Below are 144179 nucleotides of genomic sequence, written 5' to 3' on the forward strand. Positions count from 1 at the left end.
TGACCTAGTAAATGGCTACCTAAATTAGCTAGACAGAAAGTAAACATGCATTGGGGACCATTTCCAGAAACGGTAAAGTACGAACGAAATGTTGCAACTAACTAACTTCTGCATTCAACAAATCACAATCTGCATCTCGTTATATGATTCAAACGCGAACATGGAGAAAACAGAGTAAGTAACTAGATTCAAACAGAATATAATAATTCGGACGTCGGAAACTGGCGATTAATCGGAAACCGAACAGATCTATATATACTAGACGAAGGGGAACAAAAACACAGAAACGAGTCATCAAATTCATGCACAATCAACCTACTCTGCATTCAGATCCATACGTTAGATGCTTAATCCACTCCGAATCCAAGCAATCTGAACCCAACTACGACCGAAAACAACTCCATTAACTAAGCTACAACAGATCCACTCCGATTAATGGACAATCCAACCACGATTCTACTCCGATTCAACAGATCAAGTGCGAAAAACATCCATTCCAGTAAATAACTACAAACTCAGAATCAAACATAATCAAAACTTGAAATCAACATCAGCATGATAGAAAATAGAAATTGCATAGATAGCTAAACGAGTTTCGACAGTTAACAAAAGCCGAGCTTCAATCCGCGAAGACTCGGTGGAATTTCCAGCAGAAAACTTAAAAATGAAAGCGGTAAATTGTTTCTTCGCCCTTCGTAAGGACGGTGGTACACAACAGCTAACCGAAAGTGAAACCCGAACCCCTCTCGAATCCCGAAAACCAAGTGTGTAGAAGTGTGTGCGAGTGAGCTGAGACACTAAAAAGTAAAAAAAAACTCCCATGTGAATTGCATGCTCTCTCTTATATAGGTGCGGAGGTGATCTTCTACAATCCTTTACTTGAAATTTTTGTTCTGCCCTTCGGCTTAGCGACCTCCTTCGTCTGGCTATTTCCTTCATATTGCTCACTTTATCGCCAAATTTCCTTCGCCAGGAAATTGTCTTCCTTTTTCCTTGGCCTAGCGATATCTCCTACACACTTGGCTTAAAAAGGTGCGTTAGACCTCGCAAATTGTTAAATTTAACCCCTTAACCGATGCATGAAATTAGCCTTATAAAACTGCTCACACTTATACCATACTTGTCCTCAAGTATAAAGACAAGAAAATAGAAATAAGGCGAATTTCAATGCATGGTTATCCTATGACTGACCCTACAGACACAAAAAAGACACAAACTCCTAGACCTAGACACACTAACAGACTCACAAAGAGAAAATGAACACATAAAGAAAAACATAAAGGCATGAACTAGTTTCAACTTTTAGGTAGTCGTCCCCACAAGCTTAAGGTCTATCTGATCGTCTACAGTCTCCAAATCCTCCCATTTCCGTCTTCTACTTAATCGGTCTGTCAGTTCGTCAATATAGCCTATTGACTTCCCAATTGTTGGATTCACTCGATCACTTATTCCTCACCAGGGATGTTAGGATTGATTCACTCTTAAGTTATTGCCACACCACTGATGCTTCGGGTTATGAGAGTTTCTCCGTCCTAAGTCCCCTTTTCTTTATTCCTGGGTCAGGTTACTATTGCTTCCTGCCCTTGGATTCCTTTTCCTTCTCTTCCCCCTTTTTTTAATAAATATTTTTTCATATCCCCTGGACTTCGTCCAGCTTATACCTCCTTTTCTGGACTTCGTTCAACTTATACCTCCAGAACCCTTTTCCCAATTTTTTCTCCTTCAGACTCTTCTCCCTAAACATCCAGTGGTGGCCCCCTTTTTATTATACAAGTTAGCTCAAAGTGTATAGGCTCATAACTCACTTTTATAGTGGGGCTTCACAACTAGGTTATCTAAGGCATCCTCTATCATCCTTACTTCATCCAAACCGATCACAATTTATTAAGAAAAAATGCATCAAAGTTGACATGTATCCTATCTTCAATTACTCTTACTAAGGGAATCTTGCCTTATTGTATTCACTAGCTCATGCGACAAACATAAAACCTAGACCTAAAGACTCCTATTCATATTAAACATAGACTGCACTAACTCTCTCCCCCTCCCACTTCACTCAAGTCTGTCCCCAAGCTATACTAGTGAAGGGGGGAAAAGGCAGTTAATGCAAACGAAACAAAAACACAAAAGACAGCCTTCTCACACTTTGACTGAGCATCGGGCAAAGTGGGAGAAATTAGAACAAAACAAAAACCAAAAACATGCCAGAAAAACACAAACTTCTCACACTTAGACCAAAGATTGGGCTAAATGGGAGAAAACACATACACATATACACAAAACGAAGCATGCTGGAACAACAAACACAAAAGCACAAACTCAGAACGACAAACATATAGAAAAATAAAACGGAAAGATGACGAAAATAAAAACTGAAAAGTAAAAGTTACTTGGTAATGGGTGGGTCTCAATTCGAGGTCTGGCCCCCGCGGGAGCCAAACTGGGGTGGAACGTAGGGGCGGGTCACCTTCAATTTCTTCCTAGCCGGCGACGCCGACTCCTCTCCTTCCTTCTCACTTTGCTTCGACACAATCTCATTTACAAACAAGGGTTTAGATGCAGATGGGGCTAACAGGGGCTTAGACGCTGGTGGAGGTTGCTGAAGAGAAGAGCTTCCCGGCCCTGGCTGCTGGAACACACTGCTGGGTCCAGAGGGCAGCTTCTTTTAGGGCTGGGGAAACTTCTTCTGCAGCCAATCGGTCATCATCATTATCACCTTAACAGCTTCCGCCATGCGATCGAACTACACGATTGACCTCCCCACCAGGTCGATTAAACTCCCCTTAAGGGCCTGCATCTCCTCTCGGACTTTGCCGAGCTCCTTCCGCATCTCACCTATCTCCTTTTTCATCTCTTCACAATCCACGCTAGTCACTGTGTCAACACCATCCTGCTCCGTCTTCACCTGGGGTTCCATCCTTCCCACGTCATAGAAACAGATATCCTTCCCGTGCATGTAAAGGAAGCCCTTGTTGAAAAAATAATCGACGCTGAATAACTCTGGGGGTTCGCACATGACTACCTGGGGTTCCATCCTTCCCACCTCAAAATGTATAGGCTCATAACTCACTTTTATAGTGGGGCTTCACAACTAGGTTATCTAAGGCATCCTCTATCATCCTTACTTCATCCAAACCGATCACAACTTATTAAGGAAAAAGGCATCAAAGTTGACATGTATCATATCTTTAATTACTATTACTAAGAGAATCTTGCCTTATTGTATTCACTAGCTCATGCGACAAACATAAAACCTAGACCTAAAGACTCCTATTCATATAAACACGGACTGCACTAACTCTCTCCCCCTCCCACTTCACTCAAGTTTGTCCCCAAGCTATACTAGTGAAGGGGGGAAAAGGCAGTTAATGCAAACGAAACAGAAACACAAAAGACATCCTTCTCACACTTTGACTGAGCATCGGGCTAAGTGGGAGAAATTAGAACAAAACAAAAACCAAAAACATGCCAGAAAAATACAAACTTCTCACACTTTGACCAAAGATTGGGCTAAGTGGGAGAAAACACATACACATATACACAAAACGAAGCATTCTAGAACAACAAACACAAAAGCACAAACTTAGAACGACAAACATATAGAAAAATAAAACGGAAAGATGACGAAAATAAAAACTGAAAAGTAAAAGTTACTTGGTAATGGGGGGTCTCAATTCGGGGTCTGGCCCCCGCGGGAGCCAAACTGGGGTGGAACGTAGGGGCGGGTCACCTTCACTTTCTTCCTAGCCTGCGACGCCGACTCCTCTCCTTCCTTCTCACTTTGCTTCGACACAATCTCCTTCACAGACAAGGGTTTAGATGCAGATGGGGCTAATAGGGGCTTAGACGCTGGTGGAGGTTGCTGAAGAGAAGAGCTTCCTGGCCCTGGCTACTGGGAGACACTGTTGGGTCCAAAGGGCAGCTTCTTTTAGGGCTGGGGAAACTTCTTATGCAACCAATCGGTCATCATCATTATCACCTTAACAGCTTCCGCCATGCGATCGCACTGCACGATTGACCTCACCACCAGGTCGATTAAACTCCCCTTGAGGGCCTGCATCTCCTCTCGAACTCCGCCGAGCTCCTTCCGCATCTCACCTATCTCCTTTTTCATCTCTTCACAATCCACGCTAGTCACTGTGTCAACACCATCCTGCTCCGTCTTCACCTGGGGTTCCATCCTTCCCACGTCATAGAAACAGATATCCTTCCCGTGCATGTAAAGGAAGCCCTTGTTGAAAAAATAATCGACGCTGAATAACTCTGGGGGTTCGCACATGACTACCTGGGGTTCCATCCTTCCCACCTCAAAATGTATAGGCTCATAACTCACTTTTATAGTGGGGCTTCACAACTAGGTTATCTAAGGCATCCTCTATCATCCTTACTTCATCCAAACCGATCACAACTTATTAAGGAAAAAGGCATCAAAGTTGACATGTATCATATCTTTAATTACTATTACTAAGAGAATCTTGCCTTATTGTATTCACTAGCTCATGCGACAAACATAAAACCTAGACCTAAAGACTCCTATTCATATAAACACGGACTGCACTAACTCTCTCCCCCTCCCACTTCACTCAAGTTTGTCCCCAAGCTATACTAGTGAAGGGGGGAAAAGGCAGTTAATGCAAACGAAACAGAAACACAAAAGACATCCTTCTCACACTTTGACTGAGCATCGGGCTAAGTGGGAGAAATTAGAACAAAACAAAAACCAAAAACATGCCAGAAAAATACAAACTTCTCACACTTTGACCAAAGATTGGGCTAAGTGGGAGAAAACACATACACATATACACAAAACGAAGCATTCTAGAACAACAAACACAAAAGCACAAACTTAGAACGACAAACATATAGAAAAATAAAACGGAAAGATGACGAAAATAAAAACTGAAAAGTAAAAGTTACTTGGTAATGGGGGGTCTCAATTCGGGGTCTGGCCCCCGCGGGAGCCAAACTGGGGTGGAACGTATGGGCGGGTCACCTTCACTTTCTTCCTAGCCTGCGACGCCGACTCCTCTCCTTCCTTCTCACTTTGCTTCGACACAATCTCCTTCACAGACAAGGGTTTAGATGCAGATGGGGCTAATAGGGGCTTAGACGCTGGTGGAGGTTGCTGAAGAGAAGAGCTTCCTGGCCCTGGCTACTGGGAGACACTGCTGGGTCCAAAGGGCAGCTTCTTTTAGGGCTGGGGAAACTTCTTATGCAACCAATCGGTCATCATCATTATCACCTTAACAGCTTCCGCCATGCGATCGCACTGCACGATTGACCTCACCACCAGGTCGATTAAACTCCCCTTGAGGGCCTGCATCTCCTCTCGAACTCCGCCGAGCTCCTTCCGCATCTCACCTATCTCCTTTTTCATCTCTTCACAATCCACGCTAGTCACTGTGTCAACACCATCCTGCTCCGTCTTCACCTGGGGTTCCATCCTTCCCACGTCATAGAAACAGATATCCTTCCCGTGCATGTAAAGGAAGCCCTTGTTGAAAAAATAATCGACGCTGAATAACTCTGGGGGTTCGCACATGACTACCTGGGGTTCCATCCTTCCCACCTCAAAATGTATAGGCTCATAACTCACTTTTATAGTGGGGCTTCACAACTAGGTTATCTAAGGCATCCTCTATCATCCTTACTTCATCCAAACCGATCACAACTTATTAAGGAAAAAGGCATCAAAGTTGACATGTATCATATCTTTAATTACTATTACTAAGAGAATCTTGCCTTATTGTATTCACTAGCTCATGCGACAAACATAAAACCTAGACCTAAAGACTCCTATTCATATAAACACGGACTGCACTAACTCTCTCCCCCTCCCACTTCACTCAAGTTTGTCCCCAAGCTATACTAGTGAAGGGGGGAAAAGGCAGTTAATGCAAACGAAACAGAAACACAAAAGACATCCTTCTCACACTTTGACTGAGCATCGGGCTAAGTGGGAGAAATTAGAACAAAACAAAAACCAAAAACATGCCAGAAAAATACAAACTTCTCACACTTTGACCAAAGATTGGGCTAAGTGGGAGAAAACACATACACATATACACAAAACGAAGCATTCTAGAACAACAAACACAAAAGCACAAACTTAGAACGACAAACATATAGAAAAATAAAACGGAAAGATGACGAAAATAAAAACTGAAAAGTAAAAGTTACTTGGTAATGGGGGGTCTCAATTCGGGGTCTGGCCCCCGCGGGAGCCAAACTGGGCTGGAACGTAGGGGCGGGTCACCTTCACTTTCTTCCTAGCCTGCGACGCCGACTCCTCTCCTTCCTTCTCACTTTGCTTCGACACAATCTCCTTCACAGACAAGGGTTTAGATGCAGATGGGGCTAATAGGGGCTTAGACGCTGGTGGAGGTTGCTGAAGAGAAGAGCTTCCTGGCCCTGGCTACTGGGAGACACTGCTGGGTCCAAAGGGCAGCTTCTTTTAGGGCTGGGGAAACTTCTTATGCAACCAATCGGTCATCATCATTATCACCTTAACAGCTTCCGCCATGCGATCGCACTGCACGATTGACCTCACCACCAGGTCGATTAAACTCCCCTTGAGGGCCTGCATCTCCTCTCGAACTCCGCCGAGCTCCTTCCGCATCTCACCTATCTCCTTTTTCATCTCTTCACAATCCACGCTAGTCACTGTGTCAACACCATCCTGCTCCGTCTTCACCTGGGGTTCCATCCTTCCCACGTCATAGAAACAGATATCCTTCCCGTGCATGTAAAGGAAGCCCTTGTTGAAAAAATAATCGACGCTGAATAACTCTGGGGGTTCGCACATGACTACCTGGGGTTCCATCCTTCCCACCTCAAAATGTATAGGCTCATAACTCACTTTTATAGTGGGGCTTCACAACTAGGTTATCTAAGGCATCCTCTATCATCCTTACTTCATCCAAACCGATCACAACTTATTAAGGAAAAAGGCATCAAAGTTGACATGTATCATATCTTTAATTACTATTACTAAGAGAATCTTGCCTTATTGTATTCACTAGCTCATGCGACAAACATAAAACCTAGACCTAAAGACTCCTATTCATATAAACACGGACTGCACTAACTCTCTCCCCCTCCCACTTCACTCAAGTTTGTCCCCAAGCTATACTAGTGAAGGGGGGAAAAGGCAGTTAATGCAAACGAAACAGAAACACAAAAGACATCCTTCTCACACTTTGACTGAGCATCGGGCTAAGTGGGAGAAATTAGAACAAAACAAAAACCAAAAACATGCCAGAAAAATACAAACTTCTCACACTTTGACCAAAGATTGGGCTAAGTGGGAGAAAACACATACACATATACACAAAACGAAGCATTCTAGAACAACAAACACAAAAGCACAAACTTAGAACGACAAACATATAGAAAAATAAAACGGAAAGATGACGAAAATAAAAACTGAAAAGTAAAAGTTACTTGGTAATGGGGGGTCTCAATTCGGGGTCTGGCCCCCGCGGGAGCCAAACTGGGGTGGAACGTAGGGGCGGGTCACCTTCACTTTCTTCCTAGCCTGCGACGCCGACTCCTCTCCTTCCTTCTCACTTTGCTTCGACACAATCTCCTTCACAGACAAGGGTTTAGATGCAGATGGGGCTAATAGGGGCTTAGACGCTGGTGGAGGTTGCTGAAGAGAAGAGCTTCCTGGCCCTGGCTACTGGGAGACACTGCTGGGTCCAAAGGGCAGCTTCTTTTAGGGCTGGGGAAACTTCTTATGCAACCAATCGGTCATCATCATTATCACCTTAACAGCTTCCGCCATGCGATCGCACTGCACGATTGACCTCACCACCAGGTCGATTAAACTCCCCTTGAGGGCCTGCATCTCCTCTCGAACTCCGCCGAGCTCCTTCCGCATCTCACCTATCTCCTTTTTCATCTCTTCACAATCCACGCTAGTCACTGTGTCAACACCATCCTGCTCCGTCTTCACCTGGGGTTCCATCCTTCCCACGTCATAGAAACAGATATCCTTCCCGTGCATGTAAAGGAAGCCCTTGTTGAAAAAATAATCGACGCTGAATAACTCTGGGGGTTCGCACATGACTACCTGGGGTTCCATCCTTCCCACCTCAAAATGTATAGGCTCATAACTCACTTTTATAGTGGGGCTTCACAACTAGGTTATCTAAGGCATCCTCTATCATCCTTACTTCATCCAAACCGATCACAACTTATTAAGGAAAAAGGCATCAAAGTTGACATGTATCATATCTTTAATTACTATTACTAAGAGAATCTTGCCTTATTGTATTCACTAGCTCATGCGACAAACATAAAACCTAGACCTAAAGACTCCTATTCATATAAACACGGACTGCACTAACTCTCTCCCCCTCCCACTTCACTCAAGTTTGTCCCCAAGCTATACTAGTGAAGGGGGGAAAAGGCAGTTAATGCAAACGAAACAGAAACACAAAAGACATCCTTCTCACACTTTGACTGAGCATCGGGCTAAGTGGGAGAAATTAGAACAAAACAAAAACCAAAAACATGCCAGAAAAATACAAACTTCTCACACTTTGACCAAAGATTGGGCTAAGTGGGAGAAAACACATACACATATACACAAAACGAAGCATTCTAGAACAACAAACACAAAAGCACAAACTTAGAACGACAAACATATAGAAAAATAAAACGGAAAGATGACGAAAATAAAAACTGAAAAGTAAAAGTTACTTGGTAATGGGGGGTCTCAATTCGGGGTCTGGCCCCCGCGGGAGCCAAACTGGGGTGGAACGTAGGGGCGGGTCACCTTCACTTTCTTCCTAGCCTGCGACGCCGACTCCTCTCCTTCCTTCTCACTTTGCTTCGACACAATCTCCTTCACAGACAAGGGTTTAGATGCAGATGGGGCTAATAGGGGCTTAGACGCTGGTGGAGGTTGCTGAAGAGAAGAGCTTCCTGGCCCTGGCTACTGGGAGACACTGCTGGGTCCAAAGGGCAGCTTCTTTTAGGGCTGGGGAAACTTCTTATGCAACCAATCGGTCATCATCATTATCACCTTAACAGCTTCCGCCATGCGATCGCACTGCACGATTGACCTCACCACCAGGTCGATTAAACTCCCCTTGAGGGCCTGCATCTCCTCTCGAACTCCGCCGAGCTCCTTCCGCATCTCACCTATCTCCTTTTTCATCTCTTCACAATCCACGCTAGTCACTGTGTCAACACCATCCTGCTCCGTCTTCACCTGGGGTTCCATCCTTCCCACGTCATAGAAACAGATATCCTTCCCGTGCATGTAAAGGAAGCCCTTGTTGAAAAAATAATCGACGCTGAATAACTCTGGGGGTTCGCACATGACTACCTGGGGTTCCATCCTTCCCACCTCAAAATGTATAGGCTCATAACTCACTTTTATAGTGGGGCTTCACAACTAGGTTATCTAAGGCATCCTCTATCATCCTTACTTCATCCAAACCGATCACAACTTATTAAGGAAAAAGGCATCAAAGTTGACATGTATCATATCTTTAATTACTATTACTAAGAGAATCTTGCCTTATTGTATTCACTAGCTCATGCGACAAACATAAAACCTAGACCTAAAGACTCCTATTCATATAAACACGGACTGCACTAACTCTCTCCCCCTCCCACTTCACTCAAGTTTGTCCCCAAGCTATACTAGTGAAGGGGGGAAAAGGCAGTTAATGCAAACGAAACAGAAACACAAAAGACATCCTTCTCACACTTTGACTGAGCATCGGGCTAAGTGGGAGAAATTAGAACAAAACAAAAACCAAAAACATGCCAGAAAAATACAAACTTCTCACACTTTGACCAAAGATTGGGCTAAGTGGGAGAAAACATATACACATATACACAAAACGAAGCATGCTGGAACAACAAACACAAAAGCACAAACTCAGAACGACAAACATATAGAAAAATAAAACGGAAAGATGACGAAAATAAAAACTGAAAAGTAAAAGTTACTTGGTAATGGGGGGTCTCAATTCGGGGTCTGGCCCCCGCGGGAGCCAAACTGGGCTGGAACGTAGGGGCGGGTCACCTTCACTTTCTTCCTAGCCTGCGACGCCGACTCCTCTCCTTCCTTCTCACTTTGCTTCGACACAATCTCCTTCACAGACAAGGGTTTAGATGCAGATGGGGCTAATAGGGGCTTAGACGCTGGTGGAGGTTGCTGAAGAGAAGAGCTTCCTGGCCCTGGCTACTGGGAGACACTGCTGGGTCCAAAGGGCAGCTTCTTTTAGGGCTGGGGAAACTTCTTATGCAACCAATCGGTCATCATCATTATCACCTTAACAGCTTCCGCCATGCGATCGCACTGCACGATTGACCTCACCACCAGGTCGATTAAACTCCCCTTGAGGGCCTGCATCTCCTCTCGAACTCCGCCGAGCTCCTTCCGCATCTCACCTATCTCATTTTTCATCTCTTCACAATCCACGCTAGTCACTGTGTCAACACCATCCTGCTCCGTCTTCACCTGGGGTTCCATCCTTCCCACCTCATAGAAACAGACATCCTTCCCGTGCATGTAAAGGATGCCCTTGTTGAAAAAATAATCGACGCTGAATAATTCAGGGGGCTCGCACATGACTACCTCGTGTGCAGACTTGGCTATCTTCATGATTGTGTTGCACTGGAGGTAAGCACCGAGAAGATGACAAGTGTACATGTGGTGAGAAGGGTTGGTGGCCATCTGATGTCAAGCCTGAGCCAACCAGTAGCCCTGGTGTACCTTTACTTCATTTGCCGTGCACCAAGTGAAATATAGGTCAGCCGTGGTCAAGGCGGAGTTGGAGGTTCCCATCAGATTGTAACTTATAAACGTCTGGGCAAAACGGAGGATGCGGTTGTCAATATGGAAGCCCTTGGAATAGCTTGTTTTAAACGTTCCCGCCTTGGGGTGGGTAACGAATTCCCATGGGGACTATGTCTTAAACCCCGGGGTGTACTTCGGAGCTCCTAACATGCGCTCGTTCCAAATGCCCTCATCATCCTCGGCGCGAGTGAACAACCCCATCTATAGGGACCACTCTCTGATACTCATCTCGTGCTCCTCAGTAAACAGCCGGAAGGTGATCGAGTCTGCGTCAAGGTCGGTGGTGGGTTTCAGCCGGATTGTCGAGAAGAACTCTCGTGCTAACGCTGTCGGCACTTCCGCAGTGCTATGTTTCAAAAGCCAATCAAACACAATAGCACCAATATATTGGCGGAACTCCTCGTTTGAGTCAATGTCCCGCAACTCTTCCGGATCGTATTGCTTCCCAGACTTCGCCAACTTATCAAAACAGCTCCGCTCCTTGTAGGTTGCTGCCCTCTTCGGATCCTCAAACTTCCCCATCGCTTCTAACAGCCATTTTGTCACCCAGACTTCCGCTGATTCGAAATTTAGCTCTTCCTCTTGCCCATCCATCGCTTCATCCTCAGACTCACTAGGCGGACTAGGGCCAACCTGTTTCTTAGCGAAAGGAACTTTTGTTGGGGCGGGAAGTGGATCTTCAACAGATTTGACCGTTGCGGTCTTCTTGGCCTTCTTGTCTGGGAGGTAGCCACATGCTTTCCTTTCCTTTAGCGTTCCGCAGCCAAGTGGCATTCTTCTGCCTCACCTTCCTCCCTGCTAGACCCACGGGCCTCCTCCTCTTGTCCGCCCCCTGTCTCTGGGGCAAGGGATTCCTCTGCTATAGGTTGGGCGAGATCATCTATCTCGTCCCTCAAACTCCTTCTGGCCCTATGCCTGGCCTTTCTCTGATCCACCGGCGAATCTTTATCCCCTGGATTTTCTACCAGATCCACTACCAACTTCAGCCCACTTTCCTCGGGCACCGAAATTTCAGCAAGAACGGGGGCCTCTTCCCCCTACTCTTCTAAACTCGGCGTCCCCCCCCTCCCTCAATATAAACAGGGGTTTCCCTCTCAGCAACCAACTGGTCAAAAACAAGGGCTTCCCCGCCCACAAACTTCTCCGGTGTATCCCCTCAGCAATTGTTCTGTCAACAACAGGGTTTTCCCCCTCCAAATCACCAACGAAATTAGGGTTTCGCCCCTCGATAACTACTTTCTCAGTAACAGGGGTTTCCCCCTCAACAACCGGTGTTGTCCTTTCTTCATCAACCGCCATGAGCACAAGCTCCGCGGCCAGATCACCCTCGTCCTCCAGTTCATCGCCCACCGCTGCGTCTTTCTCCGGCGCCTTGGTGGTCGGCTCGGCTTCTGCATGCGAAATCGCGGGTTGAGCCATCGAATCATGAGGAATTGTCGGCGGCGGTGTTGCTGTGGTAGGTTTGGCCTGTTCCATCATCGCCGAAAAGAGGGCGAAAGCCTTCATCGCTTCCTCCGCACTACCAAACTTCCTCGTTAAATCCGCCATAAACGTCACCGCGTCGGAATCTGCGGAGGTGGTGGGGTTCCCTGCCTTCTCATTGTGAGCGGGTGCCTTCGTCATGTTCTGATTCTGCAAAAACACAAGAATTTGGAAGAATTCTGGTGATTAGGGTTAGAAGGATTGTGTGTATTGCGAGAGAAAAGATTTGGAGAAGAATATAGAGTAGAGAGAGAGTTAGGTTTTTTAGAGTGTATAAAATAAAAGGAAAATGAGGAAAAATGGGTAATTTTAGATAAGAAATGGGGAACGGTTGAAGGGTGGTTGCAGGCGTGATGTAAGCAACCGTACACCCCCCATAAAGTAAAATTTTGAATTTTGAAAATTTTACAACTTTCCTCCCAAATTCTGGTCCGAAAATCGCTCCACCCCCATGTAAATGCTATTCTCCGTAATACCACACTTAGAAAAAACAAAAATGAAACGCCAGACTCCCATGTCAAGGATTCAAAATGTGACCAAACAATTTCCCTAATAAGTCTGGTGTACCGAAAATATTTTTGGAAGATTAGATTTTTTCTTTGTTTGGTATTTTTTACTTTTTGAAAAGAAATTAAACTATTTACCCTTTCAATTGAGTACTCTTGAGATCCCTTGGTTCAGTGTATAGATTAAAAATGCATTCCCATTTACATGACCCAGGAATTCGTCGAGAGCACTTACTCACTAGACCGATTAGACGATAATTGAGAGTGCGCGTAGTGGCACTTCATCCACTACGCGCACTCTCAATTAACAAGGAAAAGGATAGAGTTCGAGGCACTTCCCTGGATTTCCACAGCTCCATTTGCTCGAAGGCCAACAATCATGTATGACCCAATCCACTTGGACTTCAGCTTGCCAAGCATCAGCTTGAGTCTGGATTGGAAAAGGAGAACCTTCTGACCCACTTGTAGTTCCTTTACCCGGAGATTTTTATCATGCCAGAGCCTTGTCTTCTCTTTATACCACATTGCGGATTCGTACGACTCCAGCCTTAACTCTTCCAGCTCTTGAAGTTGCAATTTCCTCTCTTCCTCACAAGCCTGGGGTCTCATATTAATCTCCTTCACCACCCAATATGCTCTGTGCTCCACTCCCACGGGCAAATGGCACATCTTGTCAAACACCAACTTGTAGGGCAACATCCCAATAGGAGTTTTATATGCAGTCCTGTAAGCCCATAATGCATCACCGAGCCACTTGCTCCAATCCTTCCTTGACGGGGTTCACCGTCTTCTCCAAAATTGCCTTGATCTCCCTGTTCGAGATCTTTGTCTGCCCGTTAAACTGAGGATGATACGGAGTAGAAAGCCTGTGGTGGACTCCGTATTTCCTCATCAGAGCTTCTATGGTTCGGTTACGAAAATACGTCCCTTGGTCAGATATAATAGCTCGAGGCACACCGTACCTGTTAAATATGTTAGCTCTAAGAAACTTAGCCACCTCTTTGGCTTCACAAGACGTTGTAGCCTTGGCTTCTATCCACTCGGAAACATAATCTACGGCCACAAGGATGTACGTATTCCCGTACGAAGATGGGAATGAACCCATGAAATCCATCCCCCAGACGTCGAAGATTTTGCAGACGATTACTGGGACTTGCGGCATCTCATCTCTCCTTGAAATTCCTCCAGTTTGCTGGCATCTCTCACAGTTTTGACATAATTCAAAAGAGTCCATGTGTGATGTAGGCCAATAAAATCCACTGTCCAAGAGTTTCCTCGCAATCTTCCTCGGTCCAAAATGACCTCCACACGCCAACGCATGGCAATGATTAAGCACATCCCTCTGCTCCCATTCGGGGATACATCTCCTGATTACCTGGTTAGCTCCCATCCTCCACGAATAAGGATCGTCCCAGAAATAATACTTAGCCTCACTTTTAATCTTCATCTTCTGGGCCCAGGAAACTTTTTGTGAGCTAGGCACCACTCTTGTGACCAAGTAATTTGCCAGGTCTGCGAACCATGGTTCCGCGTTCAACTGACACTTCCCTTTTTCAGCATCTCCTGGACATGTTATTGCCATTATTTCCTCCCAACTGATAGGTCTAGGAGATTTTCTTATGTAGTATAGATGTTCCTTCGGAAATGCGTCAAGTATAGCTTCCTCCGATTCTCCCTGGAAAATCTGACTCAGATGGTCGGCCACTTTATTCTCTGTCCCCTTTTTGTCTCTCACTTCTCAATCAAATCCTTGCAAGAGTAACACCCAACAGATTAACCTTGGCTTTGATTCTTTCTTCACCAGCAAGTACTTGATAGCCGCGTGGTCGGTAAAAACTATCACCCTCGACCCCAGTAAGTACGGTTGAAACTTCTCGAATGAATACACGACTGCTAACATTTCCTTTTCCGTGGTGTCATAGTTTTTCTAGGCTTGGTTGAGTGTCTTCGACGCATAGAAGATCACGTAATGCTTTCCATCAATCCTTTGACCTAGTACCGCCCCTACTGCAAAGTCGCTTGCATCACATATTATTTCAAATGGCAGACTCCAGTCGAGTGCCCTGATGATAGGGGCAGACACTAGTTTATCTTTTCATAATTTAAAAGCCTTCTCACACTCTTCGTTTAAGACGAAATCAACTTCATTGTGCAGCAGATGGGTGAGCGGTTGAGCAATCTTCGCGAAGTCCTTTATGAATCTTCTATAAAACCCTGCATGCCCTAGGAATCCCCTGACTTCTTTCTGATTCGTAGGGTAAGGCAATTTTGAAATCACATCGACCTTTGCTTGGTCCACCTGTATTCCCTTCTCCGAGACTACATGCCCCAAGACGATTCCCTCGGGTACCATGAAGTGACATTTTTTGAAGTTAAAGACCAAATTCTTTTCCTAGCATCTCCTCAATACTACGTCCAGGCTAGCTAAACAAGAATCGAAAGAGTTCCCATGTACGGTGAAGTCATCCATGAAAATCTCGATACAATCCTCCAGTAGATCCGAGAAGATACTCATCATGCAGCGTTGAAAAGTGTCTGGCGCATTGCACAGCCCAAATGGCATTCTTCTATAAGCATACGTGCCAAAGGGGCACATAAACGTAGTCTTCTCTGGGTCTTCGGGATCTACATAGATCTGGAAGTACCCACTATATCCGTCAAGGAAGCAAAAATATTGCTTTCCAGCCAGCCTCTCTAGCATCTGATCAATGAAGGGTACGGGGAAATGATCCTTCCTGGTTGCTTCATTCAGTTTCCTTCCTGTAATCGATGCACATCCTCCACCCAGTAACAAGTCGAGTGGGCACCATTTCATTCTTGTCATTCTTAACTACCTGAATTCCTGACTTTTTAGGTACCATATGAACCGGACAGACCCATTCACTATCTGGTATGGAATAGATGATGCCTAAGGCAAGCAGCTTCAAAACGTCCTTCAGAACTTCCTCCCTCATGTTTGGATTTAGCTTACGTTGTGGGTCCCTGTAGGCCTTCGCATCTTCTTCCAACCTGATGTGGTGCATGCAAAGATCCGGACTGATTCCTACTAGGTCTGAGAGAGTCCATCCTATTGCCTTCTTGTTCCTTCTAACTACCCCCAGCAGTGCCCTTTCCTGTTCCTCGGTCAAATTGATGTTGACTATTACTGGGAAAGTCTCATTTTCTTCCAGATAAGCATACTTGAGGCCTGGTAGGAGCGTTTTCAGTTCCTTCTTGGGGGTACTTGTTTCCTGGGGCAAGGGATTTTTTTCTGTCGCATCTGTTATCATTCCCTTAGCAGATCCAGAAGAATTTTCCACGCTAGCCACATGGATTGATCCCCTTGACCTAGCTGACTCTGGATTTTTACAAAACTCCGAAATTGCTTCGGCTAGCTCTTCATCTGATAATTCTTTTGTGTGCATAGGCTTATACCAACCAGCTACTTCTCTGTCAATGGAGTGACTTAACTCTGAATTATCAATATGTTCCTGCATCAACTCGGTCTCAAGATATTCCTGGACCAGGGGGTTAATAACATCGATAGCATGCAAATTCTCTACATCTAATGGTTTCTTCATTGCTTCATCTATGCTAAAGGTATATTTCTCCCCATTATAGTCCAGGCATATTGTTCCATAGAAGACATCAATAATGGTCTTAGCGGTACGCAGAAAAGGTCGTCCTAAAAGTACCCCGCTAGACTCAGCAGATTCATTATCACTCATTTTTATAACATGGAAATCAGCCGGATACAGAAAATCATGGACCTTGAGTATAACATTTTCCAAAACTCCATCAAGACAAATACACGACCTATCCGCCAATTGGATCACCACTTTTGTATCCACCATTCCTACCCCTACCACCTTTTTGTATATGGAAAGCGATAAACATTTATCGATGCCCCTAAATCACACATAGCATGCTCAATTCTGACATCACCAATGGAAATGGGTAAGGTGAACATACCTGGGTCAGTGCATTTCGAAGTCATCCTTCGTTTCTGAATCATTGCTGACACGTTCTCTCCAATCAGTATCTCCCCACTGGGTCTTGTCTTCCCAGCGATAACCTCCTTTATGAATTTGCTGAAGACCGGCAATTTCAAAGTCTGTAAGAATGGTAGGTTTATCTCCAACATTCCAAAGATATCCATAAAATACACCGGTTCATCCTTCTTCTTCTTAGCCTCTCCTCGGTGCGGGAATGGTTTCAATTGTTTCCCTGCACCTGTTGACCCTCCAACTGAAAGCTCTTCCGTTTCCTTCCTCACTCCTTCATTCTCCGTTTCTGGCTCTGGGTCTAGGAAAAATGGTTCAGCCACACTAGGTAGCGGTTTCCCCACATCACCTTCCAGAAGGTCATCTCCTCTTAAGGTACTCCTTATCGTCGAATTTCCAGGTTCAGGGACTGAGTTCTACCCTTCCTTGCCTTCCTCGGAAGGTGTTTCTTCATTCATCTTCATCACCGGACCTTCATAACCCGTCCAGATCTTAAAGTGATTTGACTGATGTTAGCTCTATCTGGTGGCCTTACTGAGGCAGGAATCTTTCCTTCATTCCCTCGCATCTCGCTTAAGGAGGTGGCGATCTGGGACAATTGCTTTGCCAACATATCCATTGCTGCCTTCTGCTCCAACTGAGCCTCCTGAAGCTTATGCACCACGTTATTGTTGGATTGCATGTTGTTCTGTATATGTTGTTGAGAACTAATTAAATCATGCACCATATCGTCAAGATTCCTTTGTGGCTTGGAATTGGGTTGGCCGGGATTTGGTCCTGAACCCTGGTTCGGTCCACTCCCTTGGTTCTGGTGAAAGTTTCCCTGCCCCCTGAAATGTTGTTATACTGATTTCCTGGCCCTTGATTCCCCTGGTAAGTAGGTTGGGAGTTCTGATAATTTTCTGGGTAATGCCTTTGGTGTGGCGGTACATAAGAGCTCCCCTGGTTATTTTTATTCCTGTTCCCCCAATTAGAATGATCACCCTGATTCTGGTTCTTCCAGTTGTTCTGCCCCTCCTGATTTCTCCCAGACCAGTTAGTGTGCCTCTCTGGTTGTTGTGTAAATTGGGTGTTCTGTTGTGGAGGTGGTTGGGTCAGGTCATTGTCAGACCATCTAAAATTAGGATGGTTTCTCCATGGTGCATCCCTCTGTCTCCCTTGATTCCAACTTCCATCTGGATTCCAACTCCCCATCGAATTAACTTGGGCCTGGTAATCTCCTTCTTGAGGGCCATAGTATTGATGGGGTGGAACTTCTCCTGGACCTGGAGGCTTCTCTTTCTTCTGTGGGGCTGGTGGATTAGTCTTTGAGCCTATCTATTCTCGCCTCGACTCTTTCGTCATCTTGCTCCCTCAGCGCATTTGCTGACCCTCTCCTCATAATATTCCTCGGGCTGTCGTACGCCTTTTTGCCTCTATCAACTTTCCCAAGATCTCTCTCGCTTTATTTCCTTTTTTCTTCATAAAATTTCCCCGCTCGAGGAATTCATCAGATCCTTTGATTCAGGGTTCGCTCCCTCATAAAACAGGTAGTAAATCTTCGCCTCGATTATTCTACGATTCAGATAAGCATCTAACAATCCTTTGAATTGCGACCAATATTGACTCAGAGATTCGTCATATTCCTGCTTACATTCCACAATTTCCTTCTTAAGAGCGTTTGTCTTGTTTGAAGGGAAAAAGTAATCTATAAACTCTAACTTGAAATATCTCCATGTACGGATGGAATCATGAGGCAGCCTCAGCAGCCATGTGTTAGCCTCTCCCTTGAGAGAAAATGGAATTACGCGTAGGCGATAATCTTCCTCCGTGGTGTCGGTGGGCCTTTTCTGAATACTGCACAACTTGCTAAACTCATTTAGAAACTCGTATGGACACTCGTTCCTACGCCCGGAGAACGTCGGTAGAATGCCTAGGACATTTGTCTTAATATTGATGGCCCTCTGACGCGGATTCATAACTATAGCCTAGGTTGGCCACCATCTAGATGGGCAGTGAGTGAACCGATCTCAGGATCTGGATCGATTACCTATGCCATGTCTCTGATCTCTACCTCCTCTGTATCTGTTTCTGAAGATGACTTGGGATCCTCTCTTCCTGACGAACTCCAATCCTCGTCACTTTCTGAACCAAACAGAAATGGATTTCCCGTAGATAATCCCGATCTGGTGGTGACCGTAGATGCTTACTCTCTGTCCTGCCAAGTAAACCGATCGTTCCTCTGCTCATAAACTGAAAATAAAAAGAAAAGAAAAATCAAAACTATGTACGCCAAAATCTCTAAACACAATCACAAACTACGCCATTCATCCCCGGCAACGGCGCCATTTGAAACTTTGCTGGTCGGAATGATTAGGTGTGCTTTTGTGCTAGGTCAAGCTTCGCAAACCCAGAGAATCTGCTAGATCACAAGGCCTAGGAACTCAGAGGGTCTTCGAAGTCTCGGTCGTCGGACACACTAACTCCTCGTTCAAAACCCTCAACCCGCTATACTATGAATTAGTACAGGGAAGCAGGGATCGATCCCACGAAGATGGATGCGTAAGAAGGAATTTAAGGGACTCTGGAAAAGAGGTTGGCTGCTGCCACGCAATTTTGGATTGAGAAATTATAACTAGGCTGGGGAATGAAAACTGACACTAGACCTAGGAAATTGAAAACATCATGTAAACTAGAAACATCATCTTAACTTTAATATCTCAAACAAACTTCCTTGACCTAGTAAACGGCTACCTAAATTAGCTAGACAGAAAGTAAACATGCAGTGGGGACCATTTCCAGAAACGGTAAAGTACGAATGAAAAGCTGCAACTAACTACCTTCTGCATTTAACAAACCACAATCTGCAGCTCGTTATCTGATTCAAACGCGAACATGGAGAAAACAGAGTAAGTAACTAGATTCAAACAGAATATAATAATTCGGACGTCGGAAACTGGCGATTAATAAGAAACCGAACAGATCTACATATACTAGACGAAAGGAAACAAAAACACAGAAACGAGTCATCAAATTCATGCGCAATCAACCCACTCTGCATTCAGATCCATACGTCGGATGCTTAATCCACTCCGGATCCAAGCAATCCGAACCCAACTACGACCGAAAACAACTCCATTAAATCCGCTACAACAGATCCACTCCAATCAATCGACAATCCAACCACGATTCTACTCCAATTCACCAGATCAAGTGCGAAAAGCATCCATTCCAGTAAATAACAACAAACTCAGAATCAAACATAATCAAAACTTGAAATCAACATCAGCATGACAGAAAATAGAAATTGCATAGATAGCTAAACGAGTTTCAACAGTTAACAAAATCCGAGCTTCAATCCGCGAAGACTCGGTGGAATTTCCAGTAGAAAACTGAAAAATGAAAGCGGTAAATTGTTTGTTCGCCCTTCGTAAGGACGGTGGTACACAACAGCTAACCGAAAGTGAAACCCGAACCCCTCTCGAATCCCGAAAACCAAGTGTGTAGAAGTGTGTGCGAGTGAGCAGAGAGCCCAAAAAAGTAAAAAAAAACTCCCTTGTGAATTGCATGCTCTCTCTTATATAGGTGCAAAGGTGATCTTCTAGAAGCCTTCACTTGAAATATTTGTTCTGCCCTTCGGCTTAGCGACCTCCTCCTATTTCCTTCATAATGCTCACTTTATCGCCAAATTTCCTTCGCCAGGCAATTGTCTTCCTTTCTTCCTTGGCCTGGCAATATCTACTACACACCTGGCTTAAAAAGGTGCGTTAGACCCCGCAAATCGTTAAATTTAACCCCTTAACCGATGCATGAAATTAGCCTTATCATTTAGCTCTAAATCTTAGGATTGGGGTCGGTAAGCGCAGAGAGCGTTGGTTTTGTGTCATCGACGGCGGCGATTTGGTGGCTGTGTGGATTTTCCAGCGGAATGGAGTGGATTCATCGGTAGGGTTTCGTTGGAACGACGCCGACAACTGTTTAGGGAGAGAAGGTTTTAAATTATGGTTTTAACCCCTAAGTGTATTTATTTAATTAGTTATAGTCTAGTTAATTGAATTAATTTGCTACTAATCTAATATCATATATTTGGGCCCATTGTTTGGGCCTTTTTAATGTAGAAGGGCCAATTTAATAAATCCAATTGAGCTATTCCTATTCTTTATTTGGGTATGTGTTTTAATTTCTATTGGGCAATTTATCAAAATTTTGGCCTTTATAATTCTTATGTAATTATATTTAATATTTTTATATTAAGCTATGATATTTTAAATTTATTATATTTTTTGGAATGTATGTATTTAATATTTATATATTTTAAAATGAATAATTATTTCTTCATTAAGTTATTTTATTCATAATATGATATAATAAAATATAGATTAGTTTTCAACATTTTGGTTAAAGCATATGACATTTTTTTTCTTATTCAAGAGTTTTACTAATCAAGGAGTATTTTCCAAAACCTTATAAGAATATTTTGGTATTGCTTAGAGTTTTATTTGAACTGTTTTATAAAACTTTTATAGTTAATAAGAATAATTTGGTTTATATATATACTTAATAGAAGTATTCCTTGAATTATTTTTTGTTTAACTAAAATGTACTAATATTATTTTTTTTAAGCTTATGATGGTGGATCCGTTGAAAGTCCTATTATTATAAGTGATATTATTCGTAATGAACGGAATATATCTCTTACAGAAGAGAGCACTATTATTTCGTCTTCATTGTATCAATGTGGAGGTATTTTTTATCATTATTGAGATTGAATTTTATTAACTTTATGTTTATGTAAGTTTAATGAAGGTGGGTATACTACATTGATAACTATTTTTATTGTTTATCTTTGTTAATATTAATATAATAACCGATAAGTAAAATTATTATTTTTAACCATTTCTTTGCTCATAACGCTCTTTAGTTTTTGTTTTTTATTTTCATTTGTAAATATGTTAATAGTACTACAAATTTAATGATTTTTAATTTTTTATTTGTAGATTATTGGGATATAGGTGATGCTTTATTCTCCTGTTCGCATTGTGGGGCGTTGTTTTGGTACGAGGAACGTCTTGGCAAACCGAATAAATTGGAGAGTCTGAGATAATCCCTTTGATGTATGAATGGGAATATTGAGCTTCCTTTGATGATCATCACCCCTCCTGAAGTTTTATTGCGTTTGATATTCTCTAATGATGTCAAAAGTGTTCACTTCTTGAAAAATATTCGTTCATATAATTCTATGTTTTGTTTTACTTCTTTAGGTGGTAAACTTGATAAAAGTTTGATTTTCATGGTAAAAATTACCACTTAATTGGTAGTTTGCTACCGCATCATGGTGCACCTCCCAAATTTGCTCAATTGTAAATTTATGACATAGATAATGAGATCAATAATAGAATTGTCTCTGTGATGTATGTGTTTATATTTATATGATTTTAGTGTTAAATTTTAGTTGATTTTTTATATTTTATTTTAATGTGGTTATTATCTTTGCATGGAGAGAAATGATGTTAATAATCTTCACTGTGAGATTATGTGACTTACAATTTATGTTGGATGAGTATAATGTGGTTGTAAAGTCATTTTGTTTGGCTAAAGAAATGATCAATCAAGAAAATCCACCAAATGTGAAATTGAGGTTGCTTGGTAAAAGAGGTAGGAATGGAAGGACTTATAATCTACCTTCTGTTTCTGAGGTAGCCATGCTTGTGGTTGATGATGTTGACGACCCATTGGGTGATAGAGACATTAATGTTGAAAAAGAGTCCGGAAAGCTACAACGCATTAGTGAACTTCATCCTTTTTATCTTACATTGCAATATCCGTTGTTACCATATGATGCATGGTCCGTGTGGTGTTGTTCGAAAATCATCCCCTTGCATGCGTGATGGACATTACACTAAGTATTATCCCAAGAAATTTGTTGCTGATACAGTCTTTGATGATGATGGTTAACCCATTTATAGGCATAGAGATAACGGTCGGGTTGTGTTGAAGGATGGTGTTTGTTTGGATAACAGATATGTTGTGCCTCATAATCGTTTTCTCCTTGTGAAATATGGTGGTCATATTAATGTTGAGTGGTGCAATCAGTCTCGTTCAATCAAGTATTTGTTCAAATATGTACATAAAGGTTATGATAGGGTGACGACATCTTTTTTTCCAATCTGGTGTTGATGGTGTGGAAAAGAATATGGATTAAGTAAGTTTGTATTATGATTGTAGATTTGTATCATCTTGTAAAGCTGCTTGGAGAATTTTTAGGTTTGAGATTCAATACAAGGATCCTTCAGTTGAACGGTTGAGTTTTCATCTTCTTAATGAACAGCATATCATTTTTTATGAAGCCGATTCGTTGGATAATGTCCTAAATCGTAGGACAATTCATGAGAGTAAGTTCTTAGGTTGGATGGAGTCAAATAAGATATATTCTGAAGGGAGAAATTTGACATGTGGCGAATTTCCGAGCAAGTTTGTGTGGAAGAAGGATCATTGGCAACCTAGAAAACAACGTTATTCGGTTGGGAGGTTGTTGTATATTGCTCTTGGTTCTGGTGATATGTATTACTTGAGATGTTTGTTGAATGTCGTTAAGGGAGCTACATGTTATGAGGATCTTAGATTCGTTAATGGTGTTCAGTATGATACATTTAGAGATGCATGCTTCGCTATAGGATTGTTGGATGATGATAAGGACTATATTGATGGAATTGTTGAGGCTTCTTTTTGGTCATCTGCCCATTCACTGAGATTGCTATTTGTAAGTCTGTGGTCATCAGCATCTGTTTCTCGACCGAATGTTGTATGGCAAAAGTGTTGGAAACATTTATCCGATGATGTTGTTTATAACCAAAGAAAATTAAGGAATCAACCAGGTAATTTTTAACTGAAATATTTTTGTTGTATTTGTTAAATATTTTTTATGTCGGCCTAATTACACTATTAACTCTTTTTCTATCTTTGGAGTATTTGTATAGTGTTGAGGTTGACCAGAAAGATGAGACTGGTGAGTGTCGAATCTTCTGTTGAAGCGTCTAAGTTGAAGTAATTTTCATCTTAGGTTGCTTCTATAGGTGATGGAGTTTTTGGTGGTCTGAATGATGGTGAAGTCACAATTGATCTTCCCTCTGACATTTTTCTATCTAATACTGGAGATCCTCTTAAAACCATTGTTGAGAACTTATACCCTTCTTATATGGATCCTGAAGAGTTGAGCAATTGTTTGCATGATCGTGTTATACTTGTTCCCACGCTTGATGTTGTTGATGAGATTAGCCAGTTCATGATTTCGATGGATCTGTCTCAAGGTCGGGTATATTTGAGCTCTGATAGTATTTGAAATTCAGATTCCACATCGAACGGTTCTGCTGAGATACATTCAGTTGAATTTTTGAATAATTTGAAGTGTTCAGGCACCCCTAATCATAAATTGATGTTGAAAGTTGGAACTCCTGTGATGTTGTTCAGAAACTTAGATCATTCTAATGGTTTGTGTAATGGCACCAGATTGATAATTACCCGTTTAGGTGATTATGTTTTGGAGGCCCGTGTCTTGGGGGCCATAATATTGGTGATAAGGTTTTGATTCCGCGAATATCATTGATACCGTCTGATCCAAGGCTACCTCTCATATTCCAACGACGCCAATTTCCATTGGTTGTGTCATACGCAATGACCATTAACAAAAGTCAAGGCCAATCTATGTCCCATGTTGGATTATTTTTTAAAAAACCGGTCTTTAAGTAATGGAAAACTGTAAGTTCCTTTATCTAGAGTCACAAGTTCTGAATGATTGAAGATTTTAGTTCGTGGGGATGAGAATGATAGTAGACTTGATTCTACTCTTAATGTTGTTTACAAAGAAATCTTTCAATATGTATGAATTACTGGTGTAAGAGAGATGTTTGTAACGTTTTTGTTAAGAAGATGTTTGAATTCTATGTTTTGTAGCTCGAATTTATAATGCACTATTTATTTTTTCAAATAATTTTATTTATTTACTTTAGTATTTAGTATTTCTCAATCTTTTTATCGTATATCCTATTTTGTTTGTATTTTTTCCCTCATGTCCTTTCGTTACAGTGGATTGATAGATTGATAGATATAGAAGTAGAAGTATGTTTTTTAAATCTTAATAATCATATGTATACAATATTTAAATAGTTTCTTTTCTTGATATGCAATAATTTATTACTTTTTTTCTATATATTCTTTATTTTAATTTAATTCATTTTAACTATTTTTTTTCTAAAAATTATTTGATCCGTTGGATGGGTGGTAACACTAGTTAATATAATGTTAAAAAGTCAGAAATTATGGTCCATGCCCACCATCATTTGCTCTGGACCACCTCCAATTAATACACGTAATAAGCTACTATGGAAGCTTTGGGGCTGTCACCTCAGCCCATAAAAAAATAATTGAATAAAGCAACAAATTTCTACAGCAAGCAATCCCCAATAGAAATAGAATTTCTCTTGTCGACCCACCAACATTTTTTATACTTACATTCCAATTTTACACTACAAACGTAGGAATAACATGCTACTTGTATTATGTAAGCTTTTTTTATATGAGCACATTTTGTTTACGCATGTTTGATGTTGTTCATTTTAATTTATATATTTAATATAATTTTAATATATTAAAAAATATTATTAAATTTTTAAATTCATAAAATTCATCTGCCGCCTCCACTTCAAGAACAGACTAACCACAAGAAGTCAGCCCAGACACAACTCCTACTCGAACATTGAGAAAAAGAAAGGATACCACCCCCAACCACCTGCTGCAGAATCGGCCTCTTCATCGGCCAAGAGGGCCCAGCTGACAAAGGGGTCTGGCTCCCAAGGGAGCCAGAGAAAAAACTAAACTATACGAACTAAGTAAATTTTACCTTCTGGTTTTGGTTTTATGTTTTCCCTTGAGCATCCTTCTATCTCCATGTATATATGCATGTGGTTATGCTGATGTGTGATCTTCTCCACACTTAGTCCATTGCTTGGTCTAACTGTGAGAAGTTTGTTTGTAGATATGTTAACCCTTGTCCCTGTTTTTCATGTGTTCTGTTTAACTTCTCCCACTTAGCCCATTGCATAGTCTAAGTGTGTGAAGTTTGATGTACATAGCATGTTTTGTTTGGCTTTAGTTTACTGCTTTGTCCTTCTTCCACTTAGCCCACTTCTTGGTCTAAGTGTGAGAAGTTTTGGTCTGTATATACGTTTGCCATGCTTCTTGATGTATATATGTGTTGTATTACCTTCTCCCACTTAGCCCACTGCTTGGTCTAAGTGTGAGAAGTTTGAGTTTTTTCTCTGCCCAAACACTGACCACCCTGTTTTCCACTTCATCAAGTTCGGTTGAGGGGAAGCAGAAATGAAGTGGGAGGGGGAAAAAGTCAGTGCAACCAGTGTTTTTGAAGCAAGCATGTTTAGTTAAGGCCTATGTGTTTTTAATATGAACTGGTTTAAGAAAATAAAGGCAAGATTGTCGTAGTAAGAGTGATTGAAGAGAGGCTACATGTTGATTTGTGAGATTCTCGTTTTCAATAAATCGAAATCTGTTTGGATGAGTGAGAACGATAGAAATGCTTAATCTAGATCCTCTGTGAAGCCCTCTAAAATGTGTGTTAAAGACCTAGAGTAGAACACTTTCTACTGTTAGATAAATAGAGTGACTACCATTGATGCTATGAGAAACATGACTGATGGCAGTAAGGAATAAATGCACTAGGAATAACCAGTTGAACCTAATGCTTCGAACCATTACCAGCCTCACTGTTAGGGTACACCCTAATCTACACACTTGAAGCCTAAACACTTAACATTTCCCTTGTTAGCCAATATTTTACCTATATGTGAACAGAGGGGCAAAACTGAGACAACTCACCAAATTTGGGTAGAAAGGATAGGCTAATCCGGTGAAGGAATCGAAAAAAAATGAGAAGGATATATGGGTAGAAAAGAAAAAAAAATGAATGAGCTTGTGAACAAAAGGGGAAGGTTCATTGCAACTTAACCCACAAAAATATGCATCTTAGAAAAAAGCATAAGGGGGCAGGAATTATGTAACCTGACCTAGAAAAAAAGCAAAGGACATAAAAAATGTATAGAGCTAGAATGGCCAAGAAAAAAATGATCACTTTGGGGAAATAATCAGAATAAATAGGGAGGTTGTCCTGGTTCTGTCTCTGAGTTCACATGTTCACAAATTTTGAATTCTCTTCAGATATGAACTTGGAACCCTTAGGACTCTCACTTGATCTCCAATAACAACCCTTATGCCCCATTATAACCTGATCAAAGACCTTAAGGAACTGTCCTAACAATTCTGGTGATGATTGAGTGACTGAGAGAATCAAACAGTTGGAAAAGATAGGAGCTATCTTAACGATCGAACATGCTGATTAGGTAGAAAGGAGAAGGGAAAGGAATCTGAGACTGTAGACAATTGGATTGACCTTAAGCTTGTGGGGACGATTGCCGAAAGTGTATACTAGTTCAGTCTTTTCTTTCTATGTGTTAATGCTCTTCAGTATGTTTGCGTTTCCTTTTCAATAACTCTTACATGCTTTATATGTCTTGAATAAGAACCATGCATTGAAACTTGCCTTCTTCCTTTTTTCTTGTCTTTCATACTTGAGGACAGGTATCGTTTAAGCATGAGCAGTTTGAAAAGGTTCGTTTCATGCATATGTTTTGTGACAAAACTGCACCCAATTCTGTAATCTAACGTGTAAATGTGAGCCAGGTGTGTGTGAATTCCGCCATAACCAGAGAACGAATGGATCAACTGGGCGGAAAGACAGAACAAGAGGAATGAAGTAGAAACTGCTGTGCTAAGTTAATCAAGACAGAATTTGAGTGGAGCCAGCAGGAGCCTTCCCCACATGCAAGATTGAGCTTAATCCGAAGACCCCGAAAGCCAAGGGCAGAAGTGACTTTTCGACAGGACGGTACCCTAGGTATTTGAGCCCTACGCCTCTCTATATATAGAAAACCCAGTGCGAGTAGGAAGAGGACGGACAGGGGGTACACAGAGATACATCTTAGAATTCAGCTCTCTTCTAGGGCTGAAATGGGAGCTCATCTTACTACACGAACTTAACTTATGTCACACATGCACACTTGGTTCTTAGTTTAGTATAGTGAGCAGCGTGTTGGTGTTGGTTTTTACGATTTCTTGTTGGGACCACCGCAGCGGAAGACACGGAAAATAAACAGGTCCTTACGGATCTATTTAGGTGATTATGCATTCGATTCCAATTTCATGCAATTAACTTAGATCTATAGAATAATACATCAAATAAACACATAGACATGCAATTTTACGTATGTATATGATTATTACCTCATGATCCATCATAGGATTGACGTTGTTTGCTGCACTACCCGGAGATCCTTGATTTATCGACCATGAATCTTTCATACTATTCCCACGTCCTTGATTATTCATCCGTGTGGGCGGATCTCGAACAATCAAATAAAAGCGATATGAGATTTAGGGAAAACTAATCACAAAACATGAGATTGTCTTGATCTAATCCTACGAATTAGGATAGAACAAGAACAAAAACAAAACCCTAATTCTCCCACGTGCTAGGCATGAAAATCGAGACCAAGAGGGAGAGAGAGAGGCACCGATTTTGGCTGCTAGGGTTAGGGTTTTGAGTGTTGTGTGTTGTGTTGGGCTTGCTAGGGTTTCCCATCTCTGCACAATTTATAAGCTTGGAGTTATTGGGCTAGGATGAGGATCCATGGAATGAAATAGATGTTGGGCTCACCCATTAGATAAATATCTAATTAAATCAAATGACCCATGATTTAATATATTATCAATAGAATATTATTTTGTTCCACTAAAGAATAATATTGCACTCTCATCTAAATCACCAAATTACAAATAACTTGGGTCCATTTTATTTTATAATATTTCTCGCGTTTAAGATTATCTTAATCCATCAATTTAATTCTTTGTCTGCTATATGACACTTGAATTAAATTAATTATCCAAAGAGTTTTTCTAGTTTGAAACTTTATTTATTATTCAAGGAATAAAATTTCAACTGCGCAAATTTCTGAATAATAAATTCATTTTTCAAACACCTCTTGGGGATTTAATCATACCACACTGGGCACGCGAATTCTATGAAATAATATTTCAATACCTTCATGTTATTCAACTACTACCACCAAAGATATCATGTTTGAGTTACGTACAAACTCTCCCATATTGTTAAGTCAAAGTGGCTTCTGATTAAATAAACAATATTGATATTAATTTCATAGACTAGAAAATACTAAAATTTCTAAAATATATTCTTTCAGTAGATAGCAATAAAGAATACATTTCGTATTAGATCCTTTCAATGATTTACCACACCGGTGTTATTAATCTCTTCGTAGGTAAGAGAGAATTATCACAAACACCGCAACCATACCAATAGGTAGCCAAATCCTATCTACGTTGTGAATACATTTTTCTTCTTACTAGATCTGGCCAAGTCCCCTACTGGAAAACTCATGAGGAGATTCATCGAATTTCTCTACTTGACCTTCTTAGTAAGATGTCTTAGACTTGTTTATTATATTTCAATAAATAAACCATTATATTATATTATTTATTCTCATAATTAGGTAAACCAGTGGACGTGGCGTTTCTCATATACATGCCCAAGCTGACTGTACAAAGGCATGTACGCTCGAAGCATCTTTTAGTATACAAACCCCAACATTTCTAACTTGGGTTCTGTAATTCTGCCTCGAGAAGGGGCGATGAAACAATTTCTACTTTTGGTTTTGTTCACTTTTAGTTCATGCTTGATGTTTCAGACTCTGGATGTTGGTACTCAGTGATTTCGGTATAGCTACTTTGATTTCTGTTGAAGGCTTGTTTACCGTGCATGAGATCTATGGTCTATGTTTGATTTCCGATTCATGATGTGCATCTTAGCTTTAGTGTTCTGTTCTGGTCAATTCTGTTGGATCTGCTCAGTTATCTATGACTTTTGTTCGGTTGTGAAGTAATCGTGGATGAAATGTGTTAGAGCGTTTAGATCTGGTTATTAGTGGTAAAGTAGTGTAGATCTGAGCATGTTTACGTTAATCGAGGATGTGATCGTGTTAGATTCATTTCGGTAGTCGTAGATCTAAATTTTCGTTCTATTTTCTGCATGAGTATGAGTAGGTTAGTTTGTTTACGTAGCTACAGTCGTTGCTATTTATTTGATTTAGAGTTATTTGTTGATCTCATGAGTTGTTCTTTCATGCTAAGTCTATTATGATGAATTTCTCTACAACTCTGAATAGCTCTGTTTCTTGATTTGGTTTGTTGAAGAAGATGAGTTTGTTAGTAAAGTTTAGCTTTATCGTACACTTTGCAGATTCCTGACACCGGTTACTTTTATGATGTTTAGCTATTTCAGGAAACCATCGTACACGTTCATAGATCAGAATGTGTTGATCAGTTTAGCTTAGTGAATCTCTCAGTTTGTCACACCCTTAGCAATCTCAACTTAACCCACTGTAGTGAAGCGTGGCAGCAGCCAATCCCATTTTGTTCGCAACCAATGTTGAACACATCATCTCTGTGGAATCGATCCTTACTTCCCTATACTAGGTAATAGTATTGTGGGTTAAGGTTTTCAAATGCTCTGAGTTCCCCCATCCATCTCAGTCAAGTCGGATTAAGTCAAGTTGCCCAGTTTGAACTTCCATTGGATCCATTCTCCGGTATTCGCAGGTAGAGGGCATACCTTTGGCCAGCTGAACCAGTTTGACAATTTAACTTGAGCAGTTCACAACGACCGAAGAAACGCAAAAGAAGTAGAGATGGCGAGGCACAGGATCCCGGGACACTTTCAATATATAATGCAATTGTTAGTCGAACATTTTTTTTATTTATAATTACAATGTCCTTCTCATGTATGCATAATGCCCACGGAATCAGCAAAATCCACATCATTCATTTTTAATCCAATACACCATATTTAATCTTTAATTATGCATATAAGATGCAGGCAATGAGGCAACTTTGCCCTCTATATATATAACTTCTCATCAAATTTATCATCGTTTTTTCTCGAATTTATAGTATTATTGAATCACACAACACCCTATCATCTTATAAACCGAATGCATAATAAGATTAACGCTAAACCAAGCCAAAAATAAAATCCAATTTAGTCTCTAGTGAACATCGCCAAAAACCCTTGAGTGAAGCACACTTCCAAACAAACAAAGCTAAATAACGCGGCCGGCCCTTCATTATTTAATTAAAATTTAAATATAATGGCCTTCTTATTAATAACGTGACATACAACTAGCGCTGGGAAAAATACCGAAATACCGGCCTTATCGTACCGAAAAAATACCGAAAATACCGAATTTTTGGTATATCCTGATTTTCGATACTGTATTATACCTTACCGAAATATTTCGGTAAGGTAAAGGTATGAATTTTTAAATTATAAAATCTATTGTGAAATATAAATATAATATGAATAAAATATAGTATTTAATATATTATTTAAATTATAAAATATAAATAGTATTCTAAAAACTTAAATATTCAATTTTCATTGATGTTGAAAGTAAGGTATACCGCAAAAGTATGGCATACCGAACATTGGTACGGCATACCGAAAATGAGGTAGGTATCGGTATGAAAATTCCCCATACCGAAAATAAAGTATATCGAAGTTCGGTATACCGAAAATTTTGATAAAGTAAAGGTATGATTTTTTCGCATAGCGAATTTACGGTAAGATATACGGTATAATAGTTTCGATAAGGTATACCGTACCTACCCACCCCTTCATACAACTTCATCCCATCATAATAAAGGAGTCACTTAGTTTTATGGGATATCGGGATATCCTATAATAAATGAGTTATTTCTATTTTAAGCAAAAAAAAATCTTATCCCTTTCAAACTTTTCCTACTTACTTTATTCTTTTCCCTTTCAAACTTTTCCATCTTTATATTTTATTCTCTCCTCTTTAATTCTTTAAATATCAATTCCTTAAATCTTGTGTCAAAGAAGTAGCTCGTTTATAACGGAGTGGATGGAGTATTGTATTATTATAGTTATAAACAATTAGCTGGAATCAACCTTCAACAAAATAAAGCAAATGTGCTCGCAATTATAAAATTAATTTGTTTTCATTTACGGTTAATACTGTGTTTATGATAATGACATTTTATAAACATTCATTTAGTATAAAATTTATAATCTCTAAAGGTATCTTACAATTAACTAAAAATATCTACTCTAACTTACTGTACGTGAACATAAAAATAGAGTTTTTAAATACTCCTTTCGTCCCAACTAATACAAGTTGTATTTCTTTTAGAGATGTCCCAACTAAATTGAGTTATTTCATTTTTTAACTAAAAACAAAACATCCAATTACTCTTACGTTTCTCCATTACCTACTTTACTCTATATTTTTCTTACTTTATTCATCTCTCCTATTTTTTAACACATTTTTTTAATCTTTATACCTAAAAGTTTTGTATCAACTTAGTTGGGACGGAGAGACTATAATTAAGCATATTCATGGAGAATAAATTGAATAAACCTTTGAACAAAAACGAAACTAATTTCTAAAAAAAAGGAAAAACCATAGTAGTAGAGACATTTCTTTCTGGCACGAAGATCAAGAAAAATATGTGTAATGTATTAAATAAAAAGATAATAAAGTATGAGAGGAAAAAAAATAGAGAAAAGAAAGTAAGAGAAAGGAAAAAATAAGTGAGAAGAAATATGTTTATTTTATTAAAAACGGAAATAATTTATTATGAAATGTAACAAAATGACTCGCAATTTGCAGCTAGATTGAAAAAATGCCAGCGTTCAAGTCAAGGCTATTTCCGGGGACAGGAAATGGTGAGAAAAAAGAAAAGAAATTGCAAAAAAAGAGACTATAAAAATGAGACATGCGAGCGATATGTTGATCTATTGATAAAACCATAACTCCCTTCTCTGTTTGGCAACAATCCGAATAATTATTCAATTATCCATAACTTACTTTGTTTTTACTTCTCATTTTCCCCAATTCCAATTCCTTTTTCTCACCGGTACCACCAATTGCTGGTTGTTGTTGGATATTTTAGTGTAATTGGATTAACTTGATTGATCAATTGATCATAATGAGACATCAAATAAGTTGGAAGTGCAGAGTGCACACTTGTTTGAATTCGTTATGATTGGACGAGGGTTTGGGGGCAGCGCCCCCGAGAGCGGGGTCCAAGGGGCGGCAGCCCCTGGCGGGGTCCAAGGAGCAGAGCCCCTTGCTGGGGTCGAGCCCAGGTCAGCTTGGAAATTTTTTATTTCCATTAAAGTTGCTATACAGAAATCTTCATCCGGAAACGTAATTTCTGAAAATTGAAGGACTAATTTACAATTTTAGAAACCCGCCAAAATCAATTAAAATCGGTTAACTGATGAAGAGACGCAATGTTCCGTGAAGAGACGCGATGATTCGTTTCTGCATCTTATAATTGATCATTTTCCGTTCTAAGATCTGATCGAGAAATTAACATACGAATCTTCTACAAACCTGAATTGTATCAGATCAAATATTGGTAGAACCGCCAAATTGATTTGATCTGAAAGTGTTTTCACGCCTTTCAGGAAATCCGATTATTCACATTCTCAGTAAATCTCCCTAACAAAGATCAAATCAAATTTTTTTTCTGAAAATGTCGATCAAGGAAACGGCGAAGGAAGCAACGAAAGGTTTTGCGAAGTCGGATAAGTTTGCTGGCCAGGATTTCAGACGCTGGCAGAAGAAGATGCATTTCATGTTAACTAGTCTGAAGGTCGTGTATGTTCTGAGTACTCCCATGCCCGAGGCTGTTGATAATTAAACTCTGGAACAGACGAGGAGGCGGATGAAGTGGGAGAACGACGACTTCATATGTCGTGGTCACATTTTAAACGGTATGTCTGATTCCCTATTTGATGTATATCAAAAAGTAGAGTCTGCTAAAGAGTTGTGGCAAAAGATGCCTCTAGCAAGAAATTTCTTGTTGGTAATTTTATTAACTATAAAATGGTTGATTCGAGGCCTGTCATGGAACAATATAACGAATTGTAGAGGATATTGGGGCAATTTTCCCAATATGATATGAAAATGGATGAATCCATTTCTGTTTCTAGCATTATCGATAAACTGCCACCCTCCTGGAAAGATTTTTAAAACAATCTGAAACATAAAAAGGAGGAGTTGAATCTGGTCGATCTTGGAAGTGACTTCCAAATCGAACAGTCCATACGTGATATGGAAAAGGGCTCTGTCGGTAATGGGAAAACAATGGTTGGTTCTTCCGTGAACATGGTGGAAGAGGGTGAATCCTCCAAGGCTGGGAAAGAGAAAAGATCGTTTCAAGGGAATTGAAAGTTTCATGGAAACTACGGTAAGGCTGGGGATAAGAAGCCTAAACTGATGTGTTGGAAGTGCGGTAAATCTGGGCACTTCAAAAGGGACTGCAAGTCTGGAAACGGTGGAAGTAAAGGGAAGAACGTGGCTGGTACAAGTGGATCCAAGGATCCGGGAAAACAACCAGGATCGTTTTCTGTACCTAATGATCATTCAGTTGAAAATTATTATGCATCAATAATTTCTGAAGCACTTTATGTGCAGGATGATGATCTCTCGTGGTGGGTTGATTCGGGTGCAACGTGTCATGTGTGCAAGGATCGTCAATGGTTCAAAGATTTCAAACCAATTGAAGATGGATCTTCGTTGAAGATGGGCAATGTTGCAACTGAACCAATCAAAGGATTAGGAACGGTTAGCCTAGTGTTTACTTCCGGAAATTCTTTAGTTTTAAAGAATGTTGTATATGTACCTGGTATTCGTAAAAACTTGGTGTCTGGTATTGTATTAAACAATTGTGGTTACAAACAAGTTTTAGAAAGTGATAAATATATTCTGTCAAGACATGGTACTTTTATTGGCTTTGGTTATCTTTGTGGCATGTTTAGGTTGAATCTGGATGTTTCTTTTGTTAATAATTCTATTTGCATGACTTCTACTAGTGTCACGACCGCATTTTCTAAGGATAGAAAACACGGTTGATCGCGACTAGGGGAGGATTAAAGAAGCGGGGAAAAAAGGGGAAAATCAACACAACTCAACCACAACCCGAAACAAATGGGAATAGCTCGAAATAAATCAGAGTTTTGAACAAAATAGACTTGAGTCTTTTAAGATGCACAACGGAAGCAAATGAACGCGGTTCCATGTATGAAGACATGAACCTCCGAGAGTCAAAATCTGACTGAAGTAAGTGTCTTGTCTCAATAGCACTTCCTCCACCACTTCGCTGCTCAACCTGCACATTTAGAAATATATGCAGGGCTGAGTACAAAAAGTACTCAGTGAACACATTGCCGAAAATTACACATATACATTTGAAAATATTGTCAAGCCATCATCACAGTAACACTCGGGGGTGTTATTAAAAATGCCCGAGCTTACTAAAAATATTCACATTGGACTGCAGTCCCTTTTTTTCCTGTACTTAGCCATATCTGATCACATTGTGCCGTCGAGATGGTGTTCTCGCACGGTCACCTTCTCTGCCCAACATGTCAGAGGTATTCTTGTGCCGGGAAGGTGGCCACCTTCCTCGGTCACCTGCTCTGCCCAACATGCAGAGGGAGCTTGTGTACACTAGTCCGAGTGGGGACACCACCCTCACTGGGACCCGAATTCGACTTATATCATCATTCATAATTCACTTGGCCGTAGCCAACAGATAGGCATCATACACAAAAATATTTATGGCAAGACAACATCTTTAAAAATCACGAACATGTGTTCAAGTTTTCATAAAATACAATTTGTATTTTTAGTATAAGAAAGCTCACCTCGTATGCATCTCAAGATTTTCACGCAATCATTCTCTATTTCCCAGTGTTACCTTCCTCCATGTTCTCCCCCCTTTTTTTTTGAAACAAAAGTACAAGCTAAATTTAGCTATAAGAAAACACAATAACTTGATGACATGCATACTATTTTATTCTGCTTCTTCTTTAAGCCCCACTCTTCAATTAGATTGGATCTTAATAATATGTTTCAAAGATTTATTACCACGTAATTCCCCTTAACTAAATCCTAGGATTAGAATTTTATTTCGAAGTGTTAAGCAACTAATTAAAGAGAAGATTATTTATTTTGTTCCAGAAGTTCTATCTTCTATTAAATTATTTTATCTTACAAAATAATTTACACTAGCCTAAACTAAACATGTATCAATTATAATTAATGAACCAACTGGGCCAAATAATATCTTATGTGGAAGCTAGCCCAAAGATTAGATATTCGAAAATGGGTTCAAGGAATGTTTTCCTCCACTGGATCAAGGAAAGATTAAATGGTAATTAGCCCAATGGCCCAATCTAATATACACTCACACCAAGTCATCTTCTCCCCCATTCCTACCCTAACTAGGTGAGAGCAGCCCCCCTCCATCTCTCTCTTAAACGAAGTCCACCACCGCCGCCTCCGGCGGTGTTTCCTCAACTCTCCTCCGTCATCATTCTATCCTTCCTCAACTCTCTCTATCTCTTCTCTATTCACCGTACCGCCGCCGCCACCGCCGCTGCTGTATGCGCGGCGGCTCACCGTCGCGGCCCTCCACCTCTCTCTCTCTCGGTATCCCCTCCATCTCCGATCGCCGCTGCCACGCACCGCCTCAGTCCTCTCTCTTTCTCCATCCATCCATCCGTCTCTCTCCTCTCTCCCTCTTTCTCCTCCATCTCTCCCCCGCTCGGATCTACTCATACCGCCGCCGTCATCCAATCCGTCGCTCTTCCAAACTCGCCCAGCCACCGCCGCCGTCAGCAGCGTCCAGCCACCGCCGAAGTCAATGCACAGAGCCATCGCCTGTCGGCTTCTCCGCCGGTTCGTGCAGTTGTCCGAACTCACCCCGAACAGCTCCGAACAGCCTCGAAGAGTCCCGCTGTAAGTTTCTACTTGGTTTTATGAATTAAAGTCTGGTTCTTGAACTTAGTTCGCTTTGATTAAAACGGTTAAAGATTGATTCCAGATTATTCATTTAATTCCGAGTTCAGCGTGGGAGTGTTCAATTGTGTTAATTGCTTGAGTTATGCGATTAGTTCGGATGATGGTATGCAAAAATAGATGATTAAACTTGAAATAGGGGAGGGGCGGAAGTGTACCTTCGACGGATTTTGAGAGGATTATCGATAGCTCTCTCTCGAATTTGGTTCTCGATTTCTTGAGTAGGAAAATTAAAGAATGAAATCTTGTTTTGCTGCAGAAACGGGAGAGAGACGGATTGTGCAACAAATATTATAGAGGAAGAGGATTTGGTTAGGACGTGAGGGTGAGTAAAAGAAATTGATTGTGCATCTATATGCGTACTCACCAAGGCAGTGAAAGTGACGGTGTAGCAAGTTATTCTTATCTCAAATTATAGATGGAGTGAAAGTGATTGTGTAGCAAGTTGGTGTAGCAAGTTCCTATCTCCAATTTATTCTCCTTGACATCAAGAGGGGATAGATATGATACGATTTCTTCTGCCATTCAATTAATGCAGCATTTAATGTTGTGCTGAAAAAAAACGATTCTATGTATCTGCCCTCTATCTCTCTCTTTTTTTATTTTATTTTATTTGTTTATTAAATTTTATTATTTGTATATTTATTTACTTATTTATTTAATTTGGTATAGGAAAAAATCCAGCTTAAGCTCGTGGCTTTGGTGTAGGAAAACAAATAACATCCATAGCCTTCTCTGATGATGTACCAGGCTTTCTTGGAGTGCGAGCACGACCGTTGAATGGGCTGCGTGAACTTTTCTCTAATTGTAATAGATAAGGATTTGATAAATTTGTATAATAGTAATTTAGCGGACTTCGGAGATATGCCGGACTTTATAACTTTTTATTTGGTGTTATTTTTTTTTCTTGAAATATTCGTTCGAGAACGAAGCAACGATTATTTATAATTCCAAGATCAATTATTATACATGGAGATGGCAGATTTCGAATACTACAACGATCACTTATTATTTATCTTTAGGCTAATAATAATAATGAATTACGAAAGTTCGGGTTGTTACATTCTACCCCTCTTAAAAGAAATTTTGTCCCGAAATTTAGGAAGTATTTTACCTGAATACTCTTATCTTCTGAATTCAAATATGACTGTTGTCTCTTGATTTGAGCTTTTCTGCAAGCTCCATGTCAAAGCTGGCACATTGCTTCTCCCTTGGCTAGTTTCCCCTGGTTGCCCTCTTTATTAGTTAGTTTCCCTGAATTACTTATAAACTCTAAAAAATTTCGTTGATATGATCTTCTATCACAGTGTTGCCGAGCAAATTGCAATTGTTTGTTTTTCATATTCTTTTCAAATTCATTTGTAACCAACCATCTCAGGTCTTCCTGTTATCATCTGGGGATACTTGAAACTTTTCTACTTGACTGTTCATTTTGAGTATGTTATTGGCAACCTATTATTGACATCTACATTCTATTCATCATACCCCTCACTTTTGCAATTTATTCTATCTGGCAAGCTCTTTCCACAATAAAATTCTCAAGTTCTCTGGGTATAGCTCAAGCCCTTTGAAGTTGTATCTTTTCTTTTCTGGGAGTGAGCATAATGAGCCCAATTGAGCCTAGTCTTTGCACTTCATAAAAACCTTTGTTGCAAGCTACTGGAAAAAGTTTGTGGTGAACCAAACACTCACGTAATTGAAATAATTATAATCGTTTTATTTTCATGGCTACCTTGGAGCCTACACAAAGCAAGAACGATTCGAATATTTCTCTTGGAATCCCAAGTTCAGTTCCTATCAAAGTTAAAACTGTTAGACCACCTCTAAATTTCCTCGCGTGAGACCCTATGAAATTCTAGAGGAAGTGGGCCCAGTAGCATATCGCTTGGCATTACCACCCAACTTTTGGAACGCACACAACGTATTCCACGTCTCCCAACTTCGAATGTACGTGTTTAAAAAAAAAGAAAAATGTGATGCGCCACGAAAAATCGCTCTAGAGTCTGACCTGAGTTACGAAGAAAAGCCGGTGGAAATACTAGATTGAAAGACGCAACAGCTTCGGAACAAGTCGATTACTACAGTGAAAGTTTTGTGGAAAAACCACGGACCAGAAGAGGCAACATGAGAGCTAGAAGAGAAAATGAATGAGAAATATCCCGAGCTTTTTGTCTAAATACTCCCTAAATTTCGGGACGAAATTTCTTTTAAGAGGGGTAGAATGTAACGACCCGCTAAGCCAATATTATTAGAAATTATTAGCTTGATTACCTATATAAGTGACTTTTATGCGATTAAATCCTAGCTACGATAGATTGTCGTCGTTATTTGTTTTGACGATAGGCAAGTGAATAGAACATGCAAATATATAATACACCTATATGAATATAAATAAATATATAATAAATAAATAAATAAATAAGATCCCAAAATAAAAATTTATATGTCCGATACATCCAACAAAAGTCCAACAAAATTTAATCTATACATCCTGTGTTCTAATAAAAATCGGGAACTTCAACGCGGACAACCACAAACTTGAACTGATCATACCTACACCAAATTAAATGAACAAGTGAATAAATACTCAAATAGTTACTTTAATAAACAAATAAAATTAAAAAAAAAAAAGAGAGAGGGGGTAGATCCAGAGAATCGTTTTTTTTTTCAACACAACATTAATTGATGCATTTAATTAGAGTAGACAAATCTTTTCCCCTCCTCTGACAAAAGAGATTTGAGATAGGAATGTGGCACGCAACTTGCCACAACCAACTTGCTACCCACGCCACTTTCACCGCCATCTTTTATACATATACACAATTGTTTTCTTCACCCCCACATCACCATCACACCATCTATTCTCCCTGCACACACCAACCCCACAAAACATAGAGGAGTCCGAGGAGGGAGATTTCTACAATCCAACAACACTTTACTTCCCCATCAAAAGGTAAACACCAAGTCCTTTCTTTTCTTTCAATATATGTAAGCATATGCATAATCATAGCATCAACCGAACTAATAGCATAACTCAAGCATTTAACACAATTGAACTTTCTCATGGCAAAATCGAAATGCGAATTGAACAATCAGAACTTATATGTTTACCATGCGAATTGAACAATCGGAACCTTTTTGTTCGGGGCTGTTTCGGGGTGGTTCGGATTGGTTTCGGGACGAATCGGGGGCTGCCGTGATGTTTCGGGGCTGCACGACCACCGACGGAGCAGCGGCGAACAAACAGCCGGCTCTGTGCAGCGGCAGCAGCAGCGGCTGATTTCAGACAGCCGAGACGGTTGCTGGACGACGGCCACCAGCAGCGACGGAGGATCGGCGGTGAGGAGTTGGAGGCAGCGGCGGTCGGTATCGACGCCGTGGAAGGGAGGCGACGCCTCCTTCCTATCGGTAACTTCGCAGGGAGGCAGGGAGCGACGCCTTCTCTGTCGGCAACCTCGTCGGGAGAAAGGATTCGACGCCGGTGACAATGATCGGAGGAGAGCGTGAGTGCGGCGACCAACTCTCGTCGGTTTGGCTCTGGGATGACGAAGGAGAAGGGTCGGCGAGAGGGGGGAAAGAACCGCTGCCACAGTGTTCTCCAAATTAGGGATTGGAAATTGGAGATGAGAAAAAGGGGAGAAAGAGAATAGGAATGGGGGATGCACGACGAAAGGGAGTATGAATGTGGGCTTCATGCCTCTTTTCTTTTTCCATTTAAGTAGTTGGGCTAATAAATTAATTAAAAAGAATTTGGGCCCAGAATTGAATGGAGGGAATAAATGGGCTGCCTCATTTATTGAAATGGACCATGGGGTCATTTATTTAATTATGTTTTGGGCCGGGAGATTTTGTTGGATTGAGCTACATAATTAAACTAGTGGACTTGGAAATTAAATATTGTTGGAGTGGAATTTATTTGAGGATTCGAGCTTGGAGCTTAATTATTTTACTTCCCGAATAAATTATTGAGTTCTCGATGATGGAAAAATTTGAGTGGAGACGCAAGGGGCCGACCGGCATCGCCCCGTGACGCCTCGGGCGGCCGCTAAGGAAATGGAAAGAAAGAGGGAGACGGCGTTCTCAAGTACAGAAATAATTAAGTTTAATAAAGAAAGACTATTAATTAATTTTTCCCGATTTAATTATTATGCAAGTTTCTAAAATTTTCTAACGGTGATAAAATGATAAAAGAAATAAAGTAGGGGCATGCATTTCTATAAGTATGTGAATTTCTCGAGTCTTATTAGTACGTTGTTTGTTTTCAAAAGGCTATCTCCGCAAGTAAGGTCGGAGTAAGAAATTCAAGTTAAGGAAACTAAGCGATCAAGGTGAGCTTTCTTATACTAAAAATACAAATTTTATTTTATGAAAACTTGAACACATGTTCGTGATTTTTAAAGATGTTGTCTTGCCATAAATGTTTTTGTGTATGATGCCTATCTGTTGGCTACGGCCAAGTGAATTATGAATGATGATATAAGTCGAATTCGGGTCCCAGTGAGGGTGGTGTCCCCACTCGGACTAGTGTACACAAGCTCCCTCTGACATGTTGGGCAGAGCAGGTGACCGTGGAAGGTGGCCACCTTCCCGGGGCACAAGAATACCTCTGACATGATGGGCAGAGAAGGTGACCGTGCGAGAACACCATCTCGACGGCACAATGTGATCAGATATGGCTAAGTACCAGAAAAAGGGGTTGCAACCCAATGTGATATTTTTAGTAAGCTCGGGTCTTTTCAACAACACCCCAAGTGTTACTGTGATGATGGCTTGACAATATTTTCAAATGTATATGTGTAATTTTCGGCAATGTGTTCACTGAGTACTTTTTGTACTCAGCCCTGCATATATTTCTAAATGTGCAGGTTGAGCAGCGAAGTGGTGGAGGAAGTGCTATTGAGACAAGACATTTAATTCAGTCAGATTTTGACTCTCGGAGGTTCATGTCTTCATACATGGAACCGCGTTCATTTGCTTCCGTTGTGCAGTGAACACATTGCCGAAAATTACACATATATATTTGAAAATATTGTCAAGCCATCATCACAGTAACACTCGGGGTTTTATTGAAAAGACCCGAGCTTACTAAAATATTCATATTGGGCCCTTTTTTTCCTGTACTTAGCCATATCTGCTCACATTGTGCCGTCGAGATGGTGTTCTCGCCCGGTCACCTTCTCTGCCCATCATGTCAGAGGATTCCATGTGCCTGGAAGGTGGCCACCTTCCTCGGTCACCTTCTCTGCCGTTCACGGTCAGAGGTTCCCAGTAGGGACACCACCCTACCAGGACTCAAAATCGAATCGATTCACATATATCATCATTCATAAGTCACTTGGCCTTAGCCAAACAGATAGGCATCATACACAAAACATTTATGGCAAGACAACATCTTAAAAAAAATCACGAACCTGTGTTCGTGTTATCACAAAATACGATTTGTATTTTTAGTATAGGAAAGCTCACCTCGTTCGTTTAAAGCCTTAACTTGTGTTCCATTCCGTTCTCGAAAGGCGTGCATAGAGTCATCCATTGATTTATAATTCTCCCCCCAAATCTTCCATTTAATTAGTTTGGCCCGGACTCAAAATAACTCCAATCCAATCTCCTTTGTTAAAACCATAGGCCCAAAACTTTAAATTAAATCATATGGCCAAATCATTAAAATAATAAAAAAAGGCAAAGCATCATTTTTTTTCTTACCATACGTGAGATTCCAGAATGGGATTGAAATTTCTAATCTTTTCTCCCTCTTTCAATTCCTCAAAATCGGTCTCTTCTCCCTTCTCCATCTCTCTCCCAGTCTCCGTCGTTTGTTCCTTATTCGCCGCTTCTCCAGCCGCGATAATCACCATGGTCCAGGGACGATGCCGTCGTGGCCAAGCTCCATCGCGCCTCTGCCTGCTCGCGAAACTCTGCCAACACCGCCGTTCTCCTTCTCTCCCGCATGCAGTGCCGCCATGAATCACAGCGGCTGTTGCCGAAAGCCCGTCGCCACAGCCGGGGTCGCCGCCGCTGCACTCTCGGAGTTTCATCAGCCCGCGACTGTCGTTCGTGCGAGCTAAGTCGCCGTCGCTGCTGTTCGAGACTCGTCGAGCAGCCGCGCGGTGCTTTCGCCGTCCCGTCTCTCTCCTCCTTCGCTGATTGTCGCCGGCAAAACATAGCACCACCGCCGCCGATGTCGCGGAACCGCTGCACGACTGCTGTCCTTCTCGCAGCTACTGTCGTCCCTTCTCGCCGTACCCTCCATGCTCGTCTCTGTCTCCCTCTCCGTCTCGCCCAGATTTTGAATGAAAGTGATGGTTGAAAAAACTGTGTATCACGTGTGAACGTGGGATGATGATATATATATAGATTGTTGCTAGGGTTTTGCTAAAACTGACTTGGTTCCTCTCCAAAAATTTGGGCTTCAAAATATAGTTTCAAAAGAATTGGGCTTGGAAAAAAATATAAATTGGGGTACATAAAGAATAATTGTTATAGGCCCAAAAGTGAAATATTTCTCTCAAAAAAAATAAATAAAGGCGAAAATTTTTCAGATGCGTAAACGACGTCCTTTCGAGAACAAATAAAAAGGGTAGAAAAAGTTGGGGTGTTACAATCTACCCATCTTAACAAAAATTTCATCCCGAAATTTGCTTACGTCCTTCGAATATAGAATTTCTCCATCATCTTGTCTTCCAAGCAGCTTCCTCATGTCGTTTAATTAACATTGTTGTTGAAAGTCACATCGCTGCCACTTTTAAAAAATTACGCGAGATTAAATATATTAAATTAAATCGCGCACTTCGCATCATCCCTCATTGTCTTGCACCCTCTTTTGCGTTTGAACTTCATTTCGTCTTCGCTATCTTCCACTTCTTGAAATCTTCTTCGTATTCTTTTTGTTCTTGTCGTTCAGGGAAAACGTAGGAAATAGTATAATAGTTTACACATCAAGCTTGCTCCAACGTTTCGCGCCATTCCAAGAATAGAAAAAGTTTCATTGTCCATTGGCCTCCATCCTCTATCCCGATCCTCTCGTCTCATATCTCGATAATCTAGGAATTTCGCTCCACTTTTCCTTTCTCGTTCGTTTTCATCGCTCGGGGAAGCGATAGGTGAGTTTTCAACTTAGAACTACAGTTCGCACAGTCAACTAGGCCTACCTATTCGTCACTCTAAGTTCACCACACATTTCATCATCTCACATTTCAATATCAAACCATTCATACTTCAGGATAACCAAGTATAACACACAACATTTTAATATATTACCTCTTTCTTGGTTGAGCGTGGCGAAGCGGGATGTTGAGCCTTCCAAATTTAATCTTATTTTAGTCTAGCGAATCGAATCTAGACTAAGAATGAAAAACACTCTCGGGTCCAGAGCGGAAAGAAAAACTGCTCTGATACCACTCTGTCACGACCGCATTTTCTAAGGATAGAAAACACGGTTGATCGCGACTAGGGGAGGATTAAAGAAGCGGGGAAGAAAGGGGAAAATCAACACAACTCAACCACAACCCGAAACAAATGGGAATAGCTCGAAATAAATCAGAGTTTTGAACAAAATAGACTTGAGTCTTTTAAGATGCACAACGGAAGCAAATGAACGCGGTTCCATGTATGAAGACATGAACCTCCGATAGTCAAAATCTGACTGAAGTAAGTGTCTTGTCTCAATAGCACTTCCTCCACCACTTCGCTGCTCAACCTGCACATTTAGAAATATATGCAGGGCTGAGTACAAAAAGTACTCAGTGAACACATTGCCGAAAATTACACATATACATTTGAAAATATTGTCAAGCCATCATCACAGTAACACTCGGGGGTGTTATTAAAAATGCCCGAGCTTACTAAAAATATTCACATTGGACTGCAGTCCCTTTTTTTCCTGTACTTAGCCATATCTGATCACATTGTGCCGTCGAGATGGTGTTCTCGCACGGTCACCTTCTCTGCCCAACATGTCAGAGGTATTCTTATGCCGGGAAGGTGGCCACCTTCCTCGGTCACCTGCTCTGCCCAACATGCAGAGGGAGCTTGTGTACACTAGTCCGAGTGGGGACACCACCCTCACTGGGACCCGAATTCGACTTATATCATCATTCATAATTCACTTGGCCGTAGCCAACAGATAGGCATCATACACAAAAATATTTATGGCAAGACAACATCTTTAAAAATCACGAACATGTGTTCAAGTTTTCATAAAATACAATTTGTATTTTAGTATAAGAAAGCTCACCTCGTATGCATCTCAAGATTTTCACGCAATCATTCTCTATTTCCCAGTGTTACCTTCCTCCATGTTCTCCCCCCTTTTTTTTTGAAACAAAAGTACAAGCTAAATTTAGCTATAAGAAAACACAATAACTTGATGACATGCATACTATTTTATTATGCTTCTTCTTTAAGCCCCACTCTTCAATTAGATTGGATCTTAATAATATGTTTCAAAGATTTATTACCACGTAATTCCCCTTAACTAAATCTTAGGATTAGAATTTTATTTCGAAGTTAAGCAACTAATTAAAGAAAAGATTATTTATTTTGTTCCAGAAGTTCTATCTTCTATTAAATTATTTTATCTTACAAAATAATTTACACTAGCCCAAACTAAACATGTATCAATTATAATTAATGAACCAACTGGGCCAAATAATATCTTATGTGGAAGCTAGCCCAAAGATTAGATATTCGAAAATGGGTTCAAGGAATGTTTTCCTCCACTGGATCAAGGAAAGATTAAATGGTAATTAGCCCAATGGCCCAATCTAATATACACTCACACCAAGTCATCTTCTCCCCCATTCCTACCCTAACTAGGTGAGAGCAGCCCCCCTCCATCTCTCTCTTAAACGAAGTCCACCACCGCCGCCTCCGGCGGTGTTTCCTCAACTCTCCTCCGTCATCATTCTATCCTTCCTCAACTCTCTCTATCTCTTCTCTATTCACCGTACCGCCGCCGCCACCGCCGCTGCTGTATGCGCGGCGGCTCACCGTCGCGGCCCTCCACCTCTCTCTCTCTCGGTATCCCCTCCATCTCCGATCGCCGCTGCCACGCACCGCCTCAGTCCTCTCTCTTTCTCCATCCATCCATCCGTCTCTCTCTTCTCTCCCTCTTTCTCCTCTATCTCTCCCCCGCTCGGATCTACTCATACCGCCGCCGTCATCCAATCCGTCACTCTTCCAAACTCGCCCAGCCACCGCCGCCGTCAGCAGCGTCCAGCCACCGCCGAAGTCAATGCACAGAGCCATCGCCTGTCGGCTTCTCCGCCGGTTCGTGCAGTTGTCCGAACTCACCCCGAACAGCTCCGAACAGCCTCGAAGAGTCCCGCTGTAAGTTTCTACTTGGTTTTATGAATTAAAGTCTGGTTCTTGAACTTAGTTCGCTTTGATTAAAACGGTTAAAGATTGATTCCAGATTATTCATTTAATTCCGAGTTCAGCGTGGGAGTGTTCAATTGTGTTAATTGCTTGAGTTATGCGATTAGTTCGGATGATGGTATGCAAAAATAGATGATTAAACTTGAAATAGGGGAGGGGCGGAAGTGTACCTTCGACGGATTTTGAGAGGATTATCGATAGCTCTCTCTCGAATTTGGTTCTCGATTTCTTGAGTAGGAAAATTAAAGAATGAAATCTTGTTTTGCTGCAGAAACGGGAGAGAGACGGATTGTGCAACAAATATTATAGAGGAAGAGGATTTGGTTGGGACGTGAGGGTGAGTAAAAGAAATTGATTGTGCATCTATATGCGTACTCACCAAGGCAGTGAAAGTGACGGTGTAGCAAGTTATTCTTATCTCAAATTATAGATGGAGTGAAAGTGATTGTGTAGCAAGTTGGTGTAGCAAGTTCCTATCTCCAATTTATTCTCCTTGACATCAAGAGGGGATAGATATGATACGATTTCTTCTGCCATTCAATTAATGCAGCATTTAATGCTGTGCTGAAAAAAAACGATTCTATGTATCTGCCCTCTATCTCTCTTTTTTTATTTTATTTTATTTATTTATTAAATTTTATTATTTGTATATTTATTTACTTATTTATTTAATTTGGTATAGGAAAAAATCCAGCTTAAGCTCGTGGCTTTGGTGTAGGAAAACAAATAACATCCATAGCCTTCTCTGATGATGTACCAGGCTTTCTTGGAGTGCGAGCACGACCGTTGAACGGGCTGCGTGAACTTTTCTCTAATTGTAATAGATAAGGATTTGATAAATTTGTATAATAGTAATTTAGCGGACTTCGGAGATATGCCGGACTTTATAACTTTTTATTTGGTGTTTTTTTTTTCTTGAAATATTCGTTCGAGAACGAAGCAACGATTATTTATAATTCCAAGATCAATTATTATACATGGAGATGACAGATTTCGAATACTACAACGATCTCTTATTATTTATCTTTAGGCTAATAATAATAATGAGTTACGAAAGTTCGGGTTGTTACAACTAGGTCTAGTAATCATGTTAGTAAATCAGAATTGTGGCATGCTAGATTAGGACATGTACATTACAAGAGATTGAAAGATATGTGGAAAATGAGTTTAATACCTGCTTTTGAGTTGAATAATGAAAGGTGTAAAACTTGCATGTTAACTAATATTACTCGTCAACCTTTCAATAAACATATCAGTAAATATACTAAGGTATTAGAACTTATACATAGTGTTTTGTGTGACTTTCATTCTACTCCATCACTTGAAAATAAAAAGTACTCCCTCCGTCCCGCGTTACTTGCACTATTTTCTTTTTTAGGTGTCCCAAGTTACTTGCACTCTTTCCATTTTTAGTAAAAATTAGAGTTCCCTTATTACACTTAATTAAGCTAATTTAATGATATTTACATTAATTAACAAACAACCCCACCAACCCCAATTCATTTCTAATTTACGTTTCTCTCTCTTCTCTGCAAATCCTAGAAACTCCTCCATTCTTATGTAAATCCTCCATTCTTTTCCGTCCACCACGATCCTAGAAAAACGTTTCCTACTATCTCTCTCTGTAAATCCTTCATTCTTCTCCGTCCACCAGTCGAAGTATCTCTGGCACCCTTGTCAGATTCGTCACACGGACGAATCATCTCCGGCACTACCGCGTTCGAGTCGTCGAACAGAAGAACGGCCTCTGGCACCGGCGTCTCAGAGTCGTCAAACACCGTCTCCTGCACCACCGTTTCCGATTCATTCACTGAAACAACTGGATCGGACCTCAAAATTTCAGAATCAGAAATTGGGACTGCAATAGCTCTTCTGAAAAGAGATCGATTCACGTTTCAGGAACGATGGTGTCCGTCTCGGACACCGTTGAGAGAAGAGACAGGGGGACGATATGAACAAGAGAAGAACGATTATTCAGGCCCAGATTTAGGGTTTCAGTTTTAATTTTGGGTTGGAATATGTTTCGTCTGATTTCATGAATTTCCTAATTGGTGTTCAATTGGTGTAGAGTGGAAGAAAATTCGGGAGAGAGAGTAATGGGTTTTGGGTTTTGCTTCTTAAAAACAGTAACTGAAAATTTTGGGGAAGAAAGATGAGGGAGAGAGAAGGAGTATACGCAGATTCTACTTCACCTACTTTATTAGTCATTCTACTTAAAACACTAATTACTCATTCCTTAATCTCCGTGCCGAAAAGTAAACGTTCGAGTAGTCCGGGACGGAGGGAGTATGTAGTTACTTTTATTGATGATGCCACTAGATATTGCAATGTGTATTAGTGCCATTCAAAAGATAAAGCTTTTGAAAAAATTAAAATCTTCAAAGAAAGTGTAGAGCTTCATCATGGTGTAAAGATTAAAGTTCTTCGCACTGATAGGGGAGGTGAGTATTATGATCCAGTATATTTCGAATCTACTGGTATAGTACATCAGACCACTGCTCCATATACACCACAACAAAATGGGGTAGCAGAAAGAAAGAATAGAACATTGAAAGAAATGGTTAATTCAATGTTGTGCTTTTTTGGCCTAAGTGAAGGATTTTGGGGTGATGCTATGTTAACAGCCTGTTACATATTGAATAGAGTTCCTAATAAAAGGAACAAAATACCCCTTATGAACTTTGGCATAAAAAACTACCAAAACTGAGTTATCTCAGAGTTTGGGGTTGTCGGACTGTGGTAAGACTAACTGACCCTAAGATAAAAACCATAGGTCAAAGAGGTATAGATTGTGTATTTCTTGGCTATCCTAAAAATTCGGTCTGTTATAGGTTCTATGTCATAGAACCTAATGACTATGTATCCATGCACTCTATTATTGAGTCAAAAGATGCTGATTTTGGCAATGAGGATAGATTCATATCTTTACCTAAACCTGGAGGTATGATTGCAAGTTCTAGTGACTGTGATGTGACTAACAAAGTGATTAATATACCTCCTGAGGTTAGGAGGAGTAGTAGAGCAAGAAAAGCTAAGTCTTTTGGTGATGATTTCCAATTGTACTTGGTGGAAGGATCAAGGAATGAAATTAATTTTCAATATCAATATTGTTTTAATATTGGTGATGATCCAATATGGAAACTGACTGATTTACCACCTGGGTGTGAACCTTTGGATAGTAAATGGATCTTCAAAACAAAATTGAAGGTGGATAGAAGCATAGACAAATATAAAGCCAGATTGGTTATCCAAGGCTTTAGACAAAAGGAAGGAATTGATTTCTTTGACACCTATGCTCTTGTTGCAAGGATTTCCACAATTAGATTATTGTTAGCACTTGCTGCTATACATAATCTAATAATTCACCAAATGGATGTTAAGACTGTCTTTTTGAATGGTGAATTAGATGGAGAGATTTACATGAAACAACCAGAAGGCTTTGTCATGCCTGGTAATGAACATTGGTTATATCTCTTTACGGACTAAAGCAAGCCCCCAAGGAATGGCATCAAAAGTTTGATGACGTGGTTTTGTCTAATGGTTTTGTATTAAACCAAGCAGACAAGTGTGTATATAGAAAATTCGACACTACTGGCAAAGGGGTGATCATTTGCCTATACGTAGATAACATGTTGATCTTTGGTACTGACCAAGATCAAGTGGATAAAACAAATGAATTTTTGTCATCTAAGTTTGAGATGAAAGACATGGGGAAGGCTGATGTGATTCTTGGAATTAAGATCACACATGGAGAACAAGGAATTTCCATTTCTCAATCACATTATATTGAGAAGGTGTTGGAAAAATTTAATTTTAAAGATTGTTCTCCAGTAAAGACTCCTTTTGATCCTAGTGCCTAATAAAGGAGTTGTTGTGAATCAGCTTGAGTATTCAAAGGCTATTGGATCACTCATGTATGCCATGATTAGTACTAGACCCGATATAGCCTTTGCAGTTGGAAAAATTGAGTCGATATACTCACAATCCAAGTTTAATCCATTGGAAAGCAATGAATCGAATATTTAAATACTTAAAAAGAACCATGGATTATGGTTTGTCCTATTCTGGATTTCCTTCTGTTCTTGAAGGTTATTCGGATGCAAGTTGGATTATCAATATGGAAGATCATTCTTCCACAGGTGGTTGGGTATTCCGTCTTGGAGGTGGTGCTATATGTTGGGCATCAAAGAAACTGTAGCACCCCGAAATTTTGCAACTTCTATTTCTATTAATGTGGATATTGAATAAGAATTTCTTTTGTGGAAATTGAGTCTCTATGTGTTTGAGTTAATTATGTGAAATTAGTTGTTGTTGGTTATGTGAGTTAATGTGATTAAGCTTCCAATGTGTGAATTAAATTAAGTGGGATCATGCATAATCATTCTAGCCATTTTATTTGAAATTTTCGGTCCTCCTATTTATTGGAAATAATACTTTCTTTCTTGGATTTAATTAATTGCTTTGGGATATTTATCCGTATTAAATCCAAACCAAATTATGCCATCCCTTGAGATTTTCCAAATCTCCTAGTAATTAGGAGAAGGAATTATTTTGTGGATTTAATTGGTATCTTGTTTGTCTCCTTCCTTGATTTAAATAAATCTTACCATATCTTACCAAATTTAAATCCTATTCCTATTTGATTTGAGGACTTTAAGTATTTTTTTTCCTTGATCTATCCCATTCCACACGCCTACTTTCATTTTTAATTGTGGGATTTTATTTTATTCCCCTACAATTTAATTATATTATTTAAGTGTGGGATTAAACCTAGAGAATAAATAAGCCAAACCCTAACCCTAGCCCCATTATTCACGCCGCTCTCTTCCTCTCCTCTCTCCCACACGATTTTTTCTCCCCCTCTCCTTCTCCACCAATTCTTCACCAATCCTTTGTTCTTGCATCAATTTGGAGTTGAAAATTCAAGATTCATCGAAGAATCGCATCAATTATCTTTCCTACCGATTGTTTTTGAACAAGACGGGTATATTTGAATTCTCTTTCTCATCCTTTCCATTAAACCCATGTTTCTTGATTCCTTCATGCATATAATGAGTGTAGAAATCATAGATCTTAAAATTAATCGGTTGAGATTGATATTTTGGATGAGAAAGTATGTGGATATGCGTTTATGTATGTGTATGTGTGCGGTTGTGGATGATTTGTTGGTGAATGATATGTGAATATATGAGGACATGGTTGTGAGATCTTTTTGAAGCATGATTATGTGTTGGAAGCATGAATATATGTGTTTGGATGAATGATAGATAAACCCTAATTCGAATTTGTGAAGCATAAAAACTGTGGTGTTCGGATAGTAGATTCCGACGTGTGTTTGACCGACCAAACGATCTTATTTTGGCACGAATTTTTAACTGAGTAAACTTTGAGATGTCTTCTGTGTTGTGTATATGTTTCAGCCTCTTTTGACGAAAGATGAATTTTAAATGAAATTTTAAAGTTAACTGCGCAGTTCTGTCAGAATTTGTATTCTCATCCAGTAAGTTTCATTTTTGAATTGACCAACCTAAAGATGTGATTTTGATGTGAACTTTTAACTGGATGATCTTTGATTTGTCTACTGTGTTGTGGTAAAATTTCAGCCCAAACGGAGGTCGGATGGACTTTTAATGATTTTTACAAAACGACTGCGTAGTTCTGCTAAATTTCTGTCATGTTAAAATAATACTTGTTGTCAAGTTTGAATGAATTACATGATGCATGTGTGATTAAGAAACATATCCTATGATGTGATTATGTATTGCACATTGATGTATGCCAAATGGTTCGTTTCGTTTATGATGGTGAACGTTGGGATGGGCAATATAAGAATACGATGAAAGGAACGATAGGGCATGCATGAGTAATGTGTTGATAGAGAACTGATTGTGTTGTATTATGTGGTTATGATGTTGATAAGGGTTGTTGTGTGTACGTGGGTACGAAGAGCAAGGATTTCAATAAAGTTGTGAACCGTGTTTGTAAGCAATCGAGGTGGCTTTCTTTTACTAAACTCTTTTACGTTTCAAAAGTATGATTGTGGAGCTATAAGGGTGGTTTAAAGTGTTATGTCATGCCATGATTGTTTTGATGTTGAGATTATTGCTTGATACCTAGTTCGTTTGAGCTTGCTCCGTTAGGCTATAGGGCTATGTTGATATTGTGCTTGATGCCTAGTTTGTGAGTTCGCTCCATTAGGCTATAGGGCTATGATAAACGAATTCGGGTCTGAGTAGGGCCGCAAACCCTACACAGAGGGGATCATGAGTCGTCCTTGCTAGTCGGCCGGTCTCGTGGGCGAATAGTGTGGCCACACTTTCGTCGCACTATGCTAAGAGGATGTGAATGATTGATTGTTAAGAAAGTGGGGAGATTGTTTTGTCTGGCCAGACTATGAAACTGTTTTTGTGATACTCGATGATTCTTTTCTAAAATGTTAAAACTCGAGTTCACTATGGTATGGATGACATAACTTTTATCAAATATTTTGGCGTGTGTCCACTGAGTATATCAAGTACTCAGCCCTGCATATGTTTTCTTTATGTGCAGGTTGAGCGGTGATGTTGCGGCGGATGTTGAGTCGAGCCTTAAGAAATTCCGGATGCGTCGTGTCTTCATACATAGGCGCCTCCCTTTGACTCTCTTGAATACTTGTTTTTCCACTGCCGTGTTTGAAATTAATTTCTAGAAGTCTTCCGCACTATTTAATACTGTTTTATGACATTAAGTATTTTGAGGCTAAAATCTGTTGCTTAACTTTTCAATAAACTAAAATATTTCTTTTTGAAGTTAACTGGGTTTTTCATATTTACGTCCCCCTTTTCTTCCCCGCTTCTTAGTCCCTCCCCTCGTCACGTTTTCCAGTCTTCACTATCCTTAGTAAGGGCAGCCGTGACAAAAACAAACTTGTATCACAAATTCAACAATGGAATCAGAGTTTGTGGCATGAGCAGCAGCTAGTAAAGAGGTTGAATGGCTAAGAAATTTAATTTATGAAATTCCATTGTGGCCTAAACCGATATCATCTATATCTATCAGATGTGATAGTGCAGCTACCTTGGCTAAGGCATATAGTCAAGTGTATAATGGAAAGTCAAAACACTTAGGTGTTAGACATAGCATGATACGTGAAATTATTACGGATGGTGTGATATCTGTGGAGTTTGTGAGAACTCACAACAATTTAGCCGATCATTTAACCAAAGGGTTAAGCAGAGATCTTTTGCACAAGTCGGCTATAGGGATGGGATTAAAGTCCACTACAAATCTCTGATATTAAGATACCCAATTCCCATTTAGTATGACACTAGATGCTGAATTCAATGTGGAAGGCTTGATATTTGGAGATTGGAACACATTGAAGAATCATCCCTAGGTATGTGTTCAAGCCTACAAGTTAAGGAGGTTGAATGTATATATTCTTAATAGTTCTTTTGAAAAATTGCATATGTAGGTGCAAGAATAAAGGAACTACCTATATAAGCATGAAGACTAGCCGTTTCAAGAAGCTAGGACTTGGCTTCGACATATTTATGAAGGATAAGGACATAGGCTAGTAAATATAGTGTCAAGATAGAACATATTCGTATGTAAACTTTTGTATACATTATCTTCGTGTATTCAATGTGAGTTCCCATGGTTCAATCCTTAGAGACACCATGGGTATTCGAATGTATGGAATGTATAATGTACTAAGGTGAAATTCAATCGTTACGATATTTCATTTATGCAAAAGTTTGAATTTTGAGATGACTTGTTTTAGTAAATCAATGATTGCACTAAAATAGGGGAGAATTGTTGTATATTTTAGTGTAATTGGATTAACTTGATTGATCAATATGATCATAATGAGACATCAAATAAGTTGGATGTGCAGAGTGCACACTTGTTTGAATTCGTTATGATTGGACAGGGGTTCGGGGGCAGCGCCCCCGAGAGCGGGGTCCAAGGGGCAGAGCCCCTGGCTAGGGTCGAGCCCAGGTCAGCTTGAAAATTTTTTTATTTCCATTAAAGTTGCTATACAGAAATCTTCATCCGGAAATGTAATTTCCAAAAATTGAAGGACTAATTTACCATTTTAGAAACCCGCCAAAATCAGTTAAAATCGGTTAACTGATGAAGAGACGCAATGTTCCATGAAGAGACGCGATGCTTCGTTTCTGCATCTTATAATTGATCATTTTTTGTTCTAAGATCTGATCGAGAAATCAACATACGAATCTGCTACAAACCTGAATTGTATCCGATCAAATATTGGTAGAACCGCCAAATTGATTTGATCTGAAAGTATTTTCACGCCTTTCAGGAAATCCGATTGTTCACATTCTCTGTAAATCTCCCTAACAGTTGCTGCGCAATTTCATTGGTCCAAGCAGTCGTTCACGGCCAGAAAATGTCTTCGACTTTGTTGCTTTCTAAAAGTGAGTACTCTCATCTTCGAATGCACAATTTTTGTTGTTGTTATATTAAATGTTTTTTCTCTATTGATTGTTAATTTGTTATTCAGTTTGGAAGAAAAATGGCGACATTTGTGGATTTAAGTTTTTACTTCTTCGAACTGTAGTTTTTTTTTGTTTAAGAGATAATTAGGCAGGTTGTAGTGATTATTGTGAAATATGAAAGGCATAATTAGTTTTGTTTATGCAATTTGGTTGGATTTGAATTGTCGGTGTGATTCGTGTAAATGGAGTCGTCATTGATGACGACGGACGACGTCATCGAAGAAATAATGAGACCACCGGTCATTGCCTGCGCGGCCAGGGATCGACGAAGTCGTTGCTGCGAAAACTCTGATCCGAAACGTGGAGAGGGAAGATTGAAAAGAGGCTGCGGAAGCTATGAAGAAGAAAGAAGACATGCTAGAGATGTATTTGGAGAAAGCTTTCAATTCCACATTCTTTCATATCTTCAAATGTAACATGATACATTACATATATTCTCCATTCGAATGATCTAGAACATTGTACTAATCTACTTTTATGCTAAGTAAAACATGCTTTACTTTCTTAATCAAAACAAACTCTGCAAACTCTCTCTCTTCTTTATTCCATTGAGCAACACGTCTCTCCAAGTACAACGGTGGTCCTCCACCTTAGCTGGCATGCTTGGCTCAATCACAGCTGTAGCTCGTGTGAGCTTTCTGATTGGTTCTTTTGATGTACCAGCCTTTGTCCTCTCCTTTGTCTTATCTATCACCTTGGCTCGTGTGAAGTTGATCACTTGTTTATCACGTGCATCTTGCTTTATTGCCATACACTGATCACCATGGTTAGTAATCACAGCATTGCATGCAGTAGCTTGATCAACATGGCATGCAGCGGCTTGATCAACAGCTTGATCAACTTGGCATGCAGCGGCTTGATCAACAGCTTAATCAACTTGATGGTCCAGTTACTTGAGATGCATTATGCCAAGTTGATCAACAGCTTGATCAACTTGACGGTCCAGTGACTTGAGATGCATTGCATCTTGATCAGCTTGACGATCACTTCTAACACACCCCCTCAATCCGAGGGAGGCTAAGGACACCACTCCTAATCTTTCCCTTAGCTTCACGAAGGGTTGATGACTCAATGGTTTAGTGAATATATCTGCTATTTTATCCCCGGCTGGAACATGCCTCAACTCAATCTCCTTGCTCAGAACCTTATCTCGAACAAAGTGGATATCTATCTCAATGTGCTTAATTCTTGCATGTAAAACAGGGTTAGAAGACAATGCAATTGCACTCAAGTTGTCCACCCAAATCACTGGACTCTCTTTCTTCTTAATATTCAATTCACCAAGCATAGAAGACAACCAACTCACTTCAGCAGCTGCTTGAGCTAGGCTCTTATACTCAGCTTCTGTGCTGGATCTAGCAACCACAATTTGCTTTTTAACACACCATGAGACAAGGTTCCTTCCATGGTAAGCACACACTCCTGTGGTGGATCTCCTATCATCTAGGTCTGCTGCCTAATCTGACTCAGAGAATGCACAAACTTGACCAGGAGACTTTCTAATTTGAATTCCATAATAAGTCCCTGAAAGATATCTAGAGATCCTCTTCACAGCCCTCCAATGTGTGTCTAATGGTTCAGCCATGTACTGACTTACCTTGTTGATAGCAAAATAGATGTCTGATTTGGTAATAGAAGCATATTGCAGAGCTCCTACAATGCTTCTGTAGAGTTTTGCATCAAAAACTGGTTCTCCAGAGTTTTTGGTTAATTCTGAGTTGGAAATCATTGGAGTTGGACAGCCTTTAGCTCCTGTCATGTTAGCTTTCTTTAAAAGATCTTTGATGTAGTTGGATTGGCAAAGATGTAGACCTCCATCAGTAGTCTAGATAACTTCAACTCTCAAAAACAAGCTCACCTCCCCAAGATCTTTTAATGAAAAGCAAGAGTTGAGCTGAGATATCACCTTCTGAATGGAGTCTTGAGAAGTCCCTATGATGTGCATGTCATCTACATAGATAAGCAAGTAGATAACCTCCCCACATCTCTGTCTAATGAACATGGAAGCATCAGATTTGGATTGGGAGAAGCCAAGCTTGATCAGGACAGAATGAACTGTGAAGAACCATGCTCTAGAAGCTTGTTTTAGTCCATAAATTGCTTTGTTGAGTTTGCACACCAAGTGAGTACCCCCTTATTCAAAACCAACTGTTTGCTTCATGTAGATGTCCTCCTTAAGCTCACCATTAAGAAATGCATTATTCACATCAAGGTGAGTTACTGCCCAGCCAAGAGACACAGCAAGTCTGAGGATGACTCTGATTGTAGTAGGCTTCACAACTGGGCTGAAAGTCTTTTTAAAATCAAACCCGGGTTGTTGAGAGAATCCTTGAGCAACCAATCTAGCTTTTTATCTAGCAATGACACTAGACAAGTGAAGTTTAATCTTGAAAACAAGTGCACCCTATAAGATTCTTGCTTGGAGGAGGTGTTGTTAATATCCATGTTTTATTGTTAAGAAGTGCATTAAATTCACTCAACATAGCAGATTTCCAACAAGGAACAAGTAAGGCTTCTAGAGCTGATTTAGGCAGATGAGACGACATAGAAAGAGTGAAGACTCTAGGTTTAAAAATTCCAGATTTTGACCAGGTTGTCATTGAATGAGTTGCCTGAGTGACTGCTGGAGTGATTGGAGGAACATCATGAGGTGAGGAATCAGGTGACTGAATAACAGGTGATAGCTGTGGTGAGGGACTATTGACAGAATCTGTACCAGATGAGTGATCTGGTGCAGCATTTTCTCTATGAGGTGAGACAATAGGTGCAAGGATGGGAGGCATGGAAGAATGATCACATGATGATGGTGGTGGAGCAACAGTGGCAGTAGAAAATGGAGAAATTTGAAATGGAAAAACAGTCTCATCAAAGATGACATCTCTAGTCACTATGACCTTCCCTTCAGGTAGAAGAACTTTGTATCCTTTGTGAGAGGGGCTATATCCCAGAAAAGTCCCCTTAACAGACCTAAATTGAAGTTTGTGATTATTATAAGGTTTAGTAAAAGGAAAAAATAAACAGCCAAAAATTCTAAGTGCTGAGTAGTCAGGTTTGGAGTGAAAAAGAGCCTCATATGGGGAAATGTTGTTGATCATTTTGGATGGCATAAGATTAATGAGATAAACAGCTGTGACAAAGGAATCATCCCAGAATCTCTGAGGAAGATAAGATTGAGCTAACATGGCTAAGCCAGTTTCTACAATGTGTCTGTGTTTTCTCTCAGCCAACCCGTTTTGTTGTGGTGTGTATGGACAGGATACTCTATGAACTACCCCACTCTCTTTCAGAAAATGAACTAATCCTTGATACTCACCTCCCCAGTCTGATTGAAGGATCTTAATTCTTGATCCTAGCAGGTTTTCGCTCATAAGCTTGAACTATTTAAAAAAGCAGTGAGATCACTTTTATTTTTGAGTAAGTAAATCCAGGTGAATCTAGAAAAATGGTCAACAAATGAAACATAATAAGAATATCCATTTCTAGATTGAACTGGAGAAGGCCCCCAAAGATCACTATGAACAAGTTCAAGAGGTGCATTGTGTTGTGAAGCAGAATGTGGATATGGTAATCTGTGAGCTTTAAACACACAACAAGGATAGCAAAGTGAAGTAGTTTTCATTGAATTATAGGGAATATTACAGCTGTTGAGAGCAAGTTTAACAACATCTATAGTAGGATGTCCTAGTCTACTATGCCATAAAGACAAAACAGAACCAGAAACTTGATTGGAACTACTGCTGGATTGTTTGCTCAAGCTCAGGGAATGGACAGCTGGACTCTCTGTACTGGAGGAAGCAATGGGGACAGGCCAACGCTTGATTGGGGTATGATCTACCAGGAAATGATAAAGGCCTTTTTCAAGAGTTCCTTTGAGCACTACCTCCCTGGTGCTCGGTCCTTTACAAAACTAAAACTTGGATGAAATTCAAAGAAGACAGAATTGTCTTGAGCAAATTTGGAAACACTCAGTAGATTCTTGGTGATGTTAGGTACATGCAAAAGATTTTTACGATGAAGCTTTCTAGAGAATCTAGTTGAGTGAGATTTAAATGCACTTTCTACAATATTTGCTATATTAACAGCAGATCCATTACCAAGCAAGAGATTCTTACCTCCTATGTATTTAGTGCTTATGTTGAGATTGCTCAAGTCATTGGACACATGGTGTGTTCCCCTGAGTCTGGATACCAACTTGATGATGCATTTGATCCATAGCTAAACTCTGATGGAGTTCCAACAGAGAAGGATGCTGAAGGAGACCTAGGCACTGACTGTACAAGATGAGCTGAAGGATTGAAGAATCCTTGATTATGTTGTTGTGGAGAACCTCCTCTAAACTGGACTTGAGGTGGTGTGAAGTTTTACTTGAACCTATGCCAACATTTGGCTGCAGAATGGCCAGGCTTCTCACACAACTGACAAACAATTTTGTTGTTTCCTCGGCCAAAGCCTCTGCCACCTCTTCCTCTTCTCTGAAATCTTCCTCCAAAGCCTCTTCCATTTGCTGCTTCAAATCTGTTGTTGTTGAAATTTTGAGACTCCCTCTTCTGCCCAGACTGCTGCTGGACAAGATTCAATGATGGTTGTGATCCATATGTGCTAATAGAACTTGCTCTAGTTGACTCCATTCTTGACTCAAAGCTGAATAGAAATGCACTGACATCTCCAAGACTCCAAGGATCTGATCTGGAAGTGACTGCACATACGACATGATCATAATCCTGCCCAAATCTTCCAAGGATGTGAAGGACTTGCTCAGCTTCTGAGATTCTACAGCCCACTGAACCACGCAAGTCAAAATATGTTCTCATCTTGCCTAGATAATCAGTCATTGACATTCCATCTTTCTTCAAATTCTGCATTTGTTGTCGATATTACATCACCTTAGCTGTGGAGCGGCTTGCAAAGTTAGTCTCTAGAGCACACCATATGTCTCTAGCAGATCTGAGCCCTACCACCAAGGTTAGAGCATTTTCTGATATTGAAAACAAGAGCCATCCAGCCACTCTCCTATCTTGTCTTTGCCAACTATCCATCTTGGTCTGGAATCAATTGTGGAGGGGAATCAATGTCCCCTGTGATAAATCCTTCAAGGCCGTAGCCATACACCGCAACATCAACTTGTTGCTGCCACGTAAGAAAGTTTCCATCAGTTAGCTTCACTGAGATTGGAGGTAGTTGAGAGAAGATTGGTGGCAGTGTTGCCACTGGAATAGTTTCATTGGCTTCTGTCATTTTTGGCAGTGAAGAGTAAAACAAAAAAAAAACAAGAATAAGAAAGCCAAGATCAAAAGAATCCTGCTCTAATACCATGAAAAGAAGCTGGGGAAGCTATGAAGAAGAAAGAACATATGCTAGAGATGTATTTAGAGAAATCTTTCAATTCGGCATTCTTTCATATCTTCAAATGTAACATGATACAATACATATATTCTCCATTTGAATGATCTAGAACATTGTACTAATCTACTTTTATGCTAAGTTAAACATGATTTACTTTCTTAATCAAAACAAACTCTGCAAACTCTCTCTCTTCTTCATTTCATTGAGCAACACGTCTCTTCAAGTACAACGGTGGTCCTCCACCTTAGCTGGCATGCTTGGCTCAATCACAGTTGTAACTCGTGTGAGCTTTCTGATTTGTTCTTTTGATGTACCAGCCTTTGTCCTCTCTTTTGTCTTATCTATCACCTTGGCTCGTGTGGAGTTGATCACTTGTTTATCATGTGCATCTTGCTTTGTTGCCATACACTGATCACCATGGTTAGTAATCTCAGCATTGCATGCAGTAGCTTGATCAACTTGGCATGCAGCGGCTTGATCAACTTGACGGTCCAGTGGCTTGAGATGCATTATGCCAAGTTGATCAACAGCTTGATCAACTTGACGGTCCAGTGACTTGAGATGCATTGCAGCTTGATCAGCTTGACGATCACTTCTAACAAAGATCAGCTGAATTTGGAGGCGATTGCGAAGCAGAGCAAGGGGAAAGACGTGCCGGAGGAGCTGTTCATGATTTTGCAGGAGAACCAAAGGAGCATTATCCATTTCCAGAGCAAGGAGCACTGCAGAGAGGCTCTCAAGCTATTGGATATCGAGAGCGTTCATTTGGTGTTCGACGATTTGATCCAGAGAGCATCTAGGTGCTTGCCCGGCGCTTCAGCTTCTGATTCACACTACTCTGATACTGTGAAAGCCTCCTCCTATAATAGTTTGAGTCCCACGGTGAACACCTCAGCTACCACCGTGTCGTCTTCCTCGTCCAGTTTCTACAGCGAGAAGGAGATCATGAAGGCCACAGAGCCCTTGTTTACCAGGGATGACATGTATGTGAAGAAACCAAAGATGGGGTTCGATATGGATGGATTGGGGGTTGGGAGTCGGCCTGGAGATTTATCGGCTCCAGCTCTTAAGACGGTGATTGCTTTAGGTGAGCTAGCTCCTCGTCGATAGTTTTGACATGTTTGAGTTATGATACCTTCCGTTTTGAAGGATTCACTAATTTGCTGCAGGGCAAGGTGGTGAGAAAGTGAGTTTGATAAAACTGGCGAGTCTCATTGAAGCTTCTGCGAAGAAAGGGGCTCAAAAGCTTGTTCTCCGAGCCAAATTATCGGATCAGATAAAATGGCTTCCTGATTCAATAAGGAAGCTCTCCAGTTTGACCACATTGGATTTATCCGAAAATAGGATTGCTGAGTTGCCAGTGGCTATAGGGGGACTCTCCTCATTAGAAGTGTTAGATTTACACGCAAACTTTATTTCTGAATTGCCAGAAACTATCGGAGATTTGCTCAACTTGCTTCATCTTGATCTGAGGGGAAACCAGTTGAGGTCACTCCCTCCAACCATTGATAGGTTGGTTCGTCTCCAAGAGCTTGATTTAAGCTCTAATAGACTCCCATCGCTTCCAGAAACTATTGGGTCACTGGTCAGTCTCAGGGTTTTGAACATTGAAATGAACAATATTGAAGAAATCCCGCACACAATTAGTCGTTGTGTTTCACTCAAGGAGCTTCACGCAGACTATAACCGGCTGAAAGCACTCCCTGAAGCAGTCGGTCGGATTTGATTTTTGGAGATTCTCACAGTACACTACAATAACATCAGACAGTTGCCTACTACAATGTCCTCCTTGGAAAACTTAAGAGAGCTCGACGTTAGTTTCAATGAGCTTGAATCTGTACCTGAGAGCTTGTGCTTTGCGAAAAGCCTTTAGAAGATGAACATAAGTAACAATTTGGCTGACTTACAATATCTGCCAAGATCCATTGGAAATTGTTAAGGATGATGATCCTCAACGTCGAGTTCCAATTACAATCAAGAAATGAGTGCCGACGGTATCGAGCGCCCAACGCGTTGGGTCGGCGATTGCTCCGGCGGAGGGCAGCTGAGCGCGAGAACAGTCTCGTCGGCAGCCTCATGAGAGGTTTCTTGAAGCACAATTAATTGAGCTAATATCGATAATTTCATGTATTCATTGACTCTCTAAAATGATAACCTATCCCTATTTATAATACTATAATACTAGTTATGGAACAAGAAACAAATATAAGAAAAGATATGCAAATCCCTAATATATCTAAACTAATTAATAATGATAGAATACTCGTATCAACTCCCCCACGGTTAAAATCCACCTTGTCCTCAAGGTGGGAACCACGACACCACGAAGAGTCCCTCCGGGATCAAACGCACAAGACTGCCCTCTCTTTTTCAATATTTTTCTGTGTGTTGCTGATTGCGGTCTTCTTTGTAACCAATTTTATAGTCCTGACTCTAATCTCATCCTCAAATAACCTTCTCTCCTCTTCCATTCCCTCTTCAAGGTTGTACTTTTGTATCTCAAAAGCAGTCTTGTCCATCCTCGTGATTTTGCTCTGCTTTTCAGGATGCATACTTAAATCCTTTTCTTTCGACTCCAAACTAGAATCAAGAGCTTCAGGTTTCATCTCGTTCTCGATCAGCCTCAGAAAGGTGTTGTTGACCTCATCTTCTCTTTTGGTAACATTACTAAGTACTATCAACTTCTCTTCCCTCTTCTCTTCACCATCGTGCGAATCTATTTTCCACTCCTTTTTCCTTGAGCTTGAGACACCCGCTTGCGGTTGACGAGGAGAGGCGCATAATGGAGCTTTCACGGACATCGATAGCAAGGGCTGGCTAGGGCTCGGTGCGGCGTAGGGCGGAAGCTCAATAGTCGATGTTGTACTTGGCTGCTGTAGCTGACGATCTGACCATAGCGGTGGCTTCTGGTCGAGCACGAGTTGCGGGCGTGTGGGGGTACTAGAGCTTGGGAACGTGGGGCTCTGGTTCCGGTTTTGGGGCTGCTGGCACAACAGGTTTGGGGGAGTCAGCTGTGGCGGATGTTCTGGCGACGGGGGAGCGTGAATCTTTCCAACACGGCGACCGGATCTTTGGGAGGGCAGATCCCAGCAAGTCTGGTTTTTCGCATGCAGAAACGGCTGTTGGTGCGATTCTTGCGAAGACCAACCCGAGTTCGGGCTTAGGCGAGCGCAATGCGGCTGTCGGAGTGGTCGTTCCTGCTCTGCGAGCTGATCCCCAGAGGTGAAGGCGTTGCGCGGAGGCCGGTAGACATTCTGTCGGGCGGAATACCAGCTGGAATTAGAGCGAGCGTGCGGCGGCTCGTAGTAGTCGTTGAGCTCTCCAGGTGGCCGGTAGGTATTCCGTCGGACGGAATACCGGCTAGAATTAGAGCGCTTGTGCGGCGGCTCGTAGTAGTCGCTGAACTCTCTAGGTGGCCGGTAGGCATTCCGTCGGACAGAAGCTCGTAGTAGTCGCTGAGCACTCCAGGTTGTTCCCAATCTGAACAAGAATACGGCTGCGGGCCGTACATATCTGGGCTGAAATACGATAACGGCCCAGAGGTGTAAGGAGGTGTTCTAGGGCGCGACTGACTGTGGGGCGGATAGCGGCGGGTTCGCTGCGAGTACATCAGGTCTGGAGTCTGATGAGGCGATGGCTCCGGCAGCGGAGGCGCACGAAGTTTGCCAATGCGTTGATTGGTTGCGTCCAACCGGGTCTCCAGTTTGTCAATCGCAGCATGTATGCGATCAAACAACTTGGTTGTATAGGAGTCTTCCAAATTTGGCATCTCAAAGTCTTTACGGATGCAAGAGGTGGCAATGGTGAAAAACTGATAATATAAAGAAAATGATGTGGGTGTGTTTTCTTCGCCGTAGAAATCGACCTCTAATTAGGGTGAATGGATGCGGAGGGTGAGAACTGATGAAAACACCAGTTGTTAAGGATGATGATCCTCAACGTCGAGTTCCAATTACAATCAAGAAACGAGTGCCGACGGTATCGAGCGCCCAACGCGTTGGGTCGGCGATTGCTCCGGCGGAGGGCGGCTGAGCGCGAGAACAGTCTCGTCGGCAGCCTTATGAGAGGTTTCTTGAAGCACAATTAATTGAGCTAATATCGATAATTTCATGTATTCATTGACTCTCTAAAATGGTAACAACCTATCCCTATTTATAATACTATAATACTAGCTTATGGAACAAGAAACAAATATAAGAAAAGATATGCAAATCTCTAATATATCTAAACTAATTAATAATGATAGAATACCCGTATCAGAAATCTTGAAATGCTAGAGGAGTTGGATATGAGCAATAACCAGATAAGGGTTCCTTCAGAATGTTAACGCTACTTCGGATCTTGAAGGTTGATGGGAATCCTCTGGCTGTGCCTCCGAGAGATGTAATCGACAAAGGGCCATGTTAAGGATCTTGATCCTCAACGTCGAATTTCGGTTACAATCACGAAACGAGTGCCGAAGGTATCGAGCGCCCAACGCGTTGGGTCGGCGATTGCTCCGGCAGTGGGCGGCTGAGCGCGAGAATGATCTCGTCGGCAGCCTTAAGAAGGTTCTTGAAGCACAAATATTTGAGCCAATTCACGTTAATTTCATGTATTGATTAAATAATTGACTAATTATTATGAAAGACTCCACACATATTTATAATATGTGTAGATACAAAAAGATATGCTAAATCCCTATAATATCTAAACAAAATATATGCTAAATCCCTATAATATCTAAACAAAATAATAATAATAGAAATACTCGTATCAGGCCACATGTGATCAGACTGAGTTCTTTTGCATCTTTAAACATGTATTGATTTGTGTCCTCTTATGCAGAAGGCTAATTAAGTTTTTATTGTACCTCAGGCTATTGTTCAGTTCATGGCTGAATTTGTTGCCAAGAAGGAAGTCAAGTCGCAGCCGGTGAAGCAAAAGAAATCTTGGGCACAAATATGCTTCTTTTCGATATCAAACAAACGCAAACGCAATGCCATGGGCTATGATAAAACCTAAGATATTTCAGTCTGGAATATGCAACATCAAATTTGTGGGTATTGTTATTCCATCATGATCCAATTGAACTCCATACCACATCCTGAGTAAGTTGAGTTGTTCATATGCAGGAATCAAGTAATAATTTGTTGGTGGGAAGTTTTCACATCCACTAAACTAGACAATTTATCTTCATATCTGGCTCGGCTCCTTCATTTATATAATTACAGGTTATTAATATTTATTGTTTTTTCAAATTTTGCCACCTGTTGTGAAGTTGGAGTACAATTGGTTAAGACAAAGGGAAATGTATCTGTCAATGTTGATGTGTGAATTTGTTGTAAACATTGTTTGATTCTGTCATAGATTACGAAATCATCTGTCCATTGTTGATTTGATGCAGTCAAATGTCTATTACTTAATGGAATCTTGTGATACTTTTTAATTTGGTTTGTATGTGACTGATAAGGGAAAATCCTTATCAAGTGAAAAAGATAAAGAAAGTCGCAGAGAAACCGTCCTCCGTTGACAATCGAAAATTATAAATGGAAAACTAAACAAAGATAAAAGACAAATAATTATGATTTCATTGCTTGATTGAAGAGAATAACAATAGGTCTTGTTTATAATTAGGTCTGCAAATTCGGGTACCCGAACCCGAAATCTCAAAAATATCATACCCAATACCCGACCCGTATGTGAGTTCGGGTACCCTAATACCTGATGCGGGTACCCGACTCTAACAAATCGGGTACCCATAAACCCTAAATTATTATATTTCAAATTTATTCTATTTATATAAATTATATTGTGATGAGAATCGAAATTATTTAAAATAACACAATACTATTTATTGACTATTATTAAAAGTTTATCCTTCAATTTTAATGCTTTAGTTTTCTCTAAATTATGCTTCTACGACTATATATATTTATATAATAGACATTAGATAAATAGACACTACTCAAAAGAGATTAAAAATAAATTTTTTAATTATTAAATAAACATTGTAATAAAACGGAGAAAACATAACTATATATTGAAAACATAACAAGTAATAACATATATAATGCAACATGATGTTTAAATAGCAATATTTATTACAAATACATAATTAATCGGGTATTAGTCGGGTACCATAATATGGGTTTTGGGTACACTAAACTCGAAAAATCCTAACATTAACTATCCGAACCCATAATTTCGGGTTTCGGGTACCCAAAACCCGTCGGGTATTGGGTCGGGATCGGGTATACCCGTAACCCGAGGACTAAATTCTCACTCCTATTTATAATACTCCTATGAATAACTTAACTTGGTGAACAAGATAATAAAGATGATATATGGGAAATATAGCTAAATTAATAATATATAAAATAATAGAGATATGACATTTTCTATAGATATATACATATCAGTGAATTAATTAATCTTGATGTGGTGCAAATATTCAGCCATTTTCTAAAGTATAAAACTATGTATATTCTATGTAACTTCGACCAAACGGCAAGCTATTTTAGCTTTCCTCCATTTTGTATTAGTTGATATTAACTATGTGTTACAATATTGATTTGTTGTCTTATCTTTGATGTTATCATACTAAAAACCATGAATATCTGTCAATTAAATATATACGTATTGAGCTTAGGTCATTATCACATTGCAATAGATCTTGGTATATGCGAATTGTTTGGCATCAGTTATTTCTATTTCCATGATGTCATTTGCACCAATACAAATTTTAAAAATATAAGCTATTATAACATTTAATTTAATGCATTATAACATTGAACCTAATACAGTACTATAACATTGCAATGATGGTATTGTTATAATGCAAATTAATAGAGATATTACATTTTCCGTGCAAATTTCTTCATGTGAACACATGTAATTAGATTTGTTAGATTTCTCACAAAATTACTTTTAATTTAATAACTACTCCATATGATTTGTAAAAAAATAATCTAAATCAAAAGAGTTGTGTGAAATTTAAAGTGTTTGATATAAGTTTAGGATTGTCAATTGTTCTTGACAATGTTGTTACAAATTCGGAAACTACGACATTATAATATTGAATCGATTACATAAAGAGTAAAGGCCAAAAGTGGTCCTAAACATATGACCATTTTACGATTTTGGTTTTAAACATTACGTTTTAAATTATTGCATCACATACATTTCAACTCGGACCACAATCAGTCCAAAATGGACAGAACCGTTAAATATTAACTGTCAACGGGTATTTACCCGAATTTGACCCAATTAATCATTTTTAATTAATTCAAAAATAATAATTATTATTATAAATAAAAAAAAATTTATACTATAAATAAAATAACTCCAAAAAAATAACATTTTCACACCCAAAATTGAATCTGTTCCCCAAAATTTCCCAATTTCTCTCCCGTCACCCCATTTCTTCCATTTCTCTCCATTGATCCACCTTCTCTTCTTTGTCTTCTTATTTCGTTTCGCGACCTGCCGCCAAGCTCCGCTGTACCATCACCTTCGGTCCTCCTCCTCCCTCTCTTCTGTCTTTGTCATGTCCTTCTCTCGCTCTTTTCTTCTCAATTAGAAGTTCCAAATAGAAACACTGTCTTCTCGGTGCCATCCCCCTCTGCCTCATAATCGATTTCGCGGCACCCTCATTTCTCCTCGGACATGCCGGCTTCCGACTCCCGGTGTTCTGCCGCTACGGCTGCCTCCACCCGCCGCAGTTCCACCTCCTCCTCTCAAAATCGTGGTTGCAGCAACACCGAAAGGCATCACTAATTTTGTCGGAGATGAAATCGATCGGATACACTCCCGATTCCGGCACCTGCAATTACCTATTTCTGACTCTTTCGAAAATCGATCAATTTGGGGAAGCGGTGGAGGTGTTGAAAGGGAGGGTGGGATGTGTCCCCGACTGCGACAGCTACGGGGGATTGATTGCTGAGTTGAGCGAGGCGAGGAAGGTGGACGCCGTGGCGGAGGTGGTGAGGGAGATGATGTAAGGAGGGGGTGAGGCTGAGGGATGAGACGGTGGCGAAGGTGGTGGGGGCGATGAGGGGGAATCGGGAGAGAGGGGGGTTATATATTTTTATTTATAATATAAATTTTTATTGATTTATAATTATTATTATTATTGAATTAATTAAAAATGATTAATTGGGTCAAAATCGGGTAAATACCCGTTGACTGTTAATATTTAACGGTTCCGTCTATTTTGGACTAATTATGGCCCCGAGTTAAAATGTATAGGATGCAATAATTCAAAACGTAATGTTTATGACCAAAATCGTAAAACGGTCATATGTTTAGGACCACTTTTGGTCTTTAGTCTTACATAAATTATAAACATTGAATTTAGCACATTATAACAATAAAATATAGTAAGTATATCACTAAAAGTTTAATTGTGAACTATTTACAACAACTCATGAGTGAAGGATAATAATAATCATGTTAAATTACCTTATAAATTAGAAAATTATAGAACCTTAATTTGTTCATAGATATGCAAAAAAATATTGTTGATTTTTTATCAGTAAATCTTTAAGTATATAACCTATGGACGATGTATTGTATGTTGTTATACAAACGACAAAAGTAGGTATGATTAACATGCCCAAGGTTCCGGAAAATCTCAAACTAGAACCAAACCTTAAGCATATTTTGCGGTTACAGTTTAAAAACCGCCGATTTCAGTTTCGGTTATGAACCGCCGGTTTTCGGCGGTATTTTTATGGTTTCGGTTCGGTTTCACAGTTTACCGGTTGTTTTTCACGGTTCCGGTTTGGAACCGTACAGAACCGGCGGTTCTGGCAAGGTTTTGGTTCCGGAATTTTGGAACTTGAACAAGCCCGCGGTTCCAAAAGTGGCGGTTTCAGTTCCATTTAAATGTCACGGTTCTGATTCAAAACCGTAATCACCGGTTATGATTTCACGGTTAACCGTCCGAACCATAAACTTTGGATATATCTAAAGTGATTTTGAACATTAGTGATGTTTAAAACCAACAATGAGACGCAAATAATACATGTCCTCGGCCACCATTTAAAAACAAACTGTCTATTTTAAATTGCCTTAAATCTTCTTCTTGCCACAGATCCTTACAACAAAAACTCTAAGCGTTCATTAATAAATTATTACTACAAATTTATTTATTCCCTTTGCTCCTGAAGAGTATGCACTAGTTTCTTTTTCGTCCGTCCCCAAAGAGTAAGAACATTTCAATTTTGGAAACTCTCTTCTCTCTAATGAGGCGGGACATATTCTCCACTAATAATACTTAAAAAATTCTCTATCTATCATTCTTACTTTACCAATAATCTATTAAAATCTGTGTTGAACCCAAAGTTTATACTCTTTGAGGGACGGAAAGAGTATTTTATAAGTATAAATTCTACTTAATTCATTACGAATACTCCTATTGTAATGTAAACTTTTCAGTAACTTCTGGTTATACGTTTAAATCTCATCATTAAGGTAATTTTGTATAACTTTGTGTAATAATATGTATGGAAGTCGAAAAACGCTTAGGAGAGAATAGCAATCCAATCTAACAAGTATCATCTAACAAGAATAGAGAATATTTTACCAATTTAATAACTAACACAATAAAACTCAAGTTAAAATTGGGAAATATAGTTGAGAAATAACTATACAAAAAAATTAATGACAGAAGGAAGAAAAATAAGAGTATTCAACATAAAACGAATTCAATTACTAAAGCAAATGAAGTTGTCATATGCTCCCTCGGTCTTAATAAGTATAAAAGGTTTGTTTTTTAGCACGTGATTTTGTGTAATGTTTTATTATTTTGTAAGTTAATAAACTAGAGTTTGTGTAATATTTTATTATTTTGTAAGTTAATAAACTAGAGTAAAGTAAAAGAGAGGAAAAGGTTAGATTATTTATTTTATTTATTTTTATTTTTTTTTATAAAATAATTTAAAAAGAAAAATATTTTATTTGTAATGAGAATGAGATAAAGTGAATACTTAATTTATTCAACTAGCACTCCAGCATTGCATTTTCCCTTAATCATTAGCTTGAAGCTTCGCGACGGTTGATGTGTGCGCTGCAACTAAAAAGAGTTGATATATTCAACCAAACAAAAAGAAAAGAAAAGAAAAGAAAAGAAAAGAAAAGAAAAGAAAAGTAGTACCACATGAATATTTTTCAATATTAATTTCCCGTGATGACCAGTGGCGAAGCCACGTTGGGGCCAGGAGGCCCCTGATCCCCTATCAATTTATCGGTTGTATATATATATTGTATATACAAACACAAATTTGTATGTGGATTAGGTAGCGCAATTGTTTGGAATTCATGCCTCTTGTCCACCAAGTCCGGAATCGATTCCCACTTGCTACGTTTCTCGCCTAGTTTTTTTCTTAAGCAATTTTTTAATTCTATTCATACAACTTATTTTCTTCCTTCTTTTTACTAATGCAACTTTTTTATGCAACTTTTTTATTCTATTCATACGACTTATTTTCCTCATTCTTTTTACTAATGCAACATTTTTATTCTTCCATATGTTTATGCAATATAACGTGTATACTATGTTTCTCTTTGCTTTCTATTCTTTTGAAACATAATTTTTATTTGTTCTCTTTCACATCATTAATTATATTAATTTTATATTTTTATCACTTCGTACTTGTTTTCTTTCATCATTATACTCATAATAAAAATTTTAAAAAAATAATTATTGTATTCTATTTTTTATACTAACTTATATTTTCGTTGATATTTGCTATGATGACATTTAAACATTAAAAATAAACCATTTCCATCCATTATACATATGTAAAAATTGAAAATATCAATTATTTCGAGCTTCCAACGTTACGAACATTGAAAAAATCTTATAACTATTAATAGTAATTTGCCCCCTCATCGTAAAATTTCTGGCTTCGCCAGTGCTGATCGCTGCTGATGATTATCAAAATCAAACCAAAAACATGATAATAAGCAGACATCGATGTGTACTTATCATTAATTGAATTCGATTTAGGACGCGTCACGCATGCCTCATCCAATTTCTTCTTTTTAACTTCTCAACATTATGTGTTATTTCCTTGTCTTATTTTGTTTTGTCCTATGTCGTGATTTCCTCCATATATAACATATTACAAATGTCTTCACCATATCCAACCTTAATCAACTGCTTATCCTTTTCTTAAATTATTTCTTGGTTTATTGATCCAACATAAATTTGTGTCTTTCCAAAAGTATGATATAATTGAATCTTGTTTGAGTTGCAGTTTGAGTTTCGATGATTACTAGAATATTTATGTATTTATCCTTTATGGGGTGTTCGGTTTGCAAGATTGTATATATGATTAAATTTGCAGTGTGTTTGGTTCATGAGATTCAATCCCACAACTCAATCCTAGATGGATAGTTATAAGATAATTAGTCAAAGCTTACCCCCATGACTAAATTAATCTCACAACTCAATCCTAAATTATATCTCGGTATTATTTTATCTTGGAAATCGAACACCACCTATGTATAATTTTCTTCTAGTAGTAGGGTTAAACCTTCCATGTAGACAACGTCACAACAAGCTAACGACGATTATTCGTGAGCATTGCATAGGAAAACTATGTGAGGTAGGGCTGGTTATAATTGGTCAGTTCGGTTATTAATCGAATCGATTTGTTGGTTAATTGATTAAATAACGGCAACAAAATGATAATCGAAATTGATATCGATATCGATTAGCAATCGGTTAACCTTCTAAAGATCGAATAATCGATTATCTCAATCAACTGAACTTCAAAATTTAAACTAATTATTAGTTCTTGTCTTACCCTTTCGAACCTCGCACGGTGGAACAATGGCTCACACTATGATGAATCCGCGAATTTCTGATGTTAGTAAATGCTGGTAGAGAATAAAGACTACGACACAATGAATTTACGTGGTTCGATTTACTGAAGTAAATCTACGTCCACGGGAAGAAGGGAGGGCAAGATTGTATTGCTTGATCTGGGATTACAGCTTACAACACAGACTTGCTATATGATATTTTATCTCTAGAGAGCTTCCCCTGTCTATCAGATCTAAGTTCTATTTATATATTGAACTAAGATCGTGGCTTGCATCACCACCCTAAGTCGTGGATGTCGTGTAGGTCATGGCCTAAGATCGTGGATGTAGCGTAGGTCATGGCCTACGATCGTGGCCTGAGTTGACACCACGTGGTAGTGGGTGTGTTGGAAGTTGTGGAAATCCTGTATGGGTCCACTAACTCCTTGTTCGGTCGAATACTGAGACCGAACTGCTTTGGTTGCCGATCTGAGAGTAGAGCTTGATGCCGACCTGAGAGCAGAGCTTGATTGGTTGGCTTTTACCGAGCTGTAGGCTGAGGCCGAACTCTTTGGTAATGCCGAACTCATACTCTTCCTTGGGCTTTGGGCTGATGGGCCGTCATTGCTGTTGGGCTTGTTTAGTACGCACCCCATCACTACCCCCCCCCGAAGGGCGAAGTGAATCACTTCGGCGAAGTGAGTCACTTCGGCATTCTGGATAAAGGCAAGGGGGAGGCTGATGTCAGGGGACGTGCCTTGCACGTGACTGCATTAAATGCGACAGTAAAATCCGGCCGTTGAATCCTGAAAAGGTGGGATTCGACACAGACGGCGCCAGTGATGAATCCGCGAATTTCTGATGTTAGTAAATGCTGGTAGAGAATAAAGACTACGACACAATGAATTTACGTGGTTCGATTTACTGAAGTAAATCTACGTCCACGGGAAGAAGGGAGGGCAAGATTGTATTGCTTGATCTGGGATTACAGCTTACAACACAGACTTGCTATATGATATTTTATCTCTAGAGAGCTTCCCCTGTCTATCAGATCTAAGTTCTATTTATATATTGAACTAAGATCGTGGCTTGCATCACCACCCTAAGTCGTGGATGTCGTGTAGGTCATGGCCTAAGATCGTGGATGTAGCGTAGGTCATGGCCTACGATCGTGGCCTGAGTTGACACCACGTGGTAGTGGGTGTGTTGGAAGTTGTGGAAATCCTGTATGGGTCCACTAACTCCTTGTTCGGTCGAATACTGAGACCGAACTGCTTTGGTTGCCGATCTGAGAGTAGAGCTTGATGCCGACCTGAGAGCAGAGCTTGATTGGTTGGCTTTTACCGAGCTGTAGGCTGAGGCCGAACTCTTTGGTAATGCCGAACTCATACTCTTCCTTGGGCTTTGGGCTGATGGGCCGTCATTGCTGTTGGGCTTGTTTAGTACGCACCCCATCACTACCCCCCCCCCCGAAGGGCGAAGTGAATCACTTCGGCGAAGTGAGTCACTTCGGCATTCTGGATAAAGGCAAGGGGGAGGCTGATGTCAGGGGACGTGCCTTGCACGTGACTGCATTAAATGCGACAGTAAAATCCGGCCGTTGAATCCTGAAAAGGTGGGATTCGAAACGGTGCGACGATTTTGAAATCTTCGCCGAATCTGATAAATACCTCCTTTCTTCATCATTGAAGCACTTTTGCGACTGCTTCTTCTGCACTCTCTCTTTTTTGCGAAAATTCTCTCTCGGCCTTTGTCGGTAGTCTGGTAAGGCTAATTACCGATAAGGGCGAGCAGGGGGCCGACGTCGTGCTGCCTCTGTACAGCCGAGAGATAGCAGCTCGGCTTCAGAATCTGCCGCTCCTTGAGGATCTCGCTTCATCCTCGGTCCTGCTTTCTGCAGACCGAGTCCGGAGTTGTCGAGCTGATCGGGACGAGAACCTGGAGGCTATCTTTGCCTCCGTGGGACCCGTTTCACCCGCTTCGACTTACAACGGAGAGGGTGAGGCCGAGCCGCTGGAGCAGGAGGCCGAAGTCGAGCGGGCCGGGCATCCGGAGAAGGAAGCCGATCAGGAGGCGGAGGCGAGGCCGGCAGGATGCGAGGCCGAGGCTGAGGTAGCTCAGGAGAAAGAAGCTGAACCAGACCGAGGAGCCGGAGACGAAGCTGGCGGAGTATGATTTCGTCTCCCTTCTCTTAGTCTAGTTTCTTCCTTGTAAAATGGCCTTGAAGCCCTCCTAGTGTAAAAAATTTTCCTTGTGAATGAAAAATTCTCTACACTTGTCTTCGTATAGCTTTTCGTACTCGCCTTTATTCCTGTTGTATTTTACTATCTGCTCGGTACAGCTGCCGAACTAATATAGCTGCTTTGTACTCAAGGAGATGGAGATACTTCACTGGAAACGGCTGTACTCTTCGGCTTTAGACGAAGCTGAGAAAAGAGCTATAGCCGATCAGACGAAGAATGACGAGCTTCTGGCTCGTTTAGTGAAGCTGGAGGCCGATAATAAGGACTTAGAGTCCGATAAGAAGGATCTGGAGGCCGAGCTGAATACGACCATTGCTGAGAGGACTGCGTACGAGGATTACATCCGTGTGCGCGGGGGAGTGACCATATCAGATGTTCAGAGTCGAGTTGACGAACTGTGGGAGGAATATCATGTACTCCGGAGGAACAATGCGCTGGAGAGCTCGGCTTGCCAACAAGTTGTGAAATCATTACGGCGCTGGGCTTCTCGGTACGACATCATTCTTTCCCGGCGTCCCTCAATCGAGAGATTCCTTAGGCATTTCCCGCCAACAGATGCTCGCACTCCAGATCAAGTCTCTGGTTCCCTTGTTCAAAATCCTACTCCAAGTCAACAACGAACTCCGGAACAGCCGGAAACGTCAAGACGAGAACGGGCTCAGGAGCAACCGGAATCGTCAAGACAGGGACGGACTGAAATTCGCCGAGGAGTTGTGACTATGAGCGAGCAAGATCAGCAGATGCTTATTGCAGAGACTCTTCATCGCCGAGGGGTTAGAGCTTCTGGGGCTCGCGGAAGAGGTGTTGGGTCGAGGATAGCATCTCGTCGACCTGCTTATTCTTCATCTGCTCGGAACAACCGAACTCGGCTTCCAGAGGATTTTGCAGATAGGTGGCTTAACTTTAGCAACCGAGGACAGTAGAATAGTCCTTTGTAATGGCGTAATGCCTTCTCGTAGGGGAGCTGAATTGTCTGCCGAACGAGATTTAATAAATGAAATTTTTTCCTTTCGCTTTTATCACTGCTTACTTACAGCTCTGCGAAACAATTTCATCGTGCTCGTCATCGGTCTTATGAAGTGAGCTTCTTTGATCGGACTCGTATTTGGACTTTGAAGTAAGCTTCTTTGACCGGACTCGTCTTTGATCTTATGAAGGAAACTTCTTTGACTGGACTTGGTTTGTGTTCTAATTTGGCGATTTTTGTCGCCGGGATCGAACTTTCCCTTGTCCTAATTCGGCTAGTTTTATCGCGTGGATCGGACTTTCCCAGTTAACCGAAGTGGTCTTATGCAGTAAACCTCTTTGACTAGACATGGTCGTCCTCGGTCTTATGAGGTAAACTTCTTTGACCGAACTTGGTCGTCCTAATTCGGCGAGGTTTATCGCGTGGATCGGACTTTCCCTTATTGCAGTTCGTTTCAGACGAAGTGCTTATTTCTTAAGCCGAATTGTGGTCTTGTATCTTCCTGAGAAGCTTGGACTCACAATCGTTGGCTTATTGCAGTTCGTTTCAGACGAAGTGCTTGTTAAGCTGAATTGTGGTCTTGTATCCTCCTTGGAAGCTTGGACTCACAGTCGTTGGCTTGTTGCAGTTCGTTTCAGACGGACTGCTTGTTAAGCTGAATTGTGGTCTTGTATCCTCCTTAGAAGCTTGGACTCACAATAGTCTTTAATAATCGATCTAAAAAGGGGATCAGTCTTTAAAGAACGATATACCTCAGTAACATTTGTAAGAGACGACACGCACAGAGACAGACAAAACACACAGACAAAACGCACAGAGACAAACAAAGACCAAGCAAACCAAAGAAAGCACATTGACCGAACAGGACTCAAGACTGACTGACCGGACTGTCTCTTACAAATGGAACTTTTTGAGGTTGGAAACGTACCATATTCGGGGTACTTGTGCTCCTGACACGTGAGTCAATTTGTAAGACCCTTTGCCGAGGATTTCTGACACCCGATATGGACCTTCCCATGTGGGTTCGAGTTCGCCCAGCTTTTCTGTTCGGCTTACTTCGTTGTTTCTCAAGACGAGATCTCCCACTTGAAATTGCAGCTTTTTCACCCTTTGGTTATAATACCGGGCTACTTGCTCCTTGTACTTGGCTGCTTTTATGCAGGCCAATTCTCTTCTTTCTTCGGCCAGATCTAGTTCGGCTCTCAGTCCGTCATCATTCATTTCTCAGGAGAAATTTAGAGTTCGGGGACTGGGTACGCCGATCTCAACCGGAATCACGGCTTCAGTGCCGTACACCATCGAGTTCGGCTCCGGTGTGACTTCGGTCATTTCGCCTGCCTCTGACTCCGGCTGCTGTGATAGCTTAATGGTGCCGAGCTGATTGCTCGGCACTTTTAAGCGCAATCTGCAAACTCTTGCTCTTTTTTGATCACCTCGGATGACCGCTATCCCTCCTTTAGTGGGGAAGGTGTTCGGCGAGGATGCCTCTGATCGCTATGACCGGGCTTCTTTTTGTCTTCTCTAGATGAGCTGTCTAAAGACCGTTTTCGACGGTCTGCCTCATCGGCACGAGAAAACTGGTCCGCAATGTCCCACATCTCTTGAGCTGTTTGCGGACTGCATTCCACGAGCTTTCTGTAGAGAGCTCCGGGCAGGATTCCATTTTGGAATGCCGAAATGACAAGTAGATCATTGAGATCATCTACTTGTAGGCATTCCTTGTGGAATCTCGTCATGAAGTCGCTGATCTTTTCGTCGCAACCTTGACGTATAGAAAGCAGCTGAGCCGAAGTGATCCGGGCTTCCGCTTTCTGAAAGAACCTCCTGTGGAAAGCATCCATTAGATCTCGGTAAGATCTAATGCTGCCTTGGGGGAGGCTATCGAACCACCTTCTCGCGTTCCCGATAAGCAGCTCGGGGAACAGCTTGCACATATGGACCTCATTGAGACCCTGGTTCGCCATATTATACTGATAGCGTCCCAGGAAGTCATGAGGATCTACCAACCCGTCATAAGTCATCGACGGAGTTCGGTAGTTCTGTGGAAGGGGAGTTCGGGTGATATCGTCCGAGAACGGAGTCTTCAATGCTCCGTACATGGCGAACCCGACATCTCTTCGGTATGGAGGAGATGGAGATCTCCTGTGATTCCGGTACCGAGGAGGAACAGGAACATGTCGGGGTTGAGGATTCTTCTTCCTGGAAGACACGGCACTACTGCGGTAGTGACTTTCATGTCTGGATGAGGAAGGAGAATCCACCGTTTTCGTCTTTGGCTCTTGGCTTTTTTGCAGGAAGGCTAAGAACTCATCCTGCTTCTCAGCCAAGAACAGCTTGACAGCCTCATTCAAATCAGGCTGCTGGGAAGACTCGGTGTGTGGACCTTTTGAGCGGCTTGTTCCTTCATCGTGAAAACTGGAAGTAGATGTCTCCCGAGGCTGTTTTCCGGACCTGCGGGCTGGACTAGCTTCCTCATGGTTTTCACGAACGGTATTACGGGTAGTGTGTGATCTGGTATGCATTTTTTTGGGGTGGAAAAAGGGTCAAAAATTCGCTTTATCACAAGTTTGGTTCTCTGTTTCCCACAGACGGCGCCAGTGATGAATCCGCGAATTTCTGATGTTAGTAAATGCTGGTAGAGAATAAAGACTACGACACAATGAATTTACGTGGTTCGATTTACTGAAGTAAATCTACGTCCACGGGAAGAAGGGAGGGCAAGATTGTATTGCTTGATCTGGGATTACAGCTTACAACACAGACTTGCTATATGATATTTTATCTCTAGAGAGCTTCCCCTGTCTATCAGATCTAAGTTCTATTTATATATTGAACTAAGATCGTGGCTTGCATCACCACCCTAAGTCGTGGATGTCGTGTAGGTCATGGCCTAAGATCGTGGATGTAGCGTAGGTCATGGCCTACGATCGTGGCCTGAGTTGACACCACGTGGTAGTGGGTGTGTTGGAAGTTGTGGAAATCCTGTATGGGTCCACTAACTCCTTGTTCGGTCGAATACTGAGACCGAACTGCTTTGGTTGCCGATCTGAGAGTAGAGCTTGATGCCGACCTGAGAGCAGAGCTTGATTGGTTGGCTTTTACCGAGCTGTAGGCTGAGGCCGAACTCTTTGGTAATGCCGAACTCATACTCTTCCTTGGGCTTTGGGCTGATGGGCCGTCATTGCTGTTGGGCTTGTTTAGTACGCACCCCATCACACTACTATATACTATAGATATCCCAAGGAACCACCCCTTTCTTTTATAACATTGGAAATTCTTTCCCTTATTCTTTGTCATTGACGTGGTAAATAAGAGAGGCTGAAATTTTCTGAAGAAGTCTATTGTAAAATTCATTTGCTGTTACAGACTCAATTTCCACATCGATGGTGAAAACGACTAGTGTGGGTGGGGTATATAGCTCTCTCTCCTAACAGACTAGTCTTTTGGGATAAGTTCTCCTGTTTGGTTTATATCAATTGGTGATTTCATTAAGAGCCCAAACGACTCGGAGTGGTGGCCGAACAACGAACTCGCCGTGACCAACAAGTACGTTTGGGGCCGACTCGGAGTGATGATCCACGGAGTGGTGGCCGGGCAAAGAATCCGCAGTGACCAACGAGAACTCGGAATGGTGGCCTGGCAAAGAACCAGCCGTGACCAACGTGGTCGTGATCAACAAAGGATATTGGCCCTTAAAGGAGGGTCGAATGTTACGGACTAGTTGTTTCTAACAACCGATGTGGGTATTGAGTCCGTAACACTTGCTCTCCTTCTACAACGAATCATTAAGACATTCACGACATGACTATGAAGACGTACTCAAAAAAAGATATACTAACCCGCATTCAAGTAATATGAAGTCTGGCTCATTAATTTTGAAGGATATATCCAATTTCCAAGCTGTATTGGAGCCGGTTTATAGGCCAGAATTATATAGGGTGCTTGCAGGTGTTGGGCCTGAAAGATAAAATGACGTGACAAGAAAAAAATAGAGATGGACGTAATTATAGGGCAAATATATAGTTGTGAAAATCGCCTAAGCTGAAGTTTATCGATAATTGGAAGTCAATTTATATATTGAACCATGTACTACTTTTTAACAGTTTATCGTAGCACTCGTAACGATTATTTACAATGACATAGCTAATTCTGTTCAAACTTTACTAGTAAAAACAATGTCTAATTAATTGATGAGAATGCATACGTTTTTTTATAACGGAATAAATTAATAAAAATCATACAATCATTTCAAAATTCAAACCATCTGTCACCTATTACGGATTGTAGTAGTGTAATAATTGAATAGTCAGACAATTCCAAAAAAATAATTTGGGAGTTTAGGCATAGATTTTCTCCTGTGCAGTAGATGCCAATGAACGCCATGGCCCATTATCTAAAAAGATGTATGCAGAAAAGGTTCCAATCACTGCAAGAATATGCAGTTTGAATTGCTTGGCCACATTTCAAACTTTATTTCAAAAGCACCTTTCACCTCTCCAGAAAAAAAAAACATTCAATTTTTTTGTAACTACTTGTATTAAACTACAAGTAGCAACTATTTCAAACCAAGCAAGCACAAACACACACTTAAACAGAAATTACAAATATCAGGATCAAGCTCCTATTCTAAGCTAGAAAGCATGGCTGATTTCAGCCCCAAAGAATGGTGTGTCAAGCCTCAAATCACGAACACGAACACAAGCACGAGACGGTTTTCAGCATCAAATTGGAAGAGCTTCAGAGAAGATGAAAGGTCATTAAGAACAGCTACAACAATTTCCAGCACTGTATCATCTCCTGGATATACTGCTACAGGTAAATAAATAAATAAACATTCTCTCTTTCTCTTACAAAATTAATTAATTAAGGTCACAAGTTGTAACATAACTTATATTATTGTGGTTGCAGACAAAATTGATCCTTCAACATATTCATTCACAACAGCCATCAAAGGTAAGTAATGAATAACGAATAATGAATAAAAAGTAATTAGAGTATAATTTGCAACGAAATGAAGGGTTGCAGAGACGAGGAGTGTGGTCGTGTGAATACATAGGCGAGCTGCAGTTAAAATGGAGCGATGCAGAGAGATACATATCGAATCCGGTGTCAGGCCAAGTGCCCGTGGAATGCTTGTCGGCCAAAGCGTTAGGCGTCAGATCCTTCAGCACTCTAACTAGTAACAGAATCACCATTACCGCGCCACTCCATTTCCGGACTTATGACCACCATATCAAAATGCAAGGTTATATTTCAATTCAATTATATTACTCTATGTGTTAATCGCAATCCAATTCTTCCTTTCAAAGACATATACTCATTTCCTCGCAGAGAAGAAGGCCGTCACTAGAGATGTCGGAACACAGAGCGCGGACGTTAGTGTTAGTGCACCAAACACTCCTTCCATCCGAGAAACTTCGCCAAAACACAGCCGAGGAGAATCCGTAGATTCCTCTCTTTCTACTCGCCAGGAGATACCACAACGAGAGGTAGTCTCTCTTTGCATTAGAATCGTGAAATATATAACTAGAAACCGAATCTCAACCATTAGATCAAAAATCAAAGGATGAGATTAAGAATATGTATTAGTTCATGTGAGAAGTATGAACTAAGACGTATTCTTAATCTCATCCTTCGATTTTTGATCTAATGGTTGAGAATGTATGAACTAAGAGGATCTAAAATTATCCACGGTTATGAGCTAAATAGATGTAAAAATGACTTAAGTGATACTCCATCCGTTCTATAGTAATAGAGTCATTTTGCCATTTTGGTATGTTCCATAGTAATAGAGTCATTTTCTTTTTTAGTAAAAGTCAACACATTTCTCCACACCTACTTTACTCTCTCTTATTTTATTCTCTCTTCATCTATCTACCTTTTTCATTTTTTCATTTTATTCTCCCTTTTACTTAACTCACCTAACACAATTTTCTTAATCTCCGTTTATTCGCTCTTCATCTCTCTACCTTTTTCATTTTTCATTTTATTCTCCCTTACTTAACTCACCTAACACAATTTTCTTAATCTCAGTGCCGAAAAGAAACGCCTTAATTACTATAGAACAGATGGAGTAGTTTTTTTTCGCAATCCTATATACATGTAAGTCTCCCTCATATTCAAATTGCAAAGTCTTTTTTGCATATATATTAATATAAAAAAGTAGATCCAAATTAATCTTACTTAATCCTAATACTATAGATTAAAAATTGACAACCATTATATTTAGAGTATGTTTAAAAACTGAAAATATCGACTTCCCTTGGAAATGGGAATAGGAATGACTTAGAAATTTGAATAGGAAGGAGACAGCTTAATTGTTTTATGGTGACTAATAACCATCTAGTGTTTATTTCATTAGTACCAAATATTGTGCGTGCAATTATTATACTAGTATATTATTATTGTGCGCGGAATGAAATGGACAATTGAGAAGTTTTTGTAGTTGTAATGAGAATAAAGTGTGAGATTTACGAGAAAGAATTGATGTATTAAGAGAGCAGACAATTAAGATTTTATGTTAGATAGCCATCAATCGTGATGGGCTGTCCCTCTCGCATGTGACAAGTGCCCAACCCATATGTAAAGTGCTTATGTGGTCACACTTTGCTTCTTTCCTACACATGCATGCATATATGAAGTGAGAGAACATGTTGTCACAATTTTCATCATTTTATCAACTAGTGTATGACCCATTTTTATGTCAACAAGCAGGGGCATATCTACTGGGCAATTGCCCCACCTCACATTTTCATATTAATATATATTATGTATTTTACAATTTATTTTTTTCAATTTCTTCTTAAATACCCCTCCTCAAATTCTTAAAATTCTCTCATACGTAAACTTGCCCCTCTCCCTATAAATTCCTAGCTCCACCCCTGTCAACAAGGTTGAAGTTGAGAACATGTGGTCACAATTTTCGATCATTTTATCAACTAGTGTATGGCCCATTTTTATGTCAACAAGGTTGAAGTTGTACAAGTATTGTGACTATCTCGACTTCTTTATATAAATATGTCATCTTTTTTTCTTTTCTTTTTCGTGGTGGGTGATCTTTTTGTATTGGTTGGTTTTAGTTTTGGATTGCCTTTGGTTAGTTTATTTTTTTCGACGTAATAGGTTCGTAGATGATTGTGTTTGGCCTTTTATGTTTTGCTTGTTTAGAGATCTTTTAATGTTATGTGTCTCTTTATTGCACAACTCACTGTCTTTTGGCTTGAGCATTTCGATTTATCAGAAAAAATATGTCAACATGGTTGAATGGTGTTTTTAGGTGGGGGAGACAGAAAGTAAGGAGAAAGAAATTAGAAATATAGAACAAGGAAGAGAGAGGAAGAAGAAGATGATGTGTAGCCAAGAAGGAAGAGAGAGGAAGAAGAAGATGATGTGTAGCCAAGAAGGGGGACGAAGAAGAAGAGGAGGATGTTTGTCATTTAAGGGTTTGTGGCAAAGAAGAAACAAATGCAATTGCAAACCCAAGAAAAACAACAATACTCATTCTTCCTCGTCACCAACCTTTCTATATCATATTAATGCTTGTTACGATGTTTAATTTTTTTCTTTTCAATCACATACATTTTTAGACACTCTGATCTTATATTTTCAGTTATATAATCAACTTGTTTGTTGGTGTAATTGGAATATATGCCACAATTTAAAATCATACAGTATATATATACTGCGGGATCCTCTATTAGAATACACGTACATTTTGATTGTCAAGTATGACTGAGTGCCAAAATTAAAACTGATGTCCCATTTAAATATTTGTAATAAAAGTTATGCTGCAAAACAAAAATAATAGTATATTAGTACTTGATAGTATTAGTGATTTAGTAATTACTATCTCAAGGGAAAAAAAACCAGTTTTATCATTTCGAATTGTCCGTTAAAATTAGATCAATTTCTATATATGAAATTTTTTAAATAATTAAATATACTAAAAATGTGGAGTCCACAATCCACTAATACTAGTTCTCTCTTATATATTAAAACTCATGTCATAAACAACTAAATCTATTTTTGGTGGAGGAAGATAATATAAATTTTTTATGCCACTAAAATACCTTTTATTATTCTTTTGAGCTAATAATATAAGTGAGAAAAAATTCCCTACTCTAGGAATATCAAGGTGGCAATCCTATTTGGTATGTCAAACCAATAAAATTTTGACATATGAAAATATATATTGCTCCAATTCCAACTAGATAAATAAATTATGGAAACACTCTAAATATTACCTCACACTATTTATTATAGGAAAAGTTTTTGCATATTCCATATATAAACACCACATATATACACATAATATAAGTATTCCATTAACGGTTCAATACATGCAATGATAAAATTGATTCATATAATACAATTAATGTGCAATAATAAAATAAATCAAGATAATATTATGAATATTTTCTTTAGTTAATTTAATTTATAGGATTCATATAGTTCCTGATTTTTTTTATTGTTAAACTGACACATTAATTATATGAATATTATATACTATTGTATTAAATTATAGAAATAGCTAATAATAATAATAATAATAATATGATAATCTAAAAACACTATTAGTATTTTGTTACATTAATCCTATTTTCTTGGTAAAATGTATCGTGTAAAAACTTTATAAACAAAATACGACAATAATTTTGTATGAAATAGCGATTAAACTTGAAATTATAAAAATATAAAAATAAATTACTACTCCTATAATATAAGTGATCGTGATCCCCAATATAAGTAATAATTCCAATTAAAAGGTATAAAAAACTCTCTTCCACACAATAATAAAATATATATTATGTGTACAAACTGTCTTCAAAACGATAATAAAATATATTTTTTTGTTTATAAAGTTACGTACGTAATAGTTCTAATTAGTTCTAATAGTATTATTTGCACATTGAAAAATTAGTAAAATTTCTAGTAAAATAAAATAAAACTAGTAGCAGTAGACATTATTTTAAATTTCATTATTGTACTTTAATTGAATTAATTCTATATGAATCAATTTTATCATTGCATACATGAACGTTAATGGATATATGTGTATATATGTAGTCAAAGGGGTATGTTATATTGCTAACTCATCTTTAAATTGTTATCTACAACTAAATGATAGCCATTAGATTTTTAAATTAAAGGCCAAGATCATTCAACCTTGAGTATCAATATCATGCACAAAAATATCAATTAGAGTATTAATGTCAATTAAAAACAAATTAGTTATAACTAATTTTTAAAAAATATTCCAAAACCTTAAATGCATATAACTATATCGATTTAAATTATTTTTCCGCATAGCAAATATCAAATTAAAGATAATTTTATAAGGATTCCAACGAGATCCAACATGCATATGTTTCGATGTCAAAATTTGATAAAATTTTCGTAAATATTCATAAATTTCGTTAACAGCTTTATATCAATACACATCACATAATATGTCAATACAATGCTTGTACAATGTCAAAATGAAATTGTATTGACATTATCATGTCTTTGCGTTGATGTATTTCATACATTGTATTGACATTGTGTTTCTAAAATGCTTTTAATCTACAGTTTGGACACTTCTGCATGCCCGTTGCTCTGTAGGTGATACGGAGTAGAAAGACGGTGGTGCACTCCGTATTTTTTCATAAGGGCCTCCATTGTTCGGTTCAGAAATGCGTTCCCTGGTATGAAATGACTGCCCTCAGCACTCCATATCGGCTGAAAATATTGGCCTTAAGAAATTTCGTGACCTCCTTTGCTTCACATGTAGCAGTCGCCTTAGCCTCTATCTATTTTGATACATAGTCGACTTCCACTAGTATGTAAGCATTGCCGTAGGAAGACGGGATTAGACCAATGAAGTCCATCCCCCAGACATTAAACACTTCACAGACGATCACTGGGACCTGAGGTATCTCATCAGGAGTGGAGATTCCCCCAGTCTGTTGGCAGCGGCTGCAATTCTGGCAGAACTCATAAGCGTCCTTGTTCAACGAGGGCCAGTAAAATCCGCTATCTAAAACCTTCCGAGCTTTCTTCCTTGGCCCAAAATGACCTCCACATGCCAGTGCATGGCAATGATTTAAGACGTATCTTTGCTCCCATTCGGGGACACATCGTCCCAAAAATAGTACTTGGCTTCACTTTTAATTTTCATCCTTTGGGCCCGGGAAACTTCTGGTGCACTAGGAAGCTCTCCTGTGACTAAGAAATTTACCAGATCCACGAACCAAATTTCTTCATTCAGCTTATGTTTCTCTTTCTCTGAACCTCACGGGCCTGTTACTGCTAACACTTCTGACCACTTAATCGGTCTAGAGGATCCCCCGACATAGTAGAGATGTTCCTCGGGGAATTCATCAGATATAGCTTCCTCCGTGTCTCCTTGAAATATCCTGCTTAGATGATCAACCACTTTGTTCTCCGTCCCCTTCTTGTCCCTCACTTCCCAGTCAAATTCTTGTAGTAACAACACCCATAGGATTAGTCTTGGCTTAGACACTTTCTTCGCCAACATGTACTTAATAGTTGCGTGATCAGTTAATACTATCACCCTCGACCCAAGTAGATATGGTTGGAACTTCTCAAACGAATACACAACAGCTAGCATTTCTTTCTCCGCGGTGTCGTAATTCTTCTGGGCCTGGTTGAGAGTCTTCGAGGCGTAGAAAATTACGTAGCTCTTTCCATCAATCCTTTGACCTAGTACTGCTCCGACTGCAAAGTCACTGGCATCGCACATCACCTCGAAGGGGTGATTCCAGTCTGGAGCTCTGATTATCGGGGTTGTTACAAGCTTATCCTTCAAGGCTGATACATGCCTCGTCAAAGACAAAATCGACATCATTCTATAGGAGGCGGGTAAGTGGTTGCGCGATCTTCTCAAAATCCTTTATGAACCTTCCGTAAAAACCCGCATGGCCTAAGAATCCTCTCACTTCCTTGTGACTTGTCGGATAAGGTAGCTTCGAGATTACATCCACTTTCACCTTGTCGAATTGGATTCCTCTCTCAGATACAACATTGCCCAGGACAATTCCCTCTGGGACCATAAAATGACACTTCTCGAAGTTAAGGACGAGGTTCTTCTCTTGACACCTTCTCAGAACAACATCCAGATGACCCAAGCACGACTTAAAAGAATCTCCGTAGACAGTGAAGTCTTCCATGAAGATTTCTATACACTCTTCTAACAGGTCGGAGAAAATGCTCATCATACACCTTTGGAAAGTTCCAGGTGCATTGCATAGGCCTAAGGGCATTTTCCTATACGCATACGTGCCAAAAGGGCAAGTGAATGTTGTTGTGTCTTGATCATCTTGGTCGACGTAAATCTGGAAGTAGCCATTGTAACCTTCAAGAAAACAAAAGCATTGTTTCCCGGCTAACCTCTCCAATATTTGGCCAATGAAAGGCAGGGGGAAGTGGTCATTCCCAGTGGCTGTATTCAACTTCCGGTAGTCGATACACATTCTCCATCCCGTGACTAATCGCATGGGTACAAGCTCATTCTTCTCATTCTTCACCACCTGTATACCCGACTTCTTTGGCACTATGTCAATCGGACTAACCTACTCACTATCTGGGATTGAGTAGATGATTCCCAAGGACATTAACTTTAGAACTTCCTTCAAGACTTCCTCTCTCATGTTCGGGTTCAGTTTCCTCTGCGAATCCTGGCAGGCCTTTGCGCCTTCTTCCAAGCGAATATGATGCATACAGAGGTCGGGACTGATTCCCACTAGGTCAGATAGAGTCCACCCTATGGCTTTCTTGTTTCTCCTGCTCACTTCCAGTAACTCATTTTCTTGTTCCTGGGTCAAGTTGCTATTGACGATCACAGGGAATGTCTCGTTCTCCTCCAAATAAGCATACTTTAGACCTGGTGGCAGTGTCTTTAACTCCTTCTTTGGCGAACTTGTCTCCTGGGGCAGTGGATTCTTTTCCATTTCCTTGGTGATTAATCCTTCAAGTCCTGGCAATTTTTCCAAACTAGCCACCTGGGCTGACCCCCTTGACCTGGCGGATTCAGGACTCTTACAGAATTCTATAATCGCCTCTGCTAGTTCTTCATCTGTCAACTCTAGAGTGTTCATGACCTCACACCATCCTGCTACCTCTCTATCAATAGAATGGCTTAACTATGAATTGTCAATATGTTCATGCATTAATTCAGTCTCAAGATATTCTTGGACAAAGGGGTTAATGATATCCACAGCATGACGATTTTCCACATCTAAAGGTTTTTTCATTGCTTCATCAATATTGAAAGTGAATTTCTCCCCATGATAGTCTAGACAAATTGTTCCATCAAAAACACCAATTATAGTCTTAGCGGTGCGTAGGAATGGTCTACCTAAAAGCACTCTGCTAGACTCAGCAGATTCATTTTCACTCATCCTAATCACATGGAAATCAGTGGATACAAGAAATCATGCACCTTAACTATCACATTTTCCAGCACACCCTCTGGACTAATGCTTGACCTATCCGCTAACTGGATCACCACATTCGTATCAATGATTCTTACTCCTACCAACTTCTTATAGATGCAAAGCAGTAAAACATTTATTGATGCTCCTAGGTCACACATAACGTGCTCAATTCTAATGTCCCCAATTGAAATGGGAAGAGTGAACACACTTGGGTCAGTGCGTTTTGACGGCATCATCCGCTTCTGAATCACCGCTGACACAGTTTCTCCGATCACTATTTTGCCATTGGGTTTAGTCTTCCCAGCGATAAATTCCTTGATGAACTTGCTGAGCAGAGGCCACTTCAGAACATGTAGGAATGGTAGGTTGATTTCCAGCTTGCCGAAGATTTCCATGAAGTCTACTGGATCATCTTTCTTTTTTCTGACTTCCCCTAGGTAGGGAAAGGGCTTCACTTGTTTGACCGTGTTGCTGGAATATCCCTTAGATGACTCTCCAGTCTCTTTCCTCATGTCTTCAACCTCCACCAAGTTCCTGGGTCTAGGAAAAACGGGTCAGCCATTCGGGGTACTGGTTTCCCCAAGTCTCCGATCTGGATATCATCCTCCGTTTTAGCTTCCCCTATTTCAACTTCCCCTATTTCAGTGTCTTCCTTTTGTGGGGTTGGGTTATCATTTTCCTGCTCACCACAGGCGATGTTCTGTCATCAATTTTCATTGTCGGGCCTTTATACTCTCATCCAGACCTAAGGGTGATTTGACTGATGTTCGCCCTGTCCGGTGGCTTGAATGTGGCAGGAATCTGTCCTTCGTTCTCGCGCATTTCACTTAGGAAAGTCGCGATCTGAGATAACAGCTTCGCCAGCATGTTCATAGCTGCCTTGTGCTCAACTTAAGCATCCTGAAGCTTATGTACCACATCATTGTTGGAATGCATATTATTCCGCATGTGCTGTCGTGAGCTGACCAAATCGTTCACCATCTAATTGAGGCTCTACAAGTGTCTGGAGTTTGGGTGACTAGTATTCGGTCCTTGATGGTGGTTTGGTCCATGTCCCTGATTTGGACGAAATCTACCCTGATGACTCGACCCTTGATACCCTTCATTGAGGCTCTTCATTGATTGTTGTTGTATTGATGACTCGACCCTTGATACTTTTGATTCCCTTGGTAATTGGGCTGAGGGTTTTGGTTGTTGCCCTGGTAATTCCTTTAGTGTGGTGGCACATAGGAGTTTGCTGGATTGTTCTGATTCCTATTGACCCAGTTAGATTGGTCCCCCTGATTTCGGTTGCCCCAATTGTTCTGTTCCTCTTAGTTTCTGCCTGACCAGTTAGGTTGCCGCTCCTGAGGGTTCGAATAGTTGGTGTTCTACTGCTGGGGTGGTAGATTCGGGTCATTATCAGACCATCTAAAGTTTGGGTGGTCCCTTCATGTGGTTTTCTTTTCTTCCCTGGGTTCCAACTTCCATTCGAATTCCAGCTTCCCATCGAATTTACCTGAGCTTGAAATTCTCCCTCCCCCGGGTGGACCATAGTAGGGTTGAGTTTGCATTTCCTCTGGAATTGGTGCTTACACCTTCTCTGGTGGGGCCGGCTGATTGTTCTTCTTTATAGCACTCAAGAGTGCTTTCTCTAATCTGTCCATTCGGGCCTCCACCTTCTCGTCGCCCTAATCTATGATTGAATTAGCTGATCCTCTTCTGAGAATGGCACGCGGCTGATCATACGTCTTCTTTGCCTCAATTAATCTTCCTAGAATCTCTCTGGCTTAGCTCACACACTTCTTAGTGAAATTTCCCCCGCTCGAGGAGTTCATCAAATCCTTGGACTCGGGATTCACCACTTCATAGAAAATGTTGTAGACCTCTGCTTCGACCATTCGGTTGTTAGGACATGAGTCTAGCAGCCCTTTGTCAATGTCCCTACCTTGGTTCAAGTGGTCGTATATCCAGAGCGGGAAATACTTACTGGATTCATCATTGTTTTGCGTCAAGCCTTTGTTTAATCTCACCATTTCCATCAACATCCCAAAACTATATACATCAGCCTTGTAAGACACTGTGCCAATACATCTATTGATAAGTTCAGGAGCAACGTACCCTATGGTTCCTCTAGCAGCTGTCAATGTCACTGACTCCTTGTTTGAGGCACATAATTTTGCCAACCCAAAATCTGATATTTTTGGGATGAACTTATCATCAAGAAGTATATTATGAGGTTTGATGTCAAAATGTAAGATCTGGATGTCACAACCATGGTGCAAATACTCAATCCCTCGAGCCACTTGAACTGCAATCTTAAATTTCATATCCCATTTCAATGAAAGTGTTTTTTCTCGATTGAAGATGTACTTGTCAAGGGAACCATTTGGCATGAAATCAAAAATAAAGGCACGCTTGGATCTTTCAGCACAATATGCAACAAGCTGGACAACATTTACATGATGGATCCTCCCAATAGTTGCTATTTCATTAATGAAGTCTTTCCCGTTTGCTCCGAATTTTCTGAGCAATTTGACTGCTACAAGATGGCCACTTCGGAGCTTTCCCATGTAAACATATCCGAACCCGCCTTGGCCTACTTTATCTTTGAAATTTTTAGTCATCTTCTTTATGTCCGAATAGGAATACCTAATTGGAGCGAGTTTGTTGTCACTTTGTAGGTATGACTCTACTCCCTCGAAAGAGGACAAACGCCTTCTCCGGAATTTGTTGATCAAAAACCAGAATATCAAAGGAGATATGATTATCCTTGGTGCCAAGATGATAATGCCGATGATGGCTGAGATAACATGAAAAAACAAGACCATGTACATTTAGTAACAATGCCAAAAAACTTGTGCTAAAACAGTTTCACAGCAACTTGCATGAAGTAAAAATGAGGAAACGAATGCAAATTATAATATTAAAATGGTAATTCAACATAAATATAGATCTCACCAGGAAACTCGAGTTCATCAACTTCATTTGGGACGTTGTAATAAAAATTTGGCTGTACACGTATACCAGCTATATACATAATAAAAAAAAACATGAATTTGCTAGTACAAGACGTGATGATCAAATTACTCATCTTAGAAAGAGAAATGAATGTAAAGATTCTTACAGCTGTGGATGTAAATAAGAAAGAAAAGCATGATTATGAAAATTGGGTTTAATGCTGTGGTTAAACAAACTGAAGATTTTCTGTGACACAAAATTAGAAGTTGTATCAATCAGTCTTCTCCATTGTGATGGCAATGAGAGTATGAGACTTAAGTGCGTACCTATAATTACCACATAACTCACGACAGAGGCTGCAGATATATATACACAAAAAAGGAGACAGGATTAACAATGTTGAAATTCAAAGTCATCTGATCACTAAATTTAGAGAGTGTACCATAGAATGTAATGTAATCAGTTTCTTAGTAGTCTGCGAATTACAAAGAAACCTTTGAGAACTTAAGAGAGGCAGCTTAACAAAAAAATGAAATTGATGATTCTTACATTCTTGAGTTAATGAGAGTACTAATAGATAAGTAATTCCGATGATGATAGTAAAAGGAAGGCTTACCCCTGCGATTATGAAAACTGATAGTATTTCTTTCACAAAATTAGATCTTTTTTTGACTGATGTGACAAAATTGATGAAATACTATGCCGTTAGAATTCCAAAGTGTGAATCCTTACGAGTAGGTCCCAAGAAGAGTTTTTCTGCATTTTCAAAATTCAAAAGCGTTTAATTATAAGTGATGTAATATATTGTGAATTGTTGTTCACCGTAGCACCATGAGCAGAAGAGGAGATCATACCCATACAAGAGAGATTGATGAATTTCTGGGAGTGAAACATTATTCTGATCTATGAATCCCCTGCACGATGTCGCGAGCTTTAGATCTAATCGACACATATGTGGTATCTCTGAGGCCGTGAACGCGTACATATCTAAGTTTGGGATGCGATAAATTAGAGGCACAAACTTGAGTAATATCTTTATAGAGTGAAGAACTGTTAAACGGAATGGGGCAGCTAATAAAGGTAACCGACCAATCCTCAAAGTAAAGATGAGGAATATAGTACGGCAAATCAGGACTAGTGTAGAGCAATGAGTCGTATGAGGAATGGATAAGCGAAGAGCAGATTGTATCATTGTTTATGGAAGCATCAACCACCCTAATAGTGATGGATTGGTAGTTGATATCTTTGAGATAGTATTTGATACAATTTAGATAGAGGAAGGTGAGATCGTTAGTTCGAATTTGGGATGGCCGCAGTGGAGCAGGAAGAAGAAGGACAACTTCTGCTGGGGTCGGTCTTGAGGCGGAAAGAATTGATTATACTGCTGACAGGCAGAAGGACTGGACTTGTTTGCATCAGCAGAATGGAAGAAATGGAATGAGATCATCAAAGTGGTGAGGAAGATTATGAGCTTCTTCTGAGTTGTGATCATGGCTGGATAATGTAACTCACCTACCAATATTTGTAACCTCATACTAACACAAACACAAACTCTAATTGTATAGCAAATCAGTTGCTACATTTTCCAAATTTTACATACACTACTTTCCAATGCTGCTGGATAATTTTAATGTGGCTGTCATTATTAGGTGGAGTTATTCATTTTGGACAGACTAAGTCAATGATCATAGGCTTTATTACTTTAAATGAAGTCAACGAGTCAATGGTGATAGTTGATTGCTAGGTACATGACATATTAAGGTTTATACTCCATCATTCCAAAAAAAATAGTGTTATATGTGGATGATATTTCAATGAAAAATTGATAAAATTAGAGAGAATGAACAAAATTAGGTAAGTAAGAGAAATAGAGCAAAAAGTGGGTAAAGTATTAGAAAGAAAATTTCTATTTTTAGAAATTGGATTATTTTTTATGGTCATCCAAATGGCAAAATGAGACTATTTTTGTGGACGAAGGGAGAGATCTAAGACTATGTACGTCATAGTTTTGTTTTTATATTAAAATACCCTCTTTTCTTAGTTTTTAAATTTAAATTAATGCATAAATTACATTTTATAATTTGAATAAAAGTAAAATATCTATATACAAGTTTTTGTTAATTATAGAGCCTAAAATATCTTCTACCATGTTTAGGATTTGTTTCCTTGAAGTATATTTCCTTGTGATAGATTTATTCCTTAAAAGATATTTTCTTATGGAATATGTTTCCTAGTTTGACTAGAATTAGGGCTCTCTAGTTACTTATAAATAGAGGTGCTCCCTCATTGTTAAATCATCCTGAAATTATATAGTGAAATCCCTGGCTTGGCATCGCCCCCAGACGTAGATACACATTGTATCGAAGTGGGTAAACAACTTCTTGTGTTCATTCTCTTTCATATTCGTGATTGCCTGTGTTTATTTCCCAACAACTGGTATCAAGAGCCTAGGGTTTAAGAGGCAGAAATCACGATGGGGATCGACGAGAAAATTGTTGTAGAGAAGTTCGATGGATCTGATTTCGGATTTTGGAAGATGCAAATTGAGGATTACCTGTACGGTAAAGATCTCTGGAAGCCTTTAAAAACCAAACCCGAAAAGATGGAACATGAGGATTGGGAGCTGCTGGACAGAAAAGCGATGAGCGCGATTAGGCTATCGTTGTCCAAGGATGTGGCTTATCACACGAATGCAGCAAAGTCGACAAAGGAGATGATAAAGATCTTGGAGGACATGTATCAAAAACCATCAACGGCAAACAAGGTACATCTGATTAGACGATTGTTTAATTTTAGAATGCAAGAGGGAAAGCTGGTGCAACAACATCTCAACGAGTTCAACATGATTACTTCGCAACTGAACTCGGTTAATATAAAATTCGATGATGAAATTCGTGCCCTGATTTTGCTATCGTCTCTGCCTGAGAGTTGGGCTGGCACAGTGACAGCAGTTACTGCTGCAAAGACAAAACTAACAGTTGACAGAGTAAGAGATCTGATGATTGGTGAGGAAGTTCGCCGGAGAGAATCAGGATCTTCTACTTCGGGATCAGCACTGAATACAGAACAGAGAGGCAGATCGAAGGGAAAGCAAAATCGTGGAAGATCAAATTCCAGAGGAAGGAGTCAATCCAAGAAGGATTTGGATAAAGTTAAATGCTGGAATTGTGATGAGTTTGGGCATTTTAGAAATCAATGTGAGGCACCGAAGAAGTATAAGAATAAGGATCAGAAGGACAAGAAGACAGCAAACGCTACCATGTTTGATGACGATGGCGAGGCGTTGGTCTTGAGCGTCAGTAGTCCAATGGAATCGTGGGTATTGGATTCTGGGGCGTCGTTTCACTCCTGCAGCAATGTGGAGATAATGGAAGACTACGTTTCTGGCGATTTTGGGAAGGTACATCTGGCTGATGACGAGCCCTTAGATATCGTGGGAAAGGGAAACGTGAAGGTAGTGACGTCCAATGGATCCGTAATAAAGCTGAATGGAGTCAGACACATTCCTGGATTGCAGAGAAGTTTGATTTCGATTGGGCAGCTTGATGTAGAAGGGTACACCGTGACGTTTGGCTGCAACAATTGGAAGATTACCAAGGGAGCTATGATAGTAGCTCGAGGTAAGAAGGAGGGTACGTTGTATACCACAACTAACTCCAAAGATTGCATTGATATTGCAAGTGAGGCAAATAATGCAGATTTGTGGCACTGTCGTCTTGGCCACATGAGCGAGAAAGGGATGAAGATAATATGCTCAAGAGGTTTACTGCCTGGCTTGAAAACTGTTGAAGTTGGCCTGTGCGAGGATTGCGTGTTTGGGAAACAGAAAAGGGTGAGTTTCTCAAGAGGAGGCAGAAAATTGAAGACACAGAAGTTGGAGATGGTCCACACTGATCTATGGGGACCAGCACCTGTGAAGTCCCTAGGAGGCTCTGAATATTATATGACTTTCATCGACGACTCTACTCGAAAGCTATGGGTTTATTTTCTGAAGAGTAAATCCGATGCGTTTGACACTTTTCAGGAAATGGAAAGCCCTTGTTGAAACTGAAACCGGGATGAAGGTGAAGTGTCTAAGATCCGATAATGGAGGAGAATATGAACTTGCAAAGTTCAAGGAATTCTGCGCCGAGAATGGAATCCGCATGGAGAAAACTGTGAAAGGAACTCCACAGCAGAATGGAATCGCAGAGCGCATGAACAGAACGTTGAATGAGCGAGCAAGATGCATGAGGTTGAAAAGTGGATTGCCAAAGGGTTTTTGGGCAGATGCAGTCAACACAGCTGCATTCCTAATTAATAGAGGTCCATCAGTTCCCTTGGAGTTTCGGATACCCGAGGAGGTTTGGACAGGAAAAGAGGTAAATCTATCTTTCCTACGCATCTTTGGTTGTGTTGCTTATGCTCATGTTAGTTCCGTTGAGAGAAGTAAGTTGGATGCTAAATCTATTAAGTGTACGTTCATTGGTTATGGAGGCGATGAGTTCGGTTATAGACTCTGGGATGAGCAGAACCGTAAGGTTATTCGCAGTAGAGATGTCATCTTCAATGAACAGGTATTTTACAAGGATAGATTGGAGGCGTCAAGTCCCAGCAGTTCTGAGCCACAAGTGGTCGAGCTAGACATCTCAAACTCGAGTGGGAGCAAGGAGAGTCAGAATGCTGAAGAGGTGCTTGAAGAAGAACCAAGCACTCCACCACCGACTATTCCGCTGCCTAAATCGACTAGAGAGCGACGTGCACCTGATAGGTACTCGCCCTCTAATTTCTATTTATTACTTACTGATGGTGGTGAGCCCGAGTGTTATGCAGAGGCAGGAGAAGGCCCTGATAAACGAAGGTGGAAAATTGCCATGGATGACGAGTTTGCCTCTCTTCTCCTAAATGGCACATGGGAGCTTGTGGAACTTCCTAAAGGGAAAAAGGCATTGCATTGCAAGTGGGTCTATCGAATCAAAGGTGAAGCTGATGGTAGCAAGCGCTACAAGGCTAGGCTGGTTGTCAAGGGATTTGAGCAACGATACGGTATTGATTATACAGATGTGTTCACTCCTGTTGTGAAACTAACTACTATTCGTTTAGTGTTGAGTATGGTAGTTGCAGAAAATCTATTGTTACATCAGATGGATGTAAAGACGGCATTCCTTCATGGTGATTTGGAGGATGAGTTGTACATGACACAGCCTGAAGGATTCATAGTAAAAGGAATGGAAAACCTTGTATGCAAGTTGAAGAAGAGCTTGTATGGTTTAAAGCAAGCTCCAAAGCAGTGGTACAAGAAGTTTGATGGATTCATGATGGAGATTGGCTATAAAAGATGCTACGCTGACCATTGTTGTTACTACAAGCGGTTTGACAAGAGCTATCTTATTCTGTTATTATATGTTGATGATATGTTGATCGCAAGAGGTGATCAAAAGGAGATGGATAAGTTGAAAAGGCAATTGTCTGAACGATTCTCCATGAAAGATCTTGGAGAGGCTAATCAAATTTTGGGCATGAGAATCGAGCGTGACAAGGCGGCAGGAAAATTGTATCTTTCGCAAGCTGCTTACATTGGTAAGGTTTTGGAAAGATTCAACATGGATAATTCGAAGCCAGTAAGTGTGCCTTTAGGCAGTCACTTTAAGCTGTCGAAGAAGGAGTCGCCGAGTACAAAAGAAGAACGTGCTGAAATGAAGAAAATTCCTTATGCTTCAGCAATTGGCAGTATTATGTATGCAATGGTGTGTACGAGGCCTGATATTGCACAAGCAGTGGGAGTAGTGAGCCGGTTCATGGGTGATCCGGGCAAGCAACATTGGGAAGCAGTTAAATGGATCCTTCGATACTTGAGAGGTACTACAGAAAGCGTCTTATGTTTCAATGGCAAGAATGTTGAGCTGGCAGGTTATGTGGATGCAGACTTGGCGTCCAATGATCTTGATGGGAGAAGAAGCACAACCGGGTATGTATTTACTTATGGTGGTACTGCTATTTCATGGACTTCTAAGTTGCAGAAGACTGTTGCTTTGTCTACTACGGAGGCTGAATATGTAGCTGCGACAGAGGCAAGCAAGGAGATGGTGTGGTTGCAGAGTTTCTTAGATGAACTTGGGAAGGAGAACAAGAGTAGCATACTCTACAGTGATAGTCAGAGTGCTATTTTCTTGGCGAAGAATCCAGCTTTTCATTCTAGGATAAAGCATGTGGAGTTGAAATATCATTACATCCGACACCTAGTGGAGATGAAAATCCTGCAACTTGTGAAGATACTTGGAAGTGAGAATCCTGCAGACATGTTTACTAAGGTGGTGACCTTAGAGAAATTGAAGCTATGCATAGCTTCAATTGGCCTTGGAACTTGAAGAGAGGGTTTGTTTCCTTGAAGTATATTTCCTTGTGATAGATTTATTCCTTAAGAGATATTTTCTTATGGAATATGTTTCCTAGTTTGACTAGAATTAGGGCTCTCTAGTTACTTATAAATAGAGGTGCTCCCTCATTGTTAAATCATCCTGAAATTATATAGTGAAATCCCTGGCTTGGCATCGCCCCCAGACGTAGATACACATTGTATCGAACTGGGTAAACAACTTCTTGTGTTCATTCTCTTTCATATTCGTGATTGCCTGTGTTTATTTCCCAACAGTTTTTACATTCATGACAAAAGTATTTATTGACTTTAAAACTTAACAAAACAAATCGCATTAGAGTAACTATTAGAGCAATTCATTTACGAAAAACTAAGCATCAATTGAATACAAAAGATGGCGCAGAAAATATAGAGATTTTTTTATTGATGTACTATTTCATTTTATTATTATATATCTAATAAAGTAGAAAAGATAAAATATCAGATAAAATAAAAATTAATTTTTACCAACAGAAGAAATGGATCCCAAAAATGAATTAAAAGTAAGTGACCTTGAGAAGGAATGGGTAAGAGCATCCCCATCCATACTCTTGCCAAAGAGCATGGATGTGGGCCCGGACCCATATTTATTAATATTTTACTCACGGAAGATGCTCTTCCGTAAGAGCACAATACCCATATCTATGCTCTTCCGCAAGAGCATGCTCAAGGGTCCCACCATTCCATTATTCAATTTAAATACTTCAATTACTAAAAACATATCCACAATATTAAAATGCATTAAAAATACCCGATACCATTACAAATTACTAAATTATTAAAAATTACAGTACATAATTAAAATCCTAAAAATTAAAAATTACATAATTAAAATCCTAAAAATTGAGATTGAGAGTGTTGTTTGGTTAGCGTCATTTTTTTGTGTTTGAAATGAGAGTATTTATCGATGAAAGTATGAATTTTAGGGTAAAAATAATGAAAAAATAAATTAAAAGTGTGGAAAAATGGATATATTTTATTAGGAAGTGGAAAAATATTTTTTTTATTAAATCTGAATTTTTCAGATTTTTTGAATTTTTAAAAATAAAAATAAAAAATGATAAACCAACGGCCAACCAGAGCATGTCACGTCGGCTGCTCGTGCTCTTGCCGTTGGCATGGACGTGCTCTGTGCATAGAGTAGGGTCGTGCCGTCGGGAAGAGTACAACGGCGGACACAGGTGTGCTCTTGCCGACGGCCTAGATGGTGCTCTTGCCAAGAGCACCGTTGGGGTTGCTCTAATTAATTCAAATATGGTAATTAATAAATTAAGAAAGTGGTATTATGTGAGTTAAGTGAATATTAAATTAATAAAGTAGACTAAATAATAAAATACTAGAAAAAAAATAAATTTTAATTTTTATTAAGGCAAAGATGGGGAAAATAAAGCTGGAGTTCGTCGAGAGGCTCTAATGTCATATTGTTGTGAGATTCATCGTCGTCACACTAGATCACGAGCCATAGTGTCTAAGGTGTGCCATTGACAAGAATGGTGCGGCATTATAGTGCACGTACAGTTGGTGTCACATTCACACCATTATTTAAATACATTTTTTTGACTCTTAATACATACTCTATCCGTCCACAAAAATAATTTATTTTATAGTCGGTACAGATTTTTAATAAGAAATTGATAAAGTAAGATAAATGAGAAGAAAGGTAGGTAAAGTATGAAAGATAAAAGAAAAAGTAAGACCAAAATTGATCCTGAACATATGCTCATTTTATAATTTTGGTCTTAAACTTTATCTTTTGAATTTTTGCATCCATAACATTTCAAATCGGATCACAATTGGTCATGGGCTAACTGTTCCGTTAGTTTTTTAACGGTCAATGGATTTAATCTCGATTTTGGCCAAATTGAATTGTTAATTATCATTTTCTACTCCCTAATTATGTTCTTAATTATTTTAATAAATATTCATTTAAAATAGGGTCAGTGCATTTCTTCTCGCAGTCGACGGTGCAGCTGCTGCCGCCGTAGCCGTAGCTCTTCGCAAATCGTGTTTCCCACTTTTATTTGATAAAATTCGTTTTAACGGCACCACAGCCGAGAATCCGCCACCGTCGCCCTCAACACTGTCACATTCTTCCCCGGCAGGTAGAAATCAGGAAAAACGCCGTAGCCGAGCATTACTCTGTCGACTGTCGTGGTAAACATTTACGGAGCTTTCCTTCAAATAGTAGCACGAACTCAGACACCACAACAAATGTCAAGTTCCATATCATGTCGAGAAACAGAAAGGGCCTAGAATAGCCACAATCACCACCAGCATCCTCGCCATTGCTGTAAATTTCAGGTTCCACATCAATCATGACTTGATTTTGATCAGAGTTGGCGGATGTTCTGGTAAAAGGGCGTGAGAATGAGGTGGCTATGGAAGTTCTAGCAAACCCCACATCGCTGCCGCTGAGTAAAAGTGATAGGACTAAGAATCCTATCGTAGCAGAGAGTACTTCGAGCAACCTGTAATTCTCAAACTTGAAGAACAAAAGCGGCGAGAGAAGAGAGATATTGAAAACTAGGGTTGAGACAAAAAGAGTATTTTATTACTTTAATTCTCAAAGGATTCGATCTTTGAGAATCAAGAAGAAAACCCGAAAAGATTTGACTCTATCTTGCTATAAAATAATCGTTCCAAAAAAAAGGTAAAAAGAACATAAATTAAAGGAAATAATCAAAAACAAATCTTCATGCATTAGTGAGACACGTAATCGCGGTATTTCGTTGGCTTCGGTGCATTCCTCTTCGGTCTTTCCTTTGTGGGCTGCAAGGTTGGCTTGGTCTTGTTGTTCCTCTTGGGTTGGGCCTTGGTTTGTTGCTGAGGTGCTGCTGCTGATGCATTTGCCGGAGTCGGGGTGGTCGACGCAGCAGGTTGCAAGGCTGGGATGTGTTCTGGAGATGAGTCCCTATCAAAAAGCCGCGGAATTCTTGGTTCATCTCTAGAGAGAGAGAGTCTGTGAGGTCTGAGCTATGGAGGTGTGGGGGGGTAAAGACTGGTGGAGGAACCTATTTGGGAAGGGAAGATGAAAATGGTTTAGTGTAGACAACCTAAATAATTTTTATTTATTTTTAGAATATATAATTTCAATCTCAAAATAATTCATAATTAACAGTCTAATTTGGTCAAAATCGGGATTAAACTCGTTGACACTTAAAAACTAACGGAATAGTTAGTCCAGGACCAATTTTGATCCGATTTGAAATGTTCAAGATGCAAGAATTCAAAAGATAAAGTTTATGACCACAATCGTAAAATGGACTTATGTTCAGGATCAATTTTGACCTTTACTGTAAAAGAAAACATGGAAAAAGTTAAAAGTATGAGAGAGAAACTTCCATTTTTAAAAATGAGACTATTTTTTATGGACATCCCAAAATGACAAAATGAGACTATTTTGTCCCTGAAAAATGAACATTTGGTTCGACATGAGTTTTAATGCATTATTTATAATTAAAGTAAAAGAGAAAATAGATAAAAAATAATTAAAGTTTTGTTAATGGATATTTGTTCCTACCTCTTTAGATGGAAAAGACTTTCCAAAATAAGAATATATATATTTTTTAGGAATAGACTAAAAAAGATATTGTTCATACTTTTAAGGGACGGAAGAAATATAGAATGATTGTGTCCGATAATATATAAAAGAGGTTGTCATAATTGACTAGTTATCTTTGAATAATACACGTTTTGAAAGAGACTTGGAGGAATTTTCTAATTTGAGTTTATTTACCAAAACTATACAGTATAACTGTCTATAAGTCTATAACAACTACCATTAGTCAACATAAGTAATTCAGAAAGTATGATAAACTCACGGTGGTTTTATTGTAGCCATGGATCGATCGGAATGAGTACTAGCTCAAACTTCATGTACAATAGCTCGGAAGCCTGTTCCGACCTGCGTATGTTCCTTTCCCCGGTTACTTTGAAACTTTCAGGTTCGTCTTGTAGATTTCTTTGTCTAAATCTCCAAAGAGCTAAAAACTAAAAACATGGTATTCACATCAAGTTGAGCAATCTCCAAGACTAAACTGTCAACAATCGAGCACAATGATTGAATCCATGTCTGAGAATTCTTTTCAAAAACTTCACACACTTTCTCTAGCTAGCTAAAAAACTGTTAGGCCATCCGCAATGGGCGGACGATGGCACGCCCGATGGCGCGCATCGTCCGCCCCCACTGTGGGTGTGTGGCATAGGCCGCGGACGATAGTCGCGGCCTATGCTTCGGGCGCGACTTAAACCGCGGACGATGGCACGCGGACGAGGGCACGCGGTTTCGTTTTTTTATATAAATCTCGTTCCTCATTCAGTTGTGCATACGAACATATCGACTATCTCTCAACATATTCTCTCTCAACATCCAACGAAAATGAATCCCGACGAAGACACCAATAGTTCTAGATCGTCTGATTCCGGTCGTTCGATTGACGAAGCATTAGATGTAATAGCTCATGAGCGACATGATTGAAGAAGTGTGGGCTCGTAACCGCCGTCGCTGAGTTTGCGTTTTTTATTATTTCGCATTGTAATGTATTAATTTTTATTAAATGAATGAAGTTTTTAAAATTCGTATTTTAAATGTATTTTAGTATTTTTTTAATTCGTATGTATTTTGTAAATATTACAAAATTGATGATGTGGCGCGCCATAGGGCGCGCCTTAGGGCGCCCCACTGCAGGTGGAGAAGGAGGAGGATAAAAATGCTGACGTGGCGCGCCATAGGGCGCGCCTTAAGGTGCCCCACTGCTGATGGTCTTAAGAGTGTTTCTCTTAATAAGCACCGGCGGCCAACAGACTCGGCGGACGATGGCGGAGTTCTGTGCGCGGGAGTCGCTCCCGTCGGGCAGATAACTCAGCGGTTGATAGAATACTCCGGCCTCCAATTAGGATCGGTGGAGGGAATTTCGGGAGTCTTGTGTGAGGATTCTTCCGTCAGGCATAGAGCTAAAATTAAGATTGGAAAACACACGCTTATTGGTGGGGAAAATACTTCATTAATTGATTCCCTTATATGATAACAATATATCGTATTTATAATACTAGAATACTACTACCTAACTTATGGAACAAGATAATAATATATGGAAAGATTTGGTGAATCAAAGGATAACTAAATCCTATTATATAGGATTATATCAACTCCCCCACGGTTGAAACCACGAAGCAACAAAGAGAGTTGAATGCAGAAGCTTTGGCGAGGCATCTCCTCTTAGATCAAACACACACCGAAGAGCTGAGCATCTCCCTTCACCACCTCCATAAAAAATCAAGAAAGGAAACTGATGTGGTCGTCCAAATTTAACGCTAAAATGGAAAGCTCCGCCACACATCCCTGATTGATCAAACACGGCTTATTATTTCGGGGAGCAATCAACCTTGCATCGGCATCGAGCGATGGTAATCGAGGACTCATGCTTGTAATATTAGTAACATTCAAATCCACATAGACACAAGCAAGTGCTTGTAAAGTGTGAGCCCCTCCTTTCTCACCCAATTATTCCATTTTTAATTTAAGCTCATTTTCAAACAACCTTTGCTTCTCTTCCATTTCTAATTAATTGTCCCGCTTCTTTACCTCAAATCCATCCGTGTGCTCATCAACAAAGCTCTGAATCTCCATGCGCTCTCTTTTGCTTGACTTCTCAATCTACACACTGAAATCCTTTTCTTTCGTCTCTAAACTAGATCGATGAGCTTCAGCTTTTAACTCTTTCTCGATCAGCTTCAGTAAAGTGTTGTTGACCTCTTCTTCTCTTTTGGCAGTAGAGTCATTCTCTTTCTCTAACTCTTTTTGATTCCACACATTATTAAGTACGATCAACTTCTCTTCCCTCTTCTCTTCACTATCGTGCAACGCTGTCTCCCACTCCTTTTTCCTCCAGCTTGAGACACCAACTTGCGGTTGACGAGTAGAGGCCGATAATGGAGCTTTAACGGATAGCGGGAGCAAGGGCTGACACGGTCTCGGTGCGGCGTAGGGCGGCAGCTCAATAGTAGATGTTGTACCTGGCTGGTTTAGAGAAAGATCCGATCGTAGCGGTGGCGGCGGTGCAGCAACAGCGGTTGGTGGCACTGATGAGTAGCGGTGGCTTGGTGGTGGCTGCTGGTCGAGCACGAGCTGCAGCGTTGGCTTTGGGTCCAGCACAAGTCGCGGTTATGTCCATGTATGGGAGCTTTGGAATGTGAAGTGTTGGTTTCGGTTCTGGGGCTGCTGGCAGTCTCACTGCCGGCCAGTACACACGTCGGGTAGGGATCGTGGCTGTTCATAAGGGGGCACACCGTAAGGTTGATCATGGGTCGACATTCCCCGTTGGCCGGGAGGGGCCCAACAAGTAGGCCTGCGGGACTGCACAAGCGACGGATGTTGAGATGGTGCAAGCGTGTATTGTGGCGGTGGCTCCGGCAGTGGAGGAGCGCGGATCTCTTCAACACGGCGACCGTGTGTTCGGGATGGAGGATCCCAGCAGGTTGGACGATGCCTGGGCGGTGGTGGTGGTGGCCAGGCAGCGTTGTTAACTCCAGAATCGAAGGCGCATAAGGTTGTCATCAAACAAGCCCAGCGACCGCTGGAGGACTCGTGGTGACCACAACTGAGAGTACAGAGAGTTACAGGATGATGGCTAGCGACCGCTGAAACAAGTGCAGCGGCCCGCCGGCCAAGAGACAGAAGCCTCGAACCAACCCACAGCGACCGCTGGCCAAGGTGCAGCGGCCCGCTGGGAAATAGCGGCAAGCAGAATTTTCCATACTTTCTCTTCAAGATTTACCATATTTTGCAACCCTTTTTCCTTATATGATGAGGGACGATTTTTCCTCAAGAAATAGCCCCCAAAGCTTCATCAAATAGAGATCTTCTCTTTGCCAAATATTTCCAAAGCTTAAAAGTTAGAGTGCTTCATTGTGCAAGGAGTTGAAGAATGAATCAAGATCATCAAGGCTACAAGCATTCAACCTTCGGGTTTTATTGCTTTAGTTCATATGTTTTCATTGTCTTCCCTTCAATCTATGTTTTTAGCTTAGTCTATCATGCGTAACTAAACTCATAGGATTCTAGAGATGTGTTAGTAATTTTTATTAGTTTATACAATTCCTATTTCTATTTAACATCTGTTTGTTCTTACTTTGTTTCTTCCTTAAGTTAATGGATAATGCTTCACGCTTGAGTGACACATTCAGTGATGATTTAATATAACTTTCTACATAATCGTGAGAGGAGGTTGGCAAGTTAGATCCACTTAATAGACACTACAATTAGCTTCCTTTAAAACGACACTGTTAATTGAGAGTGATGACTTTTTAAGGGTCTTAGACAACCCTAATGTTTGTAATCAACGTTTGTATCGCATGAGCATAAACTAGGTGACTCGTTCTATCAAAGTAAGAACCATGCTAAGGTGTTGTAGTTGAAATTTGTATAACCATAATTGTGAAAGCACATCCCTGAAATTCCCTTATCTCTATACTTTTATCTCCGTGATTTATTTGCAATTAGTTGTTTCTTTGCTTTCAAAAGTTATTTGTTTTAAAAAATTCCCAAAACTTTCGGTTTTCCAAATAGTAATTGAGTTTTAGTAGAAAGATAGACAGTCTGTGTTTGTTTTCCCCGTGATCGATATCCGGTACTTACCTTTAGCTATACTATTCCTACTCTGTATACTTGTAGGTATTTATAGTGCTAATAAAAAGTGCATCAATTTTTTGGCGCTCTTGCCGGGGAAGACAATTCACTTAGGATTGATATCTTCAAACGGATAATTTTACTACTTTGGAATTTACTGCTTTCATATTTATTTTTAATTTCTTTTAATGGATATCTTTACAGGAATGGAGAATCCATACGGTTACAATGATGAGCAGCAAGGAGGTTATTATGAAGAGTGGTATAGCCCCGACCAAGGGGGATCATACTATGACCCAGACTGCTTTGATTATTCATACGATGCACATGATTATTATGCTAATGAAAATTCTGAAACATGTGCAGGTATGGAGGAGCAACCCCGCTCCAAATGGGAGGAATTGTTAGAAATTTGCATCACCGAGGTTTAGGAAAATAGGAAGGTGACCAATCAGAGGTTGATCAATTTGGAAAGAAACACCAGCTTATCAGAGCAAGGTTTGGCAAGTCTAGCCGTACAAGTGGGGGATTTGGAAGATAATATGGGGGTTTTGGCCACTGCAATAGGGAGCAAGCACACTCCAGGGACGCTTCCTAGCTTGCCAAAGGTCAATCCGAAGGGAAAGTGTCATGTCGTGCAGCTTCGCAGTGGGACCACATACCAGCCTCCACAAGCAGCAGATTTAGGCAAGGGAATGAGAGAAAAAGAGCAAGAACTGACTGACTTCACACCAACCGCTCGTCAAACCCAGTGACTCGCTACAGAGTCTCACAGCGGTCCGCCAGAAGTTCCCCAGCCAGCCGAATCTGATTCAGACACAAATGCAGAACCATCACCAGCGGTCGCTGCACCACTTCATAGCGGTCCGCCACCGGACATCAGTCCCCAAATCCACAGTGTCCCAGCACTGCCACCATTCTCTATCCCCAGCGATTAAAGAGTAAAAAGTTAGACGCCCAGTTTGCCAAGTTCTTGGAGGTCATGAGCAAAGTCCACATCAACATTCCATTAGTGGAGGCGCTGCAACAAATGCCCAACTATGCCAAGTTCTTGAAAGATGTGGCCGCTAAAAAGAGAAAGTGGGGGAAATACGAGACAGGGGGCCTAATAGAGAATTGCAGTGCTATAATTCAGAAAGCATTTCCTACCAAACACAAGGATCCGGGGAGTTTTACTTTATCTTATGTTTTAGGTAATAATGTAGAAGGAAAAACGTTGTGTGATCTTAGAGCAAGTATCAACTTAATGCCTTTATCTTTTTACATGAAGCTCAACATTGACAACATCCGTCCCACCTTAATATCCTTGCAGATGGCAGACAAAAGTACAACAACACCAAGGGGGATTGTAGAAGATGTCTTGGTAAGAGTAGGAAAATTCATTTTTCCCGTTGATTTTGTTGTTTTGGACATGCATGAGGACAAGACGGTGCCTTTGATACTTGGGAGACCATTTTTAGCCACCGCGGGAGCCATGATAGTGTAACACCCGTACCTTAAATAAGAAATTTATTCTATGTAACGGAATAATTGATAAAATTATTTTGAAATGCTATGCTCTCGATAATTGTGATGTGAAAAGAATATGGTTTATGTGTTTAATATGGAAAAAGAATGTGTTTATGTTATTTTAAGTATGAACGATGGAGACTCGTTTAAGGTCTCGTTGAAAGATCGATGGTGAAATTGCTATTCATTAGCAAGACGAATGAATTAAATGGAAAGGAAAATATATGTTTTAATGGACAACGACGCGCGTAAGTCGAGGATCGATCGAATGAATATTATATTTGGAATAACACCAAATATAAATTATGTACGTTTTTCGCGTACTTTAATTTTTTTTTTACTATGAGGAACGAGATAGCAAAATCTAATAAAGGACCGTGAATTTTAATGAACGAGGGAAAATACGAAAAAAAAAATATATAAAAAGTATGAATTTATTTTGGTTTCTCCAAAATAAATTTGAAGCCAATTAAAAATGAACAACTTGTTTTTCTAATCACCCTTTTATGTTGGGCTTGTATTTCTTTTTAGCCCATTAGGAAATAATTCTACATGCAAGCCCAAGCATGCATTTAATTGATTTAAGCCCAAGCCTTTTTCTTCCTTTTTCTTCTTTCTTCTTCTTCTTTCTCCCCCATGATCGACGGTTTTCTTTTTACCTCCCCACTTCCCCATCAATACCCACACCCCAAAAGCCACCCCCTCACTTTCACTTTGCAAGGAAAAAAGAGAAGAGAGGAGGAGAAGTGGCGAGAGAGAGAAGCCGAGAGAGGAAGCGAGAGGGGAAGTTTTCACATCTTTGTCCATTCACCATCAAGTCCAACCATTTCTTTTTTGGAGGTATACTCCCTTCTCTATCTCAAAGCATGAGTTGTTATTAGCTTTGCATGCATATAGTTTGTTTTATCCTCCATAACCGAGCTAGGTAGAATTTAACGTAGAACCTTCCGAACGATCGCCGCGAGTAACCGGAACTTAGAAAGAACTTAGCTTTAGGTTAATAAAACGTGTTGCGAGCCTTTGCGGGGTGTTTTCGGGCGGTTTCGGAGTGGTTTCGGAGGAGGAGGAGTCGCCGCCGGCGACAGGCAGCGGCGGACAGCCGGGCTCGACGTTCTCGGTGCGGATGACGGCTCCCGGTGCCGACGGCGGCAGCAGCAACGCGACGGGAGGCAGCAGCGGCCGGTGACCCCGGCTGGCGGCGACGCCATGCGCAGCCCCTTCGCGGCAGCAGCTCTCGGCGAACTCAGCGACGGCGACGGGCTGAGGACGTCAACTCCTCGACGACGTTGCTGCAGCGGCGATCCCATCGATGGCGTCGAGCCGGAGAGAGGGCGACGGCGGCGTACCTTCCGTCGGGAAGGGGCAGTCGACGGGAAGGAAGGAAGAGAAAAAAAAAAACGACGAAGAGAGGGAGGGAAGAGAGAGAGAGGGTGTGTTGGAGAGGGAGATGTTTTGGGCCTTTGTTTTTTAGAAAGTAGGCCTTTTATTTTAGAAATGAATTAGGCCCTTGTTTGTTTAAAGGAAGTGGGCCTATTAAATTAAATGGGATGTTTTGGTTGTTGGGCTTTTATAGATTAATTGGAAGATGGGCTCACTATTTTGTTTTGGAGGTTTTAAATGGCTAAGGAATTTAAATCTCTCGGCCCGGTAATTAAAGTTCGATCGGGGGAAATTATTTAATTAATTTCCGGAAAAACTTTTTGAAGGATGAATAATTTAACTAAGTATGAATTAATACTTCTTTTTTTCCAACGGTGAGTAATTGAGGAAAATTTAAATAAGCGCTTAAATAATTGTTAGAAATTATTTTCGATGTGATGGAAAATACGAGGAGCCAACGAAGGAAAGAACGAGCGTAAGCGGCCGACCGGCGTCGCACGCGACGCCTTGGGCGGCCGCCGAATAACCGAAAATACACGGAAATCGAGAAAGAAGATTTAAAAGAATTAATTAGACTGCATGCATTCTAACTATCGTTGTCACCGAATTTTGATATGAATTTATGTATTTTGCGAAAAGGTGGTTCGTACGCTCGTTAAGGTCGGATCGAGAAGTTATAAACGGGAATTTCTAAGCTATCGAGGTGGGCTTTATTTTAAACGTTTATTCTTGAATTGATATGTTTAAGGTGTTATAAGGATGTTTCTATAAGTATGTCATGCCGTGGTTATGCTTTGAAACTGCCTATCTGATTGTCTACTAGAATGATACTCTACTAGACTTTGATGGTTAACGAATTCGGGTCTAACTAGGGCTACGCCCTACTTAGACTAGTGCACTGATGGGGATCGTGAGCCGTCCCCTAGGTCGGCCGGTCCAGTGATCGAGATTGTGGCCACAGTCTCGTTTCACATTATGGTTCAGATATGGTATATGATGGGGAATGATGTTTGTCCGCGCGGACACTGTTTAATGGAAATGACTTTTCGTGCTTCCCGGTTCTTTTAAAGTAAAACCCGGAATTCACACGATGATGGCTTGACATATCTTAACGATGAATGTTTTTGGGCATGAGTTCACTGGGTGCATCAAGTACTCAGCCCCTGCATATGTTTTCCTTATATGCAGGTTGAGCGAGGTCGGGAGGCGGAGGAATGTTGAGTGATGATTTCAAGAACTGGTCCGGGTTATTATTATGTCTTCATACGTAGTAGTAACTATGCTCTCAAAATGCTTCCGCTATCAAATGACTAAGAAACTCTGTTATTTTTATTATTGTCGATTTCTGTTATCATTTACTTTGAGACTTGGGTTTTATTGAAATGTTGACCGATTTAAATGAAAATTTTCCCTCTTTGTTTGTGAAGTTGTTTTGCCTTGAAGTGATTATTCCCCCTTCTTCCCCGCTTCTTGTTTCCCCCACTAGTCATGATTTCCCGTGCTTCCTATCCTTAGGAAGTGCGGTCGTGACAGATAGATGTACAGAAAGGAGAGCTAACATTGTGGTTGCATAATGAGAGTATCACCTTCAACATCTATGATGCTTTGAAATTCCATGGGAAGGAAGGAGCAGAAAGCTATCAAGAGTGTAACGTCATCCAAGTGGTCACAAATTGTGTGGGGGAAGTGGAAGTCACTTACCACCAAACTCAGGATCCTTTAGAATCTTTTCTCATAAATTCTTTCACTCCTACTACTGATTTATATACATGTGAGTCTAATGTGTGTGCTATGATTGCAGAACTCGAGGTCCATCCTGAAAGAATCCCTCAAAAGGGGAACACATTCTTACCATTGCGCACCCCCGAAGAAGAGGAAGAGAGGAAGAAAGCATTGGGGAAACCACGAGAACCACCTAAGGTGGAATTAAAGGCACTCCCAGAACACCTCATGTACGTATTTCTAGGAAAATATAACACTTACCCCGTTGTCGTTTCCGCTGCCTTGAGTGAAAAAGAATGTGAAAAGTTGTGTGTGCTAAACAAGTATAGGTCTGCTATAGGATGGTCTATTGGTGATTTGAAGGGGATTAGCCCAACCACATGCATGCATAGGATTTTACTTGAAGAAGGGCATAAGCCTCGTGTGCAAAACCAACGTAGACTTAACCTTATTATGCAAGATGTAGTGAGGAAAGAAGTAATCAAGTTGCTAGATGCAGGGATCATTTATGCCATATCGGATAGTGAATGAGTGAGTCCTACACAAGTGGTTGCTAAGAAAGGGGGAATGACCGTAGTGCCCGGGAAGGATGGTGAGATGATTGCCACGAGAGTAGCCACGGGTTGGAGAGTTTGCATTGATTATAGGATGTTAAATGCAGCCACTAGGAAAGATCACTTCCATTTGCCTTTTATTGATCAAATTCTTGATAGACTAGGGGGATATGATTACTACTGTTTCTTGGATGGTTATTCTGGTTATAATCAAATTGCAATTGCCCCTGAGGATCAACATAAGTCTGCCTTTACTTGCCCATATGTGATATATGCTTATAGAAAGATGTCGTTTGGCTTATGTAATACTCCTACTACTTTTCAAAGATGCATGATGGTCATTTTTCATGATTTAATTAAGAAGGTGATGGAGGTCTTTATGGATGATTTCTATGTTTTTAAGTTTTAAGATCATTGTCTTGACAACTTGGCTAAGGTTTTGCAGAGATGCGTAGAAACTAACCTTGTTCTTAATTGGGAGAAATGTCACTTCATGGTGAAAGAAGGTATAGTTCTAGGTCACAAAGTATCTTCCGCAGGGATAGAAGTTGATAGAGCCAAGATTGCAGCCATTGAGAGACTTCCGCCCCCTCCAACGTGAAGGTCGTGAAAAGTTTCTTGGGGCACGCAGGATTCTATAGGAGATTCATCAACGATTTCTCGAATATCTCTAAGCCTCTTTGTAAATTACTTGAAAAAGATGTGAAATTTAATTTTACTACTGTCTGTTTGCAAGCTTTTGAGAACTTGAAGAAGGCTTTAGTGAGTGCTCACATTCTCATCACCCCCGATTGGAGGCAACCATTTGAAATCATGTGTGATGCAAGCGACATTGCCGTTGGTTCCGCCTTGGGGCCGAAGAGAGATAAAATTTTTAGTCATTTATTATCCTAGTAGAACTGTAGATTCTGCACAAGCTAATTATACGACCACAGAAAGGGAGATGCTTGCTATAGTTTCTTCTTTTGATAAATTTCGAGCTTATCTTGTTGGGACTAAGACCATTGTTTACCTTGACCATGCAACTATTAAGCACCTGTTTGCAAAGAAGGATGTAAAGCCAAACTCATTCGGTGGATCCCACTACTTCAAGAATTCGATGTGGAGATAAGAGATAGAAAAGGATGTCAGAATGTAGTGACAGATTACTTGTCTCGGTTGGAGCACCCGGTGGAGGGAGAAGATCTATCATGAGAAATCAATGAGGACTTCCCCGATGAGCATTTATTCTGCACCTAAGTAACTTTTCCATGGTATGCTGATATTGTTAATTATTTAGCAGCCAAGGTACACCCTCCCCATCTTACTCCTTGTCAAAGGAAGAAATTTTATAGAGATATTAGATCTTATTTTTGGGACGAGCCCTACTTGTTCAAAAGATGTGCAGATACTATACTTAGGAGGTGTGTACCACAAGAAGATTGGGCAGCCATAGTTGAAAGATGCCACTCGTCGCCAATCGGAGGACACTTTGGTGTGCAAAGGACCGCCGTCAAAATCCTACAAAGTAGTTTCTATTGGCCAACCATCTACCGTGACTCCGCCAGTTTTGTGCTCCAATGCAATAAAAGCCAGCGCACGGGGGGAATATCTAAGAAGAAGGAGATGCCTATGAACACCATCATTGAGGTAGAATTGTTTGATGTATGGGGATAGATTTTATGGGACCATTCCCAAAATCAGGGGAGTACCAATACATTTTACTTACAATTGAATATGTATCTAGATGGGTGGAAGCAATTCCTACCAAAACTAATGATTCTAAAGTTGTAACTGCCTTTGTGAGGAAAGACATTTTTAGCAGGTTTGGTACACCCTGCGCTCTCATAAGTGATGGATGATCTCACTTCAACAATAGGTGGCTAGACAACGTATTGGACAAGTATGGAGTCAAGCATAGAGTCACCTCACCTTACCACCCCAAGCCAATGGGCAGAATGAACTTGCCAATAGGGAAATCAAGTCCATCCTACAGAAAACAGTGAGCACTAATAGAAAGGATTGGGCACTCCGTTTGGATCATGCGTTGTGGGTATATCGTACCGCATACAAATCTCCTATAGATATGTCCCTTATCAATTAGTTTTTGGGAAATCATGCCATTTGCCTTTTGAGTTGGAGTATAGGTCCTTTTGGGCGGTTAAGAAGTTGAATGGAAGCATATGATAGTTCGTCTACTTACAAGGAGAGGATGAAGGCCTACCACGATAGGATGATTAGCCCACGAGAGCTCACCTTGGGGGATGTAGTTTTGTTGCACAATTCAAGGCTCTCTCTTTTCCCCGGAAAGTTGAAGTCTAAATGGACCAGTCCCTACATGATCAAGAAAATCTATGATAGTGGGACGGTCGAGTTGCTAGCTCCAGATGGGACGTTGTTCCAAGCCAATGGCCACCGTGTGAATAAATACTATAGCTCGAACAAGGTGATGGAAGAGGAAGTGACACTTGAAGAACCTTCCAAGGAATAAAGAGGGGTAAAGTCAAGCTAATAACTTTAAAAGAGCGCTTGTTGGGAGGCAACCCAAAGTTCTTTTTCCCAGTTTTAAGTTGTTTTTGTGTGATTTTCGTTTTTCTGCTTTATTCAAATTTTTTCGCAGGTAGTGGACTCTTCCTAACGACCGCTGGTGCTTGCGCAGCGGCCCGCTGGGAACGCACAGAAAGTTTCTGGCCTCTGCCCAATGACCGCTGTCAGTTCCGCAGCGGCCCGCTAGCCGACCACAGTGTTCTAGTCGCGAATTTTTCGAAATTTCGGCCGTCCAACCTCTACGCGGAAAATTTCAAGGTATCTTTTATTGCTTTCTTAGTTCACTCACGTCCCTACCGACTCTACAAACTTGTTTTACACTTGGTTGTAAATAAGTTTGGGGATGGAGTGGTAGACCGTGAGCTTAGGTTTTTGTTTTTGAAAATTCCCGAAGGTGAATCCTTGTCATGAACTTAGCATGAAGAACTTAGAAACACGCAATGCTTATGGACACATTAGACCAGGTTGCCTATGATATAATGTTCTTTCATCTATGATTAAGTATGACTTGACGTTTTGATTCGATGGTTTGGTGAAAATGTGCATAATTAGTGAATTACTTGTTCACCTTGAATCATTCTTATACCTTGTGAGATTTGAGCCTTAATTTCTTTCATGTGTGATTTATCTGTATTCATGTATATGTTTCTAGAACTTGCTCCTAGTCTGCCTAAGTTTACATAGTGTTTAAGTTGATTTAGGATGATGTTAGGCCATCTTTTCATACCTACTTTTATATCCAAAATTTTGACCCTTTTCATAAAAATATTTTATCCCTTTGGAGCCAATTTTGAGTCTTTAAGCCTATTCTTTGGAATCCAAATTAATGGCGACAATTCCTTAGGTTAGTATAGTTATTTTTATCTTTTATAAAGGAATTGAAGAGATAAGGGGATATTGTGAAAAGTGAAAAGTAGTGTGCTTAATGTTATAAAAGTGCATGTTGTGAAATAGAAAATTTCAAAAGTGTGCTTAATCTAGAAAGAAAGAAAGCTTGTGTGAAAAAATAAAGAAAATCTAAGGATTGGAAAGTGAGTTGAAGAATGAATAAATGTCAAAAGTGTCTTGGGTTTATAAGAAAAGTAGATATTATTTTACTCTACTTTGGATTTTATTTTTAGCCACTTTTTAGCCAAATATTCCTCATTACCAAAGAGCCTACGTTACAACAAAAAATAAAGACCTTTCGGACTTTTGATAATCACATCTAGTAGACAAGGGATTAGACTTTGAGCAAGCCTATGGTAAACTTTACATGATGCATGATTTGAGTGATTAAATACATTACATTATACACTTTGAGAGTGAGAGAACACTTCCCATCTTTGGAAGTTTGTCACATGTGAGTGCATGAATTCAAGGTGTTCCACGAGTTAGTAATGAAAGTGCACTAATAAGCCTTGCTTAATTTGATTGCATTAATACATACTTGATCTATCTATTCCATACTTTGAGGCAATTATGACGTCTAGTCCTTGTGCATTCCGTGCGTTTATTCTTGTGTCTTCTATTTATTGTTCGAGGAAAAATAAAAATGTAAGTTTAGGGGAGTTGATACGCTCAGATTTTGCACGGTTTTAAGGCCATCTTTTGGTCCATTTTTAATGTCAAAGTTGCATTACATGTCCATTATTTGCATATTTTATCAATTTTGGTATTTTGACATGTTTTGTGAGAAATGTACATATTTGAGCCTAAAAATGGAGTAAAAACGCAAAGTTGGAAATCTGGAGCTGTTCTGCATGTCGAGCGGTCCGCTACAACATTGTCGGCGACCGCTAGCGCCCAACTACCGCTAAGCCAGTAGCGGCCCGCTCTGTGAAAGTTGTGCATGAAGTCAAGACACGCTTAGCGACCGCTACCGAGAGCCCAGAGAGTTACGAGATGATGGCTAGCGACCGCTAAAATAAGTGCAGCGGCCCGCTAGCCAAGAGACAAAAGCCTCGGACGAACCCACAGCGACCGCTGGCCAAGGTGCAGCGGCCCGCTGGGAAATAGCAGCGAGCAGAATTTTCCCTACTTTCTCTTCAAGATTTACCATATTTTGCAACCCTTTTTACTTATATGATGAGGGACGATTTTTCCTCTAGAAATAGCCCCCAAAGCTTCATCAAATAGAGATCTTCTCTTTGCCAAATATTTCCAAAGCTTAAAAGTTAGAGTGCTTCATTGTGCAAGGAGTTGAAGAAGGAATCAAGATCATCAAGGCTACAAGGATTCAACCTTTGGATTTTATTGTTTTAGTTCTTATGTTTCATTGTCTTCCCTTCAATCTATGTTTTTAGCTTATTCTATCATGTGTAACTAAAGTCATAGGATTCTAGGGATGTGTTAGTAATTTTTATTGGTTTATACAATTCCTATTTCTATTTAACATCTGTTTGTTCTTACTTTGTTTCTTCCTTAAGTTAATGGATAATGGTTCACGCTTGAGTGACACATTCAGTGATAATTTATTATAACTTGCTACATAATAGTGAGAGGAGGTTGGCGAGTTAGATCCACTTAATAGACACTACAATTAGCTTCCTTTAAAACGACACTGTTAATTGAGTGATGACTTTTTAAGGGTCTTAAGATCTTTTAGGAGTTACGTATTTAGGATTGACAACCCTAATGTTGGTAATCGACGTTTGTATCGCATGAGCATAAACTAGGTGACTCGTTCTATCAAAGTAAGAACTGTGCTAGGGTGTTGTAGTTGGAATTTGTATAACCATAATTGTGAAAGCACATCCCTGGAATTCCCTTATCTCTATACTTTTATCTCCGTGATTTATTTGCAATTAGTTGTTTCTTTGCTTTCAAAAGTTCTTTGTTTTTAAAAATTCTCAAAACTTTCGGTTTTCCAAACAATAATTGAGTTTTAGTAGAAGATAGACAGTCTGTGTTTGTTTTCCCCGTGATCGATATCTGGTACTAACATTTAGCTATACTATTCCTACTTTGTATATTTTCAGGTATTTATAGTGCTAATAAAAAGTGCATCAATGGCGGTCGATCCCTCAGTAACTAGTACGTCGGATGCTGTCAGAAAAGCGTAAGTCACTAATTATGGAAACTATGTCCATCACTTACGAACTTACCAACGAAGGCCCCCTATATTTTCCGATTGAAATTTGAGTACAAATTCGTTACAAAAATTTTTAGTGTAAAGCATTTTAAAAGACACTAAATAGCCAGTTTTTTGGTGTATAATATCCTTACATATCTTAAAGTTCGAGAATGCCTTATAATAACATTTACCTTATCATTACATATTATAATATTGTGTTCGAGAATGTTTTAATTATTGGATATTGTATAGTACTCCATCTGTCCCTTAAACAAAGATCATATTTGTCATTTTTGGAATGTCTTTTAAAAATAGACCAATTCTATTTAAAGAAATATTATCCTCCTCCATCAATAATACTCTAATCACTTTTAGGGCTCGTTCGATGTTGCTAAATGGGCAGAATTGGTGTGAAAATAGGTGAATAATGATGGTTCAGTGTTCCGCAATTTTTTATGCATGGCCCTCGATATGATTAAGGGCCCGCACTGTTGGCCATGACTTTCGGCGTATATAATTATGGCCTCCTACTTGATATTTGAAAACTGCTCCGCTACAGTGCATCGATAAGTGTGTGTCAGGTTACCAATTTGACTTGTGAAGTTTGACATTTATGTGTTGGCGCTGTTTATAGGATTGGGTAGTCGGTGGAATTTGTGTGAAATGACAGGGGCAATATTGGCCAATCAAGCCTACAATATTAGTCAACTCAACCCATCATATCAAATTCCGGCACTCATTTCATACCCTGATCGATGCAATTTACTTTCATTGTGGTGGGGTCATCAACATTTAAATATGACCACATTTATTTCTTGCAAGTGGAAATATGGAAGACCGAACATGCCCTTACTTTATATCTCTATCTTATTTTATCAATTTATACATTAAAATCAATGTCATTTCAAAAATTGTCAATTTTTTAAAGATGAATGGGTATTTTATAAGATTAATATCAATCATTTAGTATCTAAAAATCCTCAAAATTATGGTAACCAAATTTTGTTAGATATGAAACTTTTAAATTAATAACTATAATAAATCTTGGATCTATTTACCCTATCAAACAAAACCTGCCATTTATAATTCATTTTAAATTATATTCTCTCCTACCTTATGAAAATATAAGCATTTGAAATGACACAAGAATTAATGCATAATAGGTAAAATAAGTAAGTGAAGTAGAAGGGTAGTTAAATAGAGTTAGTAGATAGTGAGACCCATATTATGATTACTGTTTAATGAATTGTAATAGTGGGTCATAGTGACAAAAGTTGTATATTAAATTAATGTATAGAAGTAATGAGATAGGGACAACTTTGTATATATAAAATGCTTATATTTTTATGGGATGGATGAAAATAAAAGTCCATATATTTTTATAAGAGCATCTCCAATAGCGGCGAGCGCACCAGCTAGCCGATTCTTGGCGCTCGCCGGTCCGCTCGCCGAACCATTGCAGCCGGCGAGCGCCAAATCGGCGAGAAAAACGACGAGGGCAAGCCGATTCCCGAGCGCTCGGCGATGCGCTCGCCGATCTCCTGGCCGCCATTGCAGGCTCCAGATCGGCAAGCGATCGGCAAGCGAGATTTTTTTTTAATATTTTTTATTTAATTTTTGAAACACTATATATACGCGATTTGGACGTCATTTTCATTTGCACCACTTGTTTTAACGAGTACTCTCTCTATCTTAATTTTTGTACAAGAGCAACAACGCGAAATGGAGCACAACAACGAGCCTACTCCAGGGACGAGCGGGTCTCAAACTCCGACGATACCCGCGGGAGGTGGATGGGGTCCGATGCCCGGGTACTACTACCCTTGGCAGCAGATGATGCCCGGGGTGGCATTCGGGGGTGGTATGTCGGGATGGCAGGGGACGCCGGGGGGTCCGGGGTGGACACCCGGGATGCAGATGACGCCAGGGTACCCGGGGATGCAGGGGACGCCGGGGGGGAGGGACAACGTCTATCGCCCCAATCTTGATTTTGCTACTACTGTTTCGCACACATCGACCCAACGGAGACGCAGTTCACTGGGTTTGAGACCTTCTCCATAGAGGAGTTGGGACTAGATCTCGGGGATGCGGACACTCCTGTTCAAACGAGGGGAGTAGGGTGGGGTCGGGGCACACCCAAGAAGAAGAAGGGGAAGAGGGTGGTCGGCGAGTCGTCGTAGCCAGCTGGTGACGACAGGTCGGCACGGAGGAAGTGGACGGACGCGGAGAACGTCGCACTGTCTAAGGTGTGGGTGAGTGTTTGTGATGATCCCCTCGCCTCGAACAATCAGAGGATCGGTAACTTGTGGGCTAAGATAGCAGCAGCCTACAAGGCATTTTGCCCAGAGGGGAGGCCACGCAGCGGGGAGGAGTGCCAGAAAGGGTGGGACCGAATCCGGCAAGAGGTCTCCTTATTTTCAGGTTTGTACTCCAACGCCCTCCGAATGCAGTCCAGTGGCTAAACTGACGAGGACTGAAGGAGGATGGCGGAGAAAGAGTTCCCCGTGCCCGTGCTTTACAAGGAGATCACCTACTAGAACTGCTACCTGGTACTAATGAACTTTGAGAAGTTTCGGGCAGGAGTCGATGCTAGCTGGCCGAAGAAGCAGCGCCTGTCATGGCCGCCGTTACAAAGGATAGTGAAGACGGGGAAAACGTGACAAGGGCAGGGACTAAGGAGCGGGGAAGAAATGGGGGACACAATAAAAGTTGACACTTCATGCAAAAATTTGATTTAACTTCCAAAATGGAAAATACTTTAGTCTACAAAAACATTTTAGTTTATCAAAAGTAAGCAGTGGAATAAATTCTCAAAGTATTTGACACAATAAAGTCATACGAAGTAAAGTAAACTCTTGTGCCATTAGTTTTCAAAAGTAGCAGCAGAAATAAGTTATCAAAGAGAGTCATAGGATGACGCCTATGTATGAAGACACAACGCATCCAAATTTCCTACGCCGACTGAACATCCATCGCAACACCCCGCTCAACCTGCACAGAAAGAAAACATATGCAGGGCTGAGTATTTGATATACTCAGTGAACACACGCCAAAATATTTGATAAAAGTTATGTCATCCATACCATAGTGAACTTGAGTTTTACATGTAGTTAAAAAATATCATCGAGTATCACAAAAACATTTTCATAGCCTGGCCAGGAAAAACAATCTCCCCACGTTCTCAACAATCAATCATTCACATCCTCTTACCATAGTGCGACGAAAGTGTGGCAACACTATTTGCTCACGAGACCGGCCGACTAGCAAGGACGGCTCACGATCCCCTCTGTGTACACAGCCTGATAGGGTTTGCGGCCCTATTCAGACCCGAATTCATTTATCATAGCCCTATAGCCTAATGGAGCGAACTCACAAACTAGGCATCAATTACAATCTCAACATAGCCCTATAGCCTAACGAAGCAAGCTCAAACGAACTAGGCATCAGGCAACAATCTTAACATCAAAACAATCACGGCATGACATAACAATTTAAACCACCCTTATAGCTCCACAATCATACTTTTGAAACGTATAAGAGTTTAGTAAAGAAAGCCTACCTCGATTGCTTACAAACACGGTTCACAACTTTACTGAAATCCTTGCTCTTCGTACCCACATACGTACAACAGCCCTTAACAACATCATAACCACATAATACAACACAATCAGTTTTCTATCAACACATTACTCATGCATGCCCTATCGTTCCTTTCATCGTTTTCTTATATTGCCCATCCCAACGTTCACCATCATAAACGAAACGAACCCTTTGGCATACATCAACGTGCAAACAAAAAATCACATCATAGGATACGTTTCTTATTCACACTTGTATCATTTATTCACTTAAAACTTGACAACAAGTATTATTTTACCATGATAGAAATCTGGCAGAACTGCGCAGTCGTTTTGTAGAAATCATTAAAAATCCATCCGACCTCCGTTGGGGCTGATATTCATTAAATTCTGACAGAACTGCGCAGTTAACTTCAGAAATTCATTAAAATTTCATCTTTTGTCAAACGAGGCTGATATTTATACAAAACACAGACGACATCTCAAATATTACTCAGTTAAAAATTCGTGCGCAAATAAAATCGTTTGGTCGGTCAAACACATGGCGGAATCTATTATCCGAACACCACAGTTTTTATGCTTCACAAATTCGAATTAGGGTTTATCTATCAATCATCCAAACACATAAATTCATGCTTCCAACACATAATCATGCTTCAAAAAGATCTCACAATCAAGTTCTCAAATATTCACATATCATTCACCAACGAATCATCCACAACCTCACACATACACATACATAAAGGCATATCCACATACTTTCTCATGCAAAACATCAATCCCAACCGATTAATTTTTAGATCTATGATTTCTACACTCACTATATACATGAGGAGATCAAGAAACATGGGTTCAATGGAAAGGATGAGAAAAAGAATTCAAATTTACCTTTCTTGGTAAAAAATAATCGGTAGTAAACATAATTGATGCGATTCTTCGATGAATCTTGAATTTCCAACTCCAAATTGATGCAAGAACAAATGATTGGTGAAGAATTGGTGGAGAAGTAGAGGAAGAGAGGGAAAAAAAACGTGTGGGAACAGAGAAGAGAGGGAGGCGAAAAATATGAGGGCTAGGGTTATGGTGCTTTTAATTTATAGTCTAGGATAAATCACACAATAAAATAAAATAATTAAATTGTGGGGTAATAAAATAAAATCCCACAATTAAAAATGAATGTAGGCGTGTGGAATGAGAGAGATCAAGGAAAAAATAACTTAATTCCTCAAATCAAATAGGAATAGGACTTAAATTTGGTAAGATATGGTAAGATTTAATTGGATTTTAATTCAATGAAGGAGACAAACAAGATATCAATTAAATCCACAAAATAATTCATTCTCCTAATTACTAGGAGGGCCAAAAATTTCAATAGAATGGCTAGAACAATTATGCATGATCCCATTTAATTTAATTACACATTGGAAGCTTAATCACATTAACTCACATAACTCACAACAACTAATTTCACATAATTAACTCAAACATATAGAGACTCAATTTCCACAAAAAAATTCTTATTCAACATCCACATAAATTAAAAAATAATAATAATAAGCCATCAAATAAAAATAATAATAAAAAAAGTCAAAATTTTCCGGGGTGCTACATCCTTCCCCTCTTAACAGAAATTTCGTCCCGAAATTTCGTCGTCTTACAAAAATAACTCGGGGTACTTTTCTTTCATCCTATCTTCTAACTCCCACGTGGCTTCCAATGTTCACATGCTTACTTCGTAGTACATTCACACATAACACATACTTAGGTAATCATATCAATCTTGCTCATGTCCCACATAATCATACCATAACAATATCATATTCGCACATACAACACGCGTTTAGATCATCTTGCCAATCATGCTCATATTCCACATAATCACACTATCACAATATCATATTCACACATATAACACGTGTTTAGATCATCATGCCAAACATGCTCATGTTCCACATAATCATATCATCACGGTATCATATTCACACATAACGTTTATTCACATGCGTACGCTTGCCAAAACATCCTCATCATACCATCATCAATTTTATACATCGATATCACATTCTTTCAACAACTTAGAATATACCTCACTTTCTTTGTTTGAGCGTGATGCTTTGAATGTTGAGCCTTCGTGACACTTCTAGTCTAAAGTTCACTAATCTAGACTTAAAGTAAAACAAGACTCTCGGACCAGAGCGAAAGAACGAAGCTCTGATACCACTTTGTCACGGCCGCCCTTACTAAGGATAGTGAAGACGGGGAAAACGTGACGAGGGGATGGACTAAGGAGCGGGGAAGAAATGGGGGACACAATAAAAGTTGACACTTAATGCAAAAATTTGATTAACTTCCAAAAGGGAAAATACTTTAGTCTACAAAAACATTTTAGTTTATCAAAAGTAAGCAGCGGAATAAAGTCTCAAAGTATTTGACACAATAAAGTCATACGAAGTAAAGTAAACTCTTGTGACATTAGTTTTCAAAGTAGCAGTGGAAATAGGTTATCAAAGAGAGTCATAGGATGACACCTATGTATGAAGTCACAACGTATCCAAATTTCCGAAGCCGACTCAACATCCATCGCAACACCCCGCTCAACCTGCACATAAAGAAAACATATGCAGGGCTGAGTATTTGATATACTCTGTGAACACACGCCAAAATATTTGATAAAAGTTATGTCATCCATACCATAGTGAACTCGAGTTTTGCATGTAGTTAAGAAATATCATCGAGTATCACAAAAACATTTTCATAGCCTGTCCACGCAAAACAATCTCCCCACGTTCTCAACAATCAATCATTCACATCCTCTTACCATAGTGCGACGAAAGTGTGGCAATACTATTTGCTCACGAGACCGGCCGACTAGCTAGGACGGCTCACGATCCCCTCTGTGTACACAGCCTGATAGGGTTTGCGGCCCTATTCAGACCCGAATTCGTTTATCATAGCCCTATAGCCTAATGGAGCGAACTCACAAACTAGGCATCAATTACAATCTCAACATAGCCCTATAGCCTAACGAAGCAAGCTCAAACGAACTAGGCATCAGGCAACAATCTCAACATCAAAACAATCACGGCATGACATAACACTTTAAACCACCCTTATAGCTCCACAATCATACTTTTGAAACGTAAAAGAGTTTAGTAAAGAAAGCCCACCTCGATTGCTTACAAACACGGTTCACAACTTTACTAAAATCCTTGCTCTTCGTACCCACGTACGTACAACAGCCCTTAACAACATCATAACCACATAATACAACACAATCAGTTTTCTATCAACACATTACTCATGCATGCCCTATCGTTCCTTTCATCGTTTTCTTATGTTGCCCATCCCAACGTTCACCATCATAAACGAAACGAACCATTTGGCATACATCAACGTGCAACACATAATCACATCATAGGATACGTTTCTTATTCACACATGAATCATTTATTCACTTAAAACTTGACAACAAGTATTATTTTAACATGATAGAAATCTGGCAGAACTGCGCAGTCGTTTTGTAGAAATCATTAAAAATCCATCCCACCTCCGTTGGGGCTGAACTTTTATCAAAACATAGTAGACACATCAAATATCATCCAGTTAAAATTTCACATCAAAATCACATCTTTAGGTCGGTCAAATCTAAAAACGAAACTCACTGGACGAGAATACAAATTCTGACAGAACTGCGCAGTTAACTTCATAAATTCATTAAAATGTCATCTTTTGTCAAACAAGGCTGATATTTGTACACAACACAGACGACATCTTAAATATTACTCAGTTAAAAATTCGTGTCAAAATAAGATCGTTTGGTTGGTCAAACACACGTCGGAATCTACTGTCCGAACACCACAGTTTTTATGCTTCACAAATTCGAATTAGGGTTTATGTATCATTCATCCAAACACATATATTCATGCTTCCAACACATAATCTTGCTTCAAAAAGATCTCACAACCAAGTTCTTATATATTCACATATCATTCACCAACGAATCATCCACAGCCTCACACAAACACATACATAAACGCATATCCACATACTTTATCATGCAAAACATCAATCCCAACCGATTAATTTTTAGATCTATGATTTCTACACTCACTGTATGCATGAGGGGATCAAGAAACATGGGTTCAATGGAAAGGATGAGAAAGAGAATTCAAATATACCTTTCTTGTTCAAAAACAATCGGTAGGAAAGATAATTGATGCGATTCTTCGATGAATCTTGAATTTCCAACTCCAAATTGATGCAAGAACAAAGGATTGGTGAAGAATTGGTGGAGAAGGAGAGGAAGAGAGGGGAAAAAACGTGTGGGAGGAGAGAAGAGAGGGAGTCGAAAAATATGAGGCCTAGGGTTAGGGTTCTTTTAATTTATAGTCAAGGATAAATCCCACAATTAAATAAAAGAATTAAATTGTGGGGGAATAAAATAAAATCTCATAATTAAAAATGAAAGTAGGTATGTGGAATGGGAGAGATCAAGGAAAAAAAAGTACTTAAATCCTCAAATCAAATAGGAATAGGATTTAAATTTGGTAAGATGTGGTAAGATTTAATTGGATTTAATTTCAAGGAAGGAGACAAACAAGATACCAATTAAATCCACAAAATAAATCTGAGATGGCCAAGGGGTCGAAAATCATGTAGAATAGCATAGGGATAATTTGGTTTGGATTTAATTTGGATAAATGTCCCAAAGCAATTAATTAAATCTGAGAAGAAAATATTGTTTCCAATAAATAGGAGGGCCGAAAATTTCAATAGAATGGCTAGAACAATTATGCATGATCCCATTTAATTTAATTACACATTGGAAACTTAATCACATTAACTCACATAACTCACAACAACTAATTTCACATAATTAACTCAAACACATAGAGACTCATTTTCCACAAAAGAAATTCTTATTCAACATCCACATAAATTAAAAAAATAATAATAAGCCATCAAATAAAAATAATAACAAAAAAGTCAAAATTTTCCGGGGTGCTACATCCTTCTCCTCTTAACAGAAATTTCGTCCCGAAATTTCGTCATCTTACAAAAATAACTCGGGGTACTTTTATTTCATCCTATCTTCTAACTCCCACGTGGCTTCCTATGTTCACATGCTTACTTCGTAGTACATTCACACATAACACATACTTAGGTAATCTTATCAATCTTGCTCATGTCCCACATAATCATACCATAACAATATCATATTCGCACATACAACACGTGTTTAGATCATCTTGCCAATCTTGCTCATATTCCACATAATCACACTATCACAATATCATATTCACACATATAACACGTGTTTAGATCATCATGCCAATCATGCTCATGTTCCACATAATCATATCATCACGGTATCATATTCACACATAACGTTTATTCACATGCGTACACTTGCCAAAACATCCTCATCATACCATCATCAATTTTATACATCGATATCACATTCTTTCAACAACTTAGAATATACCTCACTTTCTTTGGTTGAGCGTGATGCTTTGAATGTTGAGCCTTCGTGACACTTCTAGTCTAAAGTTCACTAATCTAGACTTAAGGTAAAACAAGACTCTCGGACCAGAGCGAAAGAACGAAGCTCTGATACCACTTTGTCACGGCCGCCCTTACTAAGGAGAGTGAAGACGGGGAAAATGTGACGAGGGGATGGACTAAGGAGCGGGGAAGAAATGGGGGACACAATAAAAGTTGACACTTAATGCAAAAAATTGATTAACTTCCAAAAGGGAAAATACTTTAGTCTACAAAAACATTTTAGTTTATCAAAAGTAAGCAGCGGAATAAAGTCTCAAAGTATTTGACACAATAAAGTCATACGAAGTAAAGTAAACTCTTGTGACATTAGTTTTCAAAGTAGCAGTGGAAATAGGTTATCAAAGAGAGTCATAGGATGACGCATATGCATGAAGACACAACGTATCCAAATTTCCGAAGCCGACTCAACATCCATCGCAATACCCCGCTCAACCTGCACATAAAGAAAACATATGCAGGGCTGAATATTTAATATACTCAGTGAACACACGCCAAAATATTTGATAAAAGTTATGTCATCCATACCATAGTGAACTCGAGTTTTGCATGTAGTTAAGAAATATCATCGAGTATCACAAAAACATTTTCATAGCCTGTCCACGCAAAACAATCTCCCCACGTTCTCAACAATCAATCATTCACATCCTCTTACCATAGTGCGACGAAAGTGTGGCAACACTATTTGCTCACGAGACCGGCCGACTAGCAAGGACGGCTCACGATCCCCTCTGTGTACACAGCCTGATAGGGTTTGCGGCCCTATTCAGACCCGAATTCGTTTATCATAGCCCTATAGCCTAATGGAGCGAACTCACAAACTAGGCATCAATTACAATCTCAACATAGCCCTATAGCCTAACGAAGCAAGCTCAAACGAACTAGGCATCAGGCAACAATCTCAACATCAAAACAATCACGGCATGACATAACACTTTAAACCACCCTTATAGCTCCACAATCATACTCTTGAAACGTAAAAGAGTTTAGTAAAGAAAGCCCACCTCGATTGCTTACAAACACGGTTCACAACTTTATTGAAATCCTTGCTCTTCGTACCCACGTACGTACAACAGCCCTTAACAACATCATAACCACATAATACAACACAATCAGTTTTCTATCAACACATTACTCATGCATGCCCTATCGTTCCTTTCATCGTTTTCTTATATTGCCCATCCCAACGTTCACCATCATAAACGAAACGAACCCTTTGGCATACATCAACGTGCAACACATAATCACATCATAGGATACGTTTCTTATTCACACATGTATAATTTATTCACTTAAAACTTGACAACAAGTATTATTTTAACATGATAGAAATCTGGCAGAACTGTGTAGTCGTTTTGTAGAAATCATTAAAAATCCATCCGACCTCCGTTGGGGCTGAACTTTTATCAACACGCACTAGACACATCAAATATCATCCAGTTAAAATTTCACATCAAAATCACATCATTAGGTCGGTCAAATCTAAAACGAAACTCACTGGACGAGAATACAAATTCTGACAGAACTGCACAGTTAACTTCAGAAATTCATTAAAATTTCTCCTTTTCTCAAACGAGGCTGATATTTATACACAACAGAGATGGCATCTTATATATTACTCAGTTAAAAATTCGTGTCAAAATAAGATCGTTTGGTTGGTCAAACACACGTCGGAATCTACTGTCCGAACACCACAGTTTTTGTGCTTCACAAATTCGAATTAGGGTTTATCTATCATTCATCCAAACACATATATTCATGCTTCCAACACCTAATCATGCTTCAAAAAGATCTCAGAACCAAGTTCTTATATATTCACATATCATTCACCAACGAATCATCCACAGCCTCACACAAACACATACATAAACGCATATCCACATACTTTATCATGCAAAACATCAATCCCAACCGATTAATTTTTAGATCTATGATTTCTACACTCACTATATGCATGAGAGGATCAAGAAACATGGGTTCAATGGAAAGGATGAGAAAGAGAATTCAAATATACCTTTCTTGTTCAAAAACAATCGGTAGGAAAGATAATTGATGCGATTCTTCGATGAATCTTGAATTTCCAACTCCAACTTGATGCAAGAACAAAGGATTGGTGAAGAATTGGTGGAGAAGGAGAGGAAGAGAGGGGAAAAAACGCGTGGGAGGAGAGAAGAGAGGGATTCGAAAAATATGAGGCCTAGGGTTAGGGTTCTTTTAATTTATAGTCAAGGATAAATCCCACAATTAAATAAAAGAATTAAATTGTGGGGGAATAAAATAAAATCTCATAATTAAAATGAAAGTAGGTATGTGGAATGGGAGAGATCAAGGAAAAAAAAGTACTTAAATCCTCAAATCAAATAGGAATAGGATTTAAATTTGGTAAGATGTGGTAAGATTTAATTGGATTTTAATTCAATGAAGGAGACAAACAAGATACCAATTAAATCCACAAAATAATTCCTTCTCCTAATTACTAGGAGAAGTCGAAAATCTCAAGGGATGGCCAAGGGGTCGAAAATCATGTAGAATAGCATAGGGATAATTTGGTTTGGATTTAATTTGGATAAATGTCCCAAAGCAATTAATTAAATCCGAGAAGAAAATATTGTTTCCAATAAATAGGAGGGCCGAAAACTTCAATAGAATGGCTAGAACAATTATGCATGATCCCATTTAATTTAATTACACATTGGAAGCTTAATCACATTAACTCACATAACTCACAACAACTAATTTCACATAATTAACTCAAACACATAGAGACTCATTTTCCACAAAAGAAATTCTTATTCAATATCCACATAAATTAAAAAAATAATAATAAGCCATCAAATAAAAATAATAATAAAAAGTCAAAATTTTCCGGGGTGCTACATCCTTCCCCTCTTAACAGAAATTTCGTCCCGAAATTTCGTCGTCTTACAAAAATAACTCGGGGTACTTTTCTTTCATCCTATCTTCTAACTCCCACGTGGCTTCCTATGTTTACATGCTTACTTCGTAGTACGTTCACACATAACACATACTTAGGTAATCTTATCAATCTTGCTCATGTCCCACATAATCATACCATAACAATATCATATTCGCACATACAACACGTGTTTAGATCATCTTGCCAATCATGCTCATATTCCACATAATCACACTATCACAATATCATATTCACACATATAACACGTGTTTAGATCATCATGCCAATCATGCTCATGTTCCACATAATCATATCATCACGGTATCATATTCACACATAACGTTTATTCACATGCGTACACTTGCCAAAACATCCTCATCATACCATCATCAATTTTATACATCGATATCACATTCTTTCAACAACTTAGAATATACCTCACTTTCTTTGGTTGAGCGTGATGCTTTGAATGTTGAGCCTTCGTGACACTTCTAGTCTAAAGTTCACTCATCTAGACTTAAGGTAAAACAAGACTCTCGGACCAGAGCGAAAGAACGAAGCTCTGATACCACTTTGTCAAGGCCGCCCTTACTAAGGATAGTGAAGACGGGGAAAACGTGACGAGGGGAGGGACTAAGGAGCGGGGAAGAAATGGGGGACAGAATAAAAGTTGACACTTAATGCAAAAATTTGATTAACTTCCAAAAGGGAAAATACTTTAGTCTACAAAAACATTTTAGTTTATCAAAAGTAAGCAGCGGAATAAAGTCTCAAAGTATTTGACACAATAAAGTCATACGAAGTAAAGTAAACTCTTGTGACATTAGTTTTCAAAGTAGCAGTGGAAATAGGTTATCAAAGAGAGTCATAGTATGACGCCTATGTATGAAGACACAACGTATCCAAATTTCCGAAGCCGACTCAACATCCATCGCAACAACCCGCTCAACCTGCACATAGAGAAAACATATGCAGACACACGCCAAAATATTTGATAAACATTATGTCATTCATACCATAGTGAACTCGAGTTTTGCATGTAGTTAAGAAATATCATCGAGTATCACAAAAACATTTTCATAGCCTGACCAGGCAAAACAATCTCCCCACGTTCTCAACAATCAATCATTCACATCCTCTTACCATAGTGCGACGAAAGTGTGGCAACACTATTCGCTCACGAGACCGGCCGACTAGCAAGGACGGCTCACGATCCCCTCTGTGTACACAGCCTGATAGGGTTTGCGGCCCTATTCAGACCCGAATTCGTTTATCATAGCCCTATAGCCTAATGGAGCGAACTCACAAACTAGGCATCAATTACAATCTCAACATAGCCCTATAGCCTAACGAAGCAAGCTCAAACGAACTAGGCATCAGGCAACAATCTCAACATCAAAACAATCACGGCATGACATAACATTTTAAACCACCCTTATAGCTCCACAATCATACTCTTGAAAGGTAAAAAAGTTTAGTAAAGAAAGCCCACCTCGATTGCTTACAAACACGGTTCACAACTTTATTGAAATCCTTGCTCTTCGTACCCACGTACGTACAACAGCCCTTAACAACATCATAACCACATAATACAACACAATCAGTTTTCTATCAACACATTACTCATGCATGCCCTATCGTTCCTTTCATCGTTTTCTTATATTGCCCATCCCAACGTTCACCATCATAAACGAAACGAACCCTTTGGCATACATCAACGTGCAACACATAATCACATCATAGGATACGTTTCTTATTCACACATGTATCATTTATTCACTTAGAACATGACAACAAGTATTATTTTAACATGACAGAAATCTGGCAGAACTGCACAGTCGTTTTGTAGAAATCATTAAAAATCCATCCGACCTTCGTTGGGGCTGAACTTTTATCAAAACACAGTAGACACATCAAATATCATCCAGTTAAAATTTCACATCAAAATCACATCTTTAGGTCGGTCAAATCTAAAAACGAAACTCACTGGACGAGAATACAAATTCTGACAGAACTGCGCAGTTAACTTCATAAATTCATTAAAATGTCATCTTTTGTCAAACAAGGCTGATGTTTGTACACAACACAGACGATATCTTAAATATTACTCAGTTAAAAATTCGTATCAAAATAAGATCGTTTGGTTGGTCAAACACACGTCGGAATTTACTGTCCGAACACCACAGTTTTTATGCTTCACAAATTCGAATTAGGGTTTATCTATCATTCATCCAAACACATATATTCATGCTTCCAACACATAATCATGCTTCAAAAAGATCTCACAACCAAGTTCTTATATATTCACATATCATTCACCAACGAATCATCCACAGCCTCAAACAAACACATACATAAACGCATATCCACATACTTTATCATGCAAAACATCAATCCCAACCGATTAATTTTTAGATCTATGATTTCTACACTCACTGTATGCATGAGGGGATCAAGAAACATGGGTTCAATGGAAAGGATGAGAAAGAGAATTCAAATATACCTTTCTTGTTCAAAAACAATTGGTAGGAAAGATAATTGATGCGATTCTTCGATGAATCTTGAATTTCCAACTCCAAATTGATGCAAGAACAAAGGATTGGTGAAGAATTGGTGGAGAAGGAGAGGAAGAGAGGGGAAAAACGTGTGGGAGGAGAGAAGAGAGGGAGTCGAAAAATATGAGGCCTAGGGTTAGGGTTCTTTTAATTTATAGTCAAGGATAAATCCCACAATTAAATAAAAGAATTAAATTGTGGGGGAATAAAATAAAATCTCATAATTAAAAATGAAAGTAGGTATGTGGAATGGGAGAGATCAAGGAAAAAAAAGTACTTAAATCCTCAAATCAAATAGGAATAGGATTTAAATTTTGTAAGATGTGGTAAGATTTAATTGGATTTTAATTCAATGAAGGAGACAAACAAGATACCAATTAAATCCACAAAATAATTCCTTCTCCTAATTACTAGGAGAAGTCGAAAATCTCAAGGGATGGCCAAGGGGTCGAAAATCATGTAGAATAGCATAGGGATAATTTGGTTTGGATTTAATTTGGATAAATGTCCCAAAGCAATTAATTAAATCCGAGAAGAAAATATTGTTTCCAATAAATAGGAGGGCCGAAAATTTCAATAGAATGGCTAGAACAATTATGCATGATCCCATTTAATTTAATTACACATTGGAAGCTTAATCACATTAACTCACATAACTCACAACAACTAATTTCACATAATTAACTCAAACACATAGAGACTCATTTTCCACAAAAGAAATTTTTATTCAACATCCACATAAATTAAAAAAATTATAATAAGCCATCAAATAAAAATAATAATAAAAAAGTCAAAATTTTCCGGGGTGCTACATCCTTCCCCTCTTAACAGAAATTTCGTCCCGAAATTTCGTCGTCTTACAAAAATAACTCGGGGTACTTTTCTTTCATCCTATCTTCTAACTCCCACGTGGCTTCCTATGTTCACATGCTTACTTCGTAGTACATTCACACATAACACATACTTAGGTAATCTTATCAATCTTGCTCATGTCCCACATAATCATACCATAACAATATCATATTCGCACATACAACACGTGTTTAGATCATCTTGCCAATCTTGCTCATATTCCACATAATCACACTATCACAATATCATATTCACGCATATAACACGTGTTTAGATCATCATGCCAATCATGCTCATGTTCCACGTAATCATATCATCACGGTGTCATATTCACACATAACGTTTATTCACATGCGTACACTTGCCAAAACATCCTCATCATACCATCATCAATTTTGTACCTCGATATCACATTCTTTCAACAACTTAGAATATACCTCACTTTCTTTGGTTGAGCGTGATGCTTTGAATGTTGAGCCTTCGTGACACTTCTAGTCTAAAGTTCACTCATCTAGACTTAAGGTAAAACAAGACTCTCGGACCAGAGCGAAAGAACGAAGCTCTGATACCACTTTGTCAAGGCCGCCCTTACTAAGGATAGTGAAGACGGGGAAAACATGACGAGGGGAGAGACTAAGGAGCGGGGAAGAAATGGGGGACAGAATAAAAGTTGACACTTAATGCAAAAATTTGATTAACTTCCAAAAGGGAAAATACTTTAGTCTACAAAAACATTTTAGTTTATCAAAAGTAAGCAGCGGAATAAAGTCTCAAAGTATTTGACACAATAAAGTCATACGAAGTAAAGTAAACTCTTGTGACATTAGTTTTCAAAGTAGCAGTGGAAATAGGTTATCAAAGAGAGTCATAGTATGACGCCTATGTATGAAGACACAACGTATCCAAATTTCCGAAGCCGACTCAACATCCATCGCAACACCCCGCTCAACCTGCACATAGAGAAAACATATGCAGACACACGCCAAAATATTTGATAAACATTATGTCATCCATACCATAGTGAACTCGAGTTTTGCATGTAGTTAAGAAATATCATCGAGTATCACAAAAACATATTCATAGCCTGACCAGGCAAAACAATCTCCCCACGTTCTCAACAATCAATCATTCACATCCTCTTACCATAGTGCGACGAAAGTGTGACAACACTATTCGCTCACGAGACCGGCCGACTAGCAAGGACGGCTCACGATCCCCTCTGTGTACACAGCCTGATAGGGTTTGCGGCCCTATTCAGACCCGAATTCGTTTATCATAGCCGTATAGCCTAATGGAGCGAACTCACAAACTAGGCATCAATTACAATCTCAACATAGCCCTATAGCCTAACGAAGCAAGCTCAAACGAACTAGGCTGATAACTTCAGAAATTCATTAAAATTTCATCTTTTGTCAAACAAGGCTGATATTTGTACACAACACAGACGACATCTTAAATATTACTCAGTTAAAAATTCGTGTCAAAATAAGATCGTTAGGTTGGTCAAACACACATCGGAATCTACTGTCCGAATACCACAGTTTTTATGCTTCACAAATTCGAATTAGGGTTTATCTATCATTCATCCAAACACATATATTCATGCTTCCAACACATAATCATGCTTCAAAAAGATCTCACAACCAACTTCTTATATATTCACATATCATTCACCAACGAATAATCCACAACCTCACACATACACATACACATACATAAACGCATATCCACATACTTTCTCATGCAAAACATCAATCCCAACCGATTAATTTTTAGATCTATGATTTCTACACTCACTATATGCATGAGGTGATCAAGAAACATGGGTTCAATGGAAAGGATGAGAAAGAGAATTCAAATATACCTTTCTTGTTCAAAAACAATCGGTAGGAAAGATAATTGGTTATCAAAGAGAGTCATAGTATGACGCCTATGTATGAAGACACAACGTATCCAAATTTCCGAAGCCGACTCAACATCCATCGCAACACCCCGCTCAACCTGCACATAGACAAAACATATGCAGACACACGCCAAAATATTTGATAAACATTATGTCATCCATACCATAGTGAACTCGAGTTTTGCATGTAGTTAAGAAATATCATCGAGTATCACAAAAACATTTTCATAGTATGACCAGGCAAAACAATCTCCCCACGTTCTCAACAATCAATCATTCACATCCTCTTACCATAGTGCGACGAAAGTGTGACAACACTATTCGCTCACGAGACCGGCCGACTAGCAAGGACGGCTCACGATCCCCTCTGTGTACACAGCCTGATAGGGTTTGCGGCCCTATTCAGACCCGAATTCGTTTATCATAGCCCTATAGCCTAATGGAGCGAACTCACAAACTAGGCATCAATCACAATCTCAACATAGCCCTATAGCCTAACGAAGCAAGCTCAAACGAACTAGGCATCAGGCAATAATCTCAACATCAAAACAATCACGGCATAACATAACACTTTAAACCACCCTTATAGCTCCACAATCATACTTTTGAAACGTAAAAGAGTTTAGTAAAGAAAGCCCATCTCGATTGCTTACAAACACGGTTCACAACTTTATTGAAATCCTTGCTCTTCGTACCCACGTACGTACAACAGCCCTTAACAACATCATAACCACATAATACAACACAATCAGTTTTCTATCAACACATTACTCATGCATGCCCTATCGTTCCTTTCATCGTTTTCTTATATTGCCCATCCCAACGTTCACCATCATAAACGAAACGAACCCTTTGGCATACATCAACGTGCAACACATAATCACATCATAGGATACGTTTCTTATTTACACATGTATCATTTATTCACTTAAAACTTGACAACAAGTATTATTTTAACATGACAGAAATCTGGCAGAAATGCGCAGTCGTTTTGTAGAAATCATTAAAAATCCATCCGACCTCCGTTGGGGCTGAACTTTTATCAAAACACAGTAGACACATCATATATAATCCAGTTAAAATTTCACATCAAAATCACATATTTAGGTCGGTCAAATTAAAAACGAAACTCACTGGACGAGAATACAAATTCTGACAGAACTGCGCAGTTAACTTCATAAATTCATTAAAATGTCATCTTTTGTCAAACAAGGCTGATATTTGTACACAACACAGACGACATCTTAAATATTACTCAGTTAAAAATTCGTATCAAAATAAGATCGTTTGGTTGGTCAAACACACGTCGGAATCTATTGTCCGAACACCACAGTTTTTATGCTTCACAAATTCGAATTAGGGTTTATCTATCATTCATCCAAACACATATATTCATGCTTCCAACACATAATCATGCTTCAAAAAAGATCTCACAACCAAGTTCTTATATATTCACATATCATTCACCAACGAATCATCGACAGCCTCACACATACACATTCATAAACGCATATCCACATACTTTCTCATGCAAAACATCAATCCCAACCGATTAATTTTTAGATCTATGATTTCTACACTCACTATATGCATGAGGGGATCAAGAAACATGGGTTCAATGGAAAGGATGAGAAAGAGAATTCAAATATACCTTTCTTGTTCAAAAACAATCGTTAGGAAAGATAATTGATGCGATTCTTCGATGAATCTTGAATTTCCAACTCCAAATTGATGCAAGAACAAAGGATTGGTGAAGAATTGGTGGATAAGGAGAGGAAGAGAGGGGAGAAAACGTGTGGGAGGAGAGAAGAGAGGGAGGCGAAAAATATGAGGCCTAGGGTTAGGGTTCTTTTAATTTATAGTCTAGGATAAATCCCACAATTAAATAAAAGAATTAAATTGTGGGGGAATAAAATAAAATCTCATAATTAGAAATGAAAGTAGGTGTGTGGAATGGGAGAGATCAAGGAAAAAAAAAATACTTAAATCCTCAAATCAAATAGGAATAGGATTTAAATTTGGTAAGATATGGTAAGATTTAATACGCAAAATAATTCCTTCTCCTAATTACTAGGAGAAGTCGAAAATCTCAAGGGATGGCCAAGGGGTCGAAAATCATGTAGAATAGCATAGGGATAATTTGGTTTGGATTTAATTTGGATAAATGTCCCAAAGCAATTAATTAAATCTGAGAAGAAAATATTGTTTCCAATAAATAGGAGGGCCGAAAATTTCAATAGAATGGCTAGAACAATTATGCATGATCCCATTTAATTTAATTACACATTGGAAGCTTAATCACATTAACTCACATAACTCACAACAACTAATTTCACATAATTAACTCAAACACATAGAGACTCAATTTCCAAAAAAGAAATTCTTATTCAACATCCACATAAATTTAAAAAATAATAATAAGCCATTAAATAAAAATAATAATAAAAAAGTCAAAATTTTCCGGGGTGCTACATCCTTCCCCTCTTAACAGAAATTTCATCCCAAAATTTCATTGTCTTACAAAAATAACTCGGGGTACTTTTCTTTCATCCTATCTTCTAACTCCCACGTGGCTTCCTATGTTCACATGCTTACTTCGTAGTACATTCAAACATAACACATACTTAAGTAATCATATCAATCTTGCTCATGTCTCACATAATCATACCATAACAATATCATATTCGCACATACAACACGTGTTTAGATCATCTTGCCAATCATGCTCATATTCCACATAATCACACTATCACAATATCATATTCACACATATAACACGTGTTTAGATCATCATGCCAATCATGCTCATGTTCCACATAATCATATCATCACGGTATCATATTCACACATAACGTTTATTCACATGCGTACACTTGCCAAAACATCCTCATCATATCATCATCAATTTTATACATCCATCTCACATTCTTTCAACAACTTAGAATATACCTCACTTTCTTTGGTTGGGCGTGATGCTTTGAATGTTGAGCCTTCGTGACACTTCTAGTCTAAAGTTCACTAATCTAGACTTAAGGTAAAACAAGACTCTCAGACCAGAGCGAAAGAACGAAGCTCTGATACCACTTTTTCACGGCCGCCCTTACTAAGGATAGTGAAGATGGGGAAAACGTGACGAGGGGAGGGACTAAGGAGCGGGGAAGAAATGGGGGACACAATAAAAGTTGACACTTAATGCAAAAATTTGATTAACTTCCAAAAGGGAAAATACTTTAGTCTACAAAAACATTTTAGTTTATCAAAAGTAAGCAGTGGAATAAAGTCTCAAAGTATTTGACACAATAAAGTCATACTAAGTAAAGTAAACTCTTGTGACATTAGTTTTGAAAAGTAGCAGTGGAAATAAGTTATCAAAGAGAGTCATAGGATGACGCCTATGTATGGAGACACAACTTATCCAAATTTCCGAAGCCGACTCAACATCCATCGCAACACCCCGCTCAACCTGCACATAAAGATAACATATGCAGGGCTGAGTATTTGATATACTCAGTGAACACACGCCAAAATATTTGATAAAAGCTATGTCATCCATACCATAGTTAACTCGAGTTTTACATGTAGTTAAGAAATATCATCGAGTATCACAAAAACATTTTCATAGCCTGGCCAGGCAAAACAATCTCCCCACGTTCTCAACAATCAATCATTCACATCCTCTTACATAATTAAAATCCTAAAAATTAAAAAGTACATAATTAAGATCCTAAAAATTCAAAATTACATAATTAAATTCATAAAATTAAAAAACCCACTACTCGTGGCCGAATTTCGCCCAGATGTGTTGGATTAGGTCTTCTTGTAGCTCAATGTGGGCTCGGGTATCGCGCATTGTGTTCCTTGTTTCGATCCTCTCACCCACCGTCGTATGCACACCTCGGCGTGGGGGAGACCTCGCGGTAGAGCTTACGGCTTCATCCTCGTCGCAAAAGCTAGCCGCCATCGGTGATTCGTCAGCTATAATCATGTTGTGTAAGATAATACACGTGTACATGATGTCGGCGATATTTTTCACGTACCACAGCCGAGACGGGGCCTTCACAATGTTGAATCGGGCTTGAAGGACCCCGAAAGCTCTTTCGACGTCTTTCCGAGCGGACTCTTGACGGTGCGCAAAAAGAACCCGTCTCGGGTCTTGCGAGTTGCTGAGCGTCTTCACGAAAGTCGACCACCTTGGGTAGATACTATTGGAGAGATAGTAACCCATGTGGTATGCATTTCCGTTGATGGTGAAGTCAATCTCCGGTGCTACACCATTCAAAACATCATTGAAGAGTGGTGAAGAATAGAGCACGTTCAAGTCGTTGTTGGATCCGGCAATACCAAAATATGCATGCCATATCCATAGGCGATAGTCGGCGACCGCTTCAAGGATAAGTGTTGGCCGCCGCCTTTGTGGCCGCTTAAGTGTTGCCCCCTCCAAGTAGTCGGGAAATTCTTCCACCTCCAATGCATGCAGTCAATACTGCCAAGCTTACCGGGAAAACCATGGACTGTTTAATGTAGACGAAGCAACCGTTGGCAATCATCGGTGGTGGGTGCCTGAAGCAATTTCTCACCAAAAATTTTTAAGGCAAGGGATTCTAGTTGACTCACCGATATGCAAATACTCGTCGAAGAGGTCAGCCGTTTTCCCAGTAGCAAGTTGTCGGATGGCACACGTACACTTCTGCAACGCCGAGAGACTTTGCCGACCGGTTGCGTTTGTACTTGTTTGAGAGTATTCAACACGGGCGGACAATGTGTTGACAATACGCATAAACAAGCGTTTTGACATGCGAAAACGGTGCCGAAAGTAATCTTCCGGAAACCGCGGCTGGTCAGGTCGGCAACGACTTCCTCCCGGTCACGATTGATGTAGCGACGAGTTGATCTAGTTGGTCGAGGAGGAGGAGCGGGGGTATTCGCGGCGACATAGGCTTCATAGACGGCACGATATTGTTCATAGTATTCTTGTTCTTCGCGCTCCGCTTCCACAATGAGATTGGTGAAATCCATTTGAGAGGGTTTGAGTGAGAGAGGAAGATGTAGATAAGTTGTATAAAAAAATATGAATGAGAGATGATTTGATGTGAAAAATGGATATGAATGTGTGTATTTATAGATGATTTTGGGAAAAAATTAAAAAAAAATAAAAAAAAATCCAGAAAAACGGTAAAAAATGGACATATTTTTGGGAATATGAATTTTTTTTTTTATTTTTTTGGTATTATTTTCGATTTTTAAATAAAAACAAAAAATTGAATTTCCAATGGAAATGCCGTTGGCCAATCAGAACACGCCACGTTAGCTGCTCATTGGCACGGACGTGCTCGATGCATCGAGCAGCGCCGCGCCAACTGCGAGCAGGCGGTGCTGCTCCGCTGGTACGGACGGACGGACGTATGTCCGTCACCGCTACGGATGCTCTAAATTTCATATCTGATAAACACGGATTTTGCATGTTTTTAAGGCCTAGATTTGGCTTGTTTTAAATGTCAATCATGCAAATTATGTTCTTAAATTGCATATGTTATACATTTTGGTATTTTGACGTATTTGTTGATAAATGATAGAAAAAGACAGAAAAAAGGTGCAAAAAAGCCAAGGTGCAGCCATCTCTGTTCGAGCCCATTCTGCTAGCGATTTTGAACTCCAATCCGTTCTTACTACACATCATTTTCTTCATATTTGAAAGAGCTTCGCGTGGCTACCTTGAACATCTAAATCAGAGTTATGTGGAGAACGTTTTGGTCATTTTACGAACATCGCGCAATGAAGTCAAAATCCGGCGGAAATTAAGGAAGGAAAGAAATTGTTGCCAAATCTCTCCTTGAAGAATTCGAATTTACCTATTTTAAACCTTTTTAAGCCTATATACCTCATAATCTAATTCATAATATTCATCTCAGAGCCTCCAATCCTTCTCCATCTCGACACCTTCTTGCATCCCATCTCAAGCCTCCAACCCTCTCAACCTCTATACTTCTTCCATATCATATTTCACATATTATTCATCCACCTCCCATTGAAGCGGAGGTCTGCAGATCCAGCGAGCAAGAGAAGACTGAAGACTACATCATTCAACCTTGGGTTTTGTTTTGTTTTTCTTCATGTCTAGTACTTTTTGTTGTTTTTACTTGTCTATGAGTAGTAAACATCTTTTGTAGAATTTTTGGTTTACAAGCTATGATTTGAGTTATTTATTCAATTATTTTTCATTGTTAGCTCTTGTAGTTATTTCAATTTCTCTTGTGCTTATACATTTGTTTGATTGACCATCTTATAAATGCATGTGGATTTTACTACAATACTCGGGAGATGAGTAGTTTAATTTGAAAGAAGAGAAGTTGACATCTTTGCCAATATAATCGGGAGATTTGAGCCTTCGAATGAATCTAAGTATCTTAGGAGCTTTTAGGAGTTGTTTCCTAAGTTCTAGGAAGGACACTTCGGTTCTAGGTAGCAATCTACAAATTGTATGCTTCGGGAGAAGATATAGTTTTACACATGTGATAGCTTAGAAACTGTAGAGACTGTAATTCAAGGAACTCCTTTGGATATTAGCTTTTAATCGCGGTTCCTAAAATTCTACACTCCTTAGCTAGCTTTGTATTATTTTTCTTTTATGTTATTCATTATTTGCTTATTTCTTTTTGTCTCTAGATAGTATATGACGTTAAGTATATAATAGACAGTTGCGATCTTATTCCTTGTGTTCGATATCCGGTACTGACCTTTAGCTATACTAGATCTACCTTGTATACTTGCAAGTATTTCTTAGCACTAATAAATAGTGCATCAGTATCCCAATCCTATGAAGAGGATTTTTCTAAATTGAAGATTTACTCGTAAAGTGAACCGTTTGGCAATGATGAGGGCATATAAATAACATGGAAAAACAAGACAAAATACATTTGTGATTAGGACTTTTGCTAAAATAGTTTTACTCTTAACTTGTGGTATGACGTAGAAACGAATGGAAAACTGATGCAAATTTTAATATAGAGTGCACCAGTGAACATGAGTTCATTAACTTCAGATGGGAGAAAAAGTAAATAAAGTAGAAGAGAGAGAAAAAAATATGAGAGCGAGTAGAAAAAGTAAGGGAAGAAGGAGATAAAGTGAGTAAAGTATGAAAGAAAATTTTTATTTTTGAAATAAAACTATTTTTCATGGATGAATGGAATATAATTTAGTTTGCACATATAATATCCACACATCTCACTGCAAGCGCTGCAGTACATACACAAGTTATTTTCATTACTAGTGAGAATTCTTTTCAAATAACTCAGAACCCTTTCTATAGCTCAAAAACATGCCAAAATTGTATGAGATGAATTAAATAAATTCATCAATATAATTCACAAAACCATAAAAGTACATAACTAATTAATGACATGCCAATTCACTCTGATAACGAAAAGCAATATACTTGTACAAGAGAGGCCGATTCAAGCATTGTTAATTATCTCAATAATGCAGCTACCATTGTTATCATGCAACAATGATGTGAAATCATATGAATCTGTATTCTACCATTCTTCCCCATTTTTATCCATATACACTGTTTGTGACGGATAATCTGGAAACTGCAGATGTTCAACATCACCTTCTAACATATCCAGTACCTTATTCATTGATGGACGATTATTTGGACTCATTTGTATGCACCATAACGCAACAATAGTCATCTTCCGAACAATGTTTCTATCATCATTTTAATCAACATTTCCAACTTCAATGTCCCCTACCTTGGCTCAAGTGGTCGTATATCCAGTTTGGGAAATACTTACTAGATTCATCATTATTTCGTGTCAAGTGCTTGTTTAAGCTCACCATTTCCATCAACAACATTCTAAAACTATACACATCAGCCTTGTAAGACACTCTACCAATACTTCTATTAATAAGTTCAGGAGCAACATACCATATGGTTCCTCTAGCGGCCGTCAATGTCACTGCCTCCTTATTTGTGGCGCATAATTTTGCCAGCCCAAAATCTGATATTTTTGGAACAAAATTATCATCAAGAAGTATATTGTGAGGTTTGATGTCAAAATGCAAGATCCGGAAGTCACAACCATGGTGCAAATACTTAATCCCTCGAGCCACTCCAACTGCAATTTTAAATTTCATTTCCCAATCCATTGGTGATGTTTTTTCTCGGTTGAAGATGTGCTTGTCAAGGGAACCATTTGGCATGAAATCGAAAATGAGGGCATGCTTGGATCTTTCAACGCAATATCCAACAAGTTAAACAACATTTACATGATGTATCCACCCAATAGTTGTTATTTCATTGATGAAGTCTTGCCCATATGCTCCGGATTTTCCAAGTAATTTGACTGCTACAAGATGGCCACTTCGAAGCTTTCCTTTGTAAACAGAACCGAAGCTCCCTTGGCCTAGTTTATCTTCAAAATTCTTAGTCATCTTCTTTATGTCCGAATAAGAATACCTAATTGGAGCGAGTTTATTATCACTTTGTAGGAATGACTCTACTCCCTCAAATGAGGACAAATGCCTTCTTCGGAATTTGTAAATCAAAAATCAGATTATCAAAGGACAAATAATTATTCTTGGTGCTCAGATGATGATACTAGAGATGATGGCTGGAAAAGAAGAAGAATGCACTTAGTAACATGACCAAAAAACTTGAGCTGAACAGTAAAAGTTAAAAACAAATTCCTTGATTCATTATAAGTATTGATATTTAGAAATGAGTGGAAAACTAATGCAAATTATATCCGTAGGTCCATGATTGGTATCTCCTTTTCTTTGGATACAAATTTTAAGAGATGCAAAGATGAAAAAGTTAGTGAAACGTGAATAAAAGTGAATAAAAATGAATTAGTGCAATATGAGGTAATACTATATTTTAAGTAAAAATAAATGCAATTTGTATTAGTAGAATGACCAACGAAACTCCTATTACCATACCTGAGAACACGAATTGAGTTGCCAAGGGCGCCATATATATGTTCCTATTGTGACAGAATAGAGTAATTGTGTAATTGACAAACGAAAGAATGTAAAGAGACACATAATTTACGTGGTTCGCCAATTGACTACATCTACGGGTAAGAACGGAGAACAAATTGTATTATGACTGCAGTTACAGATTTCAGATCTAAGATCACGATCACAGAATTATGTGTTCTACTCACATATAAATAGGCACACATGAGATCATATCCTAATTCGGAAACATAGTTCTATCCCCATTAGGAAGCATAATCCTATCCCAATTAGGAAACAAATCTCCACCTTGACTTGAATCATCCTTCCAAATGCATCATCATAATATCAAACAAACAAACTTCTTCATCCTTGCCTCAAATTTTCCCTCCACGGGCAACTAATAGCTCATGACATCAACATTACGCAAATCCAGCAAAATTTTGTTCAAATTTTCCAGATGATCCCGAAGGGGCATACCTTCCTGCATGTGTAATCGAAACAAACCTTACTTTAGGAGCAACTTGTTGGTTAGAGACTTCGTCATGTATAGACTCTCCAACTTCGTCCAAAGGGTAGCAGCAGTCTCCTGATCAGCAACTTAGATGATAACATCGTCAAACAGGCACAACATGATGGTCGAGTGGGCCTTTTAGTCTAAGGTTGTCCACTCCTCATCATCCTCCATTGCCTTCTTTGTTTTGAGCGGCGCCCACAAACCCTACTGCTTCAGCAAGGATCGCATCTTGATCTGCCATAAGCCAAAACTATTTCTCCCGGTGAATTTGTCGCCCTTCACGTTCAGAGCAGACATCTTGATCGATTAACACAGAAACCCTAACAGATGCGGAATTCAAAACCCTAGTCCGAAAACCATACTCTGAGACCCGTTTGTTGTGACAGAATAGAGTAATTGTGTAATCGACAAATGAAATAACGTAAAGAGACACAGAATTTACGTGGTTTGCCAATTGGCTACTTCCACGGGCAAGAACTGAGAACAAATTGTATTATGACTGCAGTTACAGATTTCAGATCTAAGATCACGATCACAAAGTTATGTGCTCTACTCACATATAAATAGGCACGCATGAGATCCTATCCTAATTTGGAAACATAGTCCTATCTCAATTAGGAAGCATAATCCTATCCCAATTAGAAAACAAATTCAATGGCATACTAATATTTCCCAACAACTACATCACGTACACAACATCATCATATCTTCATCGTCATGGTCATCATTATAATAAGTAATTAAGAGAAATCAAATTAAAGATTCTTACCGGTGTGGATGATATTATAGAGGATTAGCAATACAACTCCAGATCTGATGATGATAATGTTACAGACGTGCTCCGTAACAATTAGTTATCTTCCTTCTCGTGGGAACTAGCAATCGACCTGTCGACAATCTCGGAGGAAGATCACGGGTTTTGTTGAGTTGTGGACGTTCTCCACTCAGCAACAAAGTTACGATAATTCGGGCTTCTTGGAATGCAAGATAGGTTTAGGGAAAATATTTCATTCATAAAAATAATGTGTTGATGAAATACCCTATTTTATACTAGAAACCCTAGGGCGGTTCGACGTATCCTAATTCATCCGGGAAAGAACCGCAAAGAAAACCCGAACGGGGCTTATACATCAGGCCCGACTCAACAATAAGTAAATTAATGTTTCAAAAATACTAAAACATAAAAGGAAAGAAATAAAAAAGAAACAAAACGAATCGGCTAATTCTTGAACTTGTTCGGCGCCTTGAGCTTGTCTCTCGGCCTCAAGGATCTCTTCGACACAATCAATTCTTCACTTCGGTCATTCACGCACTGCGTCGTGCTGCTCGGCTCCGGAAGCGCTGCGTCGTGCTGCTCGGCTGTTGTCGCCTCCAGCTCGGCATGCCGCTCTGCTGCGCCGTGCTGCTCGGCTGTTGTCGCCTCCAGCTCGGCATGCCGCTCTGCTGTTGCGTCTGGTGGCGGGGGTCTCGTATCAACCCCCCCTCCGTTAACAATCGCCTTGTCCACAAGGCGAACCTCCGGGAACTGCCTACCAATCGCCTCGACCGGCTCCCAAGTAGGTGTGGAAGCATCATCTTCCCACTGCACCAAGCACTGTCGCTCCGGTCGGTCGCCCTGCCAGCTGACGCGCTCCTCCAACACTGCCACGGGACGCACCACTGGCCTATCCCCCACAAACACGGGAGGCAATTTCACTCCGTCCACATCCCCGTCGCCCGCCACAAATTCACGCAACAAGCTCACGTGGAACACATTGTGGACTCTACTACCCTCCGGAAGACGTAATTTGTATGCCACCGGGCCCACCCTCTCCAAAATTTCGAAGGGGCCATAGAACCGTGGCGCTAGCTTTGCCGACAACGGTTTCGCAACCGAGTGCTGCCGGTACGGTTGCAGTTTCAGCCATACGACATCGCCCACGTCAAACTCCACGTGCCTGCGGTGTCTGTTTGCCACATCCGTCATTCGCTGCTGGGCCCGCAAGAGGTTTCGCCGTAACGTGACCAGCAGCTCCCCACGCTCTTTGATAATATCTGCCACATTAGGCGGCGTTTTTGCTGACGGCGGGGACGCCACTAACGTGGGCGGCTCACGCCCATACAATGCTTTATAAGGTGTCATGCCCAGCGCAGAGTGATGGGAACAGTTTAGAGCTAACTCCG

General features: G+C 39.8%; 3 protein-coding genes, 6 long non-coding RNA genes and 1 pseudogene across 18 annotated transcripts; 5 read left to right on the top strand and 5 right to left on the bottom strand.

The window, feature by feature from the left end:
• Nucleotides 1–35054: 35054 nt before the first annotated feature.
• On the bottom strand, nt 35055–37104 carry LOC121772484. Its single transcript, XR_006044350.1, has 3 exons — nt 36967–37104; nt 35653–35725; nt 35055–35114 (listed from the first exon to the last, which is right to left on the bottom strand). It is a non-coding gene; the product is annotated as an uncharacterized LOC121772484 (long non-coding RNA).
• LOC121772483 lies at nt 35737–37776 on the top strand. 2 transcript variants are annotated; one of them, XR_006044349.1, is made up of 3 exons: nt 35737–36748; nt 37068–37380; nt 37481–37776. It is a non-coding gene; the product is annotated as an uncharacterized LOC121772483 (long non-coding RNA). The 2 variants fall into 2 exon arrangements; XR_006044348.1 differs by having other exon boundaries at nt 35741–36748; nt 37068–37133.
• Nucleotides 37777–39190: 1414 nt separating this feature from the next.
• Nucleotides 39191–40935, bottom strand: LOC121771617. The gene is made up of 2 exons (XR_006044098.1): nt 39920–40935; nt 39191–39361 (listed from the first exon to the last, which is right to left on the bottom strand). It is a non-coding gene; the product is annotated as an uncharacterized LOC121771617 (long non-coding RNA).
• LOC121771618 lies at nt 39355–43186 on the top strand. The gene is made up of 2 exons (XR_006044099.1): nt 39355–39761; nt 42612–43186. It is a non-coding gene; the product is annotated as an uncharacterized LOC121771618 (long non-coding RNA).
• Nucleotides 43187–44444: 1258 nt separating this feature from the next.
• On the bottom strand, nt 44445–46491 carry LOC121771616. The gene is made up of 3 exons (XR_006044097.1): nt 46354–46491; nt 45042–45114; nt 44445–44504 (listed from the first exon to the last, which is right to left on the bottom strand). It is a non-coding gene; the product is annotated as an uncharacterized LOC121771616 (long non-coding RNA).
• On the top strand, nt 45129–47186 carry LOC121771615. 2 transcript variants are annotated; one of them, XR_006044096.1, is made up of 3 exons: nt 45129–46135; nt 46455–46767; nt 46866–47186. It is a non-coding gene; the product is annotated as an uncharacterized LOC121771615 (long non-coding RNA). The 2 variants fall into 2 exon arrangements; XR_006044095.1 differs by having other exon boundaries at nt 45136–46135; nt 46455–46520.
• A 7680-nt stretch (nt 47187–54866) lies between these two features.
• Nucleotides 54867–65031, top strand: LOC121770407 (annotated as a pseudogene).
• Nucleotides 65032–79437: 14406 nt separating this feature from the next.
• On the top strand, nt 79438–82668 carry LOC121772672. 5 transcript variants are annotated; one of them, XR_006044384.1, is made up of 6 exons: nt 79442–79845; nt 79939–79983; nt 80048–80275; nt 80362–80519; nt 81064–82014; nt 82307–82668. XR_006044384.1 is itself a non-coding variant. In XM_042169863.1 (6 exons), the coding sequence occupies exons 1-5, from the start codon at nt 79671–79673 to the stop codon at nt 81082–81084; spliced, it is 627 nt and encodes a 208-aa protein (XP_042025797.1). In that variant the 5' UTR covers nt 79442–79670; the 3' UTR covers nt 81085–81132; nt 82307–82668. The 5 variants fall into 5 exon arrangements, 3 of the variants coding, with proteins under 3 accessions (XP_042025795.1, XP_042025797.1, XP_042025796.1); XR_006044385.1 differs by having other exon boundaries at nt 81064–81999; XM_042169863.1 differs by having other exon boundaries at nt 81064–81132.
• A 1912-nt stretch (nt 82669–84580) lies between these two features.
• LOC121771385 (rust resistance kinase Lr10-like) lies at nt 84581–91985 on the bottom strand. 4 transcript variants are annotated; one of them, XM_042168170.1, is made up of 6 exons: nt 91262–91985; nt 91024–91163; nt 90734–90763; nt 90574–90653; nt 90408–90476; nt 84581–90249 (listed from the first exon to the last, which is right to left on the bottom strand). In XM_042168170.1, exons 4-6 carry the CDS (start codon nt 90602–90604, stop codon nt 89237–89239), a joined length of 1113 nt encoding a protein of 370 aa, XP_042024104.1. In that variant the 5' UTR covers nt 90605–90653; nt 90734–90763; nt 91024–91163; nt 91262–91985; the 3' UTR covers nt 84581–89236. The 4 variants fall into 4 exon arrangements, with proteins under 4 accessions (XP_042024104.1, XP_042024102.1, XP_042024103.1 ...); XM_042168168.1 differs by having other exon boundaries at nt 90408–90653; XM_042168169.1 differs by having other exon boundaries at nt 90734–91163.
• A 48293-nt stretch (nt 91986–140278) lies between these two features.
• Nucleotides 140279–140974, bottom strand: LOC121770409 (rust resistance kinase Lr10-like). Its single transcript, XM_042167140.1, has 2 exons — nt 140823–140974; nt 140279–140771 (listed from the first exon to the last, which is right to left on the bottom strand). The coding sequence occupies exons 1-2, from the start codon at nt 140972–140974 to the stop codon at nt 140279–140281; spliced, it is 645 nt and encodes a 214-aa protein (XP_042023074.1).
• Nucleotides 140975–144179: the final 3205 nt, after the last annotated feature.

The sequence above is a fragment of the Salvia splendens genome, chromosome 16, assembly GCF_004379255.2.
Source record: "Salvia splendens isolate huo1 chromosome 16, SspV2, whole genome shotgun sequence".
Classification (NCBI taxonomy): Eukaryota; Viridiplantae; Streptophyta; class Magnoliopsida; order Lamiales; family Lamiaceae; genus Salvia; species Salvia splendens.

What these genes read in the sequence shown, in the direction of transcription:
- LOC121771385 (XM_042168168.1), bottom strand. Translation starts at nt 90,540, where the DNA reads ATGAGTAATTTGATCATCACGTCTTGTACTAGCAAATTCATGTTTTTT. An exon ending in TGATGAACTCGAGTTTCCTG is followed by an intron (nt 90,250 to 90,407) that starts GTGAGATCTATA and finishes ATGTTATCTCAG; the next exon opens with CCATCATCGGCATTATCATC.
- LOC121770409 (XM_042167140.1), bottom strand. Translation starts at nt 140,974, where the DNA reads ATGACTAAGAATTTTGAAGATAAACTAGGCCAAGGGAGCTTCGGTTCT. An exon ending in AATGAAATAACAACTATTGG is followed by an intron (nt 140,772 to 140,822) that starts GTGGATACATCA and finishes TTGCGTTGAAAG; the next exon opens with ATCCAAGCATGCCCTCATTT.
- LOC121772672 (XM_042169861.1), top strand. Translation starts at nt 79,671, where the DNA reads ATGGCTGATTTCAGCCCCAAAGAATGGTGTGTCAAGCCTCAAATCACG. An exon ending in TCCTGGATATACTGCTACAG is followed by an intron (nt 79,846 to 79,938) that starts GTAAATAAATAA and finishes TTGTGGTTGCAG; the next exon opens with ACAAAATTGATCCTTCAACA. An exon ending in ATTCACAACAGCCATCAAAG is followed by an intron (nt 79,984 to 80,047) that starts GTAAGTAATGAA and finishes AACGAAATGAAG; the next exon opens with GGTTGCAGAGACGAGGAGTG.